At 34.3% G+C, this 144,179-nt stretch overlaps 5 protein-coding genes, 3 long non-coding RNA genes and 1 pseudogene across 11 annotated transcripts; 6 read left to right on the top strand and 3 right to left on the bottom strand.

Annotated features, from left to right (window-relative positions):
- Positions 1-2,616: 2,616 nt before the first annotated feature.
- LOC120124036 lies at positions 2,617-3,309 on the top strand (annotated as a pseudogene).
- Positions 3,310-30,293: 26,984 nt separating this feature from the next.
- Positions 30,294-33,719, bottom strand: LOC120124035. Its single transcript, XM_039142800.1, has 10 exons — positions 33,624-33,719; positions 33,359-33,564; positions 32,889-33,256; positions 32,617-32,799; positions 32,187-32,502; positions 31,766-32,035; positions 31,522-31,674; positions 31,128-31,403; positions 30,810-31,025; positions 30,294-30,756 (listed from the first exon to the last, which is right to left on the bottom strand). The coding sequence occupies exons 1-10, from the start codon at positions 33,717-33,719 to the stop codon at positions 30,294-30,296; spliced, it is 2,547 nt and encodes an 848-aa protein (XP_038998731.1).
- Positions 33,720-35,244: 1,525 nt separating this feature from the next.
- Positions 35,245-36,758, top strand: LOC120124083 (trafficking protein particle complex subunit 4-like). Its single transcript, XM_039142838.1, has 3 exons — positions 35,245-35,409; positions 35,487-35,655; positions 36,454-36,758. Exons 1-3 carry the CDS (start codon positions 35,350-35,352, stop codon positions 36,648-36,650), a joined length of 426 nt encoding a protein of 141 aa, XP_038998769.1. The 5' UTR covers positions 35,245-35,349; the 3' UTR covers positions 36,651-36,758.
- A 356-nt stretch (positions 36,759-37,114) lies between these two features.
- LOC120124082 (receptor-like cytoplasmic kinase 176) lies at positions 37,115-59,706 on the bottom strand. 3 transcript variants are annotated; one of them, XM_039142837.1, is made up of 9 exons: positions 59,702-59,706; positions 55,950-55,958; positions 50,268-50,274; positions 39,244-39,408; positions 38,725-39,051; positions 38,450-38,585; positions 38,201-38,343; positions 37,979-38,102; positions 37,115-37,844 (listed from the first exon to the last, which is right to left on the bottom strand). In XM_039142837.1, the coding sequence occupies exons 4-9, from the start codon at positions 39,289-39,291 to the stop codon at positions 37,462-37,464; spliced, it is 1,161 nt and encodes a 386-aa protein (XP_038998768.1). In that variant the 5' UTR covers positions 39,292-39,408; positions 50,268-50,274; positions 55,950-55,958; positions 59,702-59,706; the 3' UTR covers positions 37,115-37,461. The 3 variants fall into 3 exon arrangements, with proteins under 3 accessions (XP_038998768.1, XP_038998767.1, XP_038998766.1); XM_039142835.1 differs by lacking the exons at positions 50,268-50,274; positions 55,950-55,958; positions 59,702-59,706 and having other exon boundaries at positions 37,348-37,381; positions 37,423-37,844; positions 39,244-39,540; XM_039142836.1 differs by lacking the exons at positions 50,268-50,274; positions 55,950-55,958; positions 59,702-59,706 and having other exon boundaries at positions 38,725-39,047; positions 39,243-39,540.
- On the top strand, positions 38,967-44,887 carry LOC120124084. The gene is made up of 3 exons (XR_005516251.1): positions 38,967-39,106; positions 40,309-40,313; positions 44,872-44,887. It is a non-coding gene; the product is annotated as an uncharacterized LOC120124084 (long non-coding RNA).
- A 2,044-nt stretch (positions 59,707-61,750) lies between the features above and the next one.
- LOC120124009 lies at positions 61,751-77,846 on the top strand. The gene is made up of 7 exons (XR_005516242.1): positions 61,751-61,854; positions 61,971-62,037; positions 62,118-62,195; positions 63,186-63,238; positions 63,322-63,417; positions 63,509-63,658; positions 77,833-77,846. It is a non-coding gene; the product is annotated as an uncharacterized LOC120124009 (long non-coding RNA).
- A 689-nt stretch (positions 77,847-78,535) lies between these two features.
- Positions 78,536-81,887, bottom strand: LOC120124018 (transcription factor MYB3R-3-like). Its single transcript, XM_039142788.1, has 8 exons — positions 81,795-81,887; positions 81,234-81,385; positions 80,880-80,931; positions 80,691-80,748; positions 80,425-80,519; positions 80,236-80,339; positions 79,946-80,074; positions 78,536-79,811 (listed from the first exon to the last, which is right to left on the bottom strand). The coding sequence occupies exons 2-8, from the start codon at positions 81,377-81,379 to the stop codon at positions 78,737-78,739; spliced, it is 1,659 nt and encodes a 552-aa protein (XP_038998719.1). The 5' UTR covers positions 81,380-81,385; positions 81,795-81,887; the 3' UTR covers positions 78,536-78,736.
- Positions 81,888-82,752: 865 nt separating this feature from the next.
- LOC120124069 lies at positions 82,753-84,954 on the top strand. 2 transcript variants are annotated; one of them, XR_005516246.1, is made up of 4 exons: positions 82,753-82,845; positions 83,037-83,187; positions 84,230-84,323; positions 84,427-84,954. It is a non-coding gene; the product is annotated as an uncharacterized LOC120124069 (long non-coding RNA). The 2 variants fall into 2 exon arrangements; XR_005516245.1 differs by lacking the exon at positions 82,753-82,845 and adding an exon at positions 82,848-82,909.
- Positions 84,955-110,436: 25,482 nt separating this feature from the next.
- Positions 110,437-112,470, top strand: LOC120124071 (probable protein phosphatase 2C 4). Its single transcript, XM_039142827.1, has 4 exons — positions 110,437-111,696; positions 111,771-111,884; positions 111,967-112,231; positions 112,322-112,470. The coding sequence occupies exons 1-4, from the start codon at positions 110,482-110,484 to the stop codon at positions 112,444-112,446; spliced, it is 1,719 nt and encodes a 572-aa protein (XP_038998758.1). The 5' UTR covers positions 110,437-110,481; the 3' UTR covers positions 112,447-112,470.
- The last annotated feature ends 31,709 nt before the right edge of the window (positions 112,471-144,179 follow it).

Raw genomic sequence — 144,179 nt, 5'->3', positions numbered from 1 at the left:
TTCAAAGATTGCGCACTATCGGATGTTGTAGTAAGAGTGGTCAAAAAACAACAACGAAGTAGAAAACATCGCCCCAAACCTCATTCAGTTCCCAATCTTGATCTTGAATGGAGGAGCGAAAGTTGATGTACAATCCAGAAATTATGAAGGTAGCTCTCCGCTCTGAAAATTTCGATGTAAAGGTAAGTCTGTGGTATGGATTGTGGGTAGTCGTATAGTTCAGTGATGAAGCCAAGATGTCAAGGTACTAGGGAAGGCAAGAGGAGTTTCTGCGAGACTGGTTTGATGAAATGGAGTTATTAAATGGTTTTGAGGGTAAACGAAGAGCAAGAGTGTGACTAGTGCTCAAATATATTATTTTGCATGTCTAGAACAAACACATCTTTATAGAACTTGGAAATAGACAGGGGAGTTTAATTATGGTAGATGAAGACACCATTCAATGAAATCGTTTTGATATTGAAAGGGTCCTTGTTGAAGTTCTATACGTCTATAGTTCCAATAAAGGTTGCATTTGTGGTCAATGGTAGAGTCTTTATCATCAAAATACAAATGGAAGAATTTGAAAAAGAGCATGTGTTCGGCAAAGACTGGTTGCCACCCGACGGAGAAGGTGAGGAGGCTCTGGATGCTGCTATCGAGAATCCATCGAACGGTTTAGAAGGTAATGTGTTGGCTGGAATTGAGGACAAAAGGAGGAGCTAGTCAGCAGCTCGTGACATCTGGCAGGAGGAGAGTGGTGAATAGGGAGAAGATTTGGCTAGAGCGGACGATCCACTAAAGCAAAGGGGTCCTAGTGGATCCATCTGTGCTGGTATGATTGAGGTTCCGGTGAATTCGACTAATGGATTAGAATTATGTGATGGGCTGGTTAACTGTGGAACAATATCAGGCTATGTGGCAAAAAATGTAACGGGGGCAGAGATTTGGGTCTCAAATGAGTCAAGGCTCTTGGATGTTCCAATCAAAGAAATTAATAGCTTGGAAGGCCTGACCATAACTGTTATTAAGGATGTGGATATTCCTGTTGGGCCATGTGTGGAGGGGCATGTTTCGATGGTTAGTAGAGACTTCATTTATTTGAAGACTATGTTGAGTGGTGAGACCTATGAGAACATGTCGAAGGCAAAAGAGAAAAAAGGTTAAAGTGAGAAGAGAGTGAAGACAAAGGTTGTAGTAAAAGAAAGTCAGAATGTGGGTCGCCTATAAAAAGTTACTTCTAGAGAACAGCAAAAAACATATAGTCTTTGTAACTCATCTTGACTCTCCGGCTGAAGCAATTGAAACGATGGGGATCGGGATATATGTAGGAGTTGTTTTTTATGCCCCAGAAAAATCGATAATCAATAGACTTGCGGAGCTAAACGTTGTTGATCGCCAAAATTAAGACATGTTTGTTGTTTTCTTGTGTGGGTCTTTCTAATAGCATGAATTGGTCAATCTTGTCATATAAGTTTGCTCATTTTCTCGTTAAGACTATAAACGTTATGTGGATCCCATATACCAACTTTCACAAGTATTCAATGTATATGAATATGAGTTCCCCAAAATGTAATGACAAAGGCCCAAATGAGGTTTAGACTTGGCTTCCAATTATTCCAGATCCTGACTTATTAAAGAAGCTAGATCGTCAAAAATCCACTCGAATTCATTACGATATAGATATTCGAGAGACGTCAAGACAAAACTTAAGATGTAGCTATTGCAAAAATTCAACCACAATAGGATAAAATGTCTATCTCTTTCATCAACATGTAACCGTTGACCACCACTTGTGTAATCATATTTTCTAATGTTTCAACTTCTGTTATTTGATTTTCTTTGAGTTTCAATTAATGTGATTTCAGCTTGTTTATTTTACAAGATGACCCTTCGTCTATCTATATAATTTTCCTATTAAATGTTTAACGTTTATTTCTTACAATCTAACATATAATCAACTTTAACCCTACCCTACTTTAACACAAAAATTCTACCATACAATCAATTTTAACCATAATTTTTTTTAAAAACCTTAAACCACTAAAAACCCCTAAAACCAATTACAAAAATCCTAAAATGACTTTAACATAAAACCCTAAACTGGGCATGGGAGGCACGTTCTGTATGATGAGCCATTAAAGGGAGGCACGTTTCCTAGGATGCACCATTTATAATTCTCATGGAAGGCGTGTTTCATACGACACACATTCCCTCCCTTCGACTAAGGCACATCTCCTACCGTGCGCCTCCTTCTCTCTCCTGAAAAAAGGTGTTAATTCGAGAAATAATTAGAAAAGGTGTTTAATAGGTAGTATTTTTTTAATAGGATGATTTTTTGGTCAAATTGCCAAATCTGGATTATTGATTATATGTTGTATTATTAAAGTAATTATATACTCTTTAAATATATTTACACTTTGATTACCTTTTCAACAACACTTTAACCCCTTTCCCCCCATTTCAACAATTCGACTCCTCCATAAGTACCCCTATCATCTTCCCACTTTCCATACGCCCCACAATCACCATTCTCTCTCTCTCTCTATTTGTTTTGTTTATTTGTTTTTTCGCATTGCATTTTCCATTAAAATGTGACTGAAAATTTTGGTTTTTCTTTTCTTTTCTAGGCGGTGCATGCGGTATGGGAATCTCTACAGCCAAGGCTACGACCTGAACGCGATGGCTTTAAGCACGTCACTTTTCAATAACGACTTCAAATACTGTGCTTGTTTTGATATCAAGAGTGCAAACGACCCGAGATGGTGTCACGCCGACAACCCTTCCATTTTCATCACTGCCACTAACTTTTGCCCTCCTAATTATGCTCTCCCGAGGGACAATGGCGGGTGGTGCAACCCTCCACGCCCTCATTTTGATCTCTCCATGCCTATATTCCTCAAAATCGCTCTTTCCGTAGGCGAGTCAGTAAAATCCCTCTTTTACTTCATAATTTTCTTAGCAGCCAAAGAGTATTTTTTTCAATTGTTCATCTATTTTAGAGTGTCATGCCGAAAGCAAGGGGGAATAAGATTCACCATCAACGGATTCCGTTACTTCAACCTGGTTCTTGTCACCAACGTTGTGGGTGCAAGGGATATTGTGAAGGTGAGCATCAAAGGAACCAAAACCGGTTGGATGAGCATGCGCCGTAACTAGTGTCAGAACTGGCAATCAAACGCCGTTTTGGTGGGCTAGGCACTCTTGTTTAGAGTCACGAGCAGTGACAGACGAACTTCCACTACCCGGAACACGGCACCAGCTCATTGGCAGTTCGGTCAAACCTTCACCGGAAAGAATTTCCGCGTTTAAATCTCACAGTAGCTCTCCTTTCTAAAATATATATACTAATCGCGATTTAATAAAATTGTTAGGTCATATTATAATATGTTTGAAACATAAGTTAAATTATGGTTAAAATTAATTATATACTTGAATAATTTTGAGATGAAATTGAAAGATTAGGATCAATTTAAGATGAGGACATAATTTGAAGATAAAATTAAAATTTTCAAAAATATAGAAATTAATTTAAATAAAAATCATAACTTATGAATAAAATCAATAGTAAAAAATTTATAAAAACGTATAATGTAATTAGCTAAAACAATAATAATAAAAGTTTTTTTTTGGTAATACATAAAAACAAAAGGCTAGTGAACAACAACTTGATCTTGCACTACTAGTTCTACAACTTCAAGAGGGGGATCATGGAAAAATCGAACCCCTAACGGAGCACCTCTCGCCAACTTAGTAACCTTATCCGCAAGTAAATTAGCTTCGCGACAAATGTGACTGATCTTCGTGTCCCAATCTCTACTGAACAGTTCACGAATTAAGAGAATGATCACCCTATTGTCACTGGAATAAGCTTCTTGAGAAAGAATACGCACCGCCTTCAAGTAGTTCGTTACAAGTTCAATTTTCCTAAATCCGAGCTCCCAGGCATGGTAGAGAGTGTCATAGATAGACCACACTTCAGCGTTTAGAACAGAACACGACCCTAAGCTAAAATCCTATTGGTTTTTTGGCAAAATCCCACATTAGTTGTGTATAAGGAGGAGGGAAAATTCTTTTGTTATAAATAGAGCCATCCTTATCCTTAGTTTAGCATCCCACAAATATAAGTCTTCTTCACTATTAAAGGCTATTTGTACTCTTTCTCTCTTTGTAATATTTCCTCTATTAGTGAAATATTATTTTAGTAGTGTTCGAGGACATAGGCATAATTTTGGCCGAACCTCGTAAAATTTTGATGTTCTCTTTTATGTCTATTTAATAACTATTGTCGGGTATAGTTGTTGTTAATTATTGTCCTATTAAAATTATTTGTCTTGGTAGTTTTGTCTAAGGAAAGTGGGTGTTAAGAAGGATCATTGTGACCCCTCATCTTTTCTGGGAATCTACCTTGGGGTGATTTTTAGTATAATCGTTTTCACACTAGTCACCTAGATAATAGTTTTCAAGGTGAATTTGTTATTATTGGTGGAAATTAACCCGAATTCCACAACAATTGGTATCAGAGCTCTTGGTTTATTTTAGTATGCTCTGTGGTTGTGGCTTAGGCTGATCTTCCACATTAGAAAAAATTTCCTTGGGTTAATTGGCATTCCGCATTGACAACTATTAAATATAATTTGTAGCAGAAATGGCAGACGACACAAAAACATCCGCAAGAAATGTTGTGACAAATGTTAGATTTGTAGTGGATATTTTTTATGGCACCAGTCATTTCGACATGTGGCAAAGTGAGGTTCTAGATGCCTTATTTCAGCAGGGTCTAGACATTGCTATTGAAGGAGAGAAACCAGATGATGTTGAGGAGAAAGAATGGAAGAGGATCAATAGATTGACATGTGATACTATTCGAACGTGTCTTTCTAGAGAGCAGAAGTATGCATTTTCTAAGGAAACTTCTGCAAGTAAATTGTGGAAGGCACTGGAGGAGAAATGTTTGAAGAAAAGCGGTCAGAACAAGCTCTACATGAAAAAGAGATTGTTCCGCTTCAACTATGTACCATGTATCACTATGAATGATCACATTACTAGCTTTAATCAGTTGGTGACTGATCTGATGAATATGGACGTGACTTTTGAAGACGAAGATCTGGCTCTGATGTTGATGGGATCACTTCCTGATGAGTTTGAGTATCTTGAAACTACTCTACTTCATGGGAAGGTTGATGTGTCTCTCAGTGAAGTAACTGATGCCTTGTATAGTTATGAATTGAGAAAGAAAGAAAAACAAGAAAACACAAGTGTCGAAGCAGAAGCTCTTGTTGTTAGAGGTCGTTCGAAGAGTCAGAATAAAGGAATGAGAGGGAGATTGAAGTCAAAGTCTAGATTGAGCAAAGATGAATGCACCTTTTGTCGAGAAAAAGGGCACTGGAAGAAATAATGTCCCAGGCTAAAGAATAAAGGCAAATCTGAAAGGGGAAAGGCTGTCTCAGAATCAAATGTGGTCGAGTATGATTGTCATAACCGTTTTTCATGTGGAACAATTGTTTATTGTTTAAAAACATTTATGACTTTAATTTGGAAGATTTGGTGATTTGGAATTGAATTGTATAAAATTGAAAAAGATTCGCCATCAACCTTTAGGTTAGGTAGATTGAATACCTATTTTGGGTACCTACTGACGGACAGAGATTCAGACAGACAGAGATTCAGTATAGTTATATCTAGGGTGACCATTCTACGGTTCACTATATGCATGGTTTCGACTCTATAAGGAAAAAGGTACTCGAATTGTCCTTGATGTCGGTGCCCCATTGGGTTGCCAAACTCTCGATCCTCACCCATTACAGGTTTCAAGCGGAACGATTTCAATTCGATAGGATTCACTGCCTTATACCCATACGAGGAATAAATCCCTACGAAGGAATAAAGTATGTATCCCATGGGTTATTTGCTAAAACTCATACGAAGAATAAATTCTTACGAGAGTAAAGCATTCACCCCGACTAATTTGGAATGAAACTCGGGTTTAGAGCTCATGTTATGCCAATGCACGTGATGTGTGTGAGGAGGAAATTCAATCCTTTGACTCCAAAGGAAAATGAAACAACTCGACAAAAACTTGGACAGATCTAAAAGCAAAGATTCAAATGTTAGTATAACAATAAAAAATGAAACAGTTAAAAAAACTTCAATAAATAAATCATAAGTTAACTAAAGACTTGAACTCATAATTTCCACCACAATGACAATGTGTAAGTAACTTACATCTTGACTCTCTAAAAAAAAAGTCCCCAGCAGAGTCGCCAAGCTGTCATAACCGTTTTTCAGGTGGAACAATTGTTTATTATTTAAAAACAGTTATGACTTTAATTTGGAAAATTTGGTGATTTGGAATTGATTTGTATAAAATTGAAAAAGAGTCGCCATCAACCTTTAGGTTAGGTAGATTGAATACTTAAAAACGTCTTTTAAAAACAATTTTAAGAAAAATCATTTTTAAGACAAAAGTTGGTCTGCGTTTACTAAAGATTCGATTAAAACGAGTTCGGGAGTCGGTTACACGTGGGGAAGGATTATCACTCCCACAACGCCCAAAATTGGTACTGTGTCGCTTATACGTTGTCGTAATGGTAGAAATCCTGAGTCAAATATCAAGTTAAAATATGATCTATTTATTGAACATTAATTAACTTGCTTCAAATTAATTAATTAGAGAAAATTCTTTAATTTGAAAAGAAATCTAGATATTAGCAATCCTACAGGAAAGTTATCTCATCTGTTTCTTATTCATAAAAGAATATTCAAACGCATATTAAAATAAAAATGAATATTAACATTTTCAATAAAATAAATTAATAAAAATGCATTAAAACATTCACATAAATATATTTAATTAATAAAAGAAAATATATTTGAATTTAATTAATAAATAAACATTTTATAATAACCAATAAATATACACATGAATGTGTAAAGTTAGAAAGTAACATAATATGCATACATATATACATAATTTGAAATAAACAAAATTCATACAAGAAACATAATTATCACACAAAACCTTTAAATCATAGCATGTACTTCGAACAAGTACACATATTAACATACATATTAATAACATAAAACATTAAAACCAATAAAATAATGTTTGCTAAAAGTTAGAATAGTAAAATATATACAAATGAACACATAAGATTTTGAAAGTATAATAAATAACAAATAAACCGATTTACAATATAAATTAAATAACATTTAACCTTTTATGATAGATAAACTAATTAAGTAAATATAATTAAAACTACTTTACATACTTAGAACAAAAATCAAGTAAATTTAAATTAATGTTATATATACATTAAGATTAATATAAATGTTAACACGACACTTAAATACCAATTTACAACATGAAGTAACAAAGATTAACAAACTAAATAATTAAGGGAATAAAACAAAAGAATAAATATTGAACAACCTAAGTTAATATATGAATAAATAATAATTTAATATAATTTACATTTATTCCACATAAAACATTTAAACCATAATATACAAATGATGTTGCACACATGTACAAGTATGTAAATAAAGCCACAAAGGACTAGATTAAATTAAATTTAAATTTAAAGAATTAATCTAAAAAAACTCTGAATTATGACTAAAATATTTACAATCTAAATCTATGGACTAAAATAAATTAACATAATTACTAATATTAAAATTAAAAATAAATTCCTAAACATGTATTGGATTTAAATGGAAAATTTTCAAAATAACAAACCAAATATTAAAAATACAAAAATAAATTAACTAAAAACAGTGGACTAAAATAAAACATGCGAAAACTTGGAGCTCTAATGTATAAACGAAAGAAAAAGATTAGCGTTCAGGACTAAAATCAAATACGCACAAAATACAGAGATAAAATTATAAACACATAAACTTACGATTGAGGATTAATATGTATTATAATGAAAACTAAAATGGCTCATTAAAAAGATAACCCACACGCAAGAAAACAAACTGACCTAGACCTTAAACACTGCCGTTTACCCAACCTAATATTTAACCTAAAATATCATTCTACCAAATTGAAACCCATTCCCCCTCTCTGCGCCTTTCTCTTTTTCGCAAGCCTCCCTGTTCTCCTTCTTCGATAGCTCCACCAAAGGACAAAGCCATCACTCCGGTCACCAATGGTTTTAAGATCGACAATAATTCGAATAAATGAGGTAAAACACTAAAACCTCTATTCTTGAATATGTTTGCCTTTTACTTAATTTTGTATTTTGGTTTTATTCGAGTGGTGTTGATTTCCTCGAATAGATGATAAAACACGAAATTGTTTATGTTTTGTTGGTTGCTTGATTGTTCTATATTTGCTTTCCTGATTGAAAGAGAAATATGAGCTTTTTTTTATTTGATTCGAATCATCAAATGGGCGAGCAGGACCAAACCTTTTATTACACTTAATTTTCTATGTAAATTCGAAAGGAAAGAAGAGAAAAGAAAAATACCTCAAAACTTTATATTCCTATATCAAAATGAAAAGAAAGCCCCCTGTTACAATGCTTCCTTCAAGAATATGAGGAAGAGTTCCCTTTACACATACTGATTTTTTATTTGTTTACAATGAATTTCCCCTGTTTACAGTTTTTTTTCTTCCCCCTCCATTCGTATTTTTTGCTTGCTCCCCCTCCTCTGTCTTCGAATCCTTTGCGTATTTTATGGTTGATATCTTTACCTAATCTTCATGGATGCATCTAAAATTTCTTTGTGTTTGGTATGAAATGACGAGCTTAGGTGAAGTTTAGGTAGAATTTAGTTGCGTGGGTCTATAGCTTCCACTAACTATTTTGTCTTTTTAGCCTTCCATCATGCACACAAATCTAATTAAGGATGGTACCCACATCCTTGAATCTTGTCACTGTTAGTATGGTGCACGTGATGCGGTCTGTTGGTGAACATATCGTGAAACTGCTGGGGAGATGCCTCGAGTATGTATGTGGCCTGCATTAAAATATAAATTAGTTAATTAAGTATAATAATAATAATAATAATTTTTAAAGCCCAGACAAAATAGGTGTCTACAATGATGATGCAGATTCAGATTTCTTATTCGCTGCTACGCCATCAACCAGCTGTTCTAGTTCATGGCTGTTAGATTCAGCTTGTAGCCACCATATGACCCCCAATAGAGAATGATTCTTTGATTTTAAAGAACTAAAATGTGGAATTGTATACACAGTAAATAATTCCCCTCTTGACACACTTGTGATTGGTTCAATTCGCTTGAGGAATCAGGATGGATCAATCAAAACCTTAACAGGTGTCCATTATGTACCATATTTAATGAGAAATCTCATCTCTGTTGGAACCTTAGAGTTAAAAAGTTAGAAGTGAGGGCAAAAGATGGGATTATGAGGATTGTCTCTGGTGCACTGGTGATAATGAAGGGAATCCGAAAAAGAAACAATGTGTATTACTTTTCAGTAGTACAATTGTTGGGACAGTAGTAGTGGCATCTTCTACTGATGAACAAGAGTCAGAAGCAACCAGGTTATGGCATATGCGCTTTGGGCATGTTGGTGAAAAATCCTTGAAATTTCTGATAGATCAAGGATTATTGAAGGGTGCTCGGACTTGCAAATTAGCTTTTTGTGAGCATTGCATCAAAGGGAAGAATACGAGGGTGAAATTTGGTACACCAATCCATGATACTAAAAGTATTTTGGATTATGTTCATTTAGATGTATGGGGACCTTCCAAGACAACTTCATTGGGAGGAACACACTATTATGTCACCTTTGTTGATGATTTTCCTGGAGAGTTTGGGTGTATACAATGAAGACAAAGGATGAGGTGCTAGGATTTTTCCTTAAATGGAAAAAGATGGTGGATACTCAAACAGGTAGAAAAATCAAACGTCTCCGTACAGACAATGGTGGAGAGTACAAAAATGATCCATTTTTGAAAGTCTGTGAAGATGAATGTATTGTCAAGCACTTCACTGTCAGATATACACCACAACAGAATGGGGTGGCAGAGCGTATGAACTGGACATTAGTGGAGAAGGTTCGGTGTATGTTGTCTAACGCTGGGTTAGGCAAAAAATTTTGGGCTGAGGCTTTGGTCTATGCTTGTTACCTTGTTAACCGCTTACCATCGACTATTATTGGTGGTAAAACACCATTAGAGAAATGGTTTGGAGAACCTGTTACAGATTATGATTCCTTATATTTGTTTGGTTCCACTGCATACTACCATGTTAAGGAGTCAAAGCTGAATCCAAGAGCAAAGAAAGCGATCTTTATGGGGATCACCTCTGGTGTGAAAGGCTATCGTCTTTGGTGTCCAGAAACAAAGAAAATAATCTTCAACATGGATGTTACCTTTGATGAATCTCCCATGTTGAGAAAGGTGACTTTAGAAAAATTGGAGTAGACAGATGGAACTCCCAAACAGGTAGAGTTTGAAGGAAGCAGAATTGTCCCAACCAATAAAGAAACTGATGTTGACTCTCCTATGGTAGAAGAAGAGTCAGATGAAGAAGAGGTTCAGACCCAAGAACCTCCATAACAACATGAATCAATTGCACTCAGAAAGAGAAAAAAGATCATTAGACAACCTACTCGTTATGCTGATATGGTCTCTTTTGCATCACCAATTGCAATTGATGACATTCCTGCTACTTTTAATGAAGCAGTCCAAAGTTTAGAACATAAAAGGTGGAGGATCGCCTTGAATGAAGAAATGCAATCCCTTCAAAAGAATCAGACGTGGAAACTAGCTAGTCTTCCGAAGGGAAAGAAGGCAATTGGGTGCAAGTGGGTATATGCAAAGAAAGATGGATTTCCCGACAACAATAACATCCACAACAAAGCAAGATTGGTGGCTAAAGGTTACGCTCAAACGGAGAGAGTTGATTATAATGAAGTATTTTCTCCAGTTGTAAAACATTCATCCATCAGAATTTTGTTGGCTTTGGTAGCGCAATTGGATTTGGAACTAGTTCAGATGGATGTAAAAACTGTATTTTTACATGGATACTTGGTTGAGGAAATCTACATGACTCAGCCAGATGAATTCAAAGTTGCTGAAAAAGAAAAGATGGTGTGCAAATTAGAAAAATCATTGTACGGTTTGAAGCAATCTCCAAGGCAGTGGTACAAGCGATTTGACAAGTTTATAATAGGGCAGAAGTACACAAGAAGCAAATATGATCATTGCGTGTATTTACGCAAGCTACAAGATGGATCCTATATTTATTTTCTTCTTTATGTTGATGATATGCTGATAGCTTCCAGGAGTCAGACAGAAATTGCGAAACTAAAGACTCAATTGAACATGGAGTTTGAGATGAAGAATCTTGGTGAAGCGAAGAAGATTCTAGGCATGGAGATATCAAGGGATAAGAAATTGGGGAGGCTTTGTTTGTCTTAGAAAGAATATCTGAGGAAGGTACTAAAACGTTTTTGCGTGAATGAGAAGTCAAAACCAGTTAGTACACCTCTTGCTCCTCATTTCAAGCTCGGTGCATCCGTGTCACCTAAGGATGATGCAGAACGGGAATACATGTCAAAGGTTCTGTATGCAAGTGTTGTTGGTAGCTTGATGTATGCAATGGTGTGTACGAGACTCGATATTTCACAACCAGTTGGGGTTGTGAGCAGATATATGTATGATCCTAGAAAGGAGCATTGGCAAGCTGTGAAATAGATTCTGCGGTACCGTAGATGTTGGTTTGGTCTTTCAGCATGACAAACAAGATGGTCAGTGTGTAGTTGAGTATTGTGATTCAGACTATGCAAGTGATTTGGACAAACGTCGATCAACTACTGGTTATGTGTTTACATTTGCAAAGGCACCAGTCAGTTGGAAGTCCACCTTACAGTCAACAGTGGTTTTGTCTACTATAGAGGTAGAGTATATGACAGTTACAGAGGCTGTGAAGGAGGCAATTTGGCTTCAAGGGTTGCTTGGTGAATTGGGAATGGAACAGAAGCACATCAAAGTGCATTGTGATAGTCAGAGTGCTATTTATTTAGCAAAGAACCAGGTTTACCATGCAAGGATGAAGCACATCAATGTTCGATATCACTTTGTACGAGAGATTCTAGAAGAATGTGGAGTATAATCCAGAAGATTCGGACCACTGAGAATCCTACTGATATGTCGACAAAAGTGGTAATTGCGGTTAAGTTTAAAAATTGTGTAGACTTGGTCAATATTGATACAAATTGAAAGATGAATTTGCAGACACTACTGAAGATTGTATTTTTGAGAGATGTGTGTGGAATTTGCCAAGGTGGAGATTTGTTAGTTTTTTGGCAAAATCCCACAGTTATGTATAAGGAGGAGGGGAAATTCTTTTATTATAAATAGAGTCATCCTTCTCCTTAATTTAACATCCCACAAATATAAGTATTCTTCACTATTAAAGGCTATTTGTACTCTTTCTCTCTTTGTAATATTTTCTCTATTAGTGAAATATTATTTTAGTAGTGTTCGAGGACATATGCATAATTTTTGTTGAACCTCGTTAAATTTTGGTGTTCTCTTTTATGTATATTTAATAGCTATTGTCGGGTATAGTTGTTGTTAATTATTGTCCTATTAAAATTACTTGTCTTGGTAGTTCTATCTAAGGAAAGTGGGTTTTAAGAGGGACTATTGTGACCCCTCCTCTTTCTTGGGAATCTACCTTGGGGTGATTTTTAGTACAATCATTTTTACACTAGTTACCTAGATAATAGTTTTCAAGAGGAATTTGTTATTATTGGTGGAAATTAACCTGAATTCCATAACAAATCCACTGGCCGAGATCAGTACGCAGTACACCCCCTGCCGCAGTTTGGTTCTCTAACCCGCCAACGGTACCATCTGTGTTTGTTTTAACACACCCCATAGTCGGACGTTTCCATCGAATCATTGCTCGTGGAACTATCGTTGCAGTGGCATCACCTTTGTTAAAATTTTCAACAATTTTATTCTTCATTCTAAGGCTTTGAACAACAATATCCTCTTGATCTAAGTAATCTGCCTTGGAAATCACATTGCACCTCCTCTTCCATATATGCTAACAGATGATGGCAAAGAAGGTTTCCTAGTTACTTCCATTAAATCCAAAACAGCCTTGGTTAGTGATATTCTTAATAATCCATTCAACATGGGGAATTGTTAGGAATTCCTGCAACTTATCCCCTTAGACCAGCCGACGCCAAACACACCTGGCGAGCGTACAATGACGAAGAACATGGGTTATGGTTTCTTCACCATTGCAACAAATGTTGCACCGGCTAGAGTTAACTAGATGCCGTCAATAACGCTCTCCATTGGTAAATAAGCGATCATGAAGAGCTAACCACAAGAATACCTGCACCCATTGAGGCATCGGCAGCCTCCACACTACCTTCCAAGGCGAAGAATCATTTGGCAAGGGCGGCGAGAGAGATTCATAAGTTAACTTCACGGAAAATTCATGATTAACATCCCAGCGCCAGCTCGGGCAGTCCTCTCCCAAACTTGCGGACGATGGACAAATAGATATTATCCTGTTGACGATTTGCTCCGGCACACATGACAGTTTGTTCCGATCCCATTAGCCTACCTCGTTAACCATAAAATTAACAGGACTTGGCCGTTGGGGCATATTGTGTAAACAATAATCTGCAATTGGCCCCATATCGTCGAGCCAAACATTGTGCCAGAAGTCAACTCCAGTTCCACTTCTAACATTCCAGAATATGCTACTTCAAAGATCATCCCATATGCAAGTCAAGCCCTTCCGCAAACGAGAGCATCTCAATCGAGCTATCGAGTCTGGACAATCTGCATCACACCGATACTTACCCCGAAGTACTATGACCCAGATCTTATCCTCATTTTTAATTAACTGCATCCCAATCTTCATGAGAAATACAATATTTTGCCTTTCCAGATCCTTGAACTGCATCCTGCCAATTTGTAGTGGAAGCTTTATCGTGTCCCAATTAAGCAAAGCAGATCGTACACCATCTTCATTAGAGCCCCACACAAAATGTCGAATCAGCTTCTCTAAGGCCTCACAAACTCCTTTCGGTAACTTCGTCGATTGCATTGCATAATAGGGAATTGTTTGAAGCACTGATTTTGCAAGCGTTAGTCTTCCAGCTAACGAGAGTAATTTTGTAATCCAACTCGAAAGTTTCCTCTTCACTCTATCAACTAGATACTTATAAGTAGCGTTTGTAACCCTGCCATGGAGAAGCGGAACTCCCAGGTAGGTGCCTAAGTTCTTGACTTCCTCAAACCCAAGTTGATGAGTAATAATGAATCGCACCTGAGTTTCACAATTTTTGGAAAAGAACACCTTGGTTTTAGCTTCACTATTCCGATGTCCAGAGCAACTACAAAATCCTTATGTAGACACCCATTTTTTATCGGACTTAAAAAAATATTATTATAATAATAATTTATTATTATTATTATTATTAATTCTATTAATTTTATTTTTATAAGCCCACTACCCCACCATTATCTCAACCACATGCACCACCCACCTCTCCACAATTCTCGGCCACTACCCCCACTAAAAAACAAATCCCACTTTCTTTTTGTTTTTTAAGGGGGCTCATTCCCATCTGAGGGGGACCGCGAGGGACACTGGGCGTGGGGTTCTCTCTCACTTTGCCTTCTTTATCTTCCTTCCATGGTTTCCATTTTCCACTTTCCAGCATCAAATGCAAATGGCGCAAGAGGTGGCCACCAGATCGATTCACAGCTCATTCTTGAGCCAAGGCTCTGGATCCACTCACGAGTGAGCGGCCAAGCTTAAGCCTGTGAGCTTCGCTTCGAAAGTGCTGCCATGTGACGAGAAGAGGAACAAGGGAGGTTTTCAATATCTGTATATTTCCTTTGATTTTTTCGCTCTGTTTATGTTTTTATATTCCTGCATATTGTGAAGATACATTCATGTTTTAAATTCGAATTTGGAATAATGTTACAGCATATGAACTGTGAAATATTACGGTTCGTTCCTTTCTTCGGATTCCCTCTTATGAATGTTGTCATTATCAGAAATTTGGGAACAAACTATTGTTGAAAGGGAAGGCGTGAAGTCTGGTATAATCGGCGAAGATGGAACTGGAAGTTGAAGTAGACGAGAAAGACCTAAAATCAGCGGGATCCGAGCTTTTGAAAGATGGAAGGCGAGGTTTGCGTATCCATGGATGGGTGATCGAGTTTCGTAAACGCTCTATTCTCAACTCCTCGGCTCTTCAACAATGGGAACAAAACCTCCATACGTCTCACTTTCCAGAAATGATTTTCGGTGAAAGTTGTTTGGTTCTTAAACACCTCCGCAGCGGCACCAAAATTCATTTCAATGCATTCGGTGCTTTGGCCGGTTGGAAACAGAAAGGTATGCCTCTTGTTGAAGTTCCCGCCGCTGCTAATTGGAAATTCAGAAGTAAACCCTTCCAATAGGTGATATTGGACTACGACTCTACATTTACAACTCCTTATTGTGGAAGTGAAACTGTGAACTTGATTCAAACAACAATGGTGGTGGGCCCCCAGTAGTAGCTCGTCATCTCTTAATAAGACAAATCCCAATGGTCCCATTTTTCCCATGGAAGCCCCATGCACGTGGAGGAACCATGCAACCCCATGCAACTTACATCATTCATTTTATTATTTTTAATTATTTTTCTTTTTTAGTATTTTTTTATCTATTTTATTTATTTTTTATCATTATTATATTAATTTTTATTTTATTTTATAATCTAACAATATTTTTGACTTTAGGGATACTTTTAAACCAATCAAACGTAAGTAATTCGAATCGAACGTTCTAAATTCTAATTTAAATTTCAATTTTCGCAATTAAGACAATCGATAAATTAATTGGTACCGAAATGATAGTTCAAGGGTGCTAATCCTTCCTTGATTGTAATCGACTCCCGAACTCGACATATTTCTGGTGAAACGCAAATCAAGTAAGATAGTGTCCAATCTACCTAAATATCGTTTTAAAATGATCGGTGACGACTCTAACCCATTTCACTCAAGTTGAAGCCTAATTCTAGGTCTAACCGAAAGACGGTCACGATACCTTCCATCACCTCCTTAATAACCCAGACTCGTTTAACGGTAGCTTCAAAAAAAAGAACCAGTTTATCGGCGAAGAACAAATGCGAAATTTATGATCCATTCCTCGAGAGATAAATTGGCTTCCAATCTCCGTTTGTAATACGACGCTAGATTGCATGAGAGAGTCATTCCATACACAACAACAAAAAGTTACGGGGAGAGAAGATCCCCTTGGCAAATACCGCGAGAGGGGTAAAGCTACTATACATGCTCCCATTCCAAAGAATTTGTATAGAAACAGACGTAACACACCTCATAATCCATTGAATAAAACTTTTGGGGAGTGTCAGAACTGTCTTTCGATTGAGCCCGAAATTAGGCTTCGACTTAAATAAAATGTTAAAATCGTCACCGATCATTTTAAAAACAATATTTAGGTTGACTGGACACCATCTTACCTGATCTTCGTTTTATCAGAAATATGTCGAGTTCGGGAGTCGGTTACGGCTAAGGAAGGATTAGTACCCTTGAACCGCCCTTTTGATAGTAATTAATTTCTCAGTTATCTTAATCGTGAAAATTTAAATTTAAAAAATCAATTCGAATGAATTACCCTTGATCGATTGAAAATATCCTTAAAAAGTAAAAAAATTAGATAAGAAATAATAAATAGATATTGAATAAATCAAAGGAAAAATAAAAAAAATGCACAAGTCAAACATTGGGTAGATAGGGTATCGAAAGAAAGATGTAACACAATGAACATGCAATTGTGAAGAACAATTGATAACAGATAATAGTAAGGTATTATTAGTTACACCAAAGCTTTAAGTCAACAAATGCGTTTCGCACAGTCACCAGATATTCGATTTCAAAGCAATGGTAACAGAGAAGAGGAAATTACATGAAAAAAAATACTAAAGAAAGTCTTCCATGCACATGTATTTAATCAAATGCTAACAAACTATATTCATAACAATCATGAATCAAGGAATCCACTGATATGCTGTTAAAAAATAAAGTGGGTCGCTTCATTCCCATAACCATTGTCATAAACCAAATATCTAGCACCGAATTAAATCATGTTATGTTCAAAATCACCAATAAAGCAACCTCATCGACTTACACCTACCGACAAGCTTTTCAAGCGCATAGAAATTAATATCGCTAGTCAAGTTGGCAAAGTTCAGTACTTCCAACGACATGAAGCTCTCCGGGAAGCAGCTCAACCATCTCCTATATCATCAATGTCATTCTCCTGTATGTCAAGCTCAGTCAAGTTCTGCAAGTAACTCCAAGCTTTGGTCGTTGATTGCCATTCGCTTCAACCTAAGCTCTTCGAGGAATGGATACTTCACCGCGAAAATGACCAGCAACGTGTGGATATTGGCGCCCCAGTTTTCCAGCACCAGGTTGAACTCGATCCCAGTGAGATTTCAAAAATGACAGAACTCGCTCCAGCATTTCGTCGTGAAATGAGAACCGACGACCTGACTCGTCAAAGATCACTGAATCTTTCAACATCTTAAGCTCAGACGATTCCATTACAACGTCAAAGATTCAAGCTTTAAAGTCGGGCACCCAATAACCCGAACCGGAGACCCGAACTGAAAATGAAATCTTTTTTGATGTAACTCATCCTCTGCCCTTGCTCTGTACTTTTCTTCATCTCAGCAATCAGTTTCTTCACTTGGGTCTGTAGACCTTGCCTCTCCCTCTCTATCTCTCTCTTACATGCAAACACAGAGCTTTCTTTTTATTCCTCATTTTTGTGAATTCGAATTGTTGACCACTTAATTTCGGCTTCTTGTTTAGAATCACGGGTCTTTCATAATCTGGGGAATAGCGTTTAATTTGGGTTCTGGGTGTAATCTCTTTCAAATTCAGGGAGAGATGGGTGGGTGCGCACGCTAGAGAGAGATCCCCTTTTATTTTATCTTCCCCCAAACAAAATCCAGACCCCTATTTTTTAATTCGTTTGTGCTGGTCCCCTTTTTATAATTTGTTACTAACCCCTTAAGATCTCGTAAATTATGGGAATTTTACAAGACCTCGTGGATTCATGGTGGGCTCGTGGAATAATGGTGAGCGTGGGTTGAGAGCACTTTCTTCATTTGTTTAGTCATTGGAGAACGTAAAAGGAAATAAGGGAGTGTAGTGGTGGGGTTGAATTGAGGTCTACAAAAAAATAAAAATAATAATAATAATAATAATAATAATAATAAATAAATAATATAATAAAATATTTTTGTAGACCCGAACAAAAACGGGTGTTTATAGCTGTCCCTCTTTGCACATTTTTGTGTTAACAAGAATAGGGCAAAGATGAAAAAAGACAATAAGTTTTTGTCTGGTGTTCTCAAATGTGATTGGGCTTCCTGGAATTGAGCCTTTGTCTTCTTCTCGGTATAAATATTTTGGCTTGAAAATTCTTCCAGAAAGTAGTTCCTCGCTTTCATCGAGTTGAATGAAATCGAACTCGTAAGTTTTTGTTGACAGATAACCCTTCTCGCCTTGAGATATGCTGTAAATTTGATATGCCTATGAGTTGAATGTAATCGAACTCGAAGGTCTTTGGTTGGCAAATAACCCTTATTGCCTTGAGCTATGTTGCAAATGATGTGCCTTGGAGCAGAGCGTAGTCGAACTCGAAGGTCTTTTGTCGACAGATAACCCTTTTAGCCTTGAGTTATGCTACAACTGATGTGCCTTGGAGCTGAGTGTAATCGAACTCGAAGGCCTTTGGTTGGCAGATAACCCTACTTGACTTAAGTTATGCTGCAATTTGAGCTGAGTAGAGTCGAACTCGAATGTCTTTGTGTTTCAAGAGAAACGATTTCCAAGATTTTTTTGTGTTTCAAGAGAAACTGTCTCCAGGGAGGCAAACTTTTGTTTCAAGAGAAACATATTCAAAGGTTGGTGTTTCAAGAGAAATTGTCTCAAGAGAGACAAAACTTTGTTTCAAGGGAAACTTTCTCAAGAGAGGCAAAATTTGTTTCAAGAGAAACTGTCTTAAGAGAGACAAAACTTTGTTTTGAGTAAATTAGTCTCAAGCCAGACGACCCCTTGTTTCGAGAGAAACAATCTAAAAGACGATCGATAATCTGTTTGTTCCTGCATGTTAAAGAAATCCTTTCAGAAGCTCTAATCGTTGACTTAAGGAAGTAAAATCTGTGGATGACATGGTTGCTTGTGGACACGATTCCCTTCGTCGTGAAGTTGAAATCCAAGTATTGTATGTTGCTTTGAGTTAGATATCCTTCGTTGTGAAGTTGAAATCCAATCTCGAGTAAATTGTGTCGCTTTGAGTTCAATATCCTTCGCTGTGAAGTTGAAATTGACTCTGAACGAGACTCGAAAAGTTGTTTTGTAGTCAGATAGTCGCCCCTTCGCTGTGAGGTCGGGCAATCACCATCAACTTTTGAATGTTCTTTTGAATCAAGTATCTTTCGTCTTGAAATAGAAACTTGACTCAAAAAGATGCAAAAAATTATGTATGCTAAAAATGATAAATGTGATTCTCTTAAGTATGTCTAATATGCATGCAACATGAATTAATTATGTTTTATACCTTAGATGGAGCCTCATTTTTTGTCTGCTGGTCTTGTCCTTGGAATCGACCATGCCCCATTTTCTTCTCAGGTTGTTGGAATATCACAAGTTCTATCTGATCTCTTGGACTGATTGTCTTGTGAAATGCTTCAAATTTGGGATTGTTCGTTCTTTCTTCAATAGAGGCAAAATGAGCCTTAACAGCTTCCAGGACTTTTTACATTCGGGGCTCTTTTATTTGAAAATGTTTTTCTCCATTCTCTAATTTTATGAGGATAAAAATTATGTAAAACATTGCCCCTCAATCTAGGCTTGCAATCGAATCAAATCATAAACATGAGTTCAAAGAATATCAACAGAATCAATATCTATTTACCACTTTTAGAGTTATAGCTCTTTGACAAATGTCCAAAATTGATGAATTGGTTTTAGGCTAGCTTTCTATTTTCTAAGGTTTCAGCCACCAAAATGTCATTTTTCGTCTATTCTTTTAGACACTGCAACATACCCCTATTGGTCTGGTATTTTAACCGGATGCGGATAAAATGACGCAACAAGCATAATCAATTACTAAACTTTCTATTTCGGTCATCTGAAATCCTCCATTTGTTCAAGCTTCGTAGGCTCCTCTAACAAAGGCAGTGCAAAAATATCGATCTAAAAATGAAATTTTTGAGTGCTCGTGTGAAATTGACTATAACAGGTGTTTCTTAATTCCCTTAGTCCATCATTACTGAAAATTTCTTGTTTAGATAAATTTGATTTAATTTTCCATTATCTGGCTAGTCGAATCCATAAAGCCGGGGCGTTTAACCAATTGCTTTAGAGGTACAACTTAATATTATAATCACTTTTATCAGGTTAACTGAATGGTTCATCTCATCACAATGTCTTCGACCTGACAAAAGCAGTGGAGCAAACACCGAATTGCCAAGTGTCCGAGCAATGTCATGGTTTGAACTCATTTTATTCATAAAGCTAGGGCTTTTGAGTTTCCTCTATAACCAATTGCCTTAGTGGAATAGCTCAGCTTTACGGATTTAATTTCTTAAGATTATCAAGAAGAACCTGTTATAGCCTAGGTGTTTGTTGAAGGTAAAAAATTTCATCTTTAGAGTTCAATTTCTAAACAACTGACTTAAATTAGATTCACCTACTCAACTATTCCATCCGTGAAGATAATTATCATCATTGAACGCCTTAAACAAAAAGCATAGTAATGTCATATGCAAAAGATGTCCCATTTGTCCGCACTTATACACACCTAAATACCAAGCCTCTTTTTCATTCCCTTATGAGATGATAAGGCTATATCGATTATTGTAAAGGAATTGTATAGTGTTTGGGCTTTTCGGGGTAAAGTCCTTGTTTTGTCACTTTGTCAAAGATCTATAATTCTAAATCATTTACAGAGTTTTTTAATTCAGCTGGTATTCAAAGAATTTCAAGTTGTAAATTTAATTCAATGCTCAACACAAATTCATTGAAATGTCCACATAAAAAGAAATAAGTCAAAGTTCAAAAACAAGTTACAAAAAGAAATATGAGAAGGTTAAAAAAAACAAGTTCAAACAGGACGCTGCAAAATGGAATAAAGCCTCATTAGGATTCCCCACTATTTCTAGAACGTCGAGGATTAGGGCCTTCATCTGCACTTGCTCCCTATTTTTTAAACGGGGCTTATTTTGATGTACTCTCAGATGAACAAATTTCTGCTTTGGGAGTGTCATTGCTTTCATAAAAAAATTCCAGCTCTTTTCAATTTGAACGAGTGTTGTGTGGATGAGGTGTGTCCAATGCTTAAGGTGGAATGTCCAGTGTTTGTACCCTTTTTTTATGAGACATCTTTTGTTAGTTCATATGAATGCAATGAAAAAAAGAAAAATTAAACGAAATATGCAAGAATGCATGATGCATGAAATGTTCGAGGCATTGATCCAAAAAATGTGTTTGTTATTGTAAATAATCCTTATTGGGGACAAAAGTGTTACGTCTTAAGAGACAAAAAACTTTTTGATGGTAGATCCCGAACAGCCTCTGACAAGTTGATTCATCTTCAGTCTTTTGTTTCACTGGTTGAATATCCTGTCGAACCGTTCTGGCTCCTTTGGCTAAACTTGTGCAAGTGATGAGCTGCTTGCCCAAAAAAAAGGTCTCGAAGGTCTGCATCTCCGACTTTCACTCTCTGCCTTGCTGATGCACCCTTGGGCTTGCCAGACCCTTAATCCTAAGCTAATTACAAGCTTATGTGGATTAAATTAAACTCGAGACGAAACATTCTCTTATGCCGCAAGGTGAATAAATTCACACGAAGGCGTCACTTTCATCCCCACTTAAATAGGATTCAGAGCTCGGGTATAGAGCATGAGATGAAATTTTTGAAAATCTGAAATCATTGAAAAAAACGTCAGTACAACTATTTACTTGAAAAATAATCAAAGATAAATAATTTGAATTGAATAAATACATTAAAATTTAAATTTACTATTTTCGCATAAAAAGACAATCCAAATTAATTCTGGCCTGACTCACTTACCAGTCCCCAGCAGAGTCGCCAAGTTGTCAGAACCATCTTTCGGTTGGGCCCGAAATTAGGCTTCGACTGAAATAAAATGTTAGAGTCGCCACCGATTATTTTAGAAACAACCTTTCGATACTAATTAATTTCTCGGTTGTCTTAATCGCGAAAATTAAAATTTAAAAAATCAATTCGAATTAATTACCTTTGATCGATTGAAAATATCCTTAAAAAGTAAAAAAATGTTAGATAAGAAATAATAAATAGATATTAAATAAATCAAAGGAAAAAGGAAAAAAATAAAAAAAATGCACAAGTCAAACATTGGGTAGATAGGGTATCGAAAGAAAGATGTAACACAATGAACATGCAATTGTGACGAACACTTGATAACAGATAATAGTAAGGTATTATTAGTTACACCAAAGCTTTAAGTCAACAAATGCGTTTCGCACAGTCACCAGATATTCCATTTCAAAGCAATGGTAACAGAGAAGAGGAAATTACATGAAAAAAAATACTAAAGAAAGTCTTCCATGCATATGTATTTAATCAAATGCTAACAAACTATATTCATAATAATCATGAATCAAGGAATCCACTGATATGCTATTAAAAATAAAGTGGGTCACCTCATTCCCATAACCATTGTCATAAACTAAACATCTAGCACCGAATTAAATCATGTTATGTTCAAAATCACCAATAAAGCAACCTCATCGACTTACACCTACCGACAAGCTTTTCAAGCGCATAGAAATTAATATCGCTAGTCAAGTTGGCAAAGTTCAGTACTTCCAACGACATGAAGCTCTCCGGGAAGCAGCTCAACCAACTATCTCCTATATCATCAATGTCATTCTCCTGTATGTCAAGCTCAGTCAAGTTCTGCAAGTAACTCCAAGCTTTGGTAGTTGATTGCCATTCGCTTCAGCCTAAGCTCTTCGAGGAATGGATACTTCACCGCGAAAATGACCAGCAACGTGTGGATATTGGCGCCCCAGTTTTCCAGCACCAGGTTGAACTCGATCCCAGTGAGATTTCAAAAATGACAACTCGCTCCAGCATTTCGTCGTGAAATGAGAACCGACGACCTGACTCGTCAAAGATCACTGAATCTTTCAACATCTTAAGCTCAGACGATTCCATTACAACGTCAAAGATTCAAGCTTTAAAGTCGGGCACCCAATAACCCGAACTGGAGACCCGAACTGAAAATGAAATCTTTTTTTATGTAACCCATCCTCTGCCCTTGCTTTGCACTTTTCTTCATCTCAGCAATCAGTTTCTTCACTTGGTTCTGTAGACCTTGCCTCCCCCTCTCTATCTCTCTCTCACACGCACACACACAGAGCTTTCTTTTTATTCCTCATTTTTGTGAATTCGAATTGTTGACCACCTAATTTCGGCTTATTGTTTAGAATCACAGGTCTTTCATAATCTGGGGAATAGTGTTCGATTTGGGTTTTGGGTGTAATCTCTTTCAAATTCAGGGAGAGATGGGAGGGTGCGCACGCTAGAGAGAGATCCCCTTTTGCTTTATCTTCCCCCAAACAAAAGCCAGACCCTTTTTTTTTTATTTGTACAGAACCCATTTTTATAATTTGTTACTAACCCCTTAAGATCTAGTAAATTATGGGAATTTTACAAGACCTCGTGGATTCATGGTGGGTTCGTGGAATAATGGTGAGTGTGGGTTGAGAGCAGTTTCTTCATTTGTTTAGTTATTGGAGTTAGTGGTGGGAGTAGTGGAGGTTATTGGGTAGTGTTTGTGAGAGAACGTAAATGGAAATGAGGGAGTGGAATGGTGGGGTTGAACTGGGGCCTACAAAAAATAAAAATAAATAATAATAATAATAATAATAATAATAATAATAATAAAAAATTTTTTTTAGATTCGGACAAAAACGGGTGTCTACAGGGAGGCATATCTCCATTAGAGTTTCTTCGACAAAATCTCACTCAAGTCGGTCATAAGCTTTCTCGAGGTCTACCTGTTGGTAAAATAGACTGCTGCAAAACGAGACATCATGACTGACTGGAAAATATTAAATAAAATAATCAATCAGAATGATAACCGTGTCGTGGTAATCCACTGCATTAGAAGCAAATTCGCTTCAATATGTGTAATCCCTATAATGGACAAACAACCCCCTGAGGTTAACACGGCTCTCCAAGAATTCATACACCCGAAAACTAGAGTGAACTTGGTGGTATTGCTATTCTCTCAACTCAAACAAAACTCAAAAGAGATGAGTGTTTCAAAGCAAATGTTTGCTTTGAGATATCTCAAAGTGAATGAAATTGCTCACTATTTATAGGCTAAAATAGTAAGGGCAAAATCAACATTTCTAATACTAGTGGGATAACCTAATTTGAACATATTTCTAATACTAGTGAGATAACCTAATTTGAGCATTATCAACATTCCCCCACTAATGCGAAAGAATTCTTTCGTAAAGATGAGAGCAATGAAGTTAAAACACGAGAAGAGCAATAGCGGGATTAGTTGCTTAAGCACTAGTGAACGTATCTGGAACTAGTACATAGTGATGATGAGCAATCATTCTCTTAGATAAGTGAAACTAGTCTTAAACTTTCTAAGATGGGGGTAAACTCATAACACACAGCTAACCCCTTCATCCACCAAAGTCCTCGATGTGTCTACAAAGAGTATATACAAAAGCGTATATATATATGTTTAGCCTTCTTTCCTCATGATTGTAATAAGTGTACTAGAAAAATGGCCCAACGCTTTTTCATAGAAGGTGGCTAATCATTATCACTTACATAGGTTATTTCATCAAGTTTATCTCAACATAAACCACTCAAGCTGAGCTATGAAATAATTAAGAACTTTTATAATAGCTCAACCTCACAAATGGTATGGTGACTTTCTTCCAGTTTATTATTAATGAACAACCCAAACTCTGGGATAAGAAGTCATTAAGAATAAATATTCAACCTCATAATTCAGTGAATTCAATATGTCATTCTCACTAGGAACTCTCATTCAATATGTCATTCTTATTAGGAACTCCCAAACTCTTGGGTTTAAATTCATTAAGAGTTTAATAAAACTCATCCTCTCAAGCAGTAAGTTCGTCTGGTCCTTCGCGATTAGAACTACCCTCTCAACTCTGGGTTATGAACTTATTAAGAATATATATTCTGCCAAAATCGGTAAATTCATCAAGTCTTTCTCACTAAGACCACCCAAAGCCTGGGCTATGAATTTATTAAGAGAAATTAAGTTCATCATGGGCATGCACATTATTCATCACAGGGATAGGAAGTAGAAATGTGCACTATGAGTCTTTCCATGGTTTCGTTTGACCACATGGAACTTAGATAACTAAGTTGAGTATCCACTATGAATTCTTCAATTAATGGGCTATAGGCCCATCCCCCTCGACGAATCTAGGACCAAGGATCTGCTAGGTTCCTTTTCGACTTCACATACTCTAAAGAGATCACTTCATTCTTTATTAAGTGTCTAACTGATTCATGTCTTATGTGAATGTGTCTCTTCTTACCATTGTAAGCTTGGTTCTTAGCCACACATATTGCAGCATGTGAATCACACAACAAAGAAATCGGAGGGGTCGGTCTTCCCCACAATGGAATATCTACTAACAAGCTTCTGAGCCACTCGACTTCTTGCCCAGCTAGGTCAAGAGCAATAAACTCTGACTCCATGGTAGAACGAGCAATACAAGTCTGCTTTGATGATTTCCACGAGATTACTGCTCCACCTAAAGTAAAAACATACCTACTCGTAGAACTTACCTCATCATTTTTAGAAACCCAATTGGCATCACAATATCCTTCTAGTACCGCAGGATAACCAAGAAACTCAAGTTTCCAATCCAAAGTACCCTTAAGATACTTAAGTAAGCATCTAAGAGCAATCCAATGTTTACCACTAGGATTATGAGTATATTTACTCAGTCTACTCACAACATAAGCAATATCAGGCCGAGTATAGTTCATTAAGAACATTAAGCTTCCGATTAATTTAGTATATTCTGTTTGGGAAACGTTACTTCCTCTATTTTTAAAGAGATATATGCTAGGGTCACAAGGGTTCGAACAGGGATGACATCAAAATTGTCAAATTTATTTAACATTTTCTCAAGATAGTATGCTTGACCTAAAGAAAATCCCTTTTCAGTTTTGGTAATTTTGACTCTTAAGATTATATTGACTTCTCCCAAATCCGTTATCTCAAATTTAGTGGACAAGAAACTATTTGTTTTGTTAATGAACTCAATATTAGAACTGAAAATCAATATGTCATCAACATACAAAACTTATGATGATGCAATCAGTACCAAACATCCTCGAATACATACAATCATCCGAACCATTCACAACAAAACTAAAACTAGGTATAGTTTTATGAAATTTCTTGTACCATTGTTCCCATATAGATCTCCTCATCTAGATCTCCATTCAGAAATGCATTCTTAACATCCATTTGATGTACTTGTAACTTATGAATAGAGGCTAGTGCAAATAATGCACGGATCGTTGAGATGTTTATAACGGGAGAGTAAAAATCAAAGTAGTCTAAAACAAACTTTTGAGTGAACCCTTTGACAACTAGCTTTGCCTTGTACCACTGGATCAAACCATCTAGTCTCATTTTCTTCCGGAAGATTCATTTGCTACAGATTGGTTTAAATCATTTAGGCAAGTCAACTAATTCTCAAGTATGATTAGACATTACTGATTCTAGTTAATCATTAATAGCGCTTTTCATGAACTAGTATCGATAGATCTTATAGCCTTTTTAGGATCCTCATATAATATTTAAGTTATATGACCAGAAAAATAGTATAAATCATTTATCTCACAAATAAAGGAAGTGATAAAATTTGGTCCAAATAGCCTTTTACTTCTTCTAGGCTCGAAATCAATTTCTTGAGAAGATCTAGCAGGAATACTAGAAGAAGTGGATAAAATATTTCTACTTGAGTTTCTGTATTTAATCTACATTTTAAGACACCCCACATTTCTATCATTTTAGGATATCCATAAGTGTCTTGGCCAATGTGTAAACAAATACTCAATCATACTAGAGTAAATTTGTTATGAGTTTTACCCATAAAACTATATTTTAACAGACTCAAGTTTTGTTTACACATAATTATATTCTCAAAGTTTTGATAAGCTACAAATCATTAAGATTAAAATGAATAAAACATTATGAAATAAATAATCTCTTTTCTTTCCTCTACTTAGGAAAATCACTTCAAGATATTTAATAGCTACAACACACTTTTAGTAGCAATAGATTCTATCATATTCTCATTCATGATATTCAACATATTAGCCTTAAAGAGATCATCATATATTTTATTTACTATGACTAAATTTGGTATTTCACTCAACCAAATTAATCTCCACTCTTTTAACTTCTGCACTAAGTTTTAATAGTTTTTATCTTGTCATAGTATTGAAATAGTGAGCATAGTAATGAACAATGCACCATGTAGGTTTCTATGAAAGAAAGGTGGTGCACTAGGCATGCTTAAGTACCAAGTCTTCACAGAACCAATCCTAGACATGCACTTTCATACTCATCACACTACTTTCCAATAAATTATTTATAGATTTTCTCTTTCTTAAGACTTCTTAAAGAATTATGCTTGATACTTTTAATCACAATAGTATCTTATTAAGCATATATATTTCGGGCTTGCACTACTACCTTATCCTTAGTAGTACTACCTTAATCTTTACTAGTGGTTTTATCTCATTTCATAATATCCACTAAGTTTTAAAGACTATCTTAAAGGCTTATGCAATCTAATTCATGTATTTAAAAAACATGAATTAACAGATAACAAGTCTAAATAATCTGACCTTGCAGGTAGAGTCATAATTTCCAAATAGACTTATTCATCCTCACCATGCATACTACTTCAGCCTTTGCGTCATCATTTTTAATCAACATGATCCCAAAATCCATCGTGACAATCTCTTCATCTGAACCATCATCTCTTTTGAATCTTCTGAAGCCAAATGAAGAATATACATGGTTAGTCACGAAATTAATTTACTAACAATAATTTGATAGTGACAAGATCCTTATCTTTAGGATTTTGGTTTCTTATATTCAAGAGATTGTGAAAATCAAATCGAATTTAACAACTATTCAGTTGAATAATATTCTCGTTCAAGATCATCATCTTCATGATTCTCCAAAATTGCAACTGTTTTGTTGTCTTTATAAATTTCTCAAAAGAAATTATTAGTACGACAAGAGAGTTGACATTTATTCAACTTACTATTTTATTTTCAACTTACTATTCAAAACTGAATAATCTTACCCCACATGAAAATAAATAGTTACTCATCTTCACATGAACCAAATATCATACATGCATTATCTCTCATACCAAAATATAAATGTTCATAACATTATAGTCATGTCACATTTGATTATAGCATGCAAGTTTCAAAATTGAACGTTTAACAAACACTAACATTTATATAGCTATTTACAAATATTTATATAGCTATTTAATAAATCGTTCAACCTACTACTGAAACTTGAAACATTTAGATCATATAATGGCTATAATCAACATTCATGTATAAAATTAAATGTCATGAAACTACCAACAGTAAATGTTTCACGTAAATGTCATGTAAACTTTTAATACATAACTTTATTGTATTTAAATTGAATTAATCATGCATAACCTTAATTCTGTTTAAATGTTTCTATGCATTAATCATTTAATGTTATAATACACAAAATTTTATAACATTTCTTAATGCACATTAATTTAAACGTTTCTCTCATCATTTTATTACAATAAAGCATAAAACAAATCAATGTTCTTCATGTCGTTTTCAATTCATGCATTATTCCACATTGAAAGCCCATAAATGTAAGAATTATAATCATTTCTAAATGTTTGATTAATTTTTGTAACATCATAATTAGTGGTCAATTAGTGCTCTAAAAAGTGTTACAATAATGCTTGATGAAGTCATCTTCCACCTTTAAGCAATGATATCAATGCTTATAAAACATTAAAGTTCTTAGTGCTCTAAAAAGTGTTACAATAATGCTTGTAACACAATTCTAAAGCTACCATATAATAATAAAAATTCTATTCACCATTGAATTCTTTCCATTCTAAAACAGTCAGTTAACAAAACTATATTTAACTTTCCACTATTAATGCTTGCCAACTAATTAAAGCATTTATAAACATAAAACATTTACATTGAAGTTCTTATAGTGGCAATTATTGACTGTTAATAAGCCATTTCATCGTATTAAATGTAAATAAACATTTAGACTTGTCAAAGCAAACCAATTCTTAGTTGCATGGCTGTATTTTACCACGAGAATAATATTTTGTATCAAAATATTACGTACCACTTTGATGCAAGGTTGAATCAACATTTGAATTCAGACTTACACATTAGAATTCAACATGTGGTTTCATCGTTTCTTTTACAAATATCTTGCAGCAGTTTGAATTTGCTTCTAAATTGTTGGTAAAATAGACTGCTGCGAAGCAAGGCGTTAGCACTGACTGGAAAATATTAAATAAAATAATCAATCATAATTATAACTGTGTCGTGGTAATCCACTGCCTTAGAAGCAAATTCGTCATGATGTGTGTAATCGCTACAATGGACGAACAACCCCCTGAGGTTAACACGACTCTCCAAGAATTCGTACACCCGAAAATTTGAGTGAACTTGGTGGTATTGCTCTTCTCTCAACTCAAACAACACTCAAAAGAGAGGAGTGTTTCAAAGCAAATGTTTGCTTGAGATATTTTATAGTGAATGAAATTGCTCACTATTTATAGGCTAAAATAGTGAGGGCAAAATCAGCATTTCTAATACTAGTGGGTAACCTAATTTGATCATATTTCTAATACTAGTGGGATAACCTAATATGTGCATTATCAACACTACCTTAATCGCCATCCATGTCTTCTTACCCACTTTACTGTGCATGGAATGAATAACTTCTTGTGCAAGAATAATATTATCAGTTATATTATACAAAACTCGACTGATTCTGAAAAAACCAATTAGGCAGATACTGTTTAAGTCGATTAACAAGCAGTTTTGTAATAATTTTGTAAGGCACGGTAAATAGGCTAATCGGTCGAAATTGACTTATAACCTCCGGGTTTTCCACCTTAGGAATCAGCACCAGCAACGTTTTATTCATCTAGTCAATCAATGATCCGTTTTCAAAAGAGTCAATAACAGCCTTACCAAGGGACGTTCCCACCACACTCCATTTTTTCTGAAAGAAAGCTACTTGATAAGCATCTATGCCTGAGCCCTTCAAAGGATGCATCATAAATAAAGTCGGCCGCACTTCCTCCATATTAACCGGTCTAATCAAACAACGAAGTTGAGACTCCCTCAAGCTGCTTGAATCTACCCATAAAATCGAGCCCAGTGCTCCGGCGATTCTCAAAAGTAAAGAGTTTCCGAAAGAACCCAACTGCACTCTCTTGGAGTCTATCCGAATCTTTGCACCAACCCCATCTTCCAAACGCAACATGCAAATGGCATTCCGTTTCTTTCGGTTTATGGTGAAGGCGTGGAAATTACGCATATTTCGGTCACCATGCGTAATCCACTGGCATCTTGGTACCATAAAGACTCCTGTTGAAAAACCGTAGCTAACTCATTTTTAAGAGAACATTCCGAATCCATTAGAAATGGAGAATCCGACCGTTCAAGAGCTTGTTCGACACCACGTATGCGAGCAAGAAGGAGCGTTTTGCGTCTTCCGATAAGTCCAAAAACTTCTTTATTCCACTTCCTCACCTTATCTTGAAACTCCTTAAGATTCTCTTCCAACACCACCTCATTATTCCATGTGTTGAGTAAGAATCTCTCAAAATCAGAGTGTTCATTCCATGCAATAACGAATTGAAAAGGTCGATTCCTAACATTTGGATATAGCAAAACGGTTCTAAGAAGGATGAGTCGATGGTCGGAACCCAATTTCTGTAAACGGATAATTTCAGAGGAAGGAAAAGAATTTTACCAATGCTGATTACACAAGCAATAATCCAATCTTTGCATGAGATCCCCACGATGCCAAGTGAACCGAGGACCATTAAAACCCATGTCTAACAGACTAGTCTCAAAAAGAAAATTCGAAAACTTCGAACATATCGCTGATCTCCTTTTCGAACCACCCTGACGTTCATCGACACTAGAGATGGCATTGAAGTCTCCCCCAAGCACCCAAAGGCTGTTCGATTCCGGTTCTAAAGCTCTCAACTGGTTCCAGACTGAACGACGAACGTAGTTATTGGGACTAGCATAAACAAAAGTGATGAAAAAACTTTTGCATGCCGACATTAACACAGTGGCCATGGATAAATTGATTAGAAAGCGCAAGAATGTCCAACAAGACCGGGTCCTTCCATAATAACCAAATCCCTCCTAAAAATCCATTAGCTTTGATACGGAAAGAATATTCATACCCAGACTTCCTAACAAACTCATCAGCTCGACTTCTACTAACTCGAGGTTCCATCAAAGCAATTATATCAGGTTCTTGAGATCTGTTTAACATCTTGAAATAACTGTTGAAAAGAAGGTCAAGAGTGCCTTGAGTATTCCAGAACATTACTTTGAGCATAAAATCAAATAAATACAGAGACAAGAGCACCTTACAAGTTACCTACACCATCACCGGACCCTTCAAAGGTCGTATTGACATGCCACTGAATTGAAGATTGTCCCTCCTGTTGCATTCTTTGTGATTCCTGCACATTTTGGTTCAAACTCGTACTGGCTTGGTTTAACTCATTCATCATGTTGTTAATCCACTCGGTCAGTATAGGTTTACTCGACAATTTATCATCTTTCTTCTTAACTTTTGTGCCCTTCTTACTAATTCCTTTAACTGTCGTGGGGGTTCGAGCAATAATTTTCGGACCCGATCTAAGAGTAACACGAAAGCGGGCCTACCGTAGTATGTTTGCCTAAATCCAATGTAGAAGGGACCATTATAATTCTGTCCTTTGCCGCAACCATCGAAGCATCACTATTGTTAGCCAATTTAGCACCATTTGACACTTGTACCATAGTTTACTTTCCAATCTGTATAGCACTGGGTTGCGTCAACACCGTCACCGTTTTATTTGTTGATTGAAGCTTTTCCAAACTAGTAGTCGTAGAGTAAACCACAACCTTGTTTATATTTCGAAGGGGGTTCCGGGTTGTCGAGATCACCAATACTGTTATCGGGTATAGGTGGGACAGGAACCTGCACATCTTTTCCTTTTGAGCCACTCGAGGAATCCAAAGAGTGCTTTGTGATGACCACCCCGGTGGTCCTGTCACATTCAACCTCTCGGTAGTGCTACTTGTTGCTTGGAGGTTAACCTGCCCAGCCTGCTCTTCATCCTCTAACGTAGCCAATGCTCCAAGAAGGATCCACCACCACTGGTGTGGTTTCTATCCATTCCCACCGCAATATAACTTTTCTTTCCAGTACTAAGATTCCTCCTCCGATTTTTCACCTGCATCCACGGACCATATGTCCGGAGTCAAAGATCCCTCAGCTTCTTTAGTTTTAACATTACCATCCAAGCAATCTTCCACCCCACATGAATCTTTCTCATGGCCATACATACAGCACTTAAAACATATAGTAGGGAAACCTCCATACTCCACAGATTGGTATCGTCCATCAATTCTTAACCCTGGGATTAAAGGCTTGTTAAGGTTAACAACAATAGCGAGTCTAGCAAATCTTCCTCGCTTGTATTATAATATATTTTGACAATCTTACCTAGCGCACCAGCAATATCCCTCAAGAGGCTCTTAGTGTAATACTTGTAAGGCAGCCCAGGTAGCCTCACCCAAGCCAGAACCGTGTTAGGATGATCCTCAGATGTGGAGAAGTTTCTCGACCACGGTTGAACCGTAAGATAACTACCATACACCATACAGGGTCCACTGGAGAGAACGTTAAGATAGTCGTTCTTTAGAGCAAAACGAGCAAGAAAATAATCATTATCCAAATCCACTAATTGTAATTCCCCAGTAGGTCTCCATAGGATTTGGATGAGATTCAAAAGAGCATTATATCCAATTTTCTTCCCCAGGAGCCGGATAATAACTGATTTGGAGAGTTTCTCATCTATGGAATCATGGATCCTTTCAGAAAAATAAGATTTGGAATAGAGCCATCCATACCTATTTGGATGTCACCCTCTAGCAAGTCAACGTCAAGATCCTTTATATAATTCAGTCTTTTGCATTCTCGTATGTCCAGCCACCGTGTCCCTAAAGGATAGCTTGAGGGGTTGCTCGACAGGTTTCTCTACCGTCCTCACTTCCCGACGCTCCGACACCTGAGACGAGGCCTCCTCCGATTTATCATCCATTATTGTGTCGCTTCCATCAACCTCCATACCATTCACTCCACCATCAGCCGTCGCAATCAGACATCCCTCATTCCTCGACTTTTCCCCAACGGTGTATCTTCACTTAAAGCTTCCTGCGCGGGTCGTTCTAGACTTACCGTCGAAACGCTCCGGACTGCTCCATCCAGTGGACAGCCAATCGGGATGACAGTAAGGGCGGCAGAAGGGTTTCCTGAAATTTCGGAGGTTTCCATAGGGGTTTAAAATTTTGTTTCTTATGTAATGTTCTGATTCATTTATAATAATAAAAGTTTTAATGATACAGAAGCAGATCCGATATGTTTTAAGTTGGGTTAGGCAAGAGAAAGAGAAAGACGGGCTATGATGGAGATGGAATATAATGGGCTCATTGTCTCTACTTCATCTCTATTACAATTCTGTCGACTGATTTCTCGGGCCCACCAATTTCTTGCTTCTTTCCGAAATTTACGAAACTATCCTGCTATCACACGTAGCATCGTTCGATATCAGAACACCTGCCCTGATTCAAATAACGAACACGTGGTGATAATAGATTGTTAAAGCTCTGGAATCCGAGATTCAAAATGATCATCTATTACTTAAGGGAAAACGAGTGTTAGAGATGGGCTCCTAATTCTAATTGATTGTATATGGCACAAAAATGACACTCCGAGATATTGGCTTCACTTCTGGAGTCTTGATTGCCATCCTCACCGACTTGATAGATTGTTTGTGTTATTATTAGGGTCCCTAGTGAAATGCCATGTTGCTATGTGTTTACTGAATATTCTTAAAAAAAAAGTAAAGTGGAACGATAATTCATGCCTGCACAAAGTCATTGGTTTTTACTTCCAACCTTTTTTTTTTTGACACACTAATAGCTCAATTAGTTGACTTATGTGTTACCGTGGATACTGGCCAACACCCATATGTTGTTCAGGGGAAATTTTATTTCGTACTGGTTTTTTTTTTTGACACACTTCAAATGAATTATTTTAATACATTAGAATAGAAAATGATGATCTCTTACATTCTTTCTTCCTATATTTCCTTCCTATTCAGTAAACTCAATTTTTTTATTCTTCTCTTTTCATCCATGTTTGAACATCTTTTTATATTTATGTCTTATTATAAAAATTTCTTCAAAGTTAAGATGTGAACTTTAATGTGATGTACTACTATTAAAAATGTATTACTATTGTTGTTTTAATAATGATGTAATTTTAATTGTTTACTTTGATAATATATTTTTAATACATTATCAAGTTTATATCAATTAAACCCACATATAATATTAATTATAAGTTGAAATTTAATTTTAAAAATGCTAATAAATAAAGTATCATGAATACTTCAAACCTAAAATTGTGTTTTTATAACACAATCAACATAAATTATTATATTATCTACAAATTTAATTTGGTGTACTTATAGAAATAAAACATTTAATTTTAAAATTTTATAAAATACAATTTTATAAAAATAACTTAAAAAAATTTAAAAGGTGAATAACAAGAAAAATATAAAAATATATATATTTTTACAAAAAAAAACATATTTCGTAAATTATTTTCATAAAAATTAATCAAACAACGTAAAACATTTTACAATGCAGCATCCAAATAATATAAAATATTTTCTAAAAATGTAAATTATTTTTCAAAATTTATTTTTCATAAATTATTTTCAGTGAAACAAATAAATTCTTAATTTAGTTTGTTAAGAGAGGACAAAAACGTCAATTGCAAATTGAAAAAGGAAAAAGGAAACGACTCCGAGATCAGAACAGACCCCGAAACGGAGTATTTCATTCGTTTCCTAGCAACAAGTTTTAGGGTTTTTGAATTCGATCCCCTTTGACAAATGGCGGCGATTTGCAGTCTTTACATAATCAACAAATCAGGAGGTTTGATCTTCTACAAGGTATCGTTTCTTTCCAACATTTTCTGTTTGTTACTCGAGAGCGTTTGGTAAAGTTTTTCTTTCTTCTTCTTTTCAAGGATTATGGATCGATGGTACGCATGGACACGAATGATAGCTTGAGGGTGGCTAGTTTATGGCATTCGATGCACGCGATCTCACAGCAGCTATCGCCTACCACTGGTTGTACGGGAATTGAGCTACTTGAGGCCGATACATTTGATCTCCATTGTTTTCAATCTCTTACTGGTAAGTGTCTTTTTGAAATATCAATTATATTATCTTTATTAATGGAAAATTTTGAAGCGCCAAAGTAGAATTGGAAGAAACTGATCTGCAGATCTGATTCTTCCACTCGGTTGACTGAAAGTTGTAGACTAGAATTGTGCGGTTATTGTTAAAATGCTCCGAGATTCGATAAAGGAAATTATTATTGCTCTTTTCCCTCTAAAATATGGATATTGGTGGTTTTGTATCATGTAAGATGATGAATTGAAAATGAAAATTTGTGGCAAATTTACTTGAATATACAAAATATAGAAAGCTTGACTAATATGTATCAAGCGCAGTTGGCAAAGCTTGCTTTCCACTTTCTTGAAGCTTGAAACCATAGTACTAGAACTGTTGCCAGTGAAATACTCTGTAATTTAATTCTATATTGCTTTAACTTGAAGATGGGATGTTAAGATCGGATTATCTATTTCCTGATTGTGCCATTAGGGACAGATTAAGTCTTACCAATTAGAAGGAAAAACCTGTTATATCCGGTTGTGCCATTAATGATAAGTTCAACCCTTGAGACTGTATTATCGTAAAAATCACCATACCTGAAGGGTTGTTTACTCATTACCCCTTGTTAGTCTCGTGGCAATTTATGCAGGATGATTTTCTTGTTGTTGCATATAACACGGGTTGGCATTTTACGAACATGGTTTGGTTGGGAGTTAGTGTCATGTGCATGTTTTCTGAAACCATGATTTTGTAGACAACTAAACATTATGTTCTCTATAGTGTTGATTTTGGAAACATGTATGTTATGATTTACAGGGACAAAGTTCTTTGTGGTTTGTGAACCTGGGACACAGAACATGGAGGCTCTCTTGAAAGTTGTCTATGAGCTCTACACAGATTATGTTTTGAAGAATCCCTTCTATGAGATGGAGATGCCTATACGATGCGAACTCTTTGACATCAACCTTACACAGGCAATACAAAAGGATCGCGTTGCGCTTTTGGGACGGTAAACTGTCCTGGAACTTTCAACTCACCATCTCTTATTTTCATCCCCACAATCTCGGTGGAAGATTTAATGTCAAGTTTGAATTGGCCTTTTTAGTGAGATATCGTCAGACTCCCTTGCTTGGCTAAATTTCTGTACCATATACAAACATATGATGTTTTGGGTAGCTGATTTTTCGATTTAACAGTTATAAATTTAATGAAAAATCCTGTTACAGGCTTGTTCTCCAGTTATTCATTCATTATTGTCTACAATCTTTATTTAAAAAAGTTACAGCAGGAGATATATCTTACAAATGTTCATAGTGAATCATTTTGTTATCACTTTATTGGAGGTGAAAACAGAGTTGTTTTCTTATGTTGTCGGATTCCGATAATGGCTTAGCAAGAAAGATATGGTCTTATTAAATATCTTTAAAAATATGTTTATCTCAAAATATCATATGGACTACACTGAAGATTCTGACACTGTTTCAAATGAGCTTTAGTTACATTGGCATACAAAGATCATATGCTAAGCTCAATATCATTTTCATACAAACATTAAATGTATCCTTCATTTTTTTTTTCTCACTCATTATGGTATGATACATAGCTAATCCCAGACCATATTCATGCATGCTCTTAAACCCGAGCTTGATGAATTTCAGAGCTAGATTTAAAAAGTTTAACCCAAAAGAACTGTACACAACTCTGTTGTTGTTTCCTGCCTAAATCCCAGAAACAATTCAAATGGATGTTCAAATCAGAAAGCAAAATGCAGCTGCAACACAAGGTTTTCATCTAAACATAAAGCGGTGACGCAGAAGGCTTCGGTTAAGTGGTTGGTTTACCACTGGAGTGGTTGATACCATTTCTGCGGCGCTCTTTCTGGTTTCTTTTTGGCATCTCACGCAGCTCCTGAAGCTTCTCGAGTGCCGTTACCACTTCATCCATGCTTGGCCTGCACTTGGGTTCTACAGCCAAGCACTGGAGTGCAAGGTTAGCGACTTCTTGCGCCTGATTCAGTGAATACTGACCTTGGAGACGAGTGTCTATTACACGGAATATCCTCCGTTTGTTGATCATGTAAGGTTTCGCCCAATCCACCAGATTGTGCTCTCCAGATGGCCTGTTATTGTCTATAGCTCGTCGACCCGATAACATTTCTAGTAGAACAACTCCAAAGCTGTATATGTCACTCTTGGCAGTCAAATGACCTTTCCAATATAAAAATTCAAATTGATATCAATACTCACAATTCATCAACTTCATTTCATATGATCCAATACAAAGAGCTAAATGCAGTGGGACTGAACCAAATATTTACAGAAAAGAGAGATAGGAGAATTACCTGTGGCTAGATACTCTGGAGCAGCATATCCATAGGTTCCCATGACCCTAGTGGAAACATGGCTTTTGTCACCAGTTGGTCCGTCCCTAGCTAACCCGAAATCGGAGAGTTTTACATTGTAATTCTGCTAATATCGAATGAAACAACGGTATTTAGCACACGAGCAAAACAGCTTCACCATGCCACAGAAATGTTTATGAAAACATTAGCTAAGTTACATACGGAATTGAGCAAGATATTCGAAGTTTTAAAGTCGCGATATATGACTTGTGTTTTGGCATTGTGAAGGAAAGCGAGTCCTTTGGCAGCACCGAGCGCAATCTTCATCCGGATGCACCAAGAAAGTGGTGGAACATGTGACCCCTCTGTTTTCAAGATTAAATTAGGTTACAGTAGATGGAGACATATGCTTTCACAGCATTCTATGAATCAAATGAATGTTTCAGACTTTCAGAAATGTAGGAAACTCACTCCTAAATAAATGATTCTCCATGCTACCCCGAACCATGAACTCGTATACCAGAAGCCGGTGCTCGTCCTCTAAGTAGTAACCAATCAACTTCACAAGATTAGGGTGATGCAGTTGTCCAAGATAGTTGATTTCAGCCTGTAAACCAAAATACAAAAGCAATCAAATCATACCATCCTAAGAGAATCGTCCAAAATGCATTTATCATATCATAATTTCACCAAACTTAAGATTATTATAATCGTATTAGATCAGTTTCTTGTCTGAATGCACTAACCAGCCATTCTTTGTGACCCTGAAATCCTTCTTGGTTGAGCCTTTTAACAGCAATGATTATGCCAGTACCAGGCTTGGTAGGTTTGAGTGATTGTTCATCGATCCATCCTTTGAAGACGGAACCGAACCCGCCTTCTCCTAGGACACTGTCTGGTCTGAAGTTTCTGGTGGCCGTCCTGAGCTCACTGAAAGTGAAGGTCTTTAAATTTAAAGACTGCAAAATCTCAACTTCACTCCGGGGAGTTTGTGGAATAGAAGCTGAAAACTCCTTGCTGCTTGAACAACTTATATTGTTTCCATTTCTGCTGGCACTACTCGAAATACCTGCAGGTACACAATAGTTAATTTCACATAAAGTTCCATGATAGAGTTTGAGCTTGCAAGTGATTATCAGATTTTGATTAGAAAACAAAATGACACACTCAAAACACAAATGGAAATCAAGTTCTTTACATTGATTTTTAGAAAACCAAAGGCATGCAAGTTCATCTTAAACCAACAAAACATTATCAAACTAACATGTGCTAGGACTGACAGACTTGATGCGATGGCTCAAGCAAGCTCCCATCAAACCAGAACAAGCCCAGATCTTTATTTCTCTCAAAATTTCCCCCTTCCCCCTTTGTTTTCTCTTACAAAGGCCAAATCTTCCCAAAAAGAAACACAACCACCAGAAAAAAGAAAAGAAATCGATAAAGATTATCCCTTTTTGGTTCAGTTTTTCAAAGATGGGTTTGGCATGGGATGATGAGGAGGAGGAAAGATCATCATCAAATCCAACAAGTAAAAGACTAAAAGGCCAAAAGAGGGTTACTTGCTATTGGGTTTTCCTTCCCACCTTCCTTCCTACCTTTATGAGTAGCCTTTTTGGACCTCAGCCAACGAAATACTGTAGACCCTTGACTTGTTCTTTTGCTTCATTTTGTCTGTTTTCCCTCAAGAAATCACCATGTGCCCAAGACAATATTATTATTATCATTATTATTATTATTATTTCTTTTTACATTTTCCACCAATCCATAAAAAGCCAAAAACAGTTAAGAAAACAACTTGAAACTTGCATGAAAAATAAAATAAAAATCAAGGGTTTTGGAGAGAGAGGTTTAATATAGTAATCAAACTTGGTTTTGTGGTATTCATGCTCTTGACTCTCAGTGATTTAGTCCGGCTCTGCACCGTTGGATTTGACGTTAAAAAATTGATACTGTGCCAATGTGATCAATTCCATGTTCTTTCTTGCATATGCGCCATGGGAGGATCATCCACAGTTGGCTTGTTTGTCATCATTGTTTATTAGTCAATTATTTTTGCCGTTCTCTCATATGTTAAGGCTAGAGACAATTATTCAGTCATCATGAAGCTTATTTTTCTGGATAAACACGTCATTTGTAGTTAAAAAAATATTCCCTGATAAAGATATTTTAAATAAAAAAAAGGGCAGATGCCTGTATGTATCTGGCCATAAATGAATAACATCACTTTCTCAAAAAAAAAAAAAAAAAAAATTAGTTGACCCTTATTCTCATATGTAATGGGATAAGGAGAGGTAGGATAGTAGACTGCCCCAACGCCAGATTAAGAGCAGCTTCCGTGGGAGATCTCCAAATTATGAATTGTCCAAACACCTCCATATTTTAAATCCTCATACTTTTTTTTATTGTCTTTCCGATCTAAAAGCTTCAACTTAATTAATTCAGATTAATCTGTATTGCACAGCTGACTTTAATAGATGAGTCTCCCAGCATGGATTTTCTGCATAAGCAATGACTCGAACTTGAGACCTTAATTAAGCGATATTAAATTGATTACCACTTGAACTAACCCCTGTTGATTTTTTTAATATATTTTTTTATTTTGATGGACTGCTATTTTCTTCCGATGGTATCAATCTCAAGTTAATGTTGAGTTTTTCAATCAACTCTAGAGCAAACTTTTAGTTTTCCCTCTCTATCTTAGGTATATCTCTTAAGCTATGAGTTAATATTTATTAGGAATAAAATTATCCCCTCTGTATAGGTAAGAATTATTAAAAAAAATTAATGATGAGCCTTTTAGTATCTATTTAAAGATAACACCCAATCATTGGATAAAGAATATTAGTACCTCTAGTATATGTAACCTGAAACTTCAAAAGATAATATCAAATTTTTAACCATTTAAGTTGTCGGTTTGTGAAAAATACACTAAATAGCTTAAGTAGGCACCCATTTTTTTTCAGCCCAAGTTAAAAAAAACCCTAACAAAAAAAAAAAAGAATATGTAAAAAAATAGTTTAAAAGAAATAGAAATAGAAAAGAAGAAATAAAAGAAAAGATTTTACCTTTTTAGCGTTCAACAATTTCTGGCGATCAGAGAGTTAAATTAAAGATCTAAATGATAAATGAGAAGCTTGAGGCAAAAGGAACCAGATTATTCAACGATGAACGATGGAGTTCATCATAAAGTAGACAAATGATTCTAACTTAGATCTTCATGTATCGTAGCATCTTTTGGTTAGGTCAACTCCAAAATTAGACTCAAAAGATTAAAAAAGCGCGAATTAAGATTTCTTGGTGAATTTTCATTGTCGGCAATGGTGACCACAAATGGCAATCAAAGTAGGTTAGTAAGTGAGGAATTGAGAGAAAAAGGAAATAAAAGGAAAAAGGAAAAAAGAAAGAGAAAAAAATGAGAAAATTGACTATTTAAACCGTAGAACTTTGTTTTTTAAAAATGTAAAACCTCAAAAGTCGAATTGTCTGTCCAGCTCAGTTGGTATAGCGTAAGGTTCTTAATCTTGTGGTCGTTGGATCAAGTCTCACGGTGGGCAATTCATAATTCGGAGGTCTCCCACGGAAACTGCTCTCAACATAGCATTGGGGGCAGTTTACTATCATACCTCCCCCTTGCCCTATTACATATGGGAATAAGGGTTAACTAATTTTTAAAACCTCGAAAATCAAATTGAAATTTTTCTTATGATCGATAATTTTGGGGGTTTATTTGAATATTTTAAGTCTTTGAGTGTGAGTTCATTGAGAAGAATTTTTTTCAGGTTAAATTATGATTTGATTTGGTTTTCAAGTGAGGAATAAGATATAAAGTTTGAAAGTTTAGTAGTGTTTCAAGTTTAGTTTCCTAAGTGACAACGATTTTGAAATGGAAGGATTTGTTGCATGAATATGCCCATGAATCTAATTGGAAGAAATCGGTGGCAAGAATGTTAGGTGTTATGTTCTTATAATTTAGTCCTAAAAGGTTATTTTCTTAAGGCTTAACGTAAAAATTAGTGTCCAAATTACACTCAAATTTAACTTTTGGTGTTTAAAGAATTTTCGTTAAAAATAAATGTCTAATTTTTTCTCTGTTAAAATTTTAGATGTCTACCATTAAAAAAGTGTTAAATGGCACGTGTCATATTCATATTTTTTTTTAAAAAATGTTTTTTTGGAATATTTTATTTTAAAAAATAAGAAAAAATGTGACCAATATCACTTAACGATTTTTTAAGGGTAATCACCTAAAAATATAACGGAGAAAACATTAAGTACCTATAGTTAACGAAAAATCTTTAAACACTCAAAGTTAACTTTAGATTGGACACTTAATTTTGCATTAAGCCTTTTCTCAATAATGGAAATTAGGGAATTTGGATTAATAGCATAACATTTTTGTCCTAATTCGTACGTTTTAATTGTTCATTAAACCATTTAATCCTTTTTTTATTCCAATTAAGTCCTCACTCTCATGACTAATAAGATTTTGGTCTTTTTAATTTCCTTTTATTCAATTTAGCCTTTTCTTTTTGTTCAATTTTATTAACATTTTTAATTCTTTTACCCATTTATTTTATTTATTTTTATGTGATGTTGTTTATTATTATTAGTGTCATTAAACTTTTTGTTTTATTTTTAATAATGAGATAATATTTGATTCTTTCGAATGTATCAATTTTAGGTGTCGTATGAGTGCTCTAATCTTTCTGATGCGTAACCGAATTCCAAACCCAATCTTGATCCATGCGTTAGACACATACCATGTTTGAAGGTATTTGATCATATCTAACCTAAAACAAATAATGCTAACTCCATTTTTTGACAAGATTTTGAAGACTCAAGTTCTTTACGAAGTTGTCAAAATGATTTCTAAAACATGAGGACTCCACTAAGAGCACTTAGAGAATTAGATTACAATTGAAGGAAAATGTTATCTCCAAAAATGTTTTGATCAATAGATTGACTCAAAAAGTGAAAGGTTTCCGTAACTAAGATTACAGAGGTTGTTTTATAGTGGCTAGTTTTTATATCATGGCATTTTGAGCATGTTCACACTTCACACATAACATTAAACTTTTTACTTGAGTTTTGTCCAGATTAAGTGGGAACAAAATGTTATTTTTTATATGAATCAATTTACCTTAGTGGTTAAAGGAATCGTTGTTGTTCCTAGAGGTCACGGATTCGAGCATCATTGGTTGTAGCAGGATAATTGAGCGTTCATTGTCAAATGGTTGAGAGTATTTCGAACATATACTACTTTATAATCACCTCATCTTAATCCAAAAAAAATGATATTCCTTTGTGAGGTTAACCTTTGACCATGATAATAATTTTCTTCTGGATGCATATGTAATGTCTTCGTAATGTCAACTTTCATACATGTATAAGGAAAAGTATTCTCTTGAATCAACTTTTATATATACGAGCCTATAATTTATGAGGATTGAAGGTTTATTAGCATAAATAAGAAACAATAAAGGGTCGCTTAGTTCAAAAAATGTAAGGTTACTGGAATATTATATTACTTAACATGTTACTGGAAATATTGTATTACCTTATTTAGTTTGTTTTGCAGGAATGTAAACTTGTGCTCTTTGATTAAACGAATATAAGACAAGAAAATGTATGTTTTACCATATTGTCCTTTAGATATATTTTCTTTTTCAACAAGTTAAATTATTAATATTAAAGTCAAAATATTTACATGGAAGTTCATAGAAAATATAATTTTATATTCTTTAATTTATATATATATATTCAATGAAATTTGTAAAAAAATAACTTAATATATATTTTTATTTCTTTAAAAATATAAAAACATACTTACACCGATATAATTGTAACACCCTACACCAGTACAACACACAGTCGACTAATGAGAGCGCTACACGGAACCACTAGAGTGGCTAACCCAAATCTTTATTTATCATACTCAAAGAAAACATTCATTATTAATTACTTGTGATAAAATAGACAATAATTTTCATACAAAACAATTTACAATCGGGAGCTACCAAAATAAAGTTCAAAATGTACATACCATAATTTAAAATCAGTTACAACTCGATATACAAAATAAGGGTTACAAATATACATACCATCTAAGAAGAAATCGAGACATACTTTACTCTGAAAATCTGAGTCTGGATCTACTCGGCACAAAGTTCTTCAAATACTCCACCTAAGAATCTGCGTAAGGAAACATATTCCAAACGTGGAGCTAACTAGCTCAGTGCCACACTAACAACTAAAACATACTAACAGGGGTTCATTTCTAAACATGCTCAAACAAAAGATAAAAAGGTATAATGAATGTATTTAATCTAAATCATTAGTGAGCATGCTTGTGATACTTACTCTCTACGTTATGACAGACATCATAGTGCGGCTGAGGGATCTCTGCATCTCGGAGCTCACACATCCCTCTAGTCTACAGAGGATGTGGCCAATTGAATCTTTGCATCAGACACCACACCCCTGACTAGCCCAGCCCTTACGAGTTTAAAGTGCCTTGCACACTCCCTAAGGATATCCAGACTGATTCTATACTTCGACACCCTGAACTAAAGGAACTCTAGTATCCAATTCGTTTCTCGAGCATCAACAAGGCTAGTCTTAATTATCCCTACTTTATCTCGTTTATATGTTCGATTAAGCGTTATTATTGTTTCCACTTGCAGTCTTATTTGAGAGTAATTATAGAGTTCTTGGGAACATCGTTTATCTATTATAAACCTTAAAAATCCTTAACTTAAAATGTACGGTGGTACCGATACTGGCCTTTCAATATCGGTATTAAACTCTTAGTATTGATACTTTGCCTTACATATCGATACTATTGAAACATTTTGATGTTTCGATATAACAAAATAAGTTAAAAGAATTTTAAGATTTTACAAATGATTTTCAAAGTATATTCGATACTATTATTCGAATATCAAAATATTACTCCAAGTCTTTCAAAGTTTAAATTCAATCCTTACTAAAGTGTAAAATTGTGTTTTATACTTAAAATATTTTTGAAACAATTTTCACAAAGTATTTTGAACAAAAGACGAGCCAAAAATCAAATTTGTGAAGGGATGCACCGATGCACTCATTGATGCACCGATGCACTCATTGATGTATCGATGCACACCCCATTTCGAATACATTTTATGCATCGATGCACTCAGAATTTTATGGAAACATCGAATGCATTTCATGCATCGATGCACAGACTACGCATCGATGCACTCCAGGCTTGTTTGAAACATCGAATGCATTTTATTCATCGATGCACCCTTAGTGCACCGATGCACTAAGTTTTTCAACGGTCGAAATATTTTAATTTTACACTTGATGCATCGATACACATTAACTATGCATCGATGCACATTAACTATGCATCGATGCACACACACTCCCAATTGATTTTATTAATTGTTTTCACACACTAACAGCTCTATTAACTCCACTAATGATCCCCACCGTTCAAAAATGATCCAAGGAGTATTTAAACAATCTTAGAAGCCATTGATCAATAACAATAAACTAGAATCAAGAGAGAATCAAAGAGAAAGAATCAAATCTCAAGTTTGAGCATTTTAAGCCTATTTCATTCAATATTCATCTTTGCTTTCAAGAACACTTATTGTACTCAATTGTATTATTCTTGAGTGTTCTTTCTTTGTTCTAGAATTGTGCAAACATATTTCCTTGTGAGGATTTTCTTGTAAGTTTGCAAAATTTGTATTGTTCTCTTTGGGAGAGAGTGTTCTCAAGAATTTGGGGTATAATTCTTGAGGGATTTGTAAGGTTACTCTTTGTCCTCAAAAGAAAGACAAATTAGTGAATTTGTGGAAAATCCTTAGTGTGGATAGCTAAGGTAGTGGACGTAGACTTTGGTTGAGAAAGTCGAACCACTCTAAATCGCTGTGCAAATATTTTCAATTTTCTGCGAAAGCTTCCACCGAAATTTTTATTGCCAATTCACCCCCTCTTGGCCAATTCCATCGATCGATTAACTCAACAATTGGTATCAGAGCTTGACTCATTTGAAGGTTTAATCGCCTCTTGAGTAGATCCGGGAAGAGTTACATCGATATTCAAGTCATCAATTGTCAGTGCTTCAAACTCTGACTTCGTTCTCGATTCAATGCCCGACAACAAGCCTCCTTTCTTCAATGGAGCTAACTATGCTTATTGGAAGAATAGAATGATGTACTTTTTTCAAGCAAGTGACATGGGAGCATGGAATGTCATAGAAGATGGATACATCAAACCTTCCACTCACCCAAGATTATGGAGTGAAGGAGATACAAGAATGTTCCAGCTCAACTCCAAAGCCATCCATATCATATTTTGCGCACTTGGACCGGATGAATACGGAAGAGTTTCATAGTGTACAACCACTAAGGAGATATGAGATAAACTATAAGTCACTCATGAAGGCACGGACGAGGTAAAAAAAAATCTAAAATTAGTCTTCTACCTCATAGCTATGAAAATTTCAGGATGAAACCGAATGAAGATATCAAAGCTATGACGGATAGATTTTCAATGATTGTCAATGGTCTCAAATCATATGGAGAGATCATTCCGAATGAAAAAATCGTGAGGAAATTAGTTTACTCACTTCTAAAATCATGGCAATCATCGAGGCTAAGAACTTGAAGTCCTTAACCCTAGAAGAACTAATAGGTTCCCTTCTCACTCATGAAATGATGCTTGAAGATGGGGTAGACCTCGATAATATTGACAAGACACCAAAGGAAAAAGGAGAAGAAAAAGAATGTTGGAGTTGCTCTCAAATCTACAAGAGATGAAAGTGATTCAGATAAAGATGATGAAGAAATGATATTATTTGCCAAACGGTTCAAAAAATTGATGAGGCCCAACCGAGGAAGAAAATTCAAAAGGAATGAAGGCTTCAAAAATGAACCGAAGGAGAAAGACCCCATTATTTGCTATGAATGCAAAAAGTCAGGGCATGTCAAATATGATTGCCCTTAATTGAAGAAAAATTGTTAATCCAAGAAGAAGCATAAGGCTCATGTGGCTACATGGAGCGATGAGGAAGGTTCCGATAAAGAGGAACAAGAAGTTGCAAACTTGTGCTTGATGGCCATCAGGGATAACTCTAAGGTAACCTCTAACTCATTTGATTCAAATGATTTATCTTATGATGAGTTATTAGAGGATTATAATGGTTTGGCTTCGGATTATAAGACTTTATTTTCAAAATACAAAAATGATATTTCAAAATTGAAAAATGAAAATAGTCTTATGTCCAAGACTAACAATGAGCTTGAAAGTAATACTAAAGAATTGCAAATCAAACTTGATGATTTTGAAAAAGAAAAATACTTATTTGCATAACTTACTTTCAAAAGTTCATGATGATCATCAAAAAGAAATTGATGATCTTAAAAATTCTTTTAATAAAGTTGGTACAAAACGTTTTGAAAAATGAGAAAATTCAAAATCCAACTTTTTTATAAAAAGTTTTAAAAACTACAATCATAGAAGTCCTCAACGAACCTTAAATGGTAAAATTGTTAAGAGTATATAGGTTCTTAAAGAACTCATTACTACTAAAGATAAGAATATCCTACATCAATGGATACCCAGAGGACTAGGATTTTAAGTACTAATGAATATGGACCCAAAAGAATTTAGGTACCAAAAATTAGAAATTAATCCATGTTAGTAGGGAAAGGAGCATTGCTACACGGCACGGGAAACAAATTCAAACTCATGGTACCTTGATAGTGGATGCTCAAGACACATGACCGGAGACAAGAGCATGTTCATAGAGCTTAACGCCAAAAATGGAGGAGTGGTGACCTTTGGTGATAACTCAGAAGGTTACATTGAATGTATAGGTACTATAGGTAATACCTCTTCCATACAAATTAAAAAATGTGTTATATGTGAATGGATTAACGTATAATCTATTGAGTATTAGTCAATTATTCGATAAGGGATTCAATGTCATATTTGAAATTAATGGTTGTAAAGTAATCGACATTGCATCTAATCGGATTATGCTTATTGGTCATAGAATATAAAACATTTACATGGTGCATTTAGATTCCATTGATATGACAAATTTATGCTTAGTTGCTAAGGATGAACATGATAGTTGGTTATGGCATAGGAGACTAGGACATACTAGTATGAGTGTTTTGCAATGACTAATTCTAGGAGACTTAGTAAGAGGGTTGCCAAAGCTAAAATTTGATAAAGATAAAATATGTGATGCTTGTGCTAAAGGAAAACAAATTAGAGCTTCCTTTAAGTCCATTAATGATGTATCAACTAGTAGAGTATTACAATTGATCCATATAGATCTTTTTGAGCCAACTAGAATTACTAGTTTGGGTGGAAAACAATATGCATTTGTCTTGGTAGATGACTATTCTAGATATACTTGGGTTCTATTCTTAAGTACTAAAGATGAAGCATTAGAAAATTTCATCACGTTTTCAAAAGTAATCCAAAATGAAAAAGGTTACTCCATCACTAGTGTTAAGAGTGATCATGACACTGAATTTGAAAAATCTTAGATTTACCGATTTTTGTAATTCTAATGGTTTTAGTCACAATTTTTCAGCACCTAGAACCCCTCAACAAAACGGAGTTGTTGAGAGGAAAAATCGAACTTTAGAAGAAATGGCTAGAACTATGCTTTGTGAAAATAATTTGCCAAAATATTTTTGGGCGGAAACCACAAATACCGCTTGTTATATTATAAATCGAGTAATGATTAGGCCAATTTTAAATAAAACTCCATATGAAATTTTTAAAAATAAAAAGCCTAACATTAGTTATTTTCATCCTTTTGGATGAAAATGTTTTGTTTTAAACAACGGTAAAGATAATTTTGGCAAATTTGATGCTAAAAGTGATGAAGGAATTTTTCTGGGTTATTCTTTAAATTCTAAGGCTTATCGGGTATTTAATAAAAGAACTTTAGTAATATATGAGTCTATACATGTTGTTTTCGATGGTAATCCCCTTTCGAGGAAGGATTCTTGTGTAAATGATGATGTAGGTATTGTAAATTCAAATGATGTTAGACATGACGTTGGAGAACCATCATCAAATGAAGAAATGAAAGATGAGGAAACTCACAATCCCCTCGAGAATCCAACCATTGAAGAAAGGGAAGTATATTTCCCAAGAGAGTACAACTATGTCAAGGATGGTGAAATTATAGGTGATCCATCCAAAGGGGTAACAACTCGATCTTCTCTTAGAAATATATGTAATTATGTTGCATTTATTTCATGCATAGAGCCTAAGAATATTAAAGAAGCATTAAATGATGAAAATTGGATAATGGTTATGCAAGAAAAATTAAATCAATTTGAGAGAAGTAGAGTATGGACATTAGTTGAAATGCCTAGTAATAAATCTACTGTAGGCACTAGATGGGTATTTAGGAATAAGCTTGATGAAAGTGGTAACATAGTGAGGAACAAGGCTAGACTTGTTGCTCAAGGGTATACTCAAGAAGAAGACATAGACTATGATGAAACATACACTCCCGTAGCTAGGATGGAAGCAATTAGAATGTTAATAGCATTTGCATGTTTCAATGAATTCAAACTATATCAATGGATGTTAAAAGTGCATTTTAAATGGTTTTATAAAAGAAGAAGTGTATGTGGAACAACCTTCTGGTTTTGAAGATTCAAAATTTCCAGATCATGTTTTTAAATTGACAAAAGCACTTTATGGTTTAAAACAAGCTCCCAGAGCTTGGTATGAAAGACTGTCAAGCTTTTTAATTGAAAAAGGTTTTTCAAAAGGGAAGGTTGACACTACATTGTTTTTAAAGCATAAAGGTAAAGATTTATTAGTAGTTCAAATTTATGTTGATGATATAATATTTGGCTCTACTAATGATGCTTTTTGCCAAGAATTTTCTAAGATAATGCAAAGTGAATTTGATATGAGCATAATGGGGGAGCTCTCATTTTTCTTGGGACTTCAAATTAAGCAACGAAAAGATGGCATCTTCATCAATCAAGCTAAGTACATCAAGGATATGCTCAAGAAGTTTGGACTGGAAAACAGGAAACCTCATGCCACTCCAATGAGCTCATCAACAAAGCTTGACAAAGATGAATAAGGTAAATGTGTGAATGTTAAATTGTATAGGTCAATGATTGGCTATTTGCTATATCTAACCGCAAGTAGACCAAACATTATGTTTAGTGTTTGCTTATGTGCTATATTTCAATCATGCCCTAAGGAATCACATTTACTAGCCGTTAAGAGGATCTTTAGATACCTTAAGGACACTCCTAGTTTAGGACTTTGGTATCCTAGATACTCTAGCTTTAGCTTGCATGCCTTCTCAAATGCGGATTATGGAGGATGCAAATTAGATAGGAAAAGTACATCTGGTACTTGTCAATTCCTAGGAAATATGCTGATTTCTTGGTTTTCAAAGAAACAAAATTGTGTTGCATTATCTACCACTGAAGCGGAATACATTTCAGTGGGTAGTTGTTGTGCACAAGTTTTATGGATGAAAAAACAACTTTTTGATTATGGAATTGAAGTAGGTACCATACCTATTAAGTGTGACAATACTAGTGCTATTTGTCACACTAAAAATCCCATCCAACACTCTAGAACTAAGCATATTGAAATTAGACATCACTTTATTAGAGACCATGTCGCTAAGGAAGTGTAGTTCTAGAATTTGTTGATATTTTGCACCAATTAACGGATATCTTTACAAAACCTTTATACAAAGAAAGATTTTGGACACTTAGAAGAGAATTAGGTTTAACTGAACTATCTTCACTCAGTGTTTAAAATAATTTTAGCACTTTTAAATTAGTTTTGAAAATGCTTATAAAATAACATTTTTTAATGCATTCTATGCTAATAGTTAGGGGAGTTTATGAACTTTGGTGAGAATTAATTATATGTTCAAATGTAGTTTAAGGATAAAATTGATTGATTGAACATGATTAATTTTCAATATATGAGTTGACAATACCACTAGAGCTAAATATTTTAGCATTTTAAGTGTTTAAAACGGATTTTTAACATTTTTGTGCATAATGCATCGATACACTATCCAGTGCATCGATTCATCCTATGAATGTGCATCGATACACCATGAAGGTGCACCGATGCACTCCTTGAATGTGCATCGATGCACTCAGCAGTGCATCGATACACGCATCGGGTTTTAGGTATTAAAACCCTATTTCTTCTTCATTCTCTCAAAGCCCTTAAAACTACTCAAACTGCCCGTTCCCTCTCTTTTCACTCCAAATCTCTTCTTTGCCTCAAATCAACGTATTCTTGTCGGATTTAGATCATTTTTCAACTCCAAATCCTGCTTGCATCATTAAATTGTGCAAAACAACATCACATTCCTCTCAATCCGAAATTTCAAGGTAAATTTTTCTAAAACCCATGTTTTATTGATATTTGAACTTAGGACTAGTTTTAATTAATTTTAGGATGAACATTACATCGGGCATTGATTATATAGTGTTTAGAAACTAAATTTTACAACCAATTTCGTCAAAAACACTCTTTTTTTTTAAAAAAAAATCGAAATAAAAAAATTATATTATTTCGAAAATCATTGATTTAATTTAGATGATTTTGATTCAATTATGTTATTTTCATGAAAACTATACATGCAATAAATTTTTAGACATTATTTTCAAAATAGTTTTCAAAACTTTGCCCATTAGGATTCGATTTAGAGAATATTGAAATATTGCGGATTCAATTGAGTTTTGGGATTGATTGAATTGAATACATGTTTTTTAATATGCAGGTTACCTATCCGTAAACCATATCAAACCCTAAACAACTTAGGTGCTCTTCAAGTCGATCAAACCGCTCTTCTATTTCTCCTCCACCACAAAATCTAAACCCAAACGAACCTGAGTTAACCATTCTTAACTCTTGCTTCAACCAACCCAGTCTTCGTAGAGTTGAATTATATGATAGGTTCGTTAGTCATTTTCAATCCTACAAAATTTGAGAGGAACGTATCCCTTCCATTCAAGCAATGGAAGATATTAACTTTAAATATCTTCCTATTCCTCATTCCTAGAAATTTGATAAGTTGTGCCAAATTCAACCCATTGTCTATCAACAATTAGTTCGTATTTTTTACTCAAATGCGATCTGTGTTCAAAATGCTAGTCAAACCGCAACCATAGGCATACGATCCTATCTCTTAGGAGAAGTCATTTTTATCAATTCAAAAACAATTACTGATGTTTTCGGTTTAGACGATGATGAGATAGATAATAAAAAAGATCTTCTGGCTACTCCCTATAAGTCTAATGATAGTGTTAGTACCTTACGAACTCATCACGATCGTTTTCTTCATTTGATGATCTCTTGGTAGTTTAAACCATCCGAAGGTAGGTACTCCAAACTTTGAGTCATAAATTTATGTTGGATACATTGTATCCAACATAATAAGAAAATTAATTTTCCATAAATTATCTTTGGTGAGCTTGTCGATACCATAAACGTCATTCCTTCCAAAAGTGTCAAAACTTTAGTTTACGGGTGTCTTCTTTCTAATCTATTTATCCGAATACGGCTTAAGGTCTCGATTGACATTCCCATGCCTCTCCAAAACCAAATTAACCTAACTTTCTTAAAGAAAGCCGGATGAAAACAAGATAAGGTAATGGGTCAAAGGGAATATAGACCCACTGAGCAAACTCTGGGAGCTAGTTCTTCACGAGGTCCTCCTGCACCTAGCTCTTCTCGTGCTCCACCTCCATCGGTACCAGCTGCGGACGATGATCCAAAGTTTCAACAGCTTATACAAGATATTGACGATCACGTACTAGACGATGAGCCAGCACAGCTAGAGGAACAAATGCCTCCATATTTTTGATCATTTATGGAGTCATTTGATTTGAGGTTTGCTTCCATGGAATTTCAACTGACTGAGTTTAAACGAGAGATGCGTGAACGTATGGATGCTCTCACATTTGAAGTGCAAGCACATTATCCTCCTCCCAATCCTCCTATGGACGACTAGACCTTGCCTTGCTTTTGCTTTCATGGATTTAGAACTTATTATTTTCACATTTTGAATGTTTGTGGATTAATTATGTTGTTTGGATGTTTAACTTTGAATGCTTGAACTTATATTTATATATTTGGATTTTGAACTTATATTGGTTTATTAGATTTTTTCATCATTTAGCATATGACCAATTTTACCATTTCATATTCGTTTATTATGAATATTGAATTATGAAACTAATGGCTAACCTTTCTCTTGATTGTGATCTTAGCAGCTTACGCTATATTTACAAAAATCAATTGGCTATGTTTTTCAAAAATCTTCTTTAAAAATGTTTTATAAAGTCTTTTTGATTTAACAACAATGGGGAGAAGTAAGATGTATTATAGTAAGGGGGAGTAATAAAATTGATTTCAAAAATAATTTTCATAGAAAAATCTTAAATTTACTCAAATGTTTTGTTATATCAAAAAGGGGAGCTTGTTGAAAACATTTTGATGTTTCGATATAACAAAGTAAGTTAAATGAATTTTAAGATTTTACAAATGATTTTCTAAGTATATTTGATACAATTATTCGAATATAAAAATATTACTCCAAGTCTTTCAAAGTTTAATTCCAATCCTTACTAAAGTGTAAAATTGTGTTTTATAGTTAAAATATTTTTGAAACAATTTTCACAAAGTATTTCAAACAAAAAACGAGCCAAAAATCAAATTTGTGAAGGGATGCACCGATGCACTCATTGATGCATTGATGCACAACCCATTTCGAATGCATTTTATGCATCGATGCACTGCCATACATCGATGCACTCAGGATTTTATGGAAACATCGAATGCATTTCATGCATCGATGCACAGACCATGCATCGATGCACTCCAAGCTTGTTTGAAACATCGAATGCATTTTATGCATCGATACACCCTTAGTGCACCGATGCACTAAGTGTTCTAACGGTCAAAATATTTTAATTTTACACTTGATGCATCGATGCACACACGCTCCCAACTGATTTTATTAATTGTTTTCACATAATAACGGCTTTATTAACCCCACTAATGATCCCCAACGTTCAAAAATGATCCAAGGATTATTTAAACAAGCTTAGAAGCCATTGATAAAAAAACAAGAAACTAGAATCAAGAGAGAATCAAAGAGAAAGCATCAAACCTCAAGTTTGAGCATTTTAAAGCCTATTTCATTCAATATTCATCTTTGCTTTCAAGAATACTTATTGTATTCAATTGTATTATTCTTGAGTGTTCTTTATTTGTTCTAGAATTATGCAAACATCTTTCCTTGTGAGGATTTTCTTGTAAGTTTGCAAAATTTGTATTGTTCTCTTTGGGAGAGAGTGTTCTCAAGAATTTGGGGTATAATTCTTGAGGGATTTGTAAGGTTACTCTTTATCCTCAAAACAAAGACAAATTAGTCAATTTGTGGAAAATCCTTAGTGTGGATAGCTAAGGTAGTGGACATAGACTTTGGTTGAGAAAGTCGAACCACTCTAAATCGTTGTGCAAATATTTTCAATTTTCTGCAAAAGCTTCCACCGAAATTTTTTATTGCCAATTCACCCCCTCTTGGCCAATTCCATCAATCGATTAACTTAACATATACTTTACCCTATTATTTCAAGCTTTAAAAAGAATAACATCGATACTTCTAACCTAGGGTACCGATACTAAACGGGGTATCGATACTAAATTTAGATTTGATGTTTTGAAAATAATCTTAGTATCTATACTCATATGAGGATTATCGATACTTCTACCCTGGGCATCGATACTCTCATGAGTATCGATATAAATTTTAGCTGCGATGTTTTCAAAAATTCCTAAGTATCAGGAGTATCGATATTCCCATTCAAAGTAAGCCAATTTTACACTTCTAAAAGAACAATATATGTATTGTTCCTATAATACAGATACACCTACTCGAAAAGACCTTAATTAGGCTTGAAATGTACACCCAAACTCACCCATATTGCTATAATGAGGTTCTCAATTGTTATTAGTGTCTTATATGGTCAATAAGGGTCATAAATAAGGCTTTAAAACATGTTTATAACATAAAACATTGAATTTACCATTAACATGCTCATCAAGCTTATTTATCAACTTTCATTCTATATAACACTTCTAATGACCCACTAATAAGTATGAAGAAGTTGTAAATGTGGTTACATTATATTCTTGGCTAAAAGCAAAGCCCCTAACTCACTCGAGAGGTGATTTCTCTTTTTCTTGAGCTTTTGAGCTTTCTCCCATTTCTTTCATTATTCAAAGGTAAGAAATGAATAAGTGATGGAAATAAGGATAGGAACATTTCCTATAACTTAAATCTATCAAAGTAACTTAAAAACCAAGATTTCTCTTAAGCCTTCTAAAAACCCATTTTGGAAACTCAATCTAAAACTTGCAATATGGAGCCTAATTTACAATATTACCTTGGCTCAACCAAACCAGAATTGGAATGCATAAAATCTCTACTTGAGAAAGGAAGATGAAGAGAAGAAAATGGAAGGAAGAAGAATAAGAGTTTGGTGAGATATTTAAGGAGTTAGTTTACGTGACCTGATATAAAAATAAGGGGAAAGTTTTCAGCTTAAAAAAATGGGTAAACTACAATTTTGGTCCATACACTTTCATGCTCATAAAAATATCATCACTTTTCATAAAACTTTTAGGCCTAAATCAACCTGATTCCAAGTAAACTTGGTCTAAACTACTTTAATATGTCATTTGGGCTCTAACTATGGGTCTCAGGTTGACCCGAACTATTAACTCGAGTTTCGGGGCATTAAAACTGTCCCCTCTTAATAAGAAATTTCGCCCTAAAAATTTTTACCAGGATAAAAAAGATGTGGATATTGGAGTTGCATATATTCTTCTGTTTCCCAAGTGGCTTCTTCGACTCCATGATTTCTTCAAAGCCTTTTACTAAGGGAATCTTCTTGTTCCTTAATTCTTTCACTTCCCTAGCCAAGATTCTGATCGGTTCATCTTAATAGGTAATGTCGGGGCTCAACTCAACTTGATCCAGGGGTAGGACATGCGATGGTATGAACAATACCTTCAAAGCATAGATAGAATACATTATGAATGCGTTCCATCTCTGGGGGTAAAGCTAAACGGTAGGCTACCAGACTAACTCCATCAATCACTTCATAAGGACCAATGAAACACAAGGTCAACTTCCTTTTACACCCAAACTGAAGTACTTTTTTCCATGGAAATACTTTAAGAAATACTTTCTTGCCCACAACAAACTCGATTTCCTTTCGCTTCAAATCCGCATAGGAATTTTACCTATTTTATGCCTCCTTTAACCTACTCTTAATTATTCAGACCTTTTCTTTCGCTTCTTGGATCAAAATTGGGCCTACTATTTTCCCATCACTAAGCTCAGTCCAACAAAGAGAAGTTCTACACTTTCGCCCACACAAAGCTTCGTAAGGGGCCATCTGGATGCTCGACTGATATTTATTATTATACGTGAACTTACCAAAGGCAAATGGTCTTCCCAACTACCCTCAAAATCGATAACCATACTTCTAAGCATGTCCTAAAGAACTTGAATAACCCACTCTGACTGACTGTCTGTTTGAGGAAGAAATGCGATATTGAAGTGGAGCTTGATACTTAGAGAATCGTAAAAAACTTCCGAAAACTGAGAAGTGAATCTAAGCTGTCTATCCTAAATAATTGAGGTCAAAACCCCATGCAATCTTACTATTTCATTGATGTAGTGTTGCGCTAACCTTTCTAATATAAAATTCATCCTAACCGGTAAGAAGTGCGCATACTTGGTTAACTGGTCTACAATCTCCCATATCGTGTCATGCTTACGTCTCGTCATCGGTAACCCAATTACAAAATCCATAGTCACTCTGTCCCACTTCCACTATGGTATTTGGATCAGATAGAGTAACCCCGAAGGAACATAATGTTCCGCCTTAAATTACTGACATACCAAACACTTCGCTACAAACTCATAAATATCTCTCTTCATTCTCGATCAATAATACAACGGTCGAAGTTCTTTATACGTCTTATTACTTCTTGGGTGAACCGAAAGTGGACTAGAATGAGACTCATAAAGAATCTTGTAAAGTTTCTCCTTATCCTCGGCACACATAAATGTCTTCTAAAGTATAACACCTCACCTTTTTACAATTCAAACCCTGGTGCCTCACTTTGACGAACTTGCTCTACACGAGCTTTTATACGACTATATGAATTTTGTAATTTCTTGATTTCACCTACTAATTCGGGTTTTATTTAGAGCTCGGCTATCAAACCCCCATCTCTAGATATACTCAGGTGCGCTAAAAGAGCTCTTAACTCTGACATCAACTTCCAGCTCAAAGCATCAGCTACGACATTTACTTTTCCTGTGTGGTAATCGATAATGCAGTCATAATCCTTTAACAACTCAACACATCCGTGCTAGCGCAAGTTTAACTCCTTTTGAGTAAACATATACTTCAAACTCTTATTGTCAGTGAAAATATGACATTTCTCTCCTTATAGGTAATGTCTCTAAATCTTAAGTGCAAAGACTACTACTGCAAGCTCTAGGTCATGGGTAGGATAATTCTGCTCGTGAGGTTTAAGCTGATGAGAAGCATAGGCGACTATTTTTCCCTCCTGCATTAACACACAACCAAGGTTGTTTATCGACGCATCGCTATAAACTATAAATTCTTTTCCTGACTTAGGTTAGCTTAAATCTAGGGCTTGGGTCAAAAGGGTTTTCATTGGGATGTTATCATCGAAAAACCTTAAAAATCGATGATAATAGCCCACAAGACCCATGAAACTGTGCACTTCAGTTACATTCTTGGGTGGCTCTCACTCAAGTACTGCACGTATTTTCTGAGGCTCAACTCTAATATATTTCATTGCCACGACATGCCCCAAAATTGAAACTTCAGACAACCAAAACTCACACTTCTCAAACTTAACAAAAAGATAACGATCTCGAAGAGTCTGAAGAACGATACAAATGTGTCAGCCATGCTTTTCCTCCGATCTCGAGTATACCAATATGTCATCAATGAAAAACACCACGAACTGGTCTAAGTACGGGTGAAAAACTCTATTCATAAGATCCATGAATGTCGCCACATCATTAGTGAGTCCAAACGACATTATAAGAAATAGTGATTGTATATTGTTCTAAACAATGTCTTTGAATTACCTGCCTCTTTGACCTTTAGCTGGTAATATATGGATCTCATATCTATCTTGGAGAAAACACAAGTTCCTTTAAGTTGATTGAAGTGGTCATCGATTCTTGGAAGGGGATAACAGTTCTTGATTGTCAATTTGTTCAACTAACGGTAATTGATACACATACTCATTAACTCGTCATTCTTTTTAACAAAAAGGATCAGTGCTCCCAAAGGAAAAAGTATTTGGCCTAATAAACCCCTTCTCGAGCAACTCTTGAAGTTACGACTTCAACTCTTTTAGTTTCATTGATGCCATGTGATTGGGAGCAATTGACACCAGAGCGAAACCAAACATTACTTCTATGTTGAATTCTAAATCTCTACTTAGAGGTAAACCCGATAACTCATATGGAAAAACATCTGGGAAATCTCTGACGTCTCAAATGTATTCAATCCTCAAAACTGCAACTTTGGTTTCAACTACGTGAGCCAAGAAGGTTTCACAACCCTAGTCCAACATTCGTTGTGCCTTAAGGGCTGACACAACTTTTGCTCCCTTAGTCTTCTCGCCAAACATAACGATCCTAGTCCCATCATTCTTCTAGAGTTTAAGCCATCGAAACTTACATCTCAAATTTGCATCATGCCCTGACAACCAGTCCATACCCAAAATTAGATCAAACTCTCTAAAGGGGAGTTTCATAAGATCAGCAAGAAAGATCTCTCCTTGAATTTCAACCAAGCATCTATGATGGACTTTGTCTACAAGGGAGTCTAATCCTAAAAGATTGGACACCTGCACTCTTATTTTAAGGTTATCAGTTATGATATTTCTTTCTTGCATAGATTATAAAAGATATAGGAATGAGTGGATCCAAGGTCGATTAACGTAGTAATCGGGAAGGAAAAATATAGTAAAGGTCCCTGAAATCACATCAGCAGTATAACAATCTTCATAGGCTTGGACGACATACTAACGAGTGGCTATTTTAGCTTAGCACTGGCCCAGATCGGGCTGCACCCCTACCAAATTGACTGAAAGTAGAACTCCTACCTCTATGGGGTTTTCTACCCTTTGAACCAATGATGCTGATCTCTGGGTCGAAGGTGGAGTCACCTCCTGTGTCTCCGGGCAATCTCTGACAAAGTGGTCCAGGGAACCACATTAATAATAACCCCTAGACCCCTGCGGCAAACCCGTGGATGTCTCTTGTTGTAAGTGGGATATCTGGGATAAGACTGTGACCTCGAAGAACCTCCTAAACTTACAATTAATATAGTGTACATCTGTCTTATGCGCCAGCTACATCGGTCACCACATCTACTCGTACTATGAGCAGATCTACTAGACTGACCTGCTAAGACTCTCCAAGACCCCTGATAATCTCTTGCTCTATTTGGCTGCTGAGAATGTCCTTATGACCCTATCACTCCTCTATTCTAACCAGATATAACCTCTTCCTCTACTGCTCTCCTCTTTAAAACCCTCTCGATAGCTTTTTCCTGTCGGACTAACTCAACAAACACTCTCGATGGATCAAGAACTAAGTGGGTCAGAATATCCAAATGGAGGCCCTCTCTAAACTTCAGACAGAGGTGACACTCTGTTGACAACAGCTCTGGTACATATTGGCTCAGAAGGAGGAACTTTGCTTCATATTCAAACACTGTATGGTCCTCTTGTGTCAACTGGATGAACTGAACTCTACTTCATATTCTAATAAGCAATCTCAGGTAGGTCACTTTGACTACAGAGACATCTTGACAGTCTCTCACCAGTCTATGGCGTCGTCTTTTAGCAAGGAGATGACACATTCTAGCATACCCTCAGAGGTGAGGTACAGCTGGCGAAGAATCCTAATGGTCTCTTTAAGCAACTAATCAGCTGTTACAGGATCATCGTCTCTTATGTCGAAGAAATATATGGTTCGGTATCTTTGAAGCCTCTCAATTGGGATCTCTTGAGGTGCTACTACAGGTGGAGCTGGCTGAACTGGTTGGGTAGGTAAGGTAGAGATTTTCTGAGGCAGGGCTCTAGCTATACACCTAAGGGTCTCTGTTAAATCTCTAAAGAGGGTCACCTCCTCGACCCCTGCAGCCCTATGCTCCTCAAAGTTTATATCGGGGGAAAATTAATCACCTAGATCATCCGTAAAGGACACCTAACTCTCATGTCTACCTTCCTAATTGTGTTATGGGCTCTCATCCATCTCTAATCTCTAAAATTTAAACAATAAGAGGGGTTACAGTTAATATTTTCAGAAGCAGAAGAACTCTTAACATCCCTAGAGGCATGTATATTCATAAACTTTTACTGACTCTGACCCGCGAGTCTTAGGAACGTCTTAACCTGATGCTCTGATATCAATATAATTATAACACCCTATACCAGTACGACACACAATTGACTAATGAGAGTGCCACACGGAACCACTGGAGTGACTAACCCAAATCTTTCTTTATCATACTCAAAAGAAAACATTTATTAATAATTATTTGTGATAAAATAGACAATAACTTTCATACAAAACAATTTACAGTCGAGAGCTCCCAAAATATAGTTCAAAATGTACATGACATAATTTAAAATAAGTTACGACTCGATATACAAAATAAGGGTTACAAATATACATACCCTTTAAGAAGAAACCAAGACATACTCTGCTCCAAAAATCTAAGTCTGGATCTACTCGACACAAAAGTTCTTCAAGTAATCCACTTAAGAATCTACGCAAGGAAATAAATTCCAAATACTGAGCTAACTAGCCCAGTGCCACACTAACAACTAAACATACTAACAAGAGTTCATTTATAACATGCTCAAACAATTGATAAAAAGGTATAGTGAATCTATTTAATTTGAATCATTAGTGAGTATCCTTGTGATACTTACTCTCTACACTATGGAAGACATCATGGTGTGGCTAGCCCACCCCTTGCGAGTGTCGGACCTTGCGTACTAGTTAGTCAGTTTAAAGTTCCTTGCACACTCCCTAAGGATATCCGAACTGATTCTATACTTTGACACCCTAAACTAAAGGAACTCAGTCGTCTGATTCATTTCCCGAGCATCAAACAAGCCCAGTCTTATTTATCCCTACTTTATCTCGTTTCTATGTTTGTTTAAGCATTATTATTGTTTCCATTTGTAGTCTAATTTGAGAGTAATTATAGAGTTCTTGGGAACCTTATTTCTCTATTATAAACCCCAAAAAATCCTTAACTTAAAATGTACGTTGGTACCGATACTGGCCTTTTAGTATTGATACTAAACTTTTAGTATCAACAATTTGCCTTACATATCGATACTTTACCCTATTATTTCAAGCTTTGAAAAGAATAGTATCAATACTCACCTCTTAGCATCGATACTTCCAAAATAGGGTACCGATACTAAACAGGGTATCGATACTAAATTTGACTCGATGTTTTGAATATAATCTCAGTACCAAGAATAGTACCTATTGCATCGGTTTGTTAAAAATTCATCCTTAGACATGCTGTAATATTAGGCATCTTTCAAGAATATCTATTTTCATTAAAAAAAAGCATTTTTTTTCAAAAGAGATGTAAAGCAATGCTGCCCAGACTGCAAAGCTGTGCTTGATGAGCCTGCATTATGCTTGTTGTGTGGTAGATTATGCCCTTAAGTTGGAAAACATGCTGCAGGTGAATTTTCAGCTCTCTTGTTTTGCTGATTTTGTGCTTACATGTGCATTCATCCACGATTCTTGCTATATTAAATCTGAAGCACTCACCTTTTCCTACAATATTTTCCTTTCTAGTGATAGTGGATGTATGGCTCATGCAATGACCTGCGGTGCTGGTACTGGTGTATATCTTTTGATAAGGGTATTGATCGCCTAGTTACTTTCTTGAACTTCTAACTCTATTTCATGAAAGTTGCTAATAGTCTTTTATTATTGTAATAGAGAACAACACTTTTGCTGCAAAGATGTGCTCAGCAAGCTCCTTGGCCATCCCCATAGTTGGATGCATTTGGTGAAGAGGTTAGTCATTTTCCTTTTATGAGTAAAGATTGTAATAGTTATTTTGTTTGGAAACTCAACCGCAAAGCAACTAAAATAGTTATTGCTAAGAGCGTTACAGGATAGAATGTTGCACCCTCCTGCCTCTTATACTCCTGTATACCCGCGAAGGATGATTGTGATTGTTACCAGTGCCAACTACATAAGGTCTTAAATTTAGTAGGTCTGGAAAGTTCATGAGCCATTTTGGACCTTGCTATGTGTTAGAAATTAAGAAGACAGAGAAGTTGTTTGGCATTTATGTGCCTTAGTTTCTATGCTTATTTCAGACCTAGTGTTGCTAAAGATAAATTAGGTTGATGGGAGAATAACTCATGATGGCATGAAGGTCCAATGCAGCAGTTACTGCAGTCATATGTCCCTCAATGCACAGAGGAAATCAGGCAACTTCATTCTTTATTTCTGGAGTGCCCTTTGATGGGAATATATCCTGAAAAGAAATTTGAATAACTGATATGAAAAAGCCAAAATAGATATTACTACTGAGAATGAAGGATTGTGTTTTCTTGAAATCCAAGGGGGTGCATATTCTCAGTTTCTCACCCTACCCATGTCATTATTTATCAATAAGAAATCATTTAATTCCCCGTGGATTAATATTCAATTTTATGCAACTTGCACATTTTGGATGATTGATTATTTAAGGCTGAGGTACTTGATACTCTGTTTGATGCCAATTTTATTGAAACCCAAGGGGGTGTATATTCCCACCCTACCCAAGTCGTTATTTATCAATAAGTTCTGTTTAGAAATTATATATTTACTTGAAACTTCCATGCGATATCAGAATTCATAATCTGAATTCCATATGGGATGTAATGGCAGTGAATCTTTAAAATATAAATGTGTACATGTTTGCTTTTTATTGTGTTTGTATTTTCTTTTTTCATATCATTGAAAGGGTTTCTTTATGATCAATTTGTGTTATTCTACTTCGTTTTCTCATTTCAGGATATCGAAATGCATAGAGGAAAACCACTGTATACGCTGCTCTAAGTTACATGGTGACTGGGCCTTCTTTTTGCTTTGCTGTTAATGACGATAGTGGTCTTTTTTCCTCCTGGTTTTCATTTTAGTGCTCTGATAGGTCGCTTCTCATGGCCTTGATCGGAGTTCGAAGGTTCTTGGACAAACTACCATTGGTACCTTCTTCATGGTTTAGTTCGGTTTGATGATCAAGCTGGTGATTGACCTTTCTGTTTCTTTTATTCCTGTTTCTATTTGCTTGCGATCATGAATATTCTTGTTAACGTCGGATAAACTATTGGATTCAGGTGACGATGCATTTGAATCAGACATCAAGTGCAAAGAAAATTGCCGAACAATGTTTTTAGCTTCCATAAATTATTGTGCAAACTAAGTAAGGATCTTGGATTATGATGTTGGCATATATGTCCATTATGGCTGGACGTACCGGTAATCAGGTCTGTTTGTTGAGCTTTGTGTGTTATATTACCATTTCTTTTTAGTTTTTAAGTGACAAGCATTTGAAAATGTCGTAACCGGTTTTCGTCCGCGCACGAAATTTTACTCGGCGGGAAAAGTGATGTGAATAAATGGTTTTTAAAATAATTTGGGAGTCGCCATCGGCCTTTTGGGTCAGGTAGGTCGAATACCTAAAAATCATCCTTTAAAAGAGGTTTTAAGAAAACATCGATTAAAAGATAAACTGATCTACGTTTTAACCAAAAATTCGTTCTTTTTAATAATAAAAAGGGACTCGTGGTCGGTTACGTTTAGGGAATGATTAACACCCCTACAACGCCCAAAATTGGTACTTTTTAATTATGAATTGTCTCTAATAATAGATTTTAAGAATTCAAAGATATATTTAACTTATAATATTTTTTATTTCAAATTTATAATTTTATAAAAATATATAAATATAAGAGATATCTAATTATTTAGAAATATCAGAAAAAAGGCTTCTAGGTGCTTTAAGACAGCTCTTTTCTTCGATATAAAATAAATAAATATCAAAATATGATTATTTCTTAAAAGTAATTTATAAAATTAAATAAATAGGATTTTTATAAAAATAAATAAACATATTATTTATTATATATATATACATAATAATAATAATAAAAAATATAAAACATAATTAAAATAATGAAATTAAAACTATAAATAAAAAAACTAGTAATTAACTTAAAGTATTAAAATTAGTGACTAAAATAAAATTATCTTAAATTTGAATATCATATTAAAATAAATTAAAAACATGCATTCGAGATAAAAAAATTAATTATTAAAATTAAAGGATTAAATCAGTAATTTACCTAAAATATTTATAATTACGGTTAAGGATTAAAATACATATATATAAAATTCGAATACCGAATTAAAAGGATCTAAAATTTGCTTTAGTGACTAAAATGTAAGGATTACAAACTAGGATGGCTGCAGAAATGGTTTGGCTATGAACGAAATTATAGATATACCCCTCCCAAAATGGCGTCGTTTGGGAAGGGGTATAAATACCCAAAACCGGCTGGCCCTACGGGCCATTCTCTCATTTCTTCCTTTCTCTTCTCTCTCAAAGCTGAGAGAGCCAGAGTTCTCTCTGGCTTCTCTCTAAAACGAGAGAAGCGGCACCGGCCGGTAGCCATTCGCCTCCGTTAATTTCGCCGCCGGCCACCGTATTCGGTGGCCGGAAATTACAAAACCCACCCCAAATCGAAGCCTCTATTTTTCTATACTCAAATCTAAAGTTGTTTTAGCCTAAAATCTTACCAAAACACGTAGATCTACCTCCGATGTTTCGGTTTCAACGGCGTAGGGAGGCTCTGATGAGGTAAATATCTCGGCTTTTCTCTCTTTGTTTTCTGGTTTTGGCTTACTGTTGGATGTGGGTGATTGTTTATTGCTCTTTGTTTACTCGTTGTTTCTGTTCTCCGTTCGTTTTCTTCTGCCGTGGCCCTCCGTTGTGTTTTTGTAGGATTCGGTGGCTTTTATAGCCACCACAGAGTTCTGTTTGGACCGGTCTTGAGAGGGAAAACCTCAGTGAGTCACCAAAGCTAGGCTGGTGACTCACGGTAGGGATGGCTGTTGGTTGCCATCTGGCATTCTGGAGTGTTCCTTGAGGCGGCGGTGTGGCAGCAAGGCGTCGGCAGCAGCTGGTTGGACCATCTGGCTTGGGAAGTGTCGGCAGAGGCGGCTGTTGGGAGTTCTTGGAGGAGGCGGTAGCAGTGCTAGGGTTTAGAAACCCTAGCTAAAACCCTAAATTAGTTTAGGGTTTTAGTTGGGCTTCCAGATTTGTAATTGGGCCCCGATTTTGGCCTGTTTGTAATAATAATTTAATAATAATATAATATAATAATATATATAATATTAATAATAATAATTTTAATAATAATAATAATAACAAAATGGAAAAAATTAGTGTTTACAGCTGCCCCTCTTTGCTTATTCTTGTGTTAACAGGAATAGAGCAAAGACGGAAAAACAATAATTTTTTTCATTTTTCTTCTTTTGAGTAAGACTGAAATGTTGAAAACATCATTCCAGAGGTCCTAAAAACATCATGCATTGTAGGACTCACAAATGTGGGAAATAGTTTAATAAGTAAGAAACTATGGAAATCGTTTTCTTACTATTCAACAATTTCATTTTAAGAAAAGATTGAATGAGAAAATATGGAAAATCGTTTTCTTATTCTTTTTTCAAAATAACTTTTTGATTGGGTAACATGCCCCATTTCAAAATAACTCGAAATAACTATCTCAAGCGAGACAAATCTTTGTTTTAAGAAAAACAATCTGAAGTGAGATAAATTTTTGTTTCAAGTGAAACTGTCTCAAGCGAGACAAAATTTGTTTAAGAAAAACAATCTCAAGTGAGATAAAATTCTGTTTCGAGTGAAACTGTCTCAAGCGAGACAAAATTTATTTTAAGAAAAACAATCTCAAGTGAGATAAAGTTTTGTTTCGAGTGAAACTGTCTCAAGCGAGACAAATTTGTTTTAAGAAAAACAATCTCAAGTGAGATAAAGTTCTGTTTCGAGTGAAACTGTCTCAAACGAGACAAATTTGTTTTAAGAAAAATAATCTCAAGTGAGATAAAGTTATGTTTCGAGTGAAACTGTCTCAAGCGAGACAATTTTGTTTTAAGAAAAACAATCTCAAGTGAGATAAAGTTATGTTTCGAGTGAAACTGTCTCAAGCGAGACAAATTTGTTTTAAGAAAAACAATCTCAAGTGAGATAAAGTTCTGTTTCGAGTGAAACTGTCTCAAGCGAGACAAATTTATTTTAATAAAAACAATCTCAAGTGAGATAAAGTTCTGTTTCGAGTGAAACTGTCTCAAGCGAGACAAATTTGTTTTAAGAAAAACAATCTCAAGTGAGATAAATTTTATTTGAAAACATCCTGCACTGTAGGTCTTATGGATGTGGGAAATAGTTTACTAAGTAAAAAAACTAAGAAAATCGTTTTCTTACTTTTCAACAATTTCATTTTAGAAAAGATAAAATGAGAAACTATGGAAATCGTTTTCTCATTATTTTTCAAAATATCATGTTGATTGGGTAACATGACCCAATCTCAAGATAATGCTGTTTGGAAATAGTTTACTAAGTAAAAAAACTAAGAAAATCGTTTTCTTACTTTTCAACAATTTCATTTTAGAAAAGATAAAATGAGAAACTATGGAAATTGTTTTCTCATTATTTTTCAAAATATCATGTTGATTGGGTAACATGACCCAATATCAAGATAATGCTCATTCTTGTGGATTACGTCCATATATTCTTCAGATGTTTGCATGATTCCTGTATTTGCGGTTTTGAATTCTACCTTCTTCTTGTAAGGTATTTTCATCATGAATCTTCTTGTTCTTACGAAGATCTGTAAAACTTTATGTTTGAATGCACTCAGATGTATCAATGTAATGCATTATCTATTGTGCAAATGATGTTCTTATGAATGCATAAATGTTGATGCAATCTTAATTTGACTTCAAAGTGGTGAACTTGGTCTTCCTTCACTTGATCATTTATTTCTAGGGTTACTTTGGATATCAGTGTAGCAACCTATGCCATCAAGCTTGCATTTTGCAGAATCATCTGATCAACTTGTATCTTGGTGCCTTATTTGCTTCATTTAAGTCTCAGAAGAAATGTTTCATTTGTGGAACTCTTGTTGTAATCAGAACTAGGATTTTGATGCCCTATTTTGTCTTTGGTAACACCGGTTTTCTTTGTCTGGACTTGTGTAGAAATCTAATAAAGCTTTCATCTTTGAAAAGAGAATCTATCATCTTTAAAAAGAGAATCTATCATCTTTGAAGAGTGTAGATGTAGAGATGTTTGACTCAGTAGGGATTAATTAGGAGAGTAGAGTCTGATCCAATTTAACTCTTGAAACACATCACAAGGAAACTTTATTCCAATTTCTTTCATGTCTTCACATCTAATCAGATCTCGAATAAGGCAACTTGGACCATATCATGTCGAGATGCTTAACAACAACCTGTCGTTCAACCTTAGTTGGCTCCACTAGTTTCTTGTTGTCAAAATTTCAGCTCTCCTTCTGTGGAAAGAAATCTTCATCATATCTCACTTCTAATCTTGGGGTTGAAGAAGAAAAACTTCATCTTGGATCAATAAATGGAAACCATATGATTGCAACATTGGTTCAGCACCATAATCACTGGTTCGTAAAACATTTGACAATACATTCATCTTTTCCTGTGGTTTCTGTCGAGATGTAAAACATTTGAAAACACCTTCTTCCTTTCTTGTGGCTTCTGCCCGGATTTCTGGTCAGGGAGGCTCTTTCGTAGCGCTTAGAACTTTCTTATAACGTCACAAGACCACTTGAGAACAAAACTCAATAGGAATAAAAATGAGATGCTGGTGTGACCAAAAAGTTGATCAAATTCTCAAGATATGCTAGTGATGAATTGAAAAAGAGATACCAATTGATCTTGATATTGTCGCAGGCAAGGGTAAGTGTGATATTGATCACTTTTTCTTCTGTAATGAGCGTTGTAGGAATTAGAAACGCATAAGCTATAGGGGCCATGTCCAGAAAGAGGTTCATGTAATTCTTGCCGCTGGGGATGAAACACACATGATAAACCAAAATAGATGAAAACTCAGTTCACCCTGGCTGGTAATAATAATCCCAATAACAACGTGAATAACATTAATGTAAGTGAGTCGAGTATTCCTTTCCAATGTCATCAAATAAGTAAAAAACTGATGTGAAAAACAGCTTCATAATCCCAACAGTATGGTTGAAACTAACTGCCATGAACCTCAAAGAAATATTTTCAATTATCACTGATACAGAGAATCCAAAATTCAAAGCTGAGATCTTGAGGAACTGAACCCTGGATTGAGTAGTCTCCTGGGGATCATTTTTATTCATGCAACTGTGATGTAGCTTAACAAAGATCACGCTATCATGTGACACATGGTTTTAAGAAGATTGGGTATTTGAAACCATACTTGCTGAATAAATATTTGTTCAATAACAGGACCCTAATACAACTGCCTGATGAACGAAGCAATTATGTGTAGTCAGCTCGACTGTCACTGTTTCATCATTTTCATTCTTCATATCTTTATGTCTCATTGGAAATATTTGTTCAAGTCAATGATCTTGACACAGAATGATATGGGCCTTCAGCATGCCCCAACATTAGCTAATTCAAGTGTTCAAAATGCATCAACAGTCTTGATTCTGATTGAAAGGGGCTTTCAGCATGCCCCAGCATTTTGCTGATATAAATATTCAGAATACTTCAATATTCATGATTCTGATTGAAAGGGGTTTTCATCATGCCACAACATTCGCTTCTTGTTAATTTGAGCCTTCAAAATTCCCCATATGGATCTGTCTGAAAGAACCTTTAAAATGCCCCAACATTTGCTGATACAGATGTTAAAAGTGTGCTCAACATTATTTATTGTTGAGATGAGCTTCCAAGAATGCCCAAATATTCATATTGCTGTGAGCCTTCAAAATGCCCCAATATTCTATTTCTGGTTGAAATGGGCCCTCAAGATGTCCCTCTAGATCTGTCTGAATTGGGCTTTCGAGATGTCTCAATTTTCTATTTCTGGTTTACTCTCGACGTCTGTTTGACTTGAATATCATGATCCCTACAAGGTTCAATTTTGACAATGCACTGTGGTGGATACTTGTGGCTTTATTCGTGCTCCAAATCTGTTTATTTTGAATACTCTCATTTTGGTGTCACTAAACAGCAGTGTTGACAGGTAACTGGAAGAATTCTCTTCATGTTATCACAAACTTAATAAGTACTCAATTATTCTGACATAAACGTCTGAGATATGTGTCTTCTGAATGAGGTGACCATTTTCTGTATCTGGAGGGATTTAGTCAGACAGAGCAGTATAAATAGCTTGGTAATCCGTTCCAAGCTGACACAGTGGCTTATCATCTTTCAGTGAAGGCCATCTCTAAAATATACTTTTCTGTGGGAGAGAAACCAATTTATGCAAACAGTAATATGATGCAACAACAAGATTACATATACAGTGGTACATGCTTTTGAAAAATCTGCACCCATGCAACATGTTGATTCTGATAACAACTCATCTGATTATGAAGCGATCTTTCAGGATAATTTCACAGATATTGATAGTTCTTTCTGATACCGAGGAAATCCTGAATTCTGATTCTGATGAGGAGAATAAACTGTTATTCTTGACGAAAATGGGTACTCAGAAGCTGAGACTTCAATAGCCATGAAGAGATGTGGTCTGAATTCATCAATTGCAGAGTTGACAGATTCTAAATTCATCAATTACAGAGTTGACAGATTTTATATGTGCTGCTCAAATATCAAAGGCTACTGACGCACTTCTTCTGGTAGAAGATAGGAAGCAATTATGCAATGACCCTAATAACAAGCAAAGACGAAACTCTGGCTATGATTTTTGGAAAAGGAAGAAACAAAGGAAGCTTGAAAAGAAGCTTCTTAATGAAGACGATCATGCAGTTCATCTTCCTAATCCAATGATTGGTTCTGGGGTTCCTACCGAACCAGATCAGATAACTCAAAGAATACTTCCAGAAGATGCTATTGTGCCTCCTTATTTCTACTATGAGAACGTGGCGCTTACTCCAGTTGGTGTTTGGACCAAAATGTCACGGTACTTATACGATGTAGAGCCATTCTTTTTAGATTCAAAATATTTTTGTACTACTACACGGAAAAGGGCTACATTCGTAATCTGCCAATTGAGAACAGATTTCCTCTTATTCTGCTTTCTCATTGCACCATACATGATGCTTTTCCATTGACAAAGAAATGGTGCCTTCCTTCGAGTGTCTAGAAGTATGTTCTTGATGAGTGCTGAAAATGGAATCTGGTATGGGTTGGAAGGAATAAAGTTACTCCACTTGAACCTGATGAGGTGGAAATGCTTCTAGATTTCCCTAAAAACCAAACACGAGGAGCTGCTAGAGACACGTTTTCCAGTGATATCCATGTCCTATTTTTTTTTTCTGGGATCAGTGATGCAGAGGCCGTCTTCTACTGTCTTGGCATATCTTTGAAAACAGATATGCAAGAACTGAATGATGATCGGTTGGAGCAATTGATGAGTAGATTTGGCGAATTCGACCTTGTCGTCAATGGCATCCAGTGTAACAACCTTATTGGAAATCAGGATGAACTAGAAGATTTTTGTTGGTGCATTTTCTTGTAATGACTGCCACAGTGACTGTCTCTTCTGCTGCTCCAAAATACACACTGCCATATCCCACTCTTCCCTAACCATGGAAAGGTTTAGTTGATGGTAAAACTGGTTATCTCATCTTTTGGAATCCTGTATGGCATACAAATGTAGAATTTGTTCCAATGTTTTATTCTGAGCCATATGTTCTCAAATTCGAATTCAGCAATCTTCTGAAGGACATAATGGATATCATCTTGAAAAAAATGATGATCGGCCTAGAAGAAGTAGCAATGATGTAATAAGACTTGAGCCAGCATCACGGTATAACCAGAGTGCAGGTAGTGACTTGTTCATGGCTCTATGATGTAATCTTCTAGAAAACATGGATTGATGGCTGGGGAAAATAATTTGTCTGGTGATGCTTATTGCCCTCAGCATGAGATAAACGATAATCTTTCTTGATGAGCTGCTAATAATGTCATAGGAGAGTGTCACAAGTTCAATTCTCCAGACTTTCTGGCTTTTTGGACCACTTGCCTTCAAAAATGTGAAGTGTTTCATCATTCTGGCGTCATTTTTTTTTCTACAATAGAGGTAGATTACGCAACAACTTGCTTCAAGGACCTTCTCCATTTGAGACTGTCCTGTTTGAAAATGTTTTTCCTCCTTTCTTTATTGAAGAATGAAAGAATTTTGTAGAATGTTGTTTATCATAGGTTCACAATAAAATCAAATCATAAGCATGAATTCAAAGAATATCAAAAGAATCAACAACTCTGTAATGTTTGAGAATTATAATTCTTTGATAGGTATCAAGATTTGATTTGGTTTCAGGATGGCCTTCCTATTTTCTATGGTTACATCTATTTAAGATGTCACTCATCTCTCGCTCTTTGTGAACTTTGTCACATGTCTCACTTTGAGGACTTGGTATTTTAATCGGATGCGTACAAAATGACGCAACTAGGATTGCCAATCACTAGACCTTCTAGAGTCCTTCCATTTCAATTCTCTGGAATCTTTCATTTAGACTCATCTAATCAAAGTAGTGCAAAAATATCAGTCTAAAAATGAAATTTCTGAGTGATTGTGTGAAGTTGACTATAACAGGTGTTTCACAACTCCCTTAGTCCATCTCTTAACACATTTGCCATTTTGGCTAGCTGAATTCAGCTTTATTGTATATAATAATCACCTTTATCAGGTTAATTGAAACTTATCCATAAAGCCGGGGCGATTAACCAATGCTCTAGAGGGACAGTTTTATTGCATATAATAGTATAATAGACTAGCTGAATATTATCCATAAAGCCAGGGCGATTAACCAATTGCTCTAGAGGGACAACTAAAGCTTTATTGTATAATAATATAACATGGGTGTTCAAATCCAATTTCTTAAGCTTGTTAAGAAGAACCTGTTATAGTCTAGGTGTTTTGGTGGAATTCAGAAAATCTCTTTGTTAGAATTCAATTCTCAAGCAACTGACTTAAACTAGATTTACCTATTTGTGAAGATTACATTCATCATCGAACGTCATCAATAGAAAAATACTCTAGTCGGTTTTGTAATGTAATACACCAACGGTGCCCCATGTTGTACGCTCCTATATATAAATATCAAGCCTTTTTGTAATTCCTTTCAATAGGAGTAGGCTATCTCATATTTGTAATAGGATAGTGTTTGGGTGTATTTCTTATGAGGTAAGGTCAATGGTCCTTGTTTTTCTGGTTTTCAATCCTGATATTCTGTCAAAGATTATAACTCTAATCATGAAGAACTTTTTAATCCAGTTGATATTCAAAGAACTGCAAGATTGCAAAATTGACTCAATGCTCATAACCTTAATAAGCAACACAAATTTATTTATTGTACAAAAAGCGGAGAAAGGAACAAAAACAAGTTCAAACAGGATGCTGAAAATAGAAAGGTACTACAGTGGTAGATAACACTTCCACTTATTTATTTATCATGTCACATTACTCCTCGAAGGTCCATGCCCCTGATTCAATTAAATTCTGAACCTTGCGTTTTAATGCCCCACAATTCTCAGTAGTATGCCCCGTACTTCCCTTGTGGTAGATACATGTTGCATTAACTTCATACCTTTCAGGAAATGGGGGATTTTTTGGTTTAGATTGAACTGGAGTCACAAGATTATGATGAACCAGTAATGGGAGCAATTCCTCATATGTCATTGGAATTTCATCAATATGAGCTTTCTCTCGAGTCATTCTATAATATTTGGTCCCATGATTAGTTGAATAAGACCTCACTGTATTGATCTCAGATTTTCTCTCGACGTCAGTACTATCAAAGCCTCTTATCCTGCCATTCTTGATAGTTATTTTGATCATTTCTCCACACATGACGATGTCAGAGAAATTATTAGTGGCAGTCCCTATCATGTGATTGATATAGGGAAATTTTAATGTATTGATGAACAAAGTAGTGAATTCCCTTTCTGTTAATGGTGGATGCACTTGAGAAGCAACGTCTCTCCATCGTTGTGAATATTGTCGAAAGTTCTCGTTGCACTTCATATTCATGTTTTGCAACATTATTCGATCAGGGGCCATATCAGTCATGTGCTTGTATTGACCCAAAAAGGCTTGAGCTAAGTCTTTCCAAGAACGTATTTGAGTACGTTTTAGCTGATTATACCATTTGGATGCAGGTCCAGATAAACTATCTTGAAAACTGTGGATCAACAATTTTTCATTCTCCACATAGCCAGTCATGCGACGACAATACATGGTGATATGAGATGAAGGGCATGTGGTCCCATTATACTTCTCGAAATATGGAACCTTAAACTTTGGCAGGAGAACTAGGTCAGTGACCAAACTTAGTTCTTTGGCGTCAAACCCACAAAATGACTTAGTTGTCTCTTTTGATTTTATGACCTCTTCTATATTTTTCAGACGTTGGATGAGTTTTCTCTTCTCAACTAATTCATTTGGGTCAAAGATCTCATTATCAGTACAAAATTCATTTAGCTTTAACCCAGAAGCAGTAAGACATTCTGTGGGGAACAAAACTCCAGCCTGATATTGTGGGTCTTTAACATTGAATTGAACTGGTGCTTGGGTTTCCTGATGCGCAGAAGTGTGCCCCGGAATGTGAATAGATGTAACACCAAGAGGATGTGTGGGGTTTTCAACAAGACTTTTCCCAGTGGTCAAATGTTTCCCAATCATTTCTTCCAACTTGTTCAGTAGATTGATCTGAGAATTTGTGATATTAGTTTCAACTTGTACCAACTTGCTCCTTAATTCTTCTTGCGTCTCTTTCTGCTCTATCTCAAATTTGGCTAGCCTATCCTCAGTTTCTTTATACATTTTCCTTGTGTCGTGCTAAGCGTTTTTGCTTCAAGTAAGAACCAAGATCACTTCGGTTGAAATCCCTCTTTTAATGAATGAATGGTCTCGATTTTAATTTTATAAAACATTTCATAAATTATTTATATGCATATAACAATATTTAAATAAAACTGAAATGTAAATGTCAAAAATGTAAAAAATGGGAATGTAAATTGTGTAATGTAAAAGTATAATTGCAAAATAAAAAATGCAAAGATGCAAAATGCAAATGTATGTATGAAAAGGTGTTACTCAAGAGTGATCATCTTAGAACATATTTCATTGAACACAAAAGTTTCGGTACATCAAACAAAACTTTTATATATAAGGATATCTTTTACTTCTAACTTCTCCAAAGCCCAGTTAGTTTCCATTCATGCTCAAAAAGTTGAGTCTTCAGTCTGCTTCATCTCCTTGTAAAATCAGCGAAATCTATTACTTAAGAACCATATTGCTTGTCTGGACTGCAACTTCTTCCATGACATTCTCTTTCATCTTCTGTGTCATTTCTCGGAGTTGCTCATTTTCCCTTGTAAGAGAACTTTTCTGTCCAAGAAGTTCTTGAACAAGATCCTCATATATGTTGCAGCTCTTTTTCAGCTTGGTGACCCCTGTTATCCACTCTTCTGGGGTACTTCCTAGGCCAACATTTTGAAAGGTTTGACTGATCTTCTGAAAATCTTCATGCATGGTTTTCATTTCTGTGCTCAATTTCTTATTTTGGTCGTTCAAGTCCTTCAAATAACATGCTTGAGCTTCATAAAAACCTCCACTACTCTGAATGCCCTGACTGATGTTCTTACCATAGACTGCTTTTGGTATCAATCTGGTAGGATCTTTGTGTAATACTTTTGGTATTAATATAACAGGATCTCTGTGTGCATTGCTCGCTTCCATCCTCGGAGTTTCCTCAGGATGTCTTTCCTTGGCCGCATCATATTTTGTTTGATCATAAAACTTTTTGTCCATTTACGATTTCTTTCCAATTTGATGAACAGTCTTTCAAGTCAACACCTTTTTGATTATGTCATGATTATGTAATGCAGACAAAAGAATATAAACAAATTAGAACAATGTAACATGCATGGAAAAATAATAAAACAAAAATAGAATAATTAGTACCAATTAATGAAAAGAAAATTTCTATTTATCAAGGTATAAATCTTAACCTCATGCTTTCTAGTTCCATGCATTTATTAAAAGACAAAAAATTAAAACTTATTTCTCCTTTTTGTACACCTATGAACAGAGGTTCAGTACTGTCTTAGATCAGGTGAATTTCTAGGGTTTATTATATGCAGAATTTCAGTTCTAGGAGTAAAGGTACTCGAATCCTTGTTGATGCCCCTTTGGGCTGTCAACCCTCAATCCTAGTCCATTACAAACCTAAACAGATCGAGTTCAATTCGAGGGGACACATTTCTCTATGCCTGACATGGAGAATAAATTCTTACGAAGACATAGAGCATATGAACCCCGAAAGTTACTTGCTAAGTCTGACACGGAGAATAAATTCTCACGAAGACGTCGCTTTCACTCCCACTTAAAAGGGACAAAACTCAATTATAGAGCTTTATGTTATGCAATGCAAGTGTTGCGTGTGAGGAGAAATGTTCAAACCTCTGACAGAAAAATAAATAATGAAATAAAATACTTGCAAGTAAAATGAAATATTAATAATATATATAAATACTATGAAAATAATAAGTATATAAAAAATTTGAAAAGAAAGAATTATAAATTAAATATCTGAATTTTAATTTATAATTAATAGAGACAATTTATAATTGATTTTTAAAAGCTTGACTGATCCCCAGTGGAGTCGCCAAGCTGTCGTAACCGGTTTTCGTCCGGGCACGAAATTTTACTTGGCGGGAAAAGTGATGTGAATAAATGGTTTTTAAAATAATTTGGGAGTCGCCATTGGCCTTTTGGGTCAGGTAGGTCGAATACCTAAAAATCATCCTTTAAAAGAGTTTTTAAGAAAACATCAATTAAAAGATAAACTGATCTGCGTTTTAACCAAAAATTTGTTCTTTTTAATAATAAAAAGGGACTCGTGGTCGGTTACGTTTAGGGAAGGATTAGCACCCCTACAACGCCCAAAATTGGTACTTTTTAATTATGAATTGTCTCTAATAATAGATTTTAAGAATTCAAAGATATATTTAACTTATAATATTTTTTTATTTCAAATTTATAATTTTATAAAAATATATAAATATAAGAGATATCTAATTATTTAGAAATATCAGAAAAGAGCTTCTAGGTGCTTTAAGACAACTCTTTTCTTCGATATAAAATAAATAAATATCAAAATATGATTATTTCTTAAAAGTAATTTATAAAATTAAATAAATAGGATTTTTATAAAAATAAATAAACATATATTATTTATTATATATATATATATTTATACATAATAATAATAATAATAAAATATAAAACAATAATTAAAAATAATGAAATTAAAACTATAAATAAAAAAACTAGTAATTAACTTAAAGTATTAAAATTAGTGACTAAAATAAAATTATCTTAAATTTGAATATCATATTAAAATAAATTTCCATACACGAAATTACAGATATACCCCTCTCAAAACGGCGCCGTTTGGGAAGGGGTATAAATACCCAAAACCGGCTGGCCCTACGGGCCATTCTCTCATTTCTTCCTTTCTCTTCTCTCTCAAAGCTGAGAGAGCCAGAGTTCTCTCTAGCTTCTCTCTAAAACGAGAGAAGCGGCACCAGCCGGCAGCCGTTCACCTCCGTTAATTTCGTCGCCGGCCACCGTATTCGGTGGCCGGAAATTACAAAACCCACCCCAAATCGAAGCCTCTATTTTTCTATACTCAAATCTAAAGTTGTTTTAGCCTAAAATCTTACCAAAACACGTAGATCTACCTCCGATGTTTCGGTTTCAACGGCGTAGGGAGGCTCTGATGAGGTAAATATCTCGGTTTTTCTCTCTTTGTTTTCTGGTTTTGGCTTACTGTTGGATGTGGGTGTTTGTTTATTGCTCTTTGTTTACTCGTTGTTTCTGTTCTCCGTTCGTTGTCTTCTGCCGTGGCCCTCCATTGTGTTTTTGCAGGATGCGGTGGCTTTTATAGCCACCACAGAGTTCTGTTTGGACCGGTCTTGAGAGGGAAAACCTCGGTGAGTCACCAAAGCTAGGCTGGTGACTCATGGTAGGGATGGTTGTTGGTTGTCATCTGGCATTCTGGAGTGTTCCTTAAGGCGGCGGTGTGGCAGCAAGGCGTCGACAGCAGCCGGTTGGACCATCTGGCTTGGGAAGTGTCGGCAGAGGCGGCTGTTGGGAGTTCTTGGAGGCGGCGGCAGTAGTGCTAGGGTTTAGAAACCCTAGCTGAAACCCTAAATTGGTTTAGGGTTTTAGTTGGGCTATCTGGTTGGGCTTTCATATTTGTAATTGGGCCCCGATTTTAGCCTGTTTGTAATAATAATTTAATAATAATATAATATATATAATATTAATAATAATAATAATTTTAATAATAATAATAAAAACAAAATGGAAAAAATTAGTGTTTACAGAAAGCATTGCCATTTTTATCTCTTTGTGCAGCTGCTAAGGTTTTCGACCCGTATTCAGTGTGGCAGATTTTGCCATTAGCTTCCGCTGTTTTGCCTTTTCCTGGATGTATAGTTGAACTGAAGAACGAATCCTCTGCGCATAAGTGCTTGAATACCTTGACCCAGGACGACGAGTCTTCAGTTGAACATCTTGTGGTACACTTGATGGGAGATAAATGGTTTCTAAAGAGAAAGTATTGGATCTTAAATGAGCTTCCTTAGTCGATGTAAAGTAGTAAAATATCTTTGTCAACTTTTTATGGGCATGTAGTTTGTTGTAAACGGTTTAAAACTTCACATGACAGCAGCTCGTCCCTTAAACATTTTTCTGGTTCTAGTCGATGGCTACAACTATTTAAACTCCTCATGTGTTTGCTTTTATGATTTTAAATGGCTGGGATTGTTGCGGATTTTGGTTGGTTGTTCAGATGGTCGTGGACGGGTTGGCCTCGCTTTAGCCTTTAATTCTGATGAGGGTTTAGGGTGTATGAGTCACTCAAGCGCTTCATTCTAGCTGGAATCTGAATTGGCACTTCTATCATGAAAAAGGGCCATTTTTTGTGTAGTTTGTCGGGCAATACTCGTTTCACGGTGTCTGGGATAACAAAATCTGGAGCCAACTGGCTTCCTTGGTTTGGATTCTGCACCTGGGGAGACACATAACCAACTTAAAGAGAACGAAACAAATGGAAATGTGTTAAATCAAAAAGCTTTACTACCCATAGTTCAATCTTATTGTAAAAGCAAAGTTTGGGAGGGAAATGCTTGATGAAACATCTGATGTGCGTAAACACAACTTACTTTCAATGTGGAAAATCACAGAAAAAAAAATTGAATCTCTGTACTTCTTGTGGTTTTGAAGTGGGAAATGGAATACCATAATTTACAGTATAATCCTATGTGACCGCCATCTTCTTTGCACGCAAGCAATCTTCGATAGGAGAACTACCATTCACTGATACATCCAATGATTTTGTATTTTCATCACGCCTCTCCTTATCAAATGTGAACTCAAGTTGTCTCTCCACGGACTTAAAAACAGCAGTTCTTTTAGATCTTAACCGATATGGAGGCGATGCATTAAATGCGGTACAAATCAGACCAATGTTGCTATTACTTTGAAAAGTTGGACTTTCGCACGAAATCCCATCACGAAATCGAGCCTGTTCCTGACTATTTTCAGTTCTTTCCTGTGCACCAGGTAATTGAATCCTATTTTTGGCAGTTTCCTCATTCGGTTTTCCTATTTTATTTGGACTGGTTTTGCTCTTTCGAAATATAGAAGGCGTATTCGGGAAGGTCTTAGCAGCAATTCTAAGAATAGACTCGGGACTTCGAGCACCAAAACCACTGCCCTTCACACAAGGCGGAGTGAAGAAACTTACGGGTGACATGATAGGAGTAGAGCTCACCTCATGCTGCATGCCTTTCTTCTTTAGATGATCTGAATCTAAAGAAGAGCCAACTTGTAACATAGGTGGCTCATAACATAAAGGACCATACGTCGGAGTATCACACTGTAGTTGCACTCCAACATCTTTGTCTTCGACAACAGCACCAGAGCTGATTCGTCGACTCTCGAACTTCGCCATTGACTCTGAGTTACAGCAGCAAGGATTTGCATCAAATGAATGAATCCTGCATTCTGCACTTTCAGTATCAACTGATTCACTTGGAACAACACTTGATGAAGCCGCCATATCATGAACTGGAGTACAGTATTCCAACTGATCTTTTCCATCTTCCTCTGGCTTACATGTATCCGTAGTTCCTGAAGACGTTTGAACAGTTGAATCCAATTCTCTTTTCGAATAAACAAGCAATTTTTTTGTTGCAGCAGGTGTATCGAGATCCTTATTCTCATTTTTAAGAACAATCTTCACAACAGGAGGAAGCTTCCCTGTAGCCAAGTAGAAATCTAACTTCTTCTTCATGGAACTATTCCAGTGATTCTTTATGGCATTATCAGTTCTGCATAAACAAAAATCATTAACATGTCAAAAGAGATTTCAGAGTAATTTACGACAATTCTTTTTTCAAGTAAGATGGAGTAAGCTTTTGAATCTGAACCATGTAACAAATGTTATAAACCATGAAGAAACTACCTTCCGGGTAAAACTTTAGCTATTTCAGCCCACTTGTTCCCATATATCCAGTGGGCATTCATGAGGGCCAATTCCTCCTCTAACGTCCAAGCATCCTTTTTTATATCGGGATTCAAATGATTGTGCCATCTGGGAAACATCAATTAGCATGTTAAAAAAAATCAGCAACATCAATAGCAACATTAACAGAAAACGCAGGCATCATTGAAATGGAGGAAAGTAATATCAAAACCTTCGGCACTTTTGAGAACTCTTAAACGCAAATGAAAAGAAGTAAAAAGTGAAATTACCTCTCGCGGCATTGTTTCCCTATCCGACCGGGCAAAGATTTGGCAATAACGGACCATTTTGTGGGCCCATATTTTGATACAAGCTCAACAATTTTATCATCCTCCTGGAAGGGGAAGCCACAGAAAATTGTGTTGGTTTTGTGAACTGCAACCATAATAGAGCATAGAAGAATGACATAAAATGCATACCTCTTGAGTCCAAGGTCCTTTAACAAGATCTGGATTTAGGACCTTCTGCCATCTATGTAGACACTGAACTTCTGATCTATCAGGAAAAAATTCGGCTGCGCAACCATATTCGAATATCAAGACTGTTATTAACAATTACCACAAAAGGATTCATGACCCTAATTTTGTTTTTGGTCTGAGAAAATCAAATGTCAAGTCTGTCACATTGGAAAACGAAGGGCAGTCGATAAACACAGTTAATAGAGAGAGCAGATTGTGAGGATAACCTATTTTTTTCCAGCTCTTCCCCTTAAAAGCTGCAACAGCATTTCTTAATGTCTCATCCTGCAATGGATGTAAACAGAAAACGATGTTAAAGAAAGGCACCAGTTGCAAAGAATGAACATGAGTAACCAGTAAACATTGATACAACTTCTACCAAAATAATAGCATCAATATAGAAAGGTGCACTGTACCTCCTCTGGCGTCCAGCCACCTTTTGCTCGTCTAATAGGGCCAGTGGTCCTCCTGAAAAATCAGTATGAACAATTACTCTCAGCTTTCAAGGTAATAAAACTCAATAAAAATCGGTTAAACAGCAAGTCCGGCCACTGAAAGGATCGGCTAAACGTAATCTACAACAATGAACTCGACCAGAAACAAAAGTGTGTATAAGTAAAAGCAAAATCAGCAGAACCAAAAGGTTACATTTAACATAACAATCCAACCCAAATTGTGATTCAAATAAGCACGCATTGTGAAACGAGTTGAGCTACAAGAAAAACTGAATAAAGGAAAGCTAAAGAAGTTATGTTATTAAGGGACAGTACCGATGATTTGGTGATGATGGTGCTGGACTGGATATAGCTGGGGACTTTACATTTGCACTGACACCGCCTTCTGATACAGAAGAACTTGATGCGGTGGGTAATTGTTTATTCTCAACACAACGTTCGTCTATCTTCAACTCAGCCATATCCTTCTACAATGATCTCAAAACCCAGAAATTATAATCAACACCAAATTAATAAAAAAAAGAGCTTAAACCTATATAAAATGACCAATCCAATCGCTCAAAATCCCATCTTTTAACCAAAATCCCCAATCTCACCACCGTCAATCACATAAAAAGAAAAATCCCAGATCTTGCAATTCATTAATCAGATCAAAAAACATAAAAATCCCACATCATTTTAAACATAATTATAGGGTTTAAAACCCAAAGAGAAGAGGTACAAAAATCTCAAAGGAACTTTTAACGAATCCAAGGCACGTGAAGTTCAAGGAACATGATCAAAACAGTGAAAAAAATAAATAAGAAAATCAGCAACCCGCAAAGGAAAAAAAAAGGATTTTCAGAAGATTTTTTAATTCAACAAACTTCAACACACCTGAGTAGCGGGAAACAATCTCCAGCTCCTTCAAAAAAAATTCCTTCTCTTTCAAGCCAAACAAGGAAACAAAAATTAAAACGTTTCTTTGTTCAAAAGAACTCCAACGTTTCTTCTTTGTTTCGAAAAATCGAAAAATCCTCGCCCGTTGAAACAAAGGGAGAGAGAAGAAAAACACAAAAAAGGGAGAATAATAAATATAAAAATTATATTGAAAAGATTTTTTAAATATATAATTGTAACGTTAACATATATCTACCGACGTCTCCGTCAACTGCCGTTGTTGAGGGTGAACGTGTTTTTTATGATTTAAATATGCCTGAGGTCCATGTAGTATTTAGCAAATTAATATTTAGTCTCTATTTTTAAAATTGGGGTCTTGTACTATTCTTGCTTTAAAAATCCTAATTTCCCTTAATTTTTCTTTAATTGCACTGTTATTTCTAATTTGGAGACTATAAAAAGTAAAATAATTTTTTAGTCTTTTATAAATTTTATTAACTTTCTATTTAGAAGATAATTAAAAAATATATTATTCAATTAATCATATTTATATTTATTTTTAAGTTTACCTGTCAAGTCATTAAAAACTACAAATATAGGTGACTAAAAATTTATTTTTCCTTTTTATATAATTTTCAGATTAATAACTAAAATTTAAAATTGAAAAAAATTAAAATTAAAAAATGAAATTTTCAAATAATATAAAAATAAAATATAAAGACAATTTTAAAGTTTTAAATAGTACAAGACCCTCTAACATATTTAAATCTTTTTCATTCTTTCAAAAGCCCGCATGGGCTAACGGTCCAAAGTTATCGTTAGGGGTCGGCGTGGTGGCAAATTGGCAAAGGTTTGAAACCTGAAACGGCACTCTACAAAGCAGGGCCCACGTACCAGCTAAACATCGAACAAGTATCGACGACCGACGGTTGTATAGGTGGAAATGGGGTTGGAGTTGTGGGAAAGATACGTTTGAACCGACTATTCCAATCTTGACTATGGGAAGAAGAATGGTATAGTTAGAGTAACTAAAATGACGAGAGCAGAGGTAATCTATTGGGGTTTGTTCATCATTTTCGTCTTTTTCGTTGGATGGGATTCGGGGTTGTACTGTATGATTTCTGGGTTTCAATGCTTAAGATAATCGCTTTATTTACTGCTTTTTCTGAGCTTTTCAGGAATGGTTTAAATCTTTAGTTTTTATTTTTAATTACCTGTTTTTGATTGCTAATTTAACAGCTCTGTAGACTCCAAAATTCTGGACAATAGAATTGCAGGTGCCCATTACCACTTGTACTGGAAAAAGGGGGGGGGAACAAGATGAATTTTGCAGCTCCACGTGCCATTCAGCTACCATGAAAACGAGAGGAAAGAATCTTATAACATGTAGGTATGGTGAAAGATATAACCCTCTTCTTTGCATGATTTACTTCCTTTTTCTTTTAAAGGTTCATCAGCTTTCTAGGATATAGTTTAGTGTTTTAGGTATTTCTAAAATTGATTCTGTAGTTTTATTCCATCAAACAAACCCCTTAATCATTGCAGTCAAATTTCAGTAAGTGAATTGTCAATGCCCCACTCTTAGGCCTTGTTCATAAGTTTCACTATTTGATATTAATTCGTGTTTTAATTAGCAATAAGTTTGAATTCTGATATTCGATAAATAAGGAATTTTGATGATTAAGTAATAGGTTGTATACATACAGAGTAAGCATTAGCTTCTTGAATTATGAGAGATATAATAATGGGTTGCGATGGATTCAATTAAACACACTGGGAGCATAAAAAACCGAGACCACACATTGTTTTATAATTAGTTTTTCTTATCCAGAGTTGAACCACATTATTAATCTCACGTTGATTAAGTTTTTTGCTTATAATTTTCTTTCAACACTTCCAATTTCGTGTTTGCGATAGTAATTCTTTCTCATCTGCGGACATAGAGAACTAATGTCAAACCATGTATTAATCTTTCGTTGATTATGTTTTTCGCATATAAATCTTGCATCAGTTAACAGGAAAACAAGGGAAATAAAGGGAAAAAGTTATTAGCATGCATGTATGATGGAAAATAAAAGGTCTTATTTATTTGCATAATTTACTCTTTTTAAAAAAAAAAAAAGAAATGGTTTTTGAGCTTTCCTTCTGGTAAGATGTTAGGCTGCTTAAATCTTTAGGTACTTCAACAATGACGATCTTCTGGTAAGAACTTGCCCATTCTATCAAACAAACCCCTTAATCCTTGCAATTAAATCTGAATTAAGTGAATAGTTAAAGCCTTTGCCCTTTGGTCTAGTCCATAAGTTTCTCTATTAGATATTAACTCAAATTTTTTAACAAATTAATTTAAATTCTAATAAGCCAAGGGTTAACTCTTTCAAGAAGCTAAGTTCTTTAAAGGACAATGTCATGATCTTGCTATGAAATTGCAGGAAATAAAAGGAGAATTGAAGAGAGGTTGAAGAAACAAAAGAGAATTTGAAGAATAAGAAGTAGATTTAAGAGAAAAGTAGTTTGAAGGAAAAGGTAGGAATTGAATTAATCAAAATGCATAATCTTCTCTTGTTATTGTTACAACTGTTCCTATATAAAGTTTAATACAAGGACTTGACCAATTATTTGATTACAGGTGTCCCAGTTTGTCTTCTAGTGCACCTGAATATAATTCAGCTGGAATTGGTTGTATCATCAAGCTTAATGGGATGCTTCATGATTATGGCCCGCTATGAACTGATCTAGGTTTATCTTCACTCCTTGATCCGTTCCCTGCTTCATAACCTGATCCATCTTCTCCTCATTAATCAAAAGACTGCCGGTTGCTTCATAATCTTTCTTTTAACTAAATAACTCCATTTCCCACTTTCCGAATTCTGATTTTTCAATTCCCCAAATTACTCCAAATCCCTAACCCTTCTCTGTTCTTTCCCAATTCCTTCCCTTCAACCCCTAAATCATCTTCCATCATGACAGACAAGTATAAATTAACTGGTTATGTTTGGATTTTCACCACATTTGGCTTAATTTCTGAAACTTGTATTGCCCGGGTTAACTCTTCTTAGAAGGTAAGAAGTGTGCCTAGTACTCGCCTTTTACTTTAGTTTTTCCAAGGATCAATGGTTCAATGTTTATGGAACACATTCTCCCCCCCCCCCCCAAACAAAAAAAAAACACCCCTGCATTTACTGTTGCAAGTGTTGCAATTGGCTGGCAGTAGCAAAAAAAACAAAAATTAAGGTTCGAGCACGTTAACAGCATTGTGCTCTACTGACTAAGTTAGACAGACTTTGGTTGTATTACCCTTTTATTGGTTTAAAATATAAAAGTTTAAACGTTTTAAGATATGTTTATATTGATATTGAACATCAATTTTGCAGATGTGGTGAAAAATAAAAGGTATTGTTTTCATGGTTTACTGTCTTTTACTTTTAAAAATTCCTTAGCTAGAGGACAGTAATAGTATAGTGCTTAATATTTAACAAATGACTTGATTTTTTTATGATTAAGTTTCATTTCGTTAACCAAATCCCTTAATAATTGCAAAAAAAATTCAATTAAAGTAAATGCTTAATGCCTAAGCTTTCTGGTGTAGTTCATAATTATTGAAGATTACTAAATATTAGTGGTAGATAAAAAAATATTCGAGAAATAAGGAATAAGATTTCTTTTCGTGATTAATATAGGCTGCATATATAAAGCATTAGCTTTCTGAATTATGAGAAATGTCGAAAGACAAACAAAAAAAAGCAAACATTGGACGCCCACCGTGGGGCTCGAAACACACGACCACAAGTTTAAGAGCCTTGCATTCTACCGACCGAGTTAAACGGCATTGTTTGATAAGTTTGTTTATATTAATAACTTAAATATGTTAAGAACAAGATCTCTAGATTTATTAATCATTATGATGAACTTTGCAATCCCAAGTCTCTGACCACCGTTCACCTGTCATTAGAGGTGACAAACGGGTCATTCGAATCATGTTCTGATCGGGTTATTTCGGGTTGAGCCTTGATTTGGGTCATTTCGAGTTCGATTTTGATTCGGATCTATGGAAATTTAATTCGGGTCGGGTAAAAGTCGGATCGGTTGGTTTTCAGGTCGAGTCAATATCGGATCGATTGATTTTTGGGTTAGGTTAGTAGTCGGTTTGTTTCTGTTTGGGACAACCTTTAGATTTTCGGGTCAATTCAGGTTGGTTTTGGTTCGAGTCAACCTTTAGATTTTTGGGTCAATTCGGGTTGATTTCGATTTGTTTCAACCGTCATCCCTATTTGTCGTCGTAGTCATCGATGATGTTCTTCATTATTTGTAATTCATGAATCTTATGAAACTATATATTATCACATCCCAAATCCGGGGCTAGAAGTTTAGTTTAAATGAATTGAATAAAAAAAATCTTTAAAATCCAAAATTGAAAATTAAATTATAATATTTGGAAGAATAAGAATAACTTTATAAATCCTAATAAATTTTAGGATTGATTGTAGTATTAACTCTCTATAATTTTTAAGTTTTATTATAACTATTATCATTTATCATATTAAAAAAAACATAATATATATATTTATTTTAATTTATTTTTTATATTAGTTTACTAAAACACATTACCAGTTCCCAATTCTTAATCCCAAATTAAAAAATTACATACTCTAGAATTTTTATATTATTTTAGTTTTATTTTTTATATTTTTTTATATTTGTATTCTAACACACCAAAATTCACCAAATTAAAAACCTAGAATTTGAGGATTTTATATGTATACCCTCATTTTCGAATGGTGATCAAATTGTAGGAATTGAAAATTTAGCGTTAGATTTGTAAACCCTATAAAGTATAATGGCTTTATTTGTAATTTTCTCGTTACACTTTAAATCAAACTCTACTCTTTCCGATCATAACTTTGTACAGTGCCTCCTCATTTTTATTTGAAACCCTAGCGTCAATTGCCCTTAAATCTCCAACCCTGTCGTCGTTTGCTTTATCGTTGTCGTTTCATCGCCAGTAGTTCGTAGGTAAGGTCACCGATGTGTCATGGCCCTGGATGAAAAATTAGGGATTAATGGTCATGGAATTGGGGAATTGGAAAAGGAATTAGGGATTTTAAATTATGAAAAAGGGAAAGTGAGGAAAAATGACTTTCTTGGCGCAATACAAGTGATGAGGCAAACTGAGTTATAACGCAACAATTGGGCTGAAGAAAGGACAACCGATAAGGAGGATTCACGGGCAGAAAATTAGGGTAAGGAGCAAGGTTAAAATATGTTAGAGAGAATATTACAACTGTCAATAAATAAATTACACATCGTCAATGGATATATAGTTGTAATGAACGTTTGGAGGCTATGAATGAAAAAAATTTGAGAATTCATTTTCTGTAAACCCAATCTTCTTCTTTTTCTTAAGCCTTTTCTCACAAATTTTAGGTTCAACCCTGACAATTGGTAATCAGAGCCAAGTTTAGTGATCCCAAAGAAATTATATTCATGTTGGGTAAGACAAAAAAGATGCAAAAAACTGGAACCACAGAGGTACCAGAACAATCAATGGAAATTAAGAATGAAGAGGCACTGACATCCTAGTGGGTTGGTCAAAAAAAGGAGCTGGAAACAAGGATACAAACATTGGAAGCGGGAATGACTGAAAATAGAGAATACTTACAGAGAATCTTACAGATGGTAAGCCAGGAGGCAGAGGAAAAAGATTCACTTTTTCCAAAAAACGATCGACCACAAGCACCTGTGAATCAAACCAAAGTTGAAGGTAAGCATCTGTACTTAGTAGCAGTTCTTAATGAGCATGAGAAATATACTTTTAAGATAGATGAACCTGGAATATTATCATCTAAACCTGTTATTATCCCTCAAACTTGTGAAAGTCAACCTCATGATACTATTAATGTGCAAAAACTGAAAATGAGAGGAAATGCAACTGAAATTGGAGAGTCATCTATTGGGGGGATGTTCAGTCAAGCTATGTTTTTAGACCCAAAATAGAACTCCAAATTTTTAAGGGACAAATTCGAGAAGTTGGGTGAGGAAATGTCAGAAGTATTTTTCAAATTTTAAAGTACCTCAATCCCATAAGGTGGAATTAGCTACGATGTATTTAACGGGAAAGGCTAAGATCTGGTTCGATGATTATGTGGCTCAGAAACATAAGGTGAATTAGCAAGAGTTCATAGCAGACCTATGCCATAGATTTTGTGATTAGAATTGTAACGACATTGTGGAAGAGTTTAATAAGCTTACCCAAAGGCAATCTGTGAAAGATTATCATGAGAGGTTCGAGGAGCTGAGGTCTTACATGCTGCAGTATAGCCCATTTTTGGAGGAAGGGTACTTCATTTCTAGTTTTCTGAGTGGAGTGAAAGAAGAAATTAAACATAAAGTCAAGACTCATAACCCCAAAACTTTAGTTGCTACTTTTAGATTGGCAAAATTGGTTGAATTGACTTGGGAAGTGGAAAACATGAAACATAGGTTCCAGCCTAGAGTGGCATCTATAAGAGAAAGCCTCAACTACAAGTCTCCTAGCACCACTTTGAACTAACCATAAAAAGGAATTGTGTTGGGATTTTCGGAAGCTCGAATCGATAACCATAATGGTTTACAAAGAGAAGTCGAAACAGTTTTGTGTTTAGGGAGTAAGGAGATTGAAAGATAGGGAATTGCACAGTAATTTATAGTGGTTCGACTTTCTCAACCAAAGTCTACGTCCACTACCTTAGCTCCTCACCAAGGATTTTCTAACAAATTCACTAATTTGTTCTTTTTTTTTAGGACAAAGAGATAACTTTACAACTCCCTAGTTTTTCAGGCTGAACTAGAACCTTTCCCCTTTACAAAATGATAAGAAATGTAAACAATAAAACCTCTCTAAGGTAGGTGTTTACAAGAATTAAGCTCACAAGAACAAAATATTTACAAAAGAAAGATGAAGTAAGAATGAAAAATTCTTCTCTTGTGTTTGATTGCTTGGATAGTTGTTCTCTTACTTCTTCAAGTGTCCTTAACTTGTATTTATAGCTTGGAATGTGTTTGAAGCCGTATATAGTTGTTGGGGGATATTTTGGAGTCGTTTGGGGATGAGAATCAATTAATAAAACAACTTGGAGCGTGGGGGGAATCGGTACCCCCTCATAGGGAATCGGTTCCTGCAGTGTAAAATTCAAATATTTCGACCGTTACACAAGGGGGAATCGGTACCCCCTAGGGAGGAATCAGTACCCTCTGGACATTATGTTTTCTCTCGGAGCCAAAAACCTGGGGGGGAATGGGTACCCCCTGGGGGGAATCTGTTCCCGGAGAATCGGTACCCCCTGGGGGGAATCTGTTCCCGGAGAATCGGTACCCCCTGGGGGGGAATCTATTCCCGGGGAATCGGTACCCCTAGGGGGAATCTGTTCCCTCTGGGCAATCTGGTGTTTCTTGAAGTCCTTTAAAAAGAAAATATTTTTGGCTCGATTAAGGCTCGAAATTCTTTGTAAATTTTTTTAAAAATATATTTTAAGATTAAAACATAATCTTACACTTGAGTAAGGATTGAAATTGACATTTGAAAAACTTGGAGTAATATTTTGATATTCGAATAATTTAATCGAATATGTAATCTTAAAATTCAATATAAAATCTTAAAATTCATTAACACTTAATTTATTATATGGAAACATCAAAATGTTTTCAACAATCTCCCCCTTTTTTGATATAACAAAACATTTTAGTAATTTTAAGATTTTCTAATTGAAAATCATTTTTGAAATCAAGTTTGAAAAATTACTCCCCCTTATTACTCCCCCTTACTCTAACACTTCTCCCCTTTTTTTGTTAAATAAAAAATAATTCAATCTTTGAAGTTCAAAATAACTTTGGAGAGTAAGTAGTAAATTTGAAATTTTAAAAATCATTTGAAAAATCAAAGCTCCCCCCCAATAAATGCATTCCAAATAAAATTATGTTTTTAGGATCTTAACACTTAAACAAAATTGAATTTCAACAAAGAATAACAAACATGTGAGTAGCACATGAAATTCAATGTATCCAAGTCTAAAACACGTTATGCAATACCAATTGTTGAATTATGCATAAAGTTTTCCAAAAAAAAAGGTTATGCATTTGAAAATTTTTGATATCAATTGTTAGAGAAATATCATTTTCATTTAAACCACATGCATAAACATTCAAATTTAGGTCAAAAAATTAAATTTTGTAAAATCAAAGTATTTGAAAAGTTGATATCAATTGTTAGAGAGATATCATTTGCATTTAAAACCAATTTGACCAAAATTTTATTATGATGAACTAAAAATTCTTAAAAATTAATATATCTTTAAAATGTTCATCATAATCATCTTTTCAACATACATGAGATTAAAACAATGATGCATAATCATTTAAAACCAAAACTCATGCATGCTTAAAATCAAATGAGCAACCAAATAACCAAAATTAAAAGTATTAAGCTTAGAGGTTACCCATTCCTTTTTCATATGTGGCTAGAGCATCTTGAATATCATCATTTTCATCACCATTGCTCCCACACACTTACAAGAGACATTTAAGTAGATTTTGGTATCCAAATTACTTTGGATCCTTGGACGTTAGTTTCAATGCCCCTTGTTCCTTTCGGAACCCATACTTGTCTAATTTTAAAACGTTTTCCTTTCTTCAAATGACAAGTATGTTCCTTATGACCATGATAATGACAATGTGAGCATATTGTTATTATTGAACTAAATGAATTATTTAAAATGATTTCTTTTTCTTTTGTTAAGCATTCAAGCTTAACTTTTAAATCAAGATTTTCTTTTTCAAAATTTTCAATTTTTATTTTTGAAAGCTCTAAATCCTTTTTCAAAATTTTATTTTGGCTTTCAAAATCTAATTTTGTTTTCAAAAGAAAATCGTTTTCGATTTTAAATTTTGAAATCATTTTCTTATATTTGGAATTAATGGTCTCAAATCCCAAATACAACTTATTATAAGCATCTTGTAACTCATCAAAAGAAAAAGAATTTAATTCATTTGAGCTAGAAGATACCTCGGGCTCTTCAAGAGCCATTAAAGACACCACCTTTGTTGGTTCTTCTTTCTTATTTCCATGGATTTCCTCGAGCTTATTCCAAAGCTCCTTGGCATTCGAATAAAAAGAAACTCCTTCATAGATATCTATACCAAATGCACAAAACAACATGTGCATAGCCTTTGCATTTTGTTGAGCTTTCTTTCGTTTTTGGTCACTCAACTTCTTCTCTTTCTTCTTTGGAGAAGAGTATCCACTCTCGATCATCTCCCATGCATCAATATCATTGGCTTGGATAAATAACTTCATTAATTTCTTCCAATGATGATAGTTCGCTCCATTGAAGTATGGAGGATTGTCGGTTGGTAGGGAGTCTTCCATGTGGAACGAGTCAGAGGTAGAAGTCATTTTCTCGGTTGTGTCAGGAATTGGTAGAGCTTCTTCTAGGATCGTCTCGAGGTGGTTAAACCTTCTAACGAGTTAGGCTCTGATGCCAATTGTTAGGACTTTCGGAAGCTCGAATCGACAACCAGAACAGTTTGCAAAGAGGAGTCGGAATGGTTTTGTGTTTAGGGAGTAAGGAGATTGAAAGATAGGGAATTGCACAGCAATTTATAGTGGTTTGACTTTCTCAACCAAAGTCTACGTCCACTACCTTAGCTCCTCACCAAGGATTTTCCAACAAATTCACTAATTTATTCTCTATTTTGAGGACAAAGAGATAACCTTACAACTCCCTAGTTTTTCTGAGCTGAACTAGAATCTTTCCCCTTTACAAAATGATAAGAAATGTAAACAAGAAAACCTCTCTAAGGTAGGTGTTTACAAGAATTAAGCTCACAAGAATAAAATATTTAAAAGAGAAAGATGAAATAAGAATGAAAAACTCTTCTCTTGTGTTTGATTACTTGGATAGTTGTTCTCTTACTTCTTCAAGTGTCCTTAGCTTGTATTTATAGCTTGGAATGTGTTTGAAGTCGTATATAGTTGTTGGGGATGTTTTGGAGCCGTTTGGGGATGAGAATCAATTAATAAAACAGCTTGGAGCGTGGGGGAATCGGTACCCCCTCATAGGGAATCGGTTCCTGCAGTGTAAAATTCAAATATTTCGATCGTTACACGAGGGGAATTGTTGGGATTTTCGGAAGCTCGAATCGACAACCGGAACGGTTTGCAAAGAGGGGTCGGAACGGTTTTGTGTTTAGGGAGTAAGGAGATTGAAAGATAGAGAATTGCACAGCGATTTATAGTGGTTCGACTTTCTCAATCAAAGTCTACGTCCACTACCTTAGCTCCTCACCAAGGATTTTCCAACAAATTCACTAATTTGTTCTTTCTTTTGAGGATAAAGAGTAACCTTACAAACTCCCTAGTTTTTCCGGGCTTTTACACGGGCTAAGCTAGAACCTTTCCCCTTTACAAAAGGATAAGAAATGTAAACAAGAAAACCTCTCTAAGGTAGGTGTTTACAAGATTGAGCTCTCAAGAACAAAATATTTACAAGAGAAAGATGAAATAAGATTGAAAAACTCTTCTCTTGTGTTTGATTGCTTGGATAATTGTTCTCTTACTTCTTCAAGTGTCCTTAGGTTGTATTTATAGCTTGGAATGTGTTTGAAGTCATATCTAGCCGTTGGGGATGTTTTGGAACCGTTTGGGAATGATTTTTCTGCAAAAATAGGTTGCCCAGAATGGGGGGAATCAGTACCCCTTCATAGGGAATCGATACCCCTTCATAATATTCAAATATTATGATCGTTGGGCTGATGAACAGTGAGGGAATCGGTACCCCCTTGGGGGGAATCGGTTCCCCTTTTACATACTGGAATTTTTGAGCCTCGGGTTACTGTTCAATTTTTGTGCTCAATTTTAAATTAAAAGAACTTTGAATTATTTTTGTAAATTTTGAATAAATTCAATTAAGTCCAAATACATTTTGTAAATTCAATTCAAGTCTAAAAACCGTTTTGCCTTAAATTGTTATATCGAAACATAGTTCAACAATCTCCCCCTTTTTGATATAACAAAACATTTGAAAAATTGTTTTTGGCAAAAACTCCCCCTTAATAAAATGTTTAATGAAAAAGATACTAGTTGTTGGAAAACATATGAAAATGTTAAGCTCCCCCTTTTTCATTAAGAAATTGAATTTTTCAAACTAAATTTCTCCCCATTTTTGTTATATCAAAAATAATTCGATCTTTGAAGTTTAAAATAACTTTGGAGAGTAAGTAGTAAATTTTACATTTAAAAATAATTTGAAAAATCAAAGCTCCCCCTCAATATATTCCAAACAAAATTAAGCTTTTAAGATCTTGACACTTAAACAAAATATTGAATTTCTAAAAAGAATAACAAACATGTTTGTAGCACATGAAATTCAATATATCCAAGTCTAAAATACTTTATGCAATACCAATTGTTGAAATTTGATATTAATATCAATTGCTAAAATTAAGTGCATTTGCATAAAGTTTTCCAAAAATGTTATGCAATTTTAAAAATTTGTTATCAATTGCTAGAGAGATATCATTTTCATTTAGACCACATGCATAAACATTCAAATTTAGGCCAAAAATTAAAATTTATAAAATCAAGTATTTTGAAATTTGATATCAATTGTTAGAGAGATATCATTAGCATTTAAAACCAATTTTGACCAAAATTCATTATGATGAACTAAAAATTTTCAAAAATAAATGTTCATCATAATCATCTTTTCAACATATATGAGATTAAAACAATGATGCATAATCATTTAAAACCAAAACTCATGCATGCTTAAAATCAAATGAGCAACCAAATAACCAAAATTAAAAGCATTAAGCTTAGAGGTTACCCATTCCTTTTTCAAATAGTAATATACTGTTCAAATAGTAAATTACTATTCGTAGAAACATTTTTGTGCTCAATTTTAAATTAAAAGAACTTTGAATTATTTTTGTAAATTTTGAATAAATTCAATTAAGTCCAAATACATTTTGTAAATTCAATTCAAGTCTAAAAACCATTTTGCCTTAAATTGTTATATCGAAACATAGTTCAACAGGAATCGATACCCCCTGGGGGGAATCGGTACCCTTTGGACATTCTGTTTTCTCTCAGAGCCAAAAACCTGGGGGGAATCTGTTCCCAGGGAATTGGTACCCCCTGGGGGGAATTTGTTCCCTCTGGGCAATCTGGTTTTTCTTGAAGCCCTTTAAAAAGAAAATATTTTTGGCTCGATTAAGGCTCGAAACACTTTGTAAAATTTGTTTAAAAATATATTTTAAGATTAAAACATAATCTTACACTTGAGTAAGGATTGAAATTGAAATTTGAAAAACTTGGAGTAATATTTTGATATTCGAATAATTTAATCGAATATGTAATTTAAAATTCATTAACACTTAATTTGTTATATCAAAACATCAAAATTTTTTCAACAAACTACCTAGAATATGAACCAAAATAAACAAACATTGGTGGAATATATAAGGACACATAGACTATGTTACAAATGTGGAGAAAAATTCAGTCCAGGACATCATTGCAAGGTTAAACAAATGAACCTTATGGAAGAGTCAGAGGATAAAAGAGAGTTTGAAAATTTGGAAATAGAACAAAATGAATAAATGACAACATACCCTGTGGAAGGAGAATTGGAAATTCCTATAAATGCTGTAACAGGCCAAACAAGCCACAACACCTTGAGAATCCAAGGGTACATATCAGGGAAACCTCTGAACATCTTAATAGATAGTGGAAGCACACATAGCTTTTTCACTGGTCAATGGTCCAAAGAAAGAGTATAATTAGAGCAGACTTGCCCTTTAACCATTGCAGCTGCTAATGGTGAAAAGTTGTATAGCCTAGCCATGAGTAAAAATTTGAAGTGAGGAATGCAGGGTTCTCAGTTTGAACATGATTTTAGAGTTCTAGCCCTAGAAGGAAGTGACATGGTTCTAGGAGTGGATTGGATGAAAAAATATAGTCCATTACTGATGGATTTTAATCATATGACCCTGAGCTTTCAAAAGGATTGGGAAGAAATTAGATTAAAAGGATGCCAGAATTCACCTACTGTAAGGATGATATAGGATAGTAAGCTGCAGAAATTGATGGGGAAGAACAGTAAATTAACAGTAGAGATGTTTTAGTCCTGTAATACCCCAAAATTTTGATAGTGATCAAAATGAAAATTTTGAAAGTTTGTTGGTCAAAGTAGAAAATTAGGAAATATTTAAGTGCCTAAGTGGTAATTTTCCCAAAAAGAATTTATTTCATAAATGGATTTTGTTAGGGACCAAAATACAAATTTTTAAAGTTAAGTGACCAAAGTATAAACTTTAGAAAAGTTTGGTGATTAAAGTATAAACTTTGGAAACGTTCAAAGACCAAAATGGTAATTTTATAAAGTTACAATTGGCCCCCTAAATAAATATTTTATCTCAAGAATAATGTTTTATGGGAATCAAAATTTTAATACATGTTTTGTATTAAAAGCTATAAAGCAATAAAGTTGAAAAAAAATTCAGTAAATCGGATCGAATAGAAAATTCAGGAAAATCTAAAGGATGATAAATTAGACCTAAAGAAAAATATATATTATTTTCACATTTTTAAAAGTTGGAAAATAATATAAATATTTGGATTTTAAGATTTAATTTTATGTTTAATTTAGACTTTTGGATTAAAGTGGTAAGATTGTGATTTTTGGAAAAAGGCAAGGGCAAATCCGTAAAGTAAGATCTTATTTGTTCATCTTTGACTATTGACAGATGATAAGGTTCAGGTGTCATGATTTGGAAGATGATAAGGTTAGGTGTCTTGGTTTAAAGGTAATTATGAAGTTTCATTAAGGGTAAATTGGTATTTTCCCAATTTAATAAATTTAAAATTCATTAAAGTTAAATTAAAGGTAGATAAGCATGATATTAATCAAAAATATCATGCTAATTTGTTCATCAGCTCCTCCATTTGTTGTGAGTCAGCTTGGAGGTAAGGAAAAATATTTGTTTTCCATTTTTTAGCAATTTTCTTTGGATTTCGGGTTATATAGTGAAATAGAAAATTGTTCTACGCGAAAAACGCTATCATTTGGTACCAATATTGCTTGTTAATCTTGATGGAATTCAAATATCCTAAATCTAAGGGTTTATGTTCATGATAGGGTTCATGAAATTGATGATGTATCTTAATATTTTTGAGGTTGTAGATTCATTTTCAAGCTCGATTTACGGTTAAAACATGTTCAATCTTCCTAGAAATTATTCTTTAAAATTCGGCCAAATTATAAGTTGGAGAAACTTTGTGTTCTGATGAGAGTTGATTAGGGATTTTATTGTAGAGATGTTATAAGTTTGATTGAAAGTTGATTTCATGCTTGAATCGAATCAAAATCGAGCAAAATCATGAAAACATGGTTTTAAAGGATAAAGAATTCGGCTATGATGTATTTAAGTGAGAAATTATGGAAAAATTATATAAGGTTTGGAAATGATGTAGGAAGTATTCTAAAAGCCTTAGAAAAAATTGGGGACCATTTTGTAATTTTTGAAAAGTTAGGAGACCAATTTGGTAATTTTTGAAAAGTTGTGAATAGTTATATAATTGCCTAATAGATGATTTACTATGCTGGAAATTACTGTTTTGGAATTGAAATGAGTGTTTAGATATGAAATATGACCATTTTGAAGTTTGAAAAAATTGGTGATTTAAGTACAACATTTGCATGGTTGGGGCACTTAAATGTAATTATGCATTTGTAAAAGCATTTGAATGGTAATAATTTCAATGCTGGAATTTTTGTATTAAGAATCTAAGTGATAAAATGGTAAATGACCATTTTTTGTAAATTGGAAAAGTTTGTGTCAATGTTAAAAGGAATTATTAAGTGTTAAATATTTGGTAGAAAATGAGTTTCAAGTATTTATACAGATCGTGATTGATTTGTGATTGAAGTAAGTCAAGTATAAAAGGGTTTATTGTGGATCATAGTGAGGCACATATTTTGGATTATATATAAAGTGTCAAGGTGAGTGCAATACATACATGACATTATACATAGATGTTTTATACATCATCTGGAAGACTTGCGATACGTCGACCTTGTTTATATTAGCATGATATTATGTCATTTTATAACTTCGATATGACATTGATATGTCACATTATGAAATTATATGCATTGATCATGAATAATGTGATATTTTACCATGAATGTTATTTTGGGTATGAGCTGCTTAATGTTAAATTATGATAATATATTTTGCCGTGGATGGATCGAATAAAATATACTATATGCCCAAGTAAGTCATTGAGGGACAGGTTATAGTTGGCATGTCATAGAGTATAACAGCTGCAGGTTTATAATAGCACTATAGTGTGTAAAGGCACTAAGTGCAGGAAGGTGGATACGACCATATGTATCATGTTCGGATTAGAACTAGAGTGTAAACTTAGTGTAGGTGGTGGGCACGACCTTATGTGTCATATCCGGATTAGTACTATGGCGTAAGCTTAGTTCAGGTTTAGCACTACGGTGCAAGTATATTACTCGAATACCCAGGGTCCTCAAGATTTAAGTTGGGTTATGGTTTGTTGGTTAATAAATGGTAAGCATGCAAATAAGCTTACGAGCTTATGGAATAAATGGCAAGTATAGTGGTAAGAAATTTTATATTTGGTTATATCATGTTTATTATCGTAAAATATTGAATATGCAAATAACACGATCTTATGGCTTTTTGATTTTGACATTGAATTTCATGCATGAGTTGTATTGCACTATTAATTGTTTTAAATTGCCTCACTAAGTATATACTTAGCATGTGATGATTTTCACGCATAGGTAAAAAGAAAAGAGTATAGTAAAGAGTTCAGAGCACTCCAGACATCAAAGAATATACTACAATATCAGTAAGACATCATATTATGTGATTTTGACTTAGTTAGTGACATGTATTTATCAATGTACTCTATTAAATTATTTTGAAACCGGTTTGTAATGATTAAACTAAACTGTTTTACTCTATTTCAATATGGATAGCATAAATCCATACTAATATATGTTTTAAATATTATGTGATAGTTTGATGTGGTATGATATTTTTATATTATCAGTTACCATTTTAAGAAAATAAATTTTAAATAATTTTTAATGGGAAAATATTTTACGAAATTTCAGTTGACATATATAATCTGTATAAGTATAAGTATACGGGTTTTAGGTGTTACATTTATTGATATCAGAGCTATAGGTTTAGTCATTTTTGGACATAAAATGAGTCTTAAAATTTTGTTAAGAATGTATACATGCCACTAGGATGTCAAAAGTTTACTGATAGTTGTATATATACTATGATGCTTATTGGGAGTAAAGTTACTCTTTACTAATGTAATATGATTTTGACTATGTTTATATGTCGGAAACTAAAGAAAAAGGTAAGAATGTCAAAATTTTGAAAAGAAGGTCAAGATTGAAATCGACAAAAAGGAACCTAACATGATTGTTGTAACACGCCATAGAAGGGTGAGTGTTGTTAGGGATTTTCCTCCATTTTGTGGAAGAAATGAATCAGTTTTTAACGAAGTTTTTGAATTGGAATAATCTAGTAAAAAGTTTGAACGGCTTACAAGAAAAGTCGAATCGGATGAGGATCCAGAGAAGATTTTTGAATCTAGTGATGTCTTTGAGGTTCCTCTAGGTAAGCTTAAATAAGTGAGAAATATTTAAGTTAAGCATTAAATGGTTTAAAGCATTGATGATTTTGAGTTTGATTGAGAATAGATATCAAGTCTGTAAAACTTGATAGAGTTACCTTGCCAAGGTAAATTTGCGAAAATGGATTGTCTACCTATTTCATGCTACAATGAATTATTATTTAGATTGAGATTGATTCTTAAGAACTTGAAAAGTTTCAAGTTTGTAGTGAAAGGAAAAAAGAGTAAATTGTTTGATAGTGTGAATTTAGCATTAACTTCTATGAAGTTATTGCTACAAATTGTTAAGTTTTCTTATTACGACGTTGACAGTTAGACTTTTATTTGAGAAGGAAAAAGTTTCAACTACTTGAGAATAAATTCTATGGATATGGAAAAGTTATACATATTATCTTATGAATGCATTAAGGAATTCTGAAGTAGAAATATTCCATTCTACTTGATATTGAGTGATATTATAGCGGAAAACCTATGGGTTATGATGCAAGTGTGAGGCAGACATATAATAAATGTCCGATAATGATTCAGAACTTTATGTTCTTGATGAATCTGATGGAATTATCATTTAAAGAGTTTTAGTTCATATTGAGCAAGGATTGGTCGTCTTTTCACTAGGGTTGTGTTGATGGTCGCAATAAGCGATTAATTTAGAAAGATGTGGATAATTTGGAAATTTTAGTGACTAAAAAAAAGTGAAATCATCACTATCGTGATATCAATAATGGTTATGATTAAAATGATGTAAAAAGGATGCATAGCTTTTCTAGCTAAGGTAATAGATACTCAAGTATCTGAAGTAAGATCATATGATATCCCCACAACACAAGAATTTCCAGATGTCTTTTTAGATTTATTTATCTGGGTTACCTCCAGATCGAGAGGTGGAATTCAATATTAATGGTTGTTAAGGCATTAATCATGTATCTATGGGTTCATATCGAACATTTGCGATTGAGTTAAGAGAATAAAGAACCCATTACAAGAAATGCTAGATTGAAGATGCATTAGACCGAGTATTTAACATTGGGGGTGCACCGGTGTTGTTTGTGAAAAAAATGGATCTATGCAATTATGCATATATTATCGACAATTAAACAAAGTGACTATCAAGAACAAGTATCATCTTCCAAGGATTTGATGACTTGTTTGATCAGCTTAAGGAAGATGTTCCAAATATAGTTTTTAGAACACGGTATGGACACTACGAGTTCGTAGTAGTGTCGTTTGGTTTGACAAATGCTTCGAAAATATTCATGGATTTGATGAATCAAGTATTTCAACCTTACTTGGATCAGTTTGTGGTAGTCTTTATTGATGACATTCTGGTATACTCGAAGAAAAATATAGAACATGATGTTCATCTTCGTACTGTACTTGAGATACTTAAGGATAAAAAGTTATATTCCAAAATGTCAAAGTGTGAGTTTTGGCTGTTAGAAGTTGTTTTTTCTTGGTAATATTGTCTCAGTAGAATGCATAAGAATTGATCTAAAGAAAGTTCAGGCAATAATGGAGTGGAAACCTCCAAAGAATGTTACAAAGGTTCGAAGTTTCTTAGGACTTGCTGGTTATTATAGAAGGTTTGCGAAAATATTTTTGATGGTTGTTTTTCTTTTGACCTAAGCTCTTGAGAAATGATGTTTCATTTTCTTGGATTAAGAAATGTCAAGAGAGTTTCGAAGCTCTGAAAAAGATTTTTAACTGAAACGCCAGTTCTAGTACAACTGAAATCTGACAAAAAGTATATGGTAAATAGTGATATATCTCATAATAGTTTGGGTTGAGTACTTATGCAAGAATGTAAGGTTGTAGCCTATGTTTCTCGACAACTAAAGATGCATGAGAGAAATTATCCCACTCATGATCTTGAGTTAGCAGCGATTGTTTTTGCTTAAAAGAATTGGTGTCATTATTTGTATGGTGAGCGATGTCACATCTACACATATCATAAGAGTTTGAAATACTTGTTGACTCAAAAAGAGATAAAACTTGAGACAGAGGAAATGTACATAACTCATATGGGACTATGATTTGATCATTGATTATTAGTCAGGGAAGGTTAATGTTGTAGCATATGCACTTAGTTAGAAAACTTTTGCAGCTTGCGAGCTATGGATGTGCGACTATTGTTGAAAAAAAATGGTGTATTGTTGGCTGAATTAAAGATAAAGTCAATGCTTCTAGATCAGATAAAAGAGATACAAAGGAAAGATGGTAGATGCATGGAAAAGATTTCACTAGTGGAAAAATGTGAGACTAAAAAACTTTGAAGTCAAGTCTGATGATGTTTGTATTATTGAGGAAGAATTTGCATTCCTCATAATGATGAGTTTAAGAAAGATATTCTTTCTGAGGCATATTATAGTCCAATGAATATGTATCCAGGTGGGAGTAAGATGTATTAGGATGTAAATAGTCAATTTTGTTGGTCGGGTATGAAAATAACCATATTTGAATTTGTTGCTACATGTCTGATGTCAACAAGTGAAAGTTGATCATCAAGTGCCTTTGGGATTGTTGCAACCAATTTCTATTCTAGAATGGAAGCGGGAGAAAGTTACTATGGATTTTGTTACAGGGTTACCTCTAACATCAAATAAGAAGGATTCTATTTGGGTGATAGTTGACCAGTTAATTAAGTTGGCATATTTCATTTCAGTGCGAATGGACTATTCATTGAATAAATCTGCAGAGTTATATATCAAGAAGATAGTCTGGTTACATGTAGTGTCAGTATAAATCATATCCGACAGAGAACCAAGGTTTACTTCAAGATTTTGGAATTCTTTGCATAAAGCTTTGGGTACTCGATGGAATTTCAGTACAACTTTTCATCCACAAACGGATCGTCAATTAGAGTGTACTATTTAGATATTAAAAGATATGATGAGGGCATGTGTGATTGATTTCAAGGGATAATGGGAAAAGTATTTTCCTTTAACAAAATTTATCGAACATCAATATGACTCCGTATAAAGCTCTATATAGAAAAAAATGTCGAACACTATTAAATTGGTTTGAGTTAAAAGATCGGAATCTTATTGACCCAGATTTATTGAAAGATGTTGAAGATAAAGTAAAGATAATTCAAGATAATCTTAAGATGACATCTGATCGACATAAGTCTTATGTAGACTTGAAGCGAAAAGAGATTGAATTTCATGAAGGAGATAAAGTTTTTCTGGGCGCAATGGAAAACTAAGTCCAAGATTCATTAGACCTTATGAGATCTTAAAGCGTGTCGGATCGGTGGCTTATCAGTTAGCATTACCTCCGGAATTGGACAAAGTACACAATGTTTTTCATGTGTCGATGCTTAGAAAATATCGATCAGATCCTTCACATGTCATTTTATCAGAGGAAATTGAGATCCGACCAGATTTGACTTATGAAGAATAACCAATACGGATCTTGGCTCTAGAAATTAAAGAACTACGTAGCAAGACGACTCCTCTAGTTAAAGTGCTTTGGAAAAAGCATAAAGTCTTAAAATTAGTGGATGAATTTTATTTAAGGGGGAGAGTTGTAATACCCCAAAATTTGGATAGTGACTAAAATGAAAATTTTGAAAGTTTATTGGTCAAAGTAGAAAATTGAGAAAAGTTTAAGGGCCTAAGTGATAATTTTCCTAAAAAGAATTTTACTTCATAAATGGATTGTGTTAGGGACCAAATATAATTTTTAAAGTTAAATGACCAAAGTATAAACTTTGGAAAAATTTGGTGACTAAAGTATAAACTTTGGAAAAATTTGGTGACTAAAGTATAAACTTTGAAAAAGTTCAAAGACCAAAATGGTAATTTTATAAAGTTACAATTGACCCCTTAAATAAATAGTTTATCTCAAGAATTATGTTTTATGGGAATCATAATTTTAATACATGTTTTGTATTAAAAGTTATAAAGCAATGAAGTTGAGAAAAAATTCGATAAATCGGATCGAATAGAAAATTCAGAAAAATATGAAGGATGATAAATTAGACCTAAAGAAAAATATATATTATTTTCACATTTTTAAATGTTGGAAAATAATATAAATATTTGGATTTTAGGATTTAATTCCATGTTTAATTTGGACCGTTGGATTAAAGTGGTAAGATTGTGATTTTTGGAAAAAGGCAAGGGTAAATCGGTAAAGTAAGATCTTATTTGTTCATCTTTGACTATTGAAAGATGATAAGGTTCAAATGTCATGATTTGGAAGATGATAAGGTAATTATCCTATTGTAAATTTTTACTTTAGGAATGTTTGGAATTTTTTATACTTTTGAGAGGGTTGACAAGAAGCGTTGATACAATTTTGAAAACAATAGTGTCTCGACGGTCTTTCGGGTGGTTCTGGGTTCTCGCTTCGACTTGGAATCGTGATAGAGTTGTCATCGATCACTTTCGAGTTAGGTAGATCAGACACCTCGTTTTTGCCCATTTACCGGATATATATCTTACCAGAGAACTATCATATTCGAGAGTTTATTACAATCGGGAAAGGACGAGCACCCCCCGAATTTCCCTTTCGATACCACACGATTACCCGTTGTCTTAATCGCGAAAATTTAAAGTTGAAATGAAATTTAAGTTTGATGTGCTTTTTTTACCTTTGATTTAATTTCTGAACTTCAAAAGAAAATCTTAAAAATGAATATTAGTATAAAAAAATAATAATACTGGAAAATAAAAAAAGTCAATGAATGACTTTAAATGAAAATAAATAATAAAAAGATAAGGATCAAATCAAATTAAAATTGAAATTCAAAGGCTAAATTACAAGTGGGGATCAAAATGAATTACACATCAGAATTCTAGGGACTGTAAAAATAGTTTAATTATTTTCTATTTGAATAAAGGTCCTCAATATATATATATATGCCTCAAAATCCCTCTTTTATTTTATTTTAACCCATTCTCTAAAAACATTCACAACCCATACTCTCTCAGCCTTCTCCCAATCCAGTCGTCCTCTCCGGCGAGCCCTCACCACTCAACTGTCTTTCCCTCGTGAACCCCGATTTGCTCCCAAAATAACCACGCAAAGAGCCTTCTGTCGTAGATCTGAATAAAGACTCTCGGCTTCCTCACCTTCTCTGGTGACTCCTCGGTTCTCGGTAGCATTTCTTTCCCCCCGGAAAAGAAAGCCCTCGAAGCTAAGTGGCCTTCTCATTTTTGTGGGTTTTTGTGCTTCGAAAACTTCCAACTACTGAGCTCCCCTCTTTCGTTTTTGCAGGAATCTTTTATAGGCCTCTCATGGGTTTGTTTTCTTCAGTGTTGTAGGGATTAATACCCCTTGATTTTAGGGAATTAGTCGATGTTTCCGATTGCATGTCCTCTGTCCTTGATTTTGTCTTTAATGCTGATTTTATCCCCATATTTTGATTGTTGCCATTTGCATTTTGTTTATGTTTCGATTTATTGCCATTTATTGTCCGTTTTCATTGATTATGCACGATTTGAGGTTGATTTGGATGAGATCTTCCTTTTTGTGTTAATTTGGTTGATTTTCTTACAAAAATTGATCGATAGAAATCTGGAAATGGCCTCTTGTATGGCGCGTGTCTGCCACGCACCGATCCATGGTTTTCAGTGACTCTTGATATCTTCTGGAATGTTCCAAATTAATTTCTATCCGTTGGATTGGGTCGGATTCGACGACTTGGATCTATGCAGTGCTTGGCTTCATATGAGGCTCAGATCTCAGCCGTTGATTTATGTTTTGATCTGATGGCTCTGTTAGATGTGACATTGAGTTTGATTAGTAAAACCCTAATTTGTATATGGGTTGAGTCAGGCCTGTATGCTTGGACCTCTTTTCGATCGAACTGTGAACTGGACTTGGACCTAAAATAGTAGATAAAAAATAAGATAAAAATAAAAAATAAAGATAAAAAGAAAAGAAAAGAAAAGAAAATGATATAATATACTATGCAATTCAAAAAACTATATATATATTGCATTTTCAAGAACAATATAATGTTTTCAAAAATTATATATACTTTCAAAACCTATACGTATGTAATGTAATTTCAAAAACCATATAATAAGTTTTTCAAAATCTTATTATATATATATATATATATATTAGAAATCCTTAGAAGGTTTCTAGACGAAAATAAGTGTCTACAAATAGCAATAGATATGAAGAGAAATTTGATAAGTATTGGTTCAACTCGAATAAGGATGATTATGGCACATTATTGTCTTTGCGGTGATTCTTGATCCTCGTTATAAGTTATCTTTTCTCAAGTGTTGTTATGAACACTTATTTGAGAATGAAATAGAAGCTATTTTGAAGAGTAATGATGTCAAATATAAGTTACAAATGTTATTAGAGAATATACTTCAGAAACATATGACTCACATAAAACAACATTAGAATTGAATTCAAACTTAAATACTTTGAGCGTGTCATCTGGAAATCACAAGCATAAATATAACCTTTTTGCAGTAAGTTTTTGGTTGTTTAGTTTTTAATTTTTTTTTTTTTTGCTTTTTTGCTTTTATACTTTTTTTCTTTATTATGTTTTAATTTTTTATTTTATTTTTTCTTCTATATATTTGTTTATTTATCTTTCTATTTTTTATTATCTCTTTACTGTTTTTCTAAGATTATGACAAGAAAGAGGCCATTTTTTCTTATTGTGCTAAAACACAATTGGATGTTTACTTAGAAGATCTTAAAATGGATAGGAAAGCGGAGCTAGACATCCTTAATTTTTGGAAAGAAAATGAGCATCGATATGGAAAGTTTTCTCATCTTGCTCGAGATATATTAATTGTACCCCTCACAACTATTGCTTCATAATCAACTTTTAGCATAGGAGGTCGAATTTTGAACAAATAGAGAAGTTCTTATATCCTTGAAAATGTTGAGGCTTTGATAATATCTAGTAGTTGGTTGTTCGGTTATGAATGTAAGTTTTTTATTATCTCTTAATTTTTATTTATTTACTAATTTACTATATTATCTTCTTGAATTACGAGTCTATTACATATGTTTGTTTTAAATTAAAAATTAAATTACTATTTTTTCTCTTTCAATAATAATTTGAACAAACTAATAACTTCTTGTTTTTTTTTTTCAGCTACGGAAGATGACGAGTGTATTGGCTCTAATGTAGATTGGACTGTAACAAAGTCTAATAATTAATGCATATGTTATATTATTATTTGTGTTTACCAATATTATAAGATTATCGGTCCTAATTCATTAGTTTGTTTTCCGGAGAGAGTTCCTTTGTCTTTGTTTTTTTCAAGCTCTTTGTTATTTCTAGAAGTACTTTATTTTATTATGTATTGTTTTTAAGACAATTTTACTTTTGTATCTTCTTTCTCCTTAATAATATATCAGATGATTTTTATGTAAAAAAAAAAAAAAAGACTTGGGAGAGTCTAGTACTTGAGTTTGAAACAATTTTATTTATTTTGAGTTTGACATACAAGAATAATTGAGTGTCATTGTATCAGTATTTGATTTGGTTTGTATCTTTATATCAGTTTTGAATGAGAATTTTTTATTTGACACTTGTATTCAAAATTTATTTTCTTTTAAAGTTAATTATAGTCAACCGTCTAAATAATGTAAATTAAATGTATCGCATATTAGAATTTTTTGTTTGAATTCTTTTATTTTATAATCCTTCATATCAAATAATGTTCGAAATGATTTAGAAATTATTGGATATGGATATGATATTTTAACTGAGGAAATACTATATTGAATTATTAAACTATACTAAAGGTGGTGATTAACTAGTTGTATAATATAAAATGAGTATAAAATATATAGCATTATACTATTTATCTAATTAAAAATAGATAATAATAATAATAAATAAATAAATTATTCGTTCACTTAGACTCAATTATCGGGTTGAAATAGGGTCAAAGTTCGGTTCAGATCGAATATGAGTAAATTAAATTTGAGTTAATTTCGGTTTAGTTAACGTTTGGTTCGGGTTGCTTTCGATTCGGGTTGCTTTCGATTCGGGTTGCTTTTGATTCGGTTGCTTTAGATTCGGGTTGCTTTTAGTTCAATTATAATTTGTGTCTGTTTCGGTTCGATTCGATTTATTTCGGGTTTCAAATCAATTTCAGGTTATCATATTAGAGTCTCGGATCAGGTAAATCGGTTCGAATAATCGGGTACGGATGAACTTTGCCAAAGTCTAGCTGCCATGAAAACAATGGAAATGAGGAGAATGCCATGAAAAAAATGATTATAAACTAATAATACGTAAATTGAAATGAGAAACCCAAAACATGTCGTTTAGGGTAGGGGTGAGTAACGAAACCGAGAAAACCGAAAAATCGACACGAACCGAGTAAAACGGTTCGGTTCGGTTCGGTTTGGCTTTAAACGGTTCGGTTTTCGGTTCGGTTTAAAGGCTTCATTTTTTTGATTCGGTTCGGTTCGGGTTTTCCATATGGAACCCATTTGTTCCATATTGAACCGAATAGGCAATTTTTGTAAAAAAAATTATAGTTTCAAGTGATTTTTCATTGAAAAACCGAAAAACCGAACCGAACCGAACCGAAAAACCCGAACCGTTAAAAAACCCGAACCGAACCGAAAAAACCGGTTTCGATTTTTTCGGTTTTTTAACTATTCGGTTTCGGTTTCGGTTTCGGTTTAAATATTAAAAAACCGTTTATTTCGGTTCGGTTCAGTTTTTGGTAAAAAACCGAACCGAACCGAACCGAATACACCCCTAATTTAGGGTTAACAGTGTGTATTTTCCATCAACCGAAGAGCCTTAGGAGGATAGAGGAAAAAGGGAATCGCAATCACCAACTCAGCATTAAAAAGATAAAAAAAACATGTAATATTGTAATAACAAAAATAATTTACGTTTCTATAACATTAATTTGTTAAAAAATAATATACTCTTTTATAATATTAACTTAATTATTTTTTAAAAGGACCCTTTAGCCTAATTAGTTTTTTATAAAATTTAAAATCTAATCTCAATCCTATCTAGATAAGAGGGAAAGTGGAGATTTTAGGGAAGAAATAAGAGTGTTCCTAGTGAGTATAGAACTCATGACCTAATAAAACATGAGTAAACAAATATGAACAGTTTGATCCCCACGATTTTCGGTTTTTCTCCACCTGGTTGCCACCCCTAGATATTATATTATTGTTTGTAATTTAAATGGAATTTTTTAAGTTTAATTTATTAGCAACATACAAAGTATTATAATTTATATTGAATTATCAAACAATTTTTTTGAAAATTTTAAACAATGAATTTAAATATAAATGGATTTTATTTATATTTAAATTTTTATTTATAATATAATACAAAAATTGATTGTTTTGGTTATGTATGAATCTTAAACAATCTGTATTTGATTTAAATTTAAATTACTATTATTAATACAAAAATTTAATCAGTAAAAATTATTTATTCTTCAATAAGACTTGATTTTTTTGTTAGGCATGAATATTGAAAATTTAGAGGTGAATATTTGGGCAGTGGTCACAAAAGATCGAAGAACCCCAAAAGCAAAAGTGAAATAACACTTTGGTCACTTCTTGATTCAAAACAGATACTATTGATACAAAAACAGTCGATCGAATATTACTTCAATTTTTTTTTCCTTTTCTTTTATAAATTATAAATCTAGTTCTAATCCTCTGAAAAGGAATAACTCTAGTGAAAGGAAATAGAGTGTTTTAGAAGGTTTCGAATACACGAGAGAATAAAAATAAATTAATTATATTGTAAGAAATGTTTAAAATCATGGTAAATAAGAAAACGATAAATACACAAATGGTCCTCTGACTGTAAGGTATTGCTTTATTAAGTCACTCGACTATTAAAAGTCACAAAATAATCTTTCGACTATAGAATGTTACTTTGTTAAGTCCCTCGACTATTAAGAGTTACAAAATGGTCACTCGACCATTTACTTTTTTCGTAAAAAACGACGATTGTCTAAGTTGGATGTTAACATGATGTTTGAGATATGATAGTCGTTTGAGATTCTGAGATCATATTTTATCATATCACAATCAACATGTTAACTTCCTGCTCAGAATACTGTCAATTTTTTAATGGAAAATGATGACTTTTGAAAAATAATGAATAGTCGGATGACCATTTTGTAACTTTTAATAGTAGAGGGATTTAATAAAGCAGTACCCTATAATCAAAATTATTTTTAAAATTATAGTAGATTATATTAAGAAAAGTTAAAATTATTTTTAATAATAATATATGTGTAATTGTATATATACATAAAAAAATAAATATATTTTTAATATCTATTTCTAAAATGTGAAAGCAAATATAGCATAAACCAATTAAGAAAATCTTTTTGATGCACTTGATTAAGAAAAAGATTTAGTTTAATCAGACAAATATGCCCACTGCCAAGTTTTTAGCGCTCGCACGTTTTAGTCTTATTTTTTCCTGAAAATGCTAAAAGAGGTTGAAATTTCCAAAACAAAAGAAATTAATACTTGGGGGATAATTTCATAATGATCAAAATTAGATGTACCTAATACCAGTTTTCCCTCTTTTCTGTTTCAAAATATTGATTTTTCTAATACTTATTTATTTTTGTGTTTGATAAAATATTAAATAATTTTATTCCGTTTATAAAAAAATTAGTTAGTAAGAACCAAACAATCTCGGTGGTAAATGAGTTATTGTTATTCCTTAAGATCTCGGATTCGATTAGTGAAAGAGTCGGTAAAAATTAATTCGTACAAACCAAACGATCTTGTACTTAATTACTCCAGATTAATCTAAAAAATTAATTCAATTAATAATCATATTAAAATTTCTATTACTTTATACAATTTTTAAAAAAAAACATTAAATAGAATAAATAAGGGTAAACTACACAGATAATCCTCCAACTATAGAAACTTTTTTGTTGCATCTTCTAACTATGAAAAGTTAAAAATGATAATTTGGTTTAACATAAGTAACAAATTGATCCTTTTTCTTTAATGGGAGATGACGTCACAATTAATAATATTAGCATAATAACAAATTTAGTCCTTAATCTTTACTCATTGTTATAATTTGATCTTAATTTTAAAAATTTAGCTCTCAATATTTAAGGATTACATCAATTTAGTTCATCTTCTAACATATTTTCTAATTTTTATTAATTAAACTAAAAATGTGATTGAAAAGTTTTTATTTTTCCTTCTTTTGATTCAAATTACTTAATTTCTCTTTACCATATTGGAAGATAGAAAATAGCCGGTGTAGAAGGTCTAGGTCAGATTATACGCTCTAACTCGACTTAACAGCAGAATGGGGAGAAAATGTATTGTCGTCATCAAGATCAATATAAAAGGTTTCAAACGGGCAAGTAGAATTGGGTCGGAGTTTTGAATGAAAAATTCCTAATTTGATATGATCTGAAATTTCATAGAATGTACAAAGTTGATGAAATATCAATAGATCAAGTTTGGATTAGGTCGAGTGGAGCGTGTTTATTTTTCACGTTGGGGTCAAGATGATAAAAAATTCGACTTAACCCCACCTATGCAACAAAAAAGTTATAGGACTACCTAATGTAGTTTACCCAATAAGTAAATATATAACTATTTCCGATAATGTTAAATTATTTTATATTTTTTATGTTATAAAATCCACTTGTACGAATCGCAAGGCTTTGACTTTGAGATATGCTCAATCACTTTTATTCTCTGTCTCACCCACGCACTCTCAGAGGGTCAACTCCTCCATTAATTTGTAAAGTAAATCAATTTGCAGTTCACAGTATTATTTTATAAACATAGCAATAAATAACTAAATAAATAAAGCTCCCTTTCGGTGTGAGCCTCTTCTTTTTCTTCTTTCAAATAAAGCCTCTCCCTTCAAATGTCAACTCCCTCTCCAATTTTTTGTTCTTTTATTGCAGTCTCGTCATCTCCTTCTTACAAAACCTATAGAACCAAACAACCTGAAAGAAAGAAAGAAAGAAAGAAAAAGAGCACTGAATCATGGGAAACAGTTTTCGAAAGCTAAGCCAATGCTGTTCTTTCAATGGCGCCGGAAGCCATGAAATGATGATGGCCTCTCACGTTATGCCTCACCCCTCCGATGAGTTCATCGGACATTCATTTTGTTACGTCCGGCCCGACCCGATCCTTCTCTCCTCCGCCGAAAACCACTCCTCGATCAACTCTTCTTCTTCCTCCTCCTCCTCCACCAATACAACGACGACGTTTAGCTCCATCTCCGGAGCTTCCGTTGGCGCCAACTTAACAACGGTCCCGTTCGCGGCGGCGGTTCCATCCCCGTTACCCGATCGTTCCTCCACGTTCAAAAGCTCCGAGCTAGTCGCTTCCCTTACGTTACAGCCGGTGCCACGTGGCAACTCCCATTGTTGGTCGGCACCGATGGATCGTGGGTTCTTGTCGAGCCCGATTATTGAGTTCAACAAAAGGTTGTCTGATGGCAGTTTTAGTAAGTCAAAGAAGAAAGGTTCGTTTTCTATCAAGAGTTTCAAGAGAGCACTATTTTTCGTCTCGGAGAAAGAAATTTCGTCAGCTATAGAAACCGAAACTAACAATCCAAGCAGTGGAAAGAGTTTGAATGTTAATGATCATGGCGATCAAACTGATGAGGACGACGACGATGATGGTGATGGTTACCGGCTTTCAATGAAAAGCCAGAACTTGCAATGGGCACAAGGCAAAGCCGGTGAGGACCGAACCCATCTCGTTGTTTCAGAAGAAGAAGGTTGGATTTTCGTCGGAATTTATGATGGTTTCAGTGGCCCTGATGCTCCTGATCACTTGCTTAACAATCTCTTCCATGCCGTCTTCGAGGTGCTTAAAGGGATCTCATGGAACAATGGCAAGGCCGAATCCGATGAAGCAATGGGATTCGATTCGAAGAAATGGAAGTGCGATTGCGACCGTCAAAGATTTGAACTTTCGATGAATTCCACAGCGTCAAGATTCAAACATTCTGATTTTCTGAAAGCACTTTCCGAGGCCTTAACCAAAACCGAAGAGACTTACTTAAAGATGGCCGATTTAAAACCAGAGCTACACGCAATGGGGTCTTGTGTTTTGGTGATGTTGATGAATGGAGAAGATATATATGTGATGAATTTGGGGGATAGCAGAGCCATTATAGCACAAAAGACACAGTCTTCCAATTTGATCCCACACCAGCTCACAATGGATCACAATTCAGATGTTAAAGAGGTAACCTTTTTTCTTCAAAATTTCACATTTATGTTTCACAAATTAACTTAAAAAATGTTCTTTTCTTTTACCAGGAAGTTGAGAGAATCCGGAAAGAACATCCAGATGATGATGAAGCAGTTGTTAATGAAAGAGTGAAAGGCTACTTGAAGGTCACTCGAGCTTTTGGTGCTGGTTTTCTCAAACAGGTAAAAGAACAATCAATTACAGACCAAAGCTTAGAAAATGAAGAATTTGGGACTGATTTATGTGTCTGATTATTGTTCGCAGCCTAAATGGAACGATGCTTTGTGTGAAATTTTCAGAATCAATTACGTTGGAACATCACCATACATCACATCATCTCCTTCACTTTATCACTATAAACTAAGCCCCGATGACAGATTTTTGATACTCTCATCTGATGGACTCTATCAGTACTTAACAAATCAACAAGTCGTTTCCCAAATCGAATGGTTCACCGCCTCGTTTCCTGACGGCGATCCGGCACAACATCTCATCGAAGAAGTACTAATTCGGGCCGCCGAGAAAGCTGGTACAAATCTTGTCTCCGGTAAAAACATGATTTCATCATCTAAAGAACTAACTGAACTTGCTTTGTTTATAAATTTCCTTCTTTTTGCAGGTCTTGATTTCCATGAATTGATTGAGATCCCATCAGGGGAACGGAGAATCTACCATGATGATGTTTCGGTGATCATTATTTCTTTGGAAGGAAGGATATGGAGATCATCAGTAAATAGTTTATAATCATCATTTCCTTCTATTGTTGATGTAGGAATTTTTCATTTAAAGGTGGGATTTTTGGCCTCTAATCATATGATAATTCTAATATTGGATCGAAAAAGTCTGTCAAATTTTAAAGTTCAAAAACCAGAAGTTGTTTCAAAATGGTGAAGTCATCTTATATCTACTCTCCTACCAAAACCTATTTTATTTGAGTCTAAGTTCTTCAACTGCTTTTCTGTCATCTCTTTCACTGTAATCTTCTAAGCTGAAGTACTACAGTGTTCTTTAAAGTTTGGTTTCTACTAAAGCAAATTTGACCAATGGTAAACTACGTCATTACGCACTCAATGCATGAAAAAAAATTATAATTTAGGGTATATTACAAAATTTATCATTAAGATTTCTTCTCACTCCAATTTTGGTCACTAAAGTTCAAAAAATTTCAATTTAATCATTAAACTTTCAAGTTGTTCCTGCTTCAATCATCAACCAAAGGCGTGATGGCACGGTATGTTTTTATTAATATTTTTCTATGGTGTGATTTATTTTATTAATATTTACGCAACATAAAATTTAGAGTAGAAAGTTAAATGCTTATACTCTATTCTCTAAACCTTAACCCCAAACTCTCACTGTTATCATCACACTTAACTTCACCCTCATATTTAAGTATTACATCAATTTAGTTCATCTTATAACTTATTTTATAATTTTTATTAGTTATACTAAAATTGTGATTGAAAAGTTTTTATTTTGTTACCCAAGATTGGACTATTTTGGAAGTGAGGAATAGGAAGAAAAATAAGGTAACCCGTTTTATTTCATGGGATGAAAATGAAGTTAGCGTGACACTGTTTATGTATGTATATAAAATATGGGATGATTTGGATTCAAAATATTGGATTCATACGGATTGGGGGTATAATTCAAGTGGTGGTTCAATCATATAACAAAATAGTTATTGGAAAATGGAGGTTTTGTAAGAGAAGAGAAATAATGACACAAGATTTATGGAGTTTGAGGTGTTTTCAGATTAAAAAGATAGTAGATTCATGTTCTAGAGAGAGAAATAAGTTTGATGTAAGATTTTAAGAGTTATTGGTTATTGTTAACGATGGTCAATAATAATGGTCAAGGTGAACAGTGACCCAGATCTGGGTAGATGTAGAGAAAAAGAGAGGAAGAAAAAAACAAGAAAAAAAGAAACGAATAAAAATGGATAAAAATAGATTTTATAGAGATCCAAGATAGTATCATTTTAGAGTAAATTTGACTTTTTCAAAATGATATTGTTTTTGTGAGATATGTCATACAGTAACTAACGACGTTTACTATTTAACGATGGAGTGACAAAATAGAAGTAATTTAAAAGTTTAGCAATTAAGATTGAAAATTTAAAACTTTAGTGACCAAATCATGAGTAAGAAGAAAGTTCAATGATGGATTTTATAATTTATTCATAATTTAAACTCTCCCAATTACTTATAATAATTGAGTAAATTATATAGTTGCTTTCTTAATTATATATATATATATATATATATATATATATATATATATATATATATATATATATATATATATATATTTAGTCATCTAAATTTAGAACATGTTCAGAAATACTGTATGATAAGGCACAAAATAGTTTGTCACTAAGTATTTGACCAAATAAGAATATATGTTTCCTATAGAGTTATCCAAAAAAAAATTATCACGAAAACACCCCTAGAGAGATAGGGTTAAGCGAGGAGGAGAATTTAAATTATTAGACTCACACGAAGTTTGCCAATAATTGATTGTCTAATATCGGGATTTATGAATGTCAACTAATATAGTAAGTAAATTGATGAAAATGAAATACAAATTTAGTGGTCATTTTTCAAGTTTTTGAATTTGGATAACCAAAATGAAAATTTTGGGTAATTGGGAGCCAACTGTATAATTTTCCCTTTATTAAAATTTATGATATCATATTATCCAATATAAAATTCATATCAATGTGTTTAGTTGTATATGATAGTGATTTACTGATTTGTCCTTAAACTCTATACATACTTAATACACTGGTCTCATTTGTCCAACTGGCTTTAGTTTATAAATGCAAGGAAACAGACATTTCTGGAACTTTTGGCAGCTTTTTAAGAAGTCATCCAAACATGACATGGGTGATTGGTCCTGGGTTCACTGTTAGAATATGACCAAACTGGAAGACCAATGCTGATTGGTTAAAGGCATTTTAACATTATTTTTCATAAAAAAGGACATTTTAGCATTTCACGAGTCACGACATTATCGGAGAAATAAAAATTTAATTCGAACACTGAGCTCAACATGACAGGAAGAATTACGAGAAATACAGGGTGTTCGTTATCAATGATCCAATGATGTATACTAAGATTGGCAAAGGCTTTTGGTGTTCTCTACCCACCATATGAACCTCTGGAACCCGGGCTCATGGTCTCGGATGAATGGCCGAAACAGGAACATTGTCATCGTAAATATGTTGAAGATTGTATATTGAATTCAGAACGATGTGGCGAAGTTCGGTTTTAAAAAATTAATAAATTTAGAGTCGATATCGACATTTGGATTAGGTAGGTCGAACACCTTAATACATTTTTTAAAAAAGATTGAGAATTTCCTTTAAAAGATAAAAATAGTCTACGTTTAATTAAAAATTCATTTTAAAATAAATTCGGAAGTCGATTACGCATGAAGAATGATGAACGCGCACAAGCACACTACAAAATATCCTACCCAATGGAAGATTAAATATATGCTTGCATATAGAAACAACACACTTTAAAAAACATAAAGCAAAATAATAAGGCATGTGAAATAGATATATAATATGGAGTTAATGTGAATATATATATACATGACAAATCAAAGTAAAGTTACATAAATTTAACAAGCATAAATATAAACATGGCAAAAATGAGGACTAAACTATAAATAATAAATTTAATTATTAATAGGATAATTACTCTTTTAATAAGTCAATTTAAAAAGGTATTTGTTATCTTTTTAATTTTGAATATTAAAAAATAATTATATACTTTTGTATATTTCAAATTAAAATATTTGTTTAAGTTTAAATAGTAAATTGAGTTTACCTTTTGACCATTGCAAATTAAATATATTATTTAATTTGAATATTAGTAGGATATTTACTCTTTGAATATGTCAACTTAAAAATGTATTTTTACCTTTTTAACTTTAAATATTAAAGATGATTACACTTTTGTATATTTTAAATTAAAATAATACATATTTAAGTTTGAATTATAAAATGAGTTTTATCTTTTGAATATTTCAAATTAAAAGATATTGTTATCTATTTAATGTTGAATATTAAAAGATATTTGGTTGGATTAAATCTCTATTGAAAATCTCTTATAAATAGTGAGCAAACTTGTTAGGGTTTTCACATCTTAATAGATCTCACAACTCCGTTTTTCAAGAACTTCTTTTATCTTGAAAAAGTTTTCTCTTCCTTAGTTTTTCCGTTGATAGTCGAAGGCAAAGATCATTAGTGATCTGTGCAGATGTGCTACTGTAGCTGATCATAAGTTTTTGTATCATGAGAGACAGACGACCAACGAACTCGAGAACCAAATGAGAGGCTGAAAATCTTAAGGAAACTGTGTAGCGATAGGCCTCAACTGTTTCTGATCGATAGATAAAAATAAAATGAGCATTTTATTTCCATTTATTTTATCATATCTTCTAAGAAGTTTAACCTTTTTGGTTTATTTTCTCATGATTGATTTTGTCTCAAATTGTTATTTCGGATAACAATCTCAAGATAAGAGTAAACTCGTTCTATCTTTTATTTATTCATTGTTATTTTTCTATATCATTCTTGGATTAATCTGCACAATTTTTCTAACAATCTTAAGACATATTTGATTTTCTTTTATTTTTTTAGATGATATAAAATTCGTGAGTTTAATCCTTGTTGTGTACAAAGAAAGTGTCAAAAATTTGACAAAACAAATATTGGACGAAAATCAAGAAGATTTTACGCCAAAGATAAGTTTCCTTCAAATTTTGAATTTATGATTTCAATTTCTTTAAGGAATATTTTTTAAGTTAATTTTAATGTGAGATATGACTCCATTAATTTCTGTGTAGGGATTCAAATAATTGGATTTTAATATCTTTACAAGATCTCTATTGTTACACACTTTGTGGTGGCACACCTTGAATCTTGATGGTTTAGGTTTTGATTAACAATGGTGAAGTTAATAAAGATAATCAATAATTCAAGTTTTGGTTAAAAACGATGAAGTCAATCAGGTAGGTGAAATTTGAATATTTCCCTTTAATCTGAAACGATTTGGAACTATTTCTTCTACTTTTCTTAATTTGAAACGATTCAGATATCATGGAAAACGAGATAGAAAATAAATTTATTTAGGGATTTATCCTTTCGTTTTAACATGTTTGCTAAAATCTCAAAGTGGACAAATTTGTATAACAGAAATTGTCGTAGAAGTAACTTTGGTTACTGATTTTGTTTCAGAATATTTGATTCTGTCCGATAACAAAATCAGAAATAAACAAGAATTAATTTTCTGTTTATTGGAATCTTTGATTTCGTATTTGAAATCAATTGAGATTTTAATTTTGTTGTGTAATAATATTATTTGATTTCTAAAGAAATCGTTGGAAAGTAACAACTGTGTTACTGATTTGTTTCAGTATTTTAGTTCATAACTAAATTTTGTTGATAGAATAAATCAAAATTTAATTTTGGTTTATTGTTGGTATTATTATTATTAATTCTAGTTTTGTGTATTAAAAGAAATCATGATTATCAGTGATTGTGAGCCATGATGAGAAACTTGTAAAATTCTATGAATTTGACCAAATAACATAAGATGTGAGATGATTCTTCTATTATTAGAAATGATGAGATAAACGTTGTTATCAGATTCACTAAAGTTTGGAAATACATCCTGAATGTATTATGATATACACAATATAAGGTGTACAATTGAACCATAAATACGAAATGAAAGATGATGGTACAAATAAATTATTAGTAACTAGGTTCTTAAACTTCATAATAATGACATAGACAAGGGAGAATAAATTCTTTATTATCTCCATTGATGATAGCAAAAGTATTGATATGTGTATTTGCTAAAAGAGCAAACCGAAGTTATATAGAAAAATTTATTTTCTATAAACATGAAGTTGAAAACCAACTTAATAAACAAATTAAGATGGTAAGAAGTGTGCACAACATGATATTACTCATGAAGTGGCATCACTATATTCTCCTAAAATAAATGGAGTAGCAAAGTGGAAGAATTAAATAATGAATGTAATGCTCAAAAGTTCTGAGTTGTCACAGAACATGTGGAGGGGGGGAGAAGTTGTTCTGTCAACTAATTACCTTTTAAATAAAGTCCACAGGAAAGAAAAAGGACAAGACACCACATGAGTTATGAAATGGTTGAAAACCTGTGTCATACAAACACTTGAAAATGTGGGGGGTGTCTTGAGAAAGTAATTGTCATATTACCAAAATAAATGAAAACAAATCCTAAATGATGGATTGTATTTTCTTTGACTATCCTACTATCTTAGAAGGATAGATCGATGTTAGTTAGAATTTGATATTTAAAATATCAACGACACAAGTGAATATGTTTCGCATTGGAAAGAAAAAGTGTCATGGAAATCCTTAAGAAAATGGTTATAACCAGATTCATAGTGAAATTTGAGTTTGAAGCTCTAAATAAGTTTGGAGAATAAGTTGAATTGCTTTGGAATTTCTTGGAGGATATTCTTAAATGGCTTAAACATGTGCCCACAATATGTTTACACTGTGACTAGCAAGTATAATGGTAAGTCGAGACATATGCGTCGTCGATATAATACCATAGACAAATGATCTCAAATTGAGTTATCTCCGTTGATTTTGTAAGATCAAGGATAACATTATGGATCCGCTAACCTAAGGGTTAAATCAAGATCAAGTTGAGAAAACATCTAAAGGAATGTGACTAAAGCCCATAAAATTTAAAGGTGTTATGTGAAGGAAAATCATACCTTGTTGACTAGAGATCCCAACATCTAGGTTCAAAGGGACAACCTAATTGCATAGCCCGTGTACGGTCACAATGGGGGTTTATTATCCCAAGTCCATTCCTATGATGTAAACAGTTGTCAAAGTGGTATAGGTTAAGCAAAATCTTTTTAATGACCATTGTGTGCTGCGGTGAGCCGAGCAACATAAGTCATCTATGTGGGAGTGAAGTGGGGTCGATTCAAGGAGACTATTGGGAGTAGTTCTTTCAAACTCTTGCATAACCAGAAAAATGTCCATGGCTTTAAGGACATACCCATGAAAAGTAAATTCTTGTATGAGGGGTAGTTGTGTGAAGTATGTCATTGTTTACACAAATGACAAAACAGGTCAAGGACATCGCGTCTACTGTTTAACCAATAAAGTAAATATACTTTCATAAGAGAATATTCAAAGAAGGACACCTACCTATCCTATGCAACTATAAATTGTAGAGGCTATCACCACATCGTGTCAAAATATTTTTGATTAAATCATCAATTTCATTCATGTGGGGATTGTAGGAAAAAAAAGTTAATTTAATTGATGTATTTAATATTTATATTAAATTCATAGGCATTTTGACAATTGCAAATTAAAATATAATTTTTAATTTGAATATTAGTAGAAAAATTACTCTTTTAATAAGTCAATTATAAAAGGTATTTGTATCTTTTTAATTTTAAATATTAAAAGATAATTATATACTTTTGTATATTTCAAATTAAAATATTATGTGTTTAAGTTTTAATAGTAAAATGAGTTTTGACCATTCTAAATTAAATATATTATTTAATTTGAATATTAGTAGGATATTACTCTTTGAATATGTCAACTTAAAAAGATATTTTTTACTTTTTTAACTTTCAATATTAAAGATAATTATATACTTTTATATATTTTAAATTAAAATAATATATATTTAAGTTTGAATGGTAAAATGAGTTTTATCTTTTGAATATTTCAAATTAAAATATATTGTTATATGTTTAATGTTGAATATTAAAAGATATTTAGTTGGATTAAATCTCTCTTGAAAATCCCCTATAAATAGTGAGTAAACATGTTAGGTTTTTCACATCTTAATAGATTTTACAACTCAATTTTTCAAGAACTTCTCTTATCTTGAAAAAGTTTTCTATTCTTTAGTTTTTCGGGTGATAGTCAAAGGCAATGATAGTTCATGATTTAAGCAGATGTACTACTGTAGCCGATCATAAGTTATTGTATCCTGAGAGACAGACGACCAACAAACTCGAGAACCAACAGAGTGGCTGAAAATCTATCTTAAGGAAAGTAGCGATAGACCTCAACTGTTTTCGATCAATAGATCAAAATAAAATAAGTATTTTATTTCCATTTATTTTTTCTTATCTTCTAGGAATTTTAACATTTTTAGTTTATTTTCTTAAAATTAGTTTTGTCTCAAATTATTATTTCTGATAACAATCTCAATATAAGAGTAAACTCGTTCTATATCTCATCCTTCATTCCCTTTAATTTTATAATGATATTTATTCATTGCTCTGAAATCTCTGGTTTTATTCTCGTTTTCTTTTTTTGGTTGTGAAATGACCCTCGCTTGATTTTGGTTGTTGTAATTTATTTTTTCTCCTTTTTTTTTTGCAAGTTATATAGACAGAATAATTCCTTCTGATTTCATTTTTTAGCCTTCGACTTGTTGCTATATCAACGGCTCATAGTGTAGACATGCACGAGCAGAGGAGGGGACCAGCTCCTGCGGCTAACGTGGCACTGGGTGGGAACCAGTGGTTCTATGCTTTAGCGCGGATTCCCTACTACTACTACTGCTTTCGTTGGAAACGGTTACTGGTGCACGAGGTTGATGCTACTGTGGAAGTGGTCCCCAATGATGATGTGGCAGTGGTCCCACCTTCAGCGACGGTGATGGAGGATTGATGCATTATTAGGGTTTGGTGTTAGCTAACCCTACACTAATTTTATACTTAGTGGGCTTCAACATCTATTTGGAGTTTCGGTTGGGCTTTCAAGCATGTTTTGGGGATTTGATTGATTGTGGACTACTTTGTATTAGGTTGGTGTAATACCTGGAAATAAAAATAAATAAAATAAGTATTAATTATTTATTTCATATTTAAATGTATATACCTATAATTACTAAACTGGAATTTATTTATTTATAAATATATATTAGCATTAAAACTAGAAAGTTTCAAATAAGATTAAAAGTTCAAAATGTAAAATTAAATAATCTTATCGCTCGGGCGAAAATTAATGTCTACAGATTCCCTATGAGAAGTCAACTTCTACAGTAGTTAATATCGGTATGAAGAATGAAAAAATAGAATTGTATGGTTTAAATTGTTGGAATAAATGGTTTACGAGGTTATAGGCAGTTCACTCCTTTTGATTTGGATGGATAATTGTTGGTGGTTAGATGATCGTTGGCCAGTGTGGAAGCCTTCTATCTCCATGAGGAGGTAGACGAGGATTGAATAAGGTGAAAGAATCGAGAGTTCAATCCCTTCACTCGATCTTGATCGAGAGATTTTATAACGACTTTTAGTGTTGCTGTCAGAAGTAGGGTTTTTATAACTATTCGTAGGTTAATAGGTTAAGTGAATATGATCAGCTGACGGTAGATTGGGCTCTAGTAGGTCATGTGTAACTATCAAAAGCAATATCAAAGGATCATGAATTTTTGAGGTATTAAGTATTTAAGGTCTTTTTTCGGAGGTGTTCTTTCAAGGTTCTCCGGAGTCCTAAGGCAAAAGTGACTAGATATTCAGAGATGGCCCTTAGATCCTCCGGAGGTCCTAAAGAAGGAAGAGATTTGGGGAGGTACAACAATGTAGTATCTAGCGGAACAGAGATAAAAACAGCAGAAGTAGCAAAGAAATACACCAATATCCAAATCCGCCTTCGAGTTTTATCTGCCAATGCAAGATACGTTGCACCCTCGTAAAAATTGGGACAATCTTTGTTCAATAATAGTCAAAGTGAAATGTACTAACCCTATAATCGGAAGATTGAGAACCGTGAATACTTAAAAAGACACCAAAAGATACTTCACCCACCAATGAATTCTGATGATCTTCCTCCAAAGATAGAAAGTATAATGCCGATTTTCAGCAAGAAGATACGGATGGGAGATGCTGCGAAAATGCATTAACCGGGCTAAGAGTACAAGGTTTTCATCCAACAACGAAGAAGAGTACAAGGAGTCATACAAATTCATGTGAACTAACCTCATTCGTTATCAAGTTTGGGCCTACTCGGATAGTGATTTGGGCCTAAATAGATAAGGGATGCCAAAATAGAACCCTCCACAGATAAAAAAAATTCCATACACTATACTTCCTTTAAGGTGGGAGCTAGGGTTGAGCAATGAAATCGAGAAAACCGAAAAAACGACACGAATCGAGTAAAATGGTTCGGTTCGGTTTGGTTTGGCTTTAACGATTCGGTTTTCGGTTCGATTTAAAGGCTTTATTTTTTTGATTCGGTTCGGTTCGGATTTTCCATATGGAACCCATTTGTTCCATATTGAACCGAATAGGCAAATTTTGTAAAAAAATTATAGTTTCAAGTGATTTTTTATTGAAAAACCGATAAACCGAACCGAACCGAAAAACCCGAACAGTTAAAAAAACCGAACCGAACCGAAAAAACCGGTTTCGATTTTTTCGGTTTTTTAACTATTCGGTTTCGGTTTAAATATTGAAAACCCATTTATTTCGGTTCGGTTTAATTTTTGGTAAAAAACCGAATCGAACCGAATACACCCGTAATGGGAGCAACCACCTTAATCTTCATGCTGCTGGCTAGGAGCCAATTTTAAATCTCTTCTCATGTCAACATGGCACCTCATTATGGGGTTGTAAGTTGTTTCATGGGTACCACCTTAATTTTCTTCGATCGAATAAAAAAAGCCAACCTTTCCCTTTCCTTTCAAAAGGCACAAAGATAAATTAGTGTTTTGATCTACCCGGGTGATCCAAAAATATAGATAGTACATTGAGATTGGCTTGGATACGAAATGGCAGCCTTACTAGGATAGGAGTGACTAAGATACTGACCGGTTAATATACACTTGGTACCCAAATTTTAAAATCAGTTAAAATTGGGTTTTCTAAACTTTTTTGTTTAACTAATGCTTATCGAAACTATTGGTTGATTAACCCATATCGAGTATTGTAGAAGTTCATTATAGGAGCAATCTTCTCAATCTAGTTTGCTCTATTTATAACGTCAGAATTCAAACTCTAACCCTTGTTTAAAGCATCTAACGTCTCATTCCACTAGACAACTGCTAGTTGAACCTTATGGTCTTTTTGTGCATACATTTTGATACTTTTGAACTTGGCTTCTTGATTTAGATTAGATTATTTTAAATTTAAATTGGTTCAGGTGGAGTAGACTTAGGCTAGTTCAAATCATTTTAAAATTTTACAAGTTATAAATGATTTTATTTCAATTAATTAAACAAAAGCCATAAAAGTTCTAAATTAGACCCAAAAGTCAAATTCTAGCATTAATCTGAACCTGGAAACCAAGTTCAGGCGTTAAAATGTATATTAACCTTTAGAATTTCAACGAAGCTACCACCTTGGGGTAACTTGTATAACAAAAACAGAAATTTAGATATCTAATTGAAAAAAATATAAGTACTAATCTGAAACAAGAAACTAATTCAGATACCAATATGTATACTAACCCATACTAAGACCAAACTTGGAATGGAGATTTAACTGGGGTTGGATTGGAAAATGAGAAGAAAAAAAAAGCAAGGGGAAGTTTGACATTTTTGTAAGATATGATTGTGAGCGTGAGGCATGTACATGCATGATGGTCACTAATGGGTGCAAAATCATGATCCATGTGCTTTGACATGTGTCGTAACCGGTTTTTGTCCGGGCACGAAATATTAAATTTGGCGGGGAAATTGATGTGAATGAATAATTTTGAAAATAATTTGTGAGTCGCCATCGGCCTTTTGGATTAGGTAGGTCGAATACCTAAAAATTATCTTTTAAAAGAGTTTTTAAGAAAACCATATTTAAAAGATGAACTGATCTGCGTTTTATAACCAAAAATTCGTTCTTTTTAATAATAAAAAGGGATTCGTGGTCGGTTACGTTTAGGGAAGGATTAGCACCCCTACAACGCCCAAAATTGGTACTTTTTAATTATAAATTGTCTCTATTATTAAAATTTAAAAATTCAAAAATATATTTAATTTATAATCCTATTATTTCAAAATTATATAAAAATATTTATTTATTTAAAAATATCCGAAAAGAACTTCTAGGTGCCTTAAGACAGCTCTTTTCTTTGATATTGATAAATATTGATTTAAATAATATTGTTTACTTTTTAATTTTAAAATATCAGACTAAGACATCCAGTTGTATTAAGACTGTCCTTTTCTTCGATATTAAAAATAAATATTAAAAAAACTATTCATTATATGTATATTTATGAATATATAAAAATATTTAACAATAAAATATCACTAAAACAATATATTTTAAGCATTAAAATGAAAACATATAAAATAAATAACTAAATTATAATAAAAATAAAACTAAATCTAATTCTTAATTAATAATTAATTGAAATTAATGTTAATAAATATTTTATTTTCTAATTTAATAATTTAGTGACCAAAATGAAATTATTTAAAATTTAAATTTTATAATAGAATAAATTAAAATATGAACTAGGGATAAAAAAATTATTTATTAAAATTAATGGATTAAATCTGTCATTTATCCTAAATATATTATTTTAATAAAAAGGACTAAAATGAATAAAATTAAAATTCAAAGACTGAATTAAAATTATTATAAATTCAGTTTAGTGACCAAAATGTAAAATTTACAAATACGAAGGACTGCGGAAGGGATTTAACTTTTCCATAATTACGCGCATAGTCCTTCCCGAAACGACGTCGTTCGGGAAGGACTATAAGAGTCCAAATTGGCTGGCCCGAAGGGCCAACCATTTCATTCCTCATTTCCTTCTCTCTCTCTAAACCGAGAGAGTTTAAAAACTCTCTCGCCGCTCTCTAGCTTCCCTCACCGGAGGGAAGCCGGTCACCGGTCGGCCACCGTGTGCCGCCGTGATTATCACCGCCGGCCACCGTATCCGGTGGCCGGAAAATTGTATTTTGACACCATTAAATAGATCGGGATGTCTTAAGGACGTTTCCAGTATTCTTTTTCCTTAAGAAGCTCCCAATCGGAGCAAATCTACAAATATACCTTCGGTTTTTGTTGGTTCTGACGAGATCCGGTGGTCGAGGCTTCCTCGGTAAGTCTCCTCTTTCTTTTTTCTTTTTTTTCCTGGTTTTCTTACTGCTGAGATCGTTGGTAATAGTTTGGATTTTCTCTGTTTTTTTTTTCTATGTCTCTTTCGTTTTTTTTTTCTGTCTCTCTGTCTCGTTGTATATATCTGTCTCCCTTTTTTTTTCTTCGCAGGTGGGTGGTGGCTTTTATAGCCACCACCGGTGTTCGTCTCGGACCGGTCCGAAGAGGGGGTTTCGATGAGTCACCGGACTACCAGTGGTGACTCACCCCGTAGCCTGGCATGGACGGCTGGTATATGATCTTCTGGAGTCTTCGGTTGGGATGTGGCAGCGGCGGAGGCGGCGAGGGCTGTCGGCAGCCGCGTGGAAGCTGGAGCGGCGCCGCGTGGCCCTAGGGTATCAAACCCTAGGGTTTCCTTCTGGCATCATCTGGACCTTTGGATCTTATCAGATCCAACGGCTGTGAGCTGAGGCGGCTGATCAAATTAGGGTTAGGAAACCCTAACTGGAAACCCAAATATTTAGGGTTTCTGGTTGGATTTGGACCGGTTTTAGTTGGTTTGTAACTGGGCCGGTTTAATTGTAATTGGTTTGTAATTTATATGGATTTAATATATTTAATAATAATAGTAAAAATAATAATAATAATAATAATAATAAAAATAATAATAATAATAATATTAATAATGATAATAATAATATTAATAATAATAATAATAATATGGATAAAAATAGTATCTTCAGCTGCCCCTCTTTGCCCATTCTTGTGTTAACAAGAATAGGGCAAAGATGAAAAGATAATAAATTTTTTTATCCATTTGACTTTACTTTGATCATAATGGAGATATTGAGTAAATTCTTCTCTCTCTCCAAATAAGTTCTTCTTATTATGAACTTTCTGCTGGGGATGATGATGACCTCCTTTCTGTGATAGAGTCATTCAAAAGGTTGAATAAGCTCTTGATGAGTTCTTCTCATTATGAACTTTCTCTTCTTTCTTCAGATAATATCAAACAAAGGTTGAACAAGCTCTTCTCATTATGAACTTCTTCTTCCTTCTTCAGATGAGTTCTTTTCATTCATGAACTTTCTCTAGCAATGTTGATCCATCAAATGATGAATTTAAACAAAAAGTTGAACAAGTTCTTCTCATTATGAACCTCTTCTTCCTTCTTCAGATGAGTTCTTCTCATTATGAACTTTCTCTGGAAAAGATGATCCACCAAATGATGGATTTAAACAAAAAGTTGAACAAGTTCTTCTCATTATGAACTTCTTCTTCCTTCTTCAGATGAGTTCTTCTCATTATGAACTTTCTCTGGAAAAGATGATCCACCAAATGATGGATTTAAACAAAAAGTTGAACAAGTTCTTCTCATTATGAACTTCTTCTTCCTTCTTCAGATGAGTTCTTCTCATTATGAACTTTCTCTGGAAAAGATGATCCACCAAATGATGGATTTAAACAAAAAGTTGAACAAGTTCTTCTCATTATGAACTTCTTCTTCTTTCTTCAGATGAGTTCTTCTCATTATGAACTTTCTCTGGAAAAGATGATCCACCAAATGATGGATTTAAACAAAAAGTTGAACAAGTTCTTCTCATTATGAACTTCTTCTTCCTTCTTCAGATGAGTTCTTCTCATTATGAACTTTCTCTGGAAAAGATGATCCACCAAATGATGGATTCAAGTAAAAGGTTGAACAAATTTTTCTCATTATGAACTTCTTCTTCCTTCTTCAGATGAGTTCTTCTCATTATGAACTCTACCTTGCAATGTTAATCTTTCAAATGATAGATTTGAATCTTTGCTAAAATCTTTGAAATTCCTGTTAAAAATTCAACAAAAATGAATGAAAATGCATCTATTTTTGCAAATGCCTAAATATGATGCATGAATATTAAGTTGTTTGATTTTAGACGGGTGAATTGAGTATTTCTTCAATTGTAGAAACCCAATAAATCTTTCTTCTTCAAATCAGAGAATCTATCCTCTTTGACAAATGTAGAGGTAGATATAATGTAAAATTTTTTTTTTTGAGAATAAAACTCAATTGTATAGGCTCTTGAAAAGTTTGCATTTAGGCAACATGTTGATTCTGATAACAACTCATCTGTTTACGAAGTGACCTTTCAAGATGATTTCACAGATATCGATAGTTCTTCTAATACTGAGGAAATCCTGAATTCGGATTCTGATGAGGAGAGTAAACTGTTATACTTGACAAAAATGGGATTCTCAAGTGCTGAAGTTTCAATAACCATGTAGAAACATGGTCCAGATTCATTAATTGTAAAATTGGCAAATTTTATATGTGCTGCTCAAATGGCTAATGTTACTGACACATTTCTTCCGGTAAAAGATGGGAAGCCATTTATGTGATGATCCCAGTTACAAGCAAAGGCGAAACTTGTGCTATGATTTTTGGGAAAGGAATAAACATAAGAAGCTTGAAAAGAAGCTTCTTAATGAAGACGATCATGCAGTTTATCTTTTGATTCGAATGATTGTTTCTGTACTTCCAGATCAGATAACTCAAAGAACACTTCCAGAAGATGCTATTGAGCACATTCATCTTCTAATTTCAATGATTGGTTCTGTCCAACCAGATCAGATAACTCAAAGAACACTTCCAGAAGATGCTATTGAGCACATTCATCTTCTAAATTCAATGATTAGTTCTGTCCAACCAGATCAGATAACTCAAAGAACACTTCCAGAAGATGCTATGTTCTGTCCAAACAGATCAGATAACTCAAAGAACACTTCCAGAAGATGCTATGTTCTGTCCAACCAGATCAGATAACTCAAAGAACACTTCCAGAAGATGCTATTTTCTGTCCAAACAGATCAGATAACTCAAAGAACACTTCCAGAAGATGCTATGTTCTGTTCATTTGTTCCAGTTAATGTTTGGAATAGGATATCACCATGCTCATTCGATGTAGAGCCAAAATTTGTAGATTCGAAGCATTTCCATGCTATTACACTGAAAAGGGCTATATTCATAATTCTGCCAATTGAGAACATATTTCCTCTTATTCTGCTTCCTCCATGTGCTGATGCTTTTCTATTGACAAAGAAGTGATGGCCTTCATGGGATCCAAGAACAAAGTTGAACTGTTTATAAACATGTACATAAAGTGCCAAATTGACAGAAAGGATCTGTAAGACTCTTGAAGCTTATGACAATGAGTCACCTTCGAGTGTTCAAAAGTATGTTCTTGATGAGTGCTGAAAATGGAATCTAGTATGGGTTGGAAGGAATAAGGTTACTCCACTTGAACCTGATAAGGTGGAAATGCTTCTAGGTTTCCTTAAAAACCATATACAAGGATCTGTATAAAAACATGTCTCCTAGTGATATCAATGTCTTGTTTCTTTTTGCTGGAATCAGTACTGCAAAGATCATCTTCTACTGTTTTAGTATATCTTTGAAAACAGATGTGCAAGAACTGAATGGTGATCGGTTGGAGCAATTGATGAGTAGATTTGGCGGATTCGACCTTGTTGTCGGTAGAATCCCGTGTAATAATCTTGATGTTCATGGCTTTAAGCTAGTGATGATTTGCCTACTTTGTATTCCATGTATTTAAAAGTATTAACATAAAGTGATATTCAGACATCTTTAAATTATTTCAAAATTATGTTAATTCAATAGAAAAGAATAAATTGAATTTCCAAAAATAAATTGGCTCTCAAATAAATTGAACTTGAAATAGATAGAATTGTATTCAAAGTTATGGCAAACATAAGAATGATAAATTCAAATGTCTCAACAAATTATAAGCATAAGTATTTCTAAATTAATCAAGTTGACACAATTTAGAGATGATGTAAGCTTTTGTCTGGAAGATCTCAAACGTTGTTGAAATGCTTGTAGATGTGAAGTTTCTTCCAAACTGTCAAAATCCTAAGAGAATTCAATTGCCGGATGCCTAATATCAACCTGCATTTGAGCTGCCTTTTCAGGTTTTCAACTCAAATCCTTCCTTTGATTACAAGATGCCCTTTGCGGGTTTTCATCTTGACCCTTTTTTTTTTTTTTTTTTTTTTTTCTTCAAGCATAATATTTCTTGACAGAATCCGAGTTTATTGGATTTTTCAGAATTTTTCCATCCATTTCTGCCAAGATCAATGCTCCTCCGGAAAAGGCCTTTTTTACAACGTATGGTCCTTCCCAATTAGGCATCCATTTCCCACGGAAATCTTTATGTATAGGCAAGATCTTTTTTAATACTAGATCACCCTCTTGGAATTCTCTTGGATGTACTTTTTTGTCATGAGACTTCATCATCCGTTTCTGATACATCTGTCCATGGCAAATAGCTTTCAATCTTTTCTCCTTAATAAGGTTCAATTGATCAACTCTAGCTTGGATCCATTCAGATTCATCCAATTTTGTTTCTCTCAATATTCGAAGCGATGGAATCTCAACTTCAATTGGTAAGACTGCTTCCATCCCGTAGACTAAAGAAAACGGTGTTGCCCCAGTAGATGTTCGAACAGTAGTTCGGTATGCGTATAGAGCAAAAGGTAACTTCTCGTGCCAATCTTTGTAAGTTTCAGTAGTCTTTGTAATGATTCTCTTGATGTTCTTATTTGCTGCTTCAACTGCCCCATTCATCTTTGGACGATATGCCACTGAATTTGCATGTTTGATCTTGAACTGTGCACAAAGTTCGGTCATCATTTTGTTGTTCAGGTTCAGAGCATTATCTGTAATGATCCTTTCTGGTAAACCATACCGGCAAATTATTTCTTTCTTTATGAACTTGCAGACTGTGAACCTCTTAATATTGGTATATGAAGCAGCTTCAACCCATTTGGTAAAATAATCAATTGCCACAAGGATGAAACAATGTCCATTCGATGCTTTTGATGTGATTGCCCCAATGACATCTATTCCCCACATAGAAAATGGCCAGGGTGCTGTCATTACATGTAAAGGAGATGGGGGTACATGAATCTTGTCTGCATATATCTGGCATTTATGACATTTCCTTGCATAATCAATGCAATCTGTGTACATGGTAGCCCAATAGTATCCATATCTCATTATTTTTCTGGCCATGGAAAGACCATTTGCATGTGTTCCACATATTCCACTGTGTACTTCTTCAATGACGTTTCGAGCTTCACTGGTATTTAAACATCTCAACAGCATTTGATCACTGCTTCTTCTATACATAATCTCTCCATCAAGAAAATATCCAGCAGCCATTCTTCTCAATGTTCTTTTATCAATTTCTGATGCATTTGGTGGATAACTTTGATTTTTGATATATTGCAGGATATCATGATACCATGGTTTACCATCTACCTCTTCTTCCACACTATAACAATGTGCAGGAATTTCATATACTTGCATTTTGATTGGCATCATATCAACTTTCTTAGTTGCCTGAAACATAGCAGCTAATGTAGCCAAAGCATCCGCCATTTGATTTTCTTCTCGAGGGAGATAATTGAAGGTAACTTTCTCAAATTCTTTCACTAATTTGAGGGTAAAATTTCGGTATTCCAACAATTTGGGATCTTTTGTTTCCCATTCTCCTCGCAATTGATACACCACTAAAGATGAATCTCCATATATCTTGAGAAATTTGATTTTTCTTTCTATAGCTGCTTTCAACCCCATGACACAAGCTTCATATTCCGCCATGTTATTGGTGCAAAAGAACTCCAGTCTACTTGTAAAGGGATAATAAACATTTTCAGGAGAAATTAACACTGCCCCGATTCCTCGTCCCAAAGCATTAGATGCTCCGTCAAAGTAAAGCTTCCAAGTTGCAAATGCATCATTTGTTTTGACTTCTTCATTCATGGATATGCATAACAGATCTTCATCGGGAAAATTAAAGTTCAAAGGTTGATAATCATTTGATACACGACTGGCCAAAAAATCAGCTATGACACTTCCTTTTATCGCTTTTTGGTTGACATATACAATATCAAACTCAGATAATAACATCTGCCATCTAGCCATTCTGCCTGTCAAAGCTGGTGATTCCATTAAGAACTTTAAAGGATCAAGTTTGGATATCAACCAAGTAGTATGGTATAACATATATTGTCTGAGTCTTCGAGTAGTCCATACCAAAGCACAACATAATTTTTGTATTGGTGGATATCGAACTTCACAATCAGTAAATTTCTTGCTCAGATAATAAATAGCTTTTTCTTTCCTTCCTGATTCATCATGCTGTCCTAGTACACATCCCATCGAATTTTCGAAGACCGTCAAATAGAGAATTAATGGTCTATCAGGCATTGGTGATACTAAAATTGGGGCATTGGATAAGTATTTCTTAATAATATCCAAAGTTTCTTGACATTCTTCATTCCAGACTTCAGGATTGTTCTTTCGAAGTAATTTGAACACTGGATCACATTTGTCAGTCAATTGAGAAATGAACCGAGATATATAATTTAATCTCCCCAAAAAGCCTCGAACTTCTTTTTTTGTGTTGGGTGGTGGAAGATCTTGAATTGCTTTTACTTTATCTGGATCAATCTCGATTCCTTTTTTGCTAACCACAAATCCCAAAAGTTTCCCAGATTTTACCCCAAAAGTGCATTTAGCAGGGTTAAGCTTTAATTGATACTTCCTCAATCTCTGGAAAAGCTTCCTCAGATTTTGAATATGTTCTTCTTCCGTTTTGGATTTGGCAATCATGTCATCTACATATACTTCAATCTCTTTGTGCATCATGTCATGAAACAAAGTTACCATAGCTCTTTGATATGTTGCCCCTGCATTTTTCAATCCAAATGGCATCACTTTATAACAGAATGTGCCCCACATGGTTATAAATGTTGTTTTCTCCATGTCTTCAGGATTCATTTTTATCTGATTATATCCTGAAAAGCCATCCATAAATGAAAACCATGCATGCCCTGCAGTATTGTCCACCAATGTGTCTATGTGGGGTAAGGGAAAACTATCTTTCGGACTAGCTTTGTTGAGATCTCTGTAATCCACGCACATTCGAACTTTTCCATTTTTCTTTGGTACGGGAACAATGTTGGCTACCCATTCTGGGTATTTAGCTGCCTGTAGGAAACCTGCATTGATTTGTTTCATCACTTCTTCTTTGATTTACAACAACATTTCTGGCCTCATTCTTCTGAGCTTTTGTTGGACCGGTTTATATTCTGGATTGATTGGAAGCTTGTGTATCACTATATCTGTGCTCAAACCAGGCATATCTTGATAAGACCATGCAAAGATATCTTTGAACTCTTGAAGGAGATTTATCAATTCTTGCTTTATCTGGATTGTCAGAGTAGTGCCAATTTTCACCTCTTTTATTTCTTCATCTGTTCCCAAATTCACAGTTTCAACCTCTTCTTTGTGTGGTAGAATTTGTTTGTCCTCTTTTTCTACCAATCTTAATAGTTCAGTAGGAATATCACATTCCAGTTCATCTTCACAACCATTGATCTCTTCCAGACATATAGGCTGCTCTAAATTTATCACTGGATTAAATCTAGGAATAAACATGCTATTAACACTGTGACACCTGCAAATTTAAATCGGACATATTTACGAAAGAATATAGTAAATTTATGAAATGTAAAAATGTAATAAAATGTAAAGAATGATTGCCATCTGAAAATTTTAAAGAAAGTTCCTTATATTTAACATAATTTCTTTTACAAGATAACAAAAAGTTTTCATATTTTTGAGCTAAACATAAAGATTAGTTCTGAATATTACTCTGCATTAATATTAAAAATTATAGGAAGATCTTCAGTGGTCCAATTGGTGAGTGTTTCTCCAGGAAGACATGGTCGAATCCTATCCAAGTATTTGCCATTTTTGTTGTCCTTCGTGATCATGTTGATAAATAATCCATTCATAGCTTCTTCAACTATGTCTTGATCTTTCGTCAACTTTTCTTCTTTAAAGGCTTCAACAAGCTGCTGTTCCACATTAATTGTTCCCCCTGATCTGAATGTTGTCTTCAATTGTGGGAAAGACATGTGTTTCCAAAGGATTTCTCCCCCTTTCAATTTTGCCTTTCTGTCTTCACATCTTCTTTTTATCTCTTTGTTCTTTTGCTGAAGATTGGGCTTAAACCCTAGCCCAAAACGGTTTTTTTTCATCTTTATACTGATAGGAACTGAAATCCCTTGAAGATTCTTTCCTAGACCTCTTCCAGTTTTAGCTCCGATGCCTAAAGTTTGTTGTACCGTCATCTTGGTGCAATCAGACAATCTGGGACATGGAATTTTCCTTCCTTCTGCAACAAAGGTTGCATTTACAAATTCAAGAGCTCGAAAAGAGCATTCAAGAGCCTTATCATTGGTGTCGATATATGGAACATCGCTTGTTACAGACGCAATGATTTCTTCTTCAGCATTGACGCATATTAGTTGTCCATCAACAACAAATTTCAATTTCTGATGTAATGAAGAAGGAACGGCTCCTGCTGAGTGAATCCATGGCCTCCCTAAGAGACAATTATATGTGGGGTGGATGTCCATCACCACAAAATCAATATTGTACACGACTGGGCCAATTAACAACGGCATTTCCATTTTCCCAAGCACTTCTTTTTGAGTACCATCAAATGCTCGTACCACATTCTGATAACTCTTCATGTGTGATTGATCCAGAGGCATTCTTTGAAGTGTAACTAGAGGCATCAAGTTGAGAGCAGATCCATTGTCAATCAATACTCCTGGCAATACATGACCATGACAGTGTGTCGTGATGTTCAAAGCTCTTACTGACCCCATTCCGCCTTCCGGTATTTCATCATCTGTGAACGTTATGTAATTGTCAGCGGCTATATGTCCCAAAATCCTGTCAAGTTTATTGAGGGATATATCTTCGGGGATAAATGTTTGATTGAGAATTTTCATCAAAGCATTCCTATGCGCTTCTGAATTCATCAATAGATCAAGAATAGAAATTCTCGCCTGTTGTTTGTGTAGTTGTTCAACCACACTATACTCACTATGTTTCAAGAATTTCAAAAATTCTTGAGCTTGCTTTTCTGTCACAGGTTCATTGAATGCTGGAAGGGATTCATCTTCAAATACCTTCTGAGGTATTGTCACAGCTTTTCCTTTTGCTTTCACTTGTTCTGAAGCATTGGATGTTTCGGGAGAGTAACATCTCCCACTTCTTGTAAAGAAACCGACCTCGCCCACTGCTTCAGACGTCGATGTAGTACTCAAAATCTGTATTTTCTCTTCTGTTTTATCTAGAGAATCAGATCCTCCTACCATTGAAACATTGGTAGTATAATTCCAAGGTACCCTGCGGGTATCTTTGTATGGAAATGGTAGAGGAGTGGTAATAACTACTTTTGGCCTTATTGGTGCAGGAATCACCGTGGATGATTTCACATTAATGATCACAGGATCATTTATTCTTTGATTTGGTTTAGAATCCTCTGATGAGCAAACATCATCTTCTTTTTTCCCGGGTTCTTCTTCAAAGAATTCTATTTCTCTGTTGTTCATCAATTTTTGCACCAAATCTCTAAACTCAGGACATAGTTGAATTTTATGCCCTTTCTCCTGATGATATTCACAATAATTCTTGCCTTCATTCTGCTTTGGCCTGAATTGTTGTGAAATTATACCGGCTAAAGAAAGTTGTTGGAATATCCAAACAAACGGAGATTTAATTTCAGAAATGTCAGTCTTTGCTTTCTTTCTATTCTCTTCCTGAATTGCATTCACGTTTTTATCTCCATGATTTGGCAATGGATGACTTGATGCGGATGGTGTATTGAATTCCAACTTCCCAGTGTTGATCAAATTTTGAACCACCCTTTTGAATGCTAGACAGTTTTCAATAGAATGTCCTGTAATTCCTTCATGGTAAACACAGTGTGCCTTTGTATCATACCAAGGAGGGAATGGTGGTTGCATGGGAACCAAAGGATAGGGCCTTATAACATCTGCTTTTAACAGCGAATCATAGATCTCTGCATATGGTACTGGTAAAGGTGTAAAAGATAACCTTTCATTTTCCTTTCGAGATCCTCTGGAATCTGCTCGATTAGTGTTTGTTTCCTCTTTCTTAACCCTTGGTTGGGTTATTGTAACACTTTTCGATGAATCCTTGCTGTAAGAATTTGCATTGTTGACTTCATTCTCCTTTTTTCGGTACGTAGGTCTTTTGGAACTAGACCCATCATTTGATTCAATCTTGCCACTTTTCAAGACATTTTCAATTAATTCTCCAGAAATGACCAAATCTGCAAAATTTCTGGTTGCATTCCCCATTAGATGGTTTAAATAAGGAGCCTTCAATGTATGGATAAACATCACTGTGGCCTCTTTTTCTGACAAAGGTGGTTGAACTTGGGCCGCAGTGTCACGCCATCTCTGGGCATACTGTCTGAATGTTTCATTATTCTTTTTCTCCAAGTTTTGAAAAGTCCATCTGTCAGGGACCATGTCTGTCACATGGCGGTACTGCTCTAAAAATGCTTTAGCCAAATCTTTCCAAGATCTAATGTTGGCTTTGGTCAATTGAGTATACCATTTTAAAGCCGGTCCTGTCAAACTATCCTGGAAGCAGTGAATTAACAATTTTTCGTCCTTCACATATCCTGCCATTCTTCGACAAAACATAGTAATGTGGGATGAAGGGCATGTAGTACCGTTATATTTATCAAATTCGGGAACTTTGAACTTGATAGGGAGGATTAGGTCTGGAACCAAACTCAATTCACTAGCATCAAACCCATAGAATGATTCAGTTATTTCCACGGATTTCATTCGTTCTTCTAAGCTCTTGATTTGTCTGGTCAGCTCTTCATTTACTTTTTGTTTCTCATTCAGCTCATTTAAATCTGGGATCAACTGATCAGTATTAAGATCCCCTATTTTCACATCTGATATAAGTGGATTTTTGCTTGAATATGCAGGATCCACTTGTTGATCTTCATGTGATTTGACTTCTTGTAATGCAGATGTACGAGCATTGATTTGTATAGGGGTAGTACCAGAGTGATAAATTGATTCTGGTGGAAAACCTAGAGGATATATGGGTTCTTGGTCAAAAGATACAGGATTTTCATGCATTTTTCCACTGATAGCCTGCCTTTTAAACATGTCCTCTATCTTCTTCATCATACTGTCCTGTGAATTTGCAATACTGGCTTCAATTTTTTCCAGTTTCATTCTCATTTCTTCTTGTTCTTTATGATGCTGTTCCTCAATACGCTGTATTTTATCCTCCATAATTCTCTTAGTGGCTTGTCTAGTACCGTAGTGATGTAGTATTTCTCTTTTGGCCAGAGTAACTGCGATTGAAAAATCTTTTAATATTATTTTTTCAAATTTTAATTAATGAATTTTAACTTAATAAATAAAATAATAATTCATAGCGAAAATTATGAAATGAATGATGAATGTATGCAAAATGCATGTATGAAAAAAACATTGATCCCAAAAAGTTAACTGTCATAGAACAACTTCCATCGGCATACAAAAGTTTCTTCATAATATTTTAGAACTACAGATAAGGTGTAGCTTTCCTATTAAGCTCTATAATTTCTTTCATTAACCATGACACCTTCTTTCCACATCTAGAAACTGGATCAACTTGATGCTCAATTATTTCGGCTTCAACAGCTAGTTCCCCAACATATCTGGCAACCTCGCTCATTTGTACCATGGCCTCGAACACCATATTGCTTCTTTCTTCACTTCTTTCGACATAGAACTCAGTTGACTTTTGCCATTGTTCAGTTGTTCCTTCAAGAGTTTGCTCTAACTCAGTGATTCTGACTTGACAATTGTGCAGAATTTTTTCAAGATCTCTAATGCGTCTTCGTAGTGAAGCATTTTCCTCATTACTTTCTTTGAGATCATTAGGTCCTAGACGAACCTTTTCTTGAAACAATGATTCTTCCAGTTGCAAAATGTAAGCATTAAACTCTGAGTTTTTGTTTCTAGACTGATCCAGATCTTCTTCAAGTTTTGTTCGTGCTTCTTGCGTTCTTTGATTAAGCTTCTGGATTTGAACATCTTTGTTTCTGCATCTTTGCATCCAATTGCTAGCCACCTCCTGCTCTACCTCAAGTCTGGTATTGAAATTTTTTCTTTCTAACTCCCATTTTTCTTTTTCAACATTGGATTCTTCCATCTTTTGGCCTCTGACTTCAAGTTCAGCAATCAACTGGTTCATTTCAGATTCAAATCCCTTGAACATAATATTTTTCTCGCCTTCAAATTTATCAAAGATGTCATTCTTCATCTCTTCTAAATCTTTGCCTCGATCCCTTTCTCTTTGCATTTCATTCATGATCTCACGGTGTTCAGCCTTGTGTTTTATAATTCGCTCTCTTCTATCGACCTCAAAATCTTCCATTTTTTGCTTTCCTTTTTCCAGGCTTTTGAGTAGACGGCTATTCTTTCCTTTTAGATCTTCAACTCGTCTTTTCTCAATGTTCAATTCTCTGGTCATCTGTACCGTTGATTGGTTGGGTCCTGATGCTTTTCGGGATTTGTATAACTCCTGGTAATTTTTCTGTAAGGCTCTGTACTCATCCTCACCTTTTTCTTTATCTCTTCTCAACATTGCACATTGTGATGAATGAAAGTCAATGTCAACCCCTAACATAGCTTTATCTTGTCTCATTTGCTCTAACTCTTTCGACCAGCCATCTTTTTCTGCTTCAAACTCAGCTCTCAAGATTTCAATCTCTGATGGAACCACCTTAATGCGATCTTCCATAGAAATATCCTCATTTTGATCTGGTAGAGGAACATTTTCGTTTTTTCTAACAGATCTCCATTCTTCATAATCAGGAGTTAACATTTCTTTTGCTGCTTTAGCTCGGATGCAAAAAATTGTTTTCCAAGCTGTAACGGCTTCCATGATATTTCTTTTATAATTTTTGCTGTGGAATGCGAACTCAGATGACTGTAGTCCAGCAGTGACAGGTATAAATTGACGACCTTCATATTGTCTTATAACCAGAAGTGGAGCATATCCAATTCCTCCCCATAATCCGAGCAACATTATCCAGTTGTAATCGCCACATTTGTAAATGAATTCCCTTTGTATTTGCCACGGGGCTCGCCAAATAACGTCATTGCTTTGCAGATTTTGAAAGGCATTAATCCACATATCTTTCTTAATTTCTTTAGGCCATTCCTGCTCCAGAAATTCCTTTAATGGTGAATAATCCGTATTAAAACGTCGGTATGAAATCTTTTCTGTTCTCCAGAAATGACTACGGATCCAAACATATAACAACTGAGTACACCCTGAGAATCGTCCACCTCCTAGCCTTCTGCAAGCATTTAACGATCTGAAGGTCTCTGCTAGGATGACAGAAACATGATTAATCTTCTTCGGTAGTTGTTCAAACAAGTCTACCACTGCAGCTTCAATATATCCCAATACTTTTGGGAATATGACCATACCATATATACCCAGAGCAAATAGATCGAATCGTACTTTAATATCTGGATGACTCTGAATAAGTTCTTTGATGTTGGTCCAAGCAATGCCTTCGCTTTCGCCTTTTTGTTTTGTACGGGATGCTACCCATTCTTCTCGTACCCCGGCAATCTTTGCTAATTTAACTCGAAAGGGTTGAGTTTTAATTGACTTTGAATATATTCGATTCTCCAAAGCACCTTCAAGATGTAACAAAGTTTTATATTCTTCAATAGTAGGGACCAAGTCTTCCTTATTGAAAGTGAAGCAATTGTACCCTAGATTCCAGAATTGAACTAGGGCTCTGAGTAATTCATCATCAACTTCAACATAGAGCAAATATGGGATGTCTCCGTAAGTCTGATAAAACTGCAATTTTTTGTTTGAATCCCAACTTTCCCAAATGCTTCGCAAATCTTGCATATCATTTCTTTTTAGTGAAACTGAAGCATAACTGGCCAAGTCAGATACATAATCATCCTGCAGACTGTCTCCTTCTTGTCTTTGTAAATCTTCAGCCCACTGTCTTACTTCTGAGTTTAGAATTACTTGACTTGAACACTTTATATCCATAGATGAAGGCTTTCCAATGAGACAATTAACACAAGGATCAATGTCTTTTATCCTGTATGATGCAATGCAAACAGAAAAATAAAGAACACACAAAAAAGAAAATAAATTAGTTTACATAAAAAATTCAATAATAACATTTATTTAATTTAAACATGCTTTTCTAAATTTAAATAATTTAAATAAACATGTAAAATAAATTAACAGGAAAGACATAATTCATTTCTCCTGTGTGTACACCTATTTTGGACAAAATTTCGGCATGACTTCTGATTGGAAGAGTTTCTAAGGTTTTTTATATGCAGGGTTTCAGATCTAGGAGTAAAGGTACCCGAATTGTCCTTGTTAGTGCCCCCTTGGGTTGCTAACCCTCAATCCTAGTCCATTACAGACTAAAGTGAATCGAGTTCAATTCGAGGGGATACATTTCTCTATGCCTGACACGGAGAATAAATTCTCACGAAGACATAGAGCATATGAACCCCGAAAGTTACTTGCTAGGTCTGACACGGAGAATAAATTCTCACGAAGACGTTGCTTTCACTCTCACTTAAAAGGGACAACTCAATTATAGAGCTTTATGTTATGCAATGCAAGTGTTGTGTGTGAGGAGAAATGTTCAAACTTTAGAAAAATAAATAATGAAATGAAATACTTGCAAAGAAAATAAAACATATAAATATTATAAAAATAATAAATAAATAAAAAGTTTGAAAAAAAAGAATTAAAAATTAAATATATAAATTTTTAATTTTTAACTAATAGAGACAATTTATAATTGATTTTTTAAAAGTTTGACCAGTCCCCAGCAGAGTCGCCAAGCTGTCGTAACCGATTTTTGTCCGGGCACGAAATATTAAATTTGGCGGGGAAATTGATGTGAATGAATAATTTTGAAAATAATTTGTGAGTCGCCATCGGCCTTTTGGATTAGGTAGGTCGAATACCTAAAAATTATCTTTTAAAAGAGTTTTTAAGAAAACCATATTTAAAAGATGAACTGATCTGCGTTTTATAACCAAAAATTCGTTCTTTTTAATAATAAAAAGGGATTCGTGGTCGGTTACGTTTAGGGAAGGATTAGCACCCCTACAACGCCCAAAATTGGTACTTTTTAATTATAAATTGTCTCTATTATTAAAATTTAAAAATTCAAAAATATATTTAATTTATAATCCTATTATTTCAAAATTATATAAAAATATTTATTTATTTAAAAATATCCGAAAAGAACTTCTAGGTGCCTTAAGACAGCTCTTTTCTTTGATATTGATAAATATTGATTTAAATAATATTGTTTACTTTTTAATTTTAAAATATCAGAATAAGACATCCAGTTGTATTAAGACTGTCCTTTTCTTCGATATTAAAAATAAATATTAAAAAAAAACTATTCATTATATGTATATTTATGAATATATAAAAATATTTAACAATAAAATATCACTAAAACAATATATTTTAAGCATTAAAATGAAAACATATAAAATAAATAACTAAATTATAATAAAAATAAAACTAAATCTAATTCTTAATTAATAATTAATTGAAATTAATGTTAATAAATATTTTATTTTCTAATTTAATAATTTAGTGACCAAAATGAAATTATTTAAAATTTAAATTTTATAATAGAATAAATTAAAAATATGAACTAGGGATAAAAAAATTATTTATTAAAATTAATGGATTAAATCTGTCATTTATCCTAAATATATTATTTTAATAAAAAGGACTAAAATGAATAAAATTAAAATTCAAAGACTGAATTAAAATTATTATAAATTCAGTTTAGTGACCAAAATGTAAAATTTACAAATACGAAGGACTGCGGAAGGGATTTAACTTTTCCATAATTACGCGCATAGTCCTTCCCGAAACGACGTCGTTCGGGAAGGACTATAAGAGTCCAAATTGGCTGGCCCGAAGGGCCAACCATTTCATTCCTCATTTCATTCTCTCTCTCTAAACCGAGAGAGTTTAAAAACTCTCTCGCCGCTCTCTAGCTTCCCTCACCGGAGGGAAGCCGGTCACCGGTCGGCCACCGTGTGCCGCCGTGATTATCACCGCCGGCCACCGTATCCGGTGGCCGGAAAATTGTATTTTGACACCATTAAATAGATCGGGATGTCTTAAGGACGTTTCCGGTATTCTTTTTCCTTAAGAAGCTCCCAATCGGAGCAAATCTACAAATATACCTTCGGTTTTTGTTGGTTCTGACGAGATCCGGTGGTCGAGGCTTCCTCGGTAAGTCTCCTCTTTCTTTTTTCTTTTTTTTTTCCTGGTTTTCTTGCTGCTGAGATCGTTGGTAATAGTTTGGATTTTCTCTGTTTTTTTTTCTATGTCTCTTTCGTTTTTTTTTCTGTCTCTCTGTCTCGTTGTATATATCTGTCTCCCTTTTTTTTTCTTCGCAGGTGGGTGGTGGCTTTTATAGCCACCACCGGTGTTCGTCTCGGACCGGTCCGAAGAGGGGGTTTCGGTGAGTCACCGGACTACCAGTGGTGACTCACCCCGTAGCCTGGCATGGACGGCTGGTATATGATCTTCTGGAGTCTTCGGTTGGGATGTGGCAGCGGCGGAGGCGGCGAGGGCTGTCGGCAGCCGCGTGGAAGCTGGAGCGGCGCCGCGTGGCCCTAGGGTATCAAACCCTAGGGTTTCCTTCTGGCATCATCTGGACCGTTGGATCTTATCAGATCCAACGGCTGTGAGCTGAGGCGGCTGATCAAATTAGGGTTAGGAAACCCTAACTGGAAACCCAAATATTTAGGGTTTCTGGTTGGATTTGGACCGGTTTTAGTTGGTTTGTAACTGGACCGGTTTAATTGTAATTGGTTTGTAATTTATATGGATTTAATATATTTAATAATAATAGTAAAAATAATAATAATAATAATAATAATAATGATAATAATAATATTAATAATAATAATAATAATAATAATAATATGGATAAAAAATAGTATCTTCAACATGCATCCAATTATTCTGTATCAGAAGAATGCGTTTTTCAACAGTTATCTTCACCCCCTCGTTACAACGTTAATCACACATTATAACATCATAAGATGATTATGAACATAAATCGCAGTCACAAACGTACTTATAATTGTCTTGTATTTATTGTGATTGTAAATATAACAATGTCTTTAAATATAGATAAAAAAATATAATCAATAACAATAATAATATCACATTATGATCAAAGGAGGTACATTTTTAACTTGTTATATAGCCGGTGATAGATGCAAACATAGTTTAGGGGGATAATTTATCCACCATAAAATTAGAATTTCTTTATATTAATTATCCATTTTATTGATTGTGTTCATCTGAAATTTTATTTGTGTTTATCTACATTTAACAATTTTACGTTACTAATACACATATATTCACCCTCGAAAATATTTTTAAATGGTAACATAATATAGGATAAGAACAGTTCCCACTGATGCTAAGAGAAAGGTGGAAGCATGAGGTAAGCTACATCATCTTTTTTTTTGATAGATGGGTACTTTGTATTGAAGATATACAAGGTACACCACCTCATGGACCTCATTAAAAAACCTCCCTAGACCTAATTGGAGGAAAAAGAGTATACCATGAGGTGGAATAAATGAAAGCCAGAGCTCTCAATTACAACAATCGATAAAGCACACCAAACCGACCGTCTCAAAAAATGCTAGTCAAGCAAGAAAAAACAACACTGCCTGAACCAAACTACCAAAAAACAACAAACCTCGGCATTCACTAGCACAAAAGGACCTAATGGGTCACAAAACTACTCCTCCATCAGATCCAGTACGAACAAACAGAAAAAAATGGTGGAACCAAAATCTCTATAGCAACGAAGAGAACCCAACACAAAGCTCTACGAAAGCCTCCAAAAAATGAAGAAAGGAATACACAACTAGCATCGATAAACCAATCGGAAACCACGAACATACCACATCACCTCAATTTTCCAACGTAAGCAGCCCACCTTTTATTCAAATCCGAATCTGATAGAGAATTACCAGATAATTCAGAGAAATTAAGATCAAATTTCAGCAAATTTAATCTCTTCAAAGCTCGATCTCTTTTCTTTATCTCAGATCTTATGTTGAATACATGATCTGAAAAGAGATTTGGGAGTATTAAATATCAATGTACTTAACTAACTTGTTAGTTTGAAACAACAATAATAAAGATCATATTAAATTGAAATAATAATAGGAGATACGGGGACTGGTGCTAGTGGTTAGTTGAGTAAGGAGGAGGCTTTACCAAATCCTAACTCCTTACACTGTCTGGGGCAGGGAATCCAAAGTTACCCGATCCCAAACACTGCGTTTCAGTTACTCTTTTTCCAGGAAAATTTCATGGAAAACGACCCTTTGCCTAAGCCACACCATCCAATACAAACCATAATTTCCATTTATCTGTGGGTCACAACCAAAATGCAACACAATCCTTATTCCATTTAGTTAATAAGAAAAAAAAAATAGTAGAAACATCTTAGTAAGGTAAACTTAGTATTTAGTCACACATATTTCGGTCACCTATTCTTTTAAAAAATTCATATCTGATCTTACGTTTTGATTCAGTTTTGACCACCCGTCATTATAAAATAAACAAAACTACAAACGTGGCAATTTTTATTTTTTTCAATGATGGTGTGGCATTACCTTACGACGATACGTCGGCTTCACTGTTAATCTTTTAAGGACGGGTGACCAAAATATAACTAAAACGTAATGTTATGTATGATTTAAAAAAATAGTTAGATGATCAAAACAAAACTTCAGAAATAAATAGATGAATAAATATATAGTTTTGAATTATCTGTCTAGCTCAGTTGGTAGAGCGCAAGGCTCTTAACCTTGTGGTCGTGGGATCGAGTCCCACATAGGGCAATTCATAACGGAGATCTTCCACGGAAGCTGCTCTCAACCTGGCTTTGGGGGTAATATATAGTTTTCCCGATAAATAATTGTTGTATTCACACATCACAAATAAATAAATCTTACAATTTAAACTTATAACGTAAATTGTAGGATGAACACTCTTATCAATAGATTAACGTTAGGGCTTAACATAAGATATCTTCAAAGCTTAACTCATATTAAGAATCCACACGCAAGTTTTGCCCAAGTGAAGCATTAAAGTCAAATTTGCATATCTGGAGATGCCATTGGAAATAAAGAGTTGGTGAAGAAAATCCCAATGTATTAAGTTTCTGGTTTGACTGAAATGTACCAACATTTGATACCACACGAGGGGGGGGGGATACATTGGACATATTCGTCATCAAAACCTCTAATTTTCATTATTATAATTTGAAATCAAACCTTCTCCTCCGTCCTCCAAGATGGGACAACGGTTTCGTATTGGGGATTGCATTTATTCA

This window comes from Hibiscus syriacus, unplaced genomic scaffold (genome assembly GCF_006381635.1).
Source record: "Hibiscus syriacus cultivar Baekdansim isolate YM2019G1 unplaced genomic scaffold, ASM638163v2 tig00110410_pilon, whole genome shotgun sequence".
Taxonomy (NCBI): domain Eukaryota; kingdom Viridiplantae; phylum Streptophyta; class Magnoliopsida; order Malvales; family Malvaceae; genus Hibiscus; species Hibiscus syriacus.
Note: the sequence above shows the minus strand (reverse complement) of the source record. Positions and strands in the feature narration are given on the sequence as shown.

Coding starts and splice junctions, on each gene's coding strand:
- LOC120124035 (XM_039142800.1), bottom strand. CDS start 33,719: ATGGAAACCTCCGAAATTTCAGGAAACCCTTCTGCCGCCCTTACTGTC. Junction 33,257..33,358: donor GTGGCTGGACATACGAGAAT/GCAAAAGACTGA, acceptor TTTTTCTGAAAG/GATCCATGATTCCATAGATG. Junction 31,675..31,765: donor GGTGATGGTGTAGGTAACTT/GTAAGGTGCTCT, acceptor TCTTTTCAACAG/TTATTTCAAGATGTTAAACA.
- LOC120124083 (XM_039142838.1), top strand. CDS start 35,350: ATGGCGGCGATTTGCAGTCTTTACATAATCAACAAATCAGGAGGTTTG. Junction 35,410..35,486: donor GAGGTTTGATCTTCTACAAG/GTATCGTTTCTT, acceptor CTTCTTTTCAAG/GATTATGGATCGATGGTACG. Junction 35,656..36,453: donor TTGTTTTCAATCTCTTACTG/GTAAGTGTCTTT, acceptor TATGATTTACAG/GGACAAAGTTCTTTGTGGTT.
- LOC120124082 (XM_039142837.1), bottom strand. CDS start 39,291: ATGGGAGCTTGCTTGAGCCATCGCATCAAGTCTGTCAGTCCTAGCACA. Junction 39,052..39,243: donor AGTCTGTCAGTCCTAGCACA/TGTTAGTTTGAT, acceptor TATTGTGTACCT/GCAGGTATTTCGAGTAGTGC. Junction 37,845..37,978: donor TCCAGAGTATCTAGCCACAG/GTAATTCTCCTA, acceptor TATATTGGAAAG/GTCATTTGACTGCCAAGAGT.
- LOC120124018 (XM_039142788.1), bottom strand. CDS start 81,379: ATGGCTGAGTTGAAGATAGACGAACGTTGTGTTGAGAATAAACAATTA. Junction 80,340..80,424: donor AAGGACCTTGGACTCAAGAG/GTATGCATTTTA, acceptor TTCCCCTTCCAG/GAGGATGATAAAATTGTTGA. Junction 79,812..79,945: donor GCTAAAGTTTTACCCGGAAG/GTAGTTTCTTCA, acceptor TTGTTTATGCAG/AACTGATAATGCCATAAAGA.
- LOC120124071 (XM_039142827.1), top strand. CDS start 110,482: ATGGGAAACAGTTTTCGAAAGCTAAGCCAATGCTGTTCTTTCAATGGC. Junction 111,697..111,770: donor ACAATTCAGATGTTAAAGAG/GTAACCTTTTTT, acceptor TTCTTTTACCAG/GAAGTTGAGAGAATCCGGAA. Junction 111,885..111,966: donor GTGCTGGTTTTCTCAAACAG/GTAAAAGAACAA, acceptor TATTGTTCGCAG/CCTAAATGGAACGATGCTTT.